We start from the raw sequence: 144179 nt of genomic DNA, 5'->3' as shown, positions 1-144179 counted from the left end.
CTGCGTTACGGCGTCCACTGTTTTTTCTTCCCCTGCTTGAGAAGATCATCAAAATCGAACTCTCATTACCACCCACTCCTCCATCCTCTCCCCGGGCGCCTCCAACAATTAGTCTGACTCAATTAAGTAAGAAGCAACACAGCACAATCGTCTATATTGACTCAACTTTGCATTCTAGAAACCTGCCAGACATGGGGTGAGAAACATCGTTTTTGTCATTTGCTGTTCTTCTCTGAGACGATTTTCGCCTATTTTGTGTACTGTATTGAAGCCACCTAGGCCAATTTAAATCGGTTTTGTCAAAGGAATCAATGGCATTGAACTTTTACTTATTGACCTCTGTATAGACTTCAGTTTCATTGCTCTTTTGCTGAAGGCACTGGGGCTGTGAATATATGTGACTGCTCTCAGCCATGTCTGCAGTGTCTAGACTAGACAGCTTAGCCTTTAGAACAAATACTTCATTTGAATGGCGCAAACAGTACTGGGGTCAATAAAGAAAAGAGGCGCATGTCTTTGTACACATAAGATGTATACTCTTGTCTGTCAGCATATCAAGTGGCAACCCGTGAGCCAACACTTAAGTCAACTCATTCCTGTCGGCTTTGTAAACGCAATGGAAACCTGTTCTCCCAGAGATGTTACTGTTTGCTGAGATATTCCTGTTCGGTTCATCGTTGAGATCTTTTGAATAGCGAGAAGATATTTCTGCTATTCACAACAGCAGTTGACCTCGTAAAATCGGTGCTGATGTGGCCCCAGACTGTTACATGGGGCCAGGGGTGGGCAGAACATCTGTGCCCAGGTCTTGCTGTGCCCTGCTGCTCTAATTTGCTCCAGGAAACTCCAGGGTAGGGGTAAAGGACAGCCGGCTGAAGCCCCCTCCTCCTTGTCCCAGCTGGATGGAGGTGCCGACAGACAGCCAGTCCCGTGGTGCGATCAGGATGCAGGTGTGCCATGCCCGCGAGTACTTGGACCTCTCACAGCTGGATCCACAACCGCCATTGGGGAAGGAGGTTCCTTGTAATTGGGAGCCTTTTTGGCAGCAACTCAGAGCACTGCTGACCCTCGACTGGCGAGCAGTTGGCACGCTCCAACATTAGAGAGACGCTCCTGCACTGCCCATATGCCAGGGTGGTATAATTGGTGCCTCTGTCCCATGTACGCTCAGCTGTGAGGCCAGAGGGAGAAAGCCCCCAGAGCAAGATGGCCACTGTTACTTGAGGTAGTTGTGTCTAATCAAGCCTCACAAACTAGCTCTCTGGGAATCGCCACGGTTGAATTCACAATATTTTCCACAAATCACATCATGAGTCGGCCAACTTAACTGTTCACTTCAAAGCATTCTAATGCAAAACTTATATCTGAAACCTTCAGGGCGGATGCAGTTTAAAAGCAGAGGTATGCTCTGGTAACACCCATGTCCTTTTATAATATGCCATTCTAGGGAGGCCAAGGGAAGACAGTTTGACAGGGCCAATGTGCTTGTTAGTCTGGGGATTAGCCATTCTCCAGGGGCCTAAGGTACACTTAGGGCCACGAGGGGAGGAAGTTAAACAAAGAGCTGGCTCCTGCCCACAATGGTGACTCTGAACCCTGAGCAAACTCGGCATAATCACACAACAAAGACACAATTAGCCACGATCCCATGAATAGTAACTTGGAAAACACACCCCTATCATTTGTATTCTTTGGACATTCGCGTTTCATGAATTTGACCCACTTACGTTCCTTATCCATTTCTCATTTTGTCATAAAAAGCTCATATGCAAAAAAAATGCTAAGTACTCAATTAAATATGCATTAGAACACCACCCCCCTTACAAACCAAAAGTGCAAATTTTCCAAAACCACAGACCATGTCTGTCTCACTTGGGTTAGAGTCCTCGAATCTGAATGTCTCTTAGAGATTCTCTCCTATTCTTAAGTGCTTCTCCAAACTGACCCTTTGCAGCTAAATATGACCAGTCTGAAACGACCTCACCCACTCACCGGGAAGGGTTGCTTTCTTGCAATCAATGCACCGATTGCTTCAGAAAATTGGTGTTCATTCCAATCAGTACTATAAAGAGAAAACAGTGGCATGTAAGAGTGAAGGGGTCTGTGGCGTATTGATTGTTACAAAAGATGAATTATTTGTCAGCCCTGATATTTTAAGGCGGAGAGAACTTTGGTTTGATTGCTTTCCCACTGTGCTGTCTGCTGTTTGGCAGACTTCAAAGAGGCCAAGCATTCCAGGTGAGCGAACTTTGTGAAAATCAATTGTGTGCCCAATCATGACTTCATCACTGATTTAACCAGGATTCACCTAGAGGGCTTTTTATGCTTTCATGTTTTGAGTATATAGCTGGTAACACTGCAAATGCAATGCTTGACAAACTGGCAAAGGTGCAGTTTGCATTTAATATATTAGGCAATTAATATTCCTTGCTCTGCACATTACTTTAGTTGAGTCTGGAGCCTGGTAGTGGCAAGTCAACACATATCACTGTGGAAGACATATTTAACGTTTGAATGATGAATAAATGTAATCTCAAAATGAGTAAAAACTCAACTGAAACAAAACAAAATGAAAATGATAAGTCTTATACCCAAGGAAGAGTGGCCAGCTAACCAAAAGCCAGGTGACAAGGCAGGTACAGGTTAATTACTAAGAGAAAATCTGTGTATGTAGCCAAGTGAGTGTTTGTGTTTCTATGCATGTGTATGTCTGCCCGTTGAGGTGTGACTTCCTTAAGACAACATTTATCAGCCCACAGTCAGCCATAAAACAACAGCATACACAGCCACCAAGCCTCACCAGCTATGGACCCGCCCCATCCCTAACTCAGGGTATCCTGGCTGGTTGGCTGGTTGGCCAGCTGGGGGCTTCTCCACAGGGCTGATTACCCGGGCTGAGTAACAGGTAGCATCCCCAGGTGCGAGGGCCTCTTCCCAGATCGGTAAACCATCGCGCACAGGGCTGACAAAGCTGTGCTTAATTAGGCAAGAGGGGAGCATCAGCCTGTAATGGGTCCTTATGAGAGCAATGTTGGAGCATGGGCGAACTAGGGGGGTCCCACCCCACTTTTCCCCTGCATTATGGATGAACCCATCTGGCCATTCAAGGGGATGGGGGGGGCGAGGTGATGTGCTGTCGGTCGACTTAAACAAAGACACGGCAAGAGAGGGGCGTGTTCGTAATCACACGCTGAATTACTGTGGCCGCTACAGGGCTATTGTGTGCGTGATTGTTTGGCTTTTCACAGCTGGGGCAGCCCAAATTGTTCTTTTATACTATTTTATTCTCCCTTATTGGAGCCAGAGGGGCTCTGGGAATGATTAACAGACACCACAATGAGGTGGACTCATTGTCAACATTTCCTTCTCAATTTACTTTTCCCATTTATTTCTCCCCAATTGCAAATGCCTGGACCTCGCTTGGTTAACTATGCTGTCGATCAGATGACGGAAAGTTTGTTTCAAAAGCACAGAAGTGGTGACCATGAGTTATTTTGTTGAGGTTGTCTGGATGTCTGCATTTGTTTGTTCACCCAAATACAAAATAAAAAAAAACATTTAATCTACAAAAATGTACATCATTTTGGGGGGTAAATTTGTTTTACTGTAACAAAAAGAGAATATTGAATACCTGAGTACTACTCATTCAAAGTCTTAGCAGTTTCAAAAGTTTGGTCATGCCTTCTGTGAAATTACCACAGACGATTCTGTCTTGTCCTCTTCACACTCCTGATTGAGTTATCCAAACAGTGCAGGGACATGAAGATGAACGCCGAGTGGAGAGAGTCAAATCTCTGTGTGCCCCATGCCCCCCTTCTTCCTCTCCCTTCTGTGTTGTGCTCCTTGTGTCTGATCTGATGTCCATTTCACAGCCCACCACAGGTCCTCAAGGGAAGGCAAGTGGAAAAGGGGCCAGGCAGCTTAACAAAGCTCTTCAAATGAAGCCAGCCCCCCCGCCTCCCTCTCCCAATAAGCCCAGCGTGATAGAGTTCACGTCGCAATTAGAAGAGAGACGAGAGGCCCTTTTATGAGTTGGATAAATGAAAGGCCTGGCTGGTCGGGCTCCAACCCCCGCTGGTCCTCTCTTGGTACGAGCTGAGCTCTGCCACCGGTTCCCTCTCTCAGATCTCTCTGTCACACTGAAGCCTTTAGTCCAGTAGCCCGGTTGCTGAGACTAATAATCGTGCCATTCCAGGAAATGGCGATTCTCTCGTTTTTGGTCTGAGTTCTAAGGCAGTTTTCGGTTTATGGTAAATTGAGGTGTTTAGGTTTGCATTGCTCTCCCCAAAGAAAAACTATTTTATTTGAGGTGATGTCACTGGAATCTCTTGTGTTCTTTGAGGGGATTTTGTCTTTGCGATCCACAGTTGATGCTGTAAGAGCATGGAGCACTGTCACTGAGTGTGACACAACTAATCATAGATTCTTCTGACCCTGTTCAGTCGAAAACTGGAAAACTATTTTACTGAGAAAATACATTGTTGGTAACAGAACTAGCTTCCTCAGTACAGATGTGATCCAAATTTCTCCACCTACATCCATGGGTCTCCAGGTTGACTGCCATTGTATCATTCTTCTGGCCTCATGTTTCTTGTTTTGCTGTTGTTATACTGTGTCAAGTATTACCAAGTTGACTTGTGTATCAAAACTAATGTGCACTGGATAGATTATCGAAGTGTACCACCACGAGGGCCAACTCTATCCAATATATATTTTGACAAAGTAAATATAAACAAGGCAGAGCCATGCCGTAGTGTTATATTGAACCATGATTTTGGCTGTATTAATTTAGTAGGCATTATGGGGATGATGGCAAACACAGTATGTAGTTTGTAGCTCGCTCATGCTTGTACTGACATTCTTGGGCAGTGACAGTGTTTATGAGACAGCAGGGGTTCTGTCTGGAGACATAGCTGAGAATGGAATATGCCTCAACTGCACACACACACACACACACACACACACACACACACACACACACACACACACACACACACACACACACACACACACACACACACACACACTAGTGCCGAGTGATTAAATCATTTTTTAAATGTTTTATTAAACCACTAATTGACCGATGTCGGTTCAATTACTTGAATTCCATTTAGCTTGTTTTTTTGGTGAGCCCAACGCACGTTTCTTTAGAGAGAGATCAAAGTTGAAGTTTTCAAATATTCAACCTAGTTCAGCACAGAAACGTGGTAATTACTACAATGACCATAATCCATTGCGCCTGTTTTTCCAGCTCGGTCAGAGAGGAATAGGAGAAGCGAGAGGTTTCACTCTTGCCCAAATCTGTCCAAAATAAACTCAAAGTAAGTTTCTATGGGCTTATTTTGGACCAAAACTCATCACCTGCATTCCCGCCTTTGGTACGACTCCCATTGTTAGGTCAGAGACTTGTCATTATATACAGATCTCTGGACGGATACACTTTTACGTTTGGTTTGATACACATAGACCGCATGAGAGAAGAATGTACACAACACAATGAGAGGGATGGAGACAGTTCGTGAAAGTATCCCTTATCTACTATGAAGAACTAGTAAAAATTATTTCATCAGACGGCTCTGCAGAAAGCTTCCGCATTTGCTTCGGGTTCGGCTGGCGCCGAGCGAAGCTTGGCTTGTCGAGCTGAGCATTAGGCGAACCGAACGAGTGCGCTCGAATACTCCCTTAAAGGATCTTCATTTGAAAAACAAGAAAAAAACTGCAATAGTACATCTGTCCATCTAAGACGCTGTAGCCAGTATACACTTCCTCAAAATGAGTCAAAAAAATCTGTAATTCATTTGTATGTTTTTGCCAAAGTCCCAGTATTTCTGAAGTGAAAAAAATGTGCATGAAAACGAGTCGCCTCTCGTTGAATGATAACAAACACCTCATTGAAGAATCCCTACTGTTGACCAATCACCAACAAAGGGCCATAGACTTCGACTACCAAACTTTGGTTTGCATCAAGAAAAATATTTGTGTTTTACAAACGGCTGAAATAAATCCTTGCCGAAGACCAAAATGAAATGTCAGCGTAATATATGCACAAACTGTTTCAGATGGGAAAATGCTTAGGCAGGCTAGCTAAATAGGATGACTAAAGACAGTACAGTGTGGGGAGTACATAGCATTAGATGGACTGGCTGGCTGACTGCTACTGTCTGAGCAGAGGTGAGATGATGACTTTAAGAAGTCCTCAAATAAAACATAAGTAATATACACAACTGAAAGATTGTATTATTTCATAGATATTTCCTATTTTCTATTGATGTCTACTAAAAGGGGACCTGACAGAGACAATGGGTTATTTTCAATGTTTTGGCAATTTAAGGTTTTGACTTTGGAATTTCTATTTAAAAAGATCTGAAATCATTGTAAGGTCATTATTTCATGATGCATTTAACATCAAATCGCTCAGCACACACACACACACGCACGCACGCACGCACACACACACACACACACACACACACACACACACACACACACACACAGTCATTTGACAGGCTGATTACAGTACAAAGAGATGGACAGGGTGGGCTCCGTTCCTTCAGTAGGGTCCCCCCAAGGACTCACACACACTTTGAACACAAAGCTAACTCACTTACACACTTCAGCACAATGGGAGAAACTTGTAATTAGGCCATAGAGCATTTCATTGAGATCATTATGACACCCTTGTAAAGATGTGATGCTCCATCAGCCCTCAGAGTACCGTGTAGTGGAGACATATCTATAGTGATGGCTTCCCAGATAAGTACAGAATATGCAGCTAGTAGTAATATACACTGAGTGTACAAAACATTAAGAACACCTGCTTTTTCCATGAAAGACAGACCAGGTGAATCCAGGTGAAAGCTATGATCCCTTATTGATGTCACTTGTTAAATCCACTTCATTCACAATCATTGTAGATGAAGGGGAGGAGACATGTTAAAGAATTCTGTTTAAGCCTCGAGATAATTGAGACATGGATTGTGTGTGTATGCCACTCAGAATGTGAATGGGCATGAAAAAAAATGTAAGCGCCTTTGAAAGGGGTATGGTAGTAGGTGCCAGGTGCACCGGTTTGTGTCAAGAACTGCAATGCTGCTGGGTTTTTCATGCTCAACAGTTTCCCGTGTGTATCAAGAATGGTCCATCACCCAAAGGACATCCAATTGTGGGAAGCATTGGAGTCAACATGGGCCAGCATCCCTTTGGAACTCTTCCGACACCTTGTAGAGTCCATGCACCGACGAATTGAGGCTGTTCTGAGAGCAAAAGAGCAACTCAATATTCGGAAGGTGTAGTCCCATAGTTGCAGACCTATTTTGACCTTTTGTGATGAAAGATTTTCAGAGCACAGGCCCAAATATGAGCGAGAAGGAGTTACGTTAATTTGAATTTTTCATTGCCCCTTGTTTTCATCACTGTCAATATGTTTCCGAAATACAGGAATTGAGCAATACGCCAGAGCACAGACACCGACATACAAGTCAAATTCATTTTCTTCTGTTAATTACATCAGCTCGTCCCAAACAGACAGAGATCACTTCATAACATATTGAGGTCATGCCACTCATTCAGAAAACGCGAGAGACAAATCCCAGTCTGTGCCTCCGAGAGCATGAATACAAATATATAGTTTTCTCTCCGACAGTGGTTTGTGTTGTGGAAAAATCTCGTCTAAACAAATCCTACCCAGCAGCACTACAAGTTTGTGACAGTATGTATTGAATGTGATTGCTATCTCAGGTACAGCAAGAGGAGGGTTGAGAATCCATACTGTGTGCAACTGGATCAGATGTAGATGGACTGTAGATATCAGATACTAATAGAAAGGCTTTGACTTTGCATCTCAAACTTTTGCTTACTGAAAATGATAGGCTATATTGATGTTGATGGGAGATTTGCAAAAAAAAATTGATAACATGCATTGTATCTCAAATCAAGACACTTGACTACATTTGACAATGGGATCGGGAGACACTTCTTTAGAAAACTATTTTGGCTGGCATTGGTCCTCCAATACAAGCATGCTTCCAAGTTCCTTTTCCCATGTTTTCTTTCAACACAACATGAGTGATTACTGTTCATATAAAGAGGCAGCCCTTTAATTACCCAGCCTGCCCCTGGGGAGCCATTACAGCGGGGGGAATATTTTCACTCTTTATTAGCACATTTTAATATGGGCTAAGAAAAGTACAATGGGTGAGGCAGCCGTTTCCCTCACCCTGGGCATATTTATCCTGCTTTAGGGTGCTACCTACTGGGCCTTCCGCTTGAATATGCATGGTGGGCTGTGGACCGGTGAGCTGGTCCCAGGGCACAGGGCCATGTGACAGGGGTGATGAACGACCCAGTCGGGCCTCATCTGGGGGTTCCCCCTAACAAAGGGAAGACACAGGGAGAGTTTTTCATATGAGTTAATGAAGAGGCCATGTAAATGAAGGAGATGCCAGCACTGAAAGGTAGAATGTTGAGGGATGGGACCTATGACATCCCTCTCACTCTATACACCCAAACTTTATTTGGGGGCTCCCGCTTCATTTGACTCTAAAAGAGCATGATGCGATGCGATGCCATCCCTCAAAAACATTCAAGGCAGGAGACCTTAGCAGGAAAAAGTCTGTACCCAAGTTATGTATTGATCCCATTATCCCAAAACATGTTTTATTTTTTTCCATAGGACCCCCATGGATGCAGGCGTGTCACTACCAAGATCAGCAACCGACGATGTGAGCTACACATTTTTTAAAGTACGATATCACTTTGCTTTCTTCCTGAAATTACGGAAATTGTTTTATAGCAGTAGGCTAAAACTACATGGCCCAAAGTCTGCAGAACTTCAACTTACATAAAGCGCTTTGAGATTTCACAGTGTTTACATTTATTTATTAATCAGGGAGATCAGGCTCCAACTCCAGCAACTGTAAATATTTACTAAAGTACATCCAAAGTCAAGAACAAACTCAATCTCCAACAATCTTCCCCTGATACCAACTTATTAAACCCCAGTAAAATTCAAAGTCCCTCAATAGGAAAAAGGGCATTGCTCACTTCAGAGTCAACCTCTCCCAATGTGGAGACAAATGTAATAGCAGAACCCATCTGCTAGTTTGTATCCAAGCCCAATGTAGATGCAAAGGAGAGGGATAATGAACCATGAACATAGGGTCTTATTAATAATAATGAACATACATGTTGTTCCTCTAGTAGAGAATAGAGGGATTAGATGGGAAATCCAAAACTATTGACTGACAAGTACTCCCTGACCTCTGAGAGAGAATGGAGGTACATCCTCTGATGCTAAAGTGGCTTCATGGGTATATCAAGCCACTCACAGACACACTAACGCCCCGCAATTAAATTATTTTCAGGAATTAAACCCTCACTCCAAAACAGGGGTAAACTAACATTGAGTTGTGTGTGTGTGTGTACACGTTTTACTATACTTATGTGTACCAGAAGTCCTCACAAGAATAGTAAACCAACATAAATTCAGGGAAGTGAGGAGATTTTGCTGGTCCTCACTTGGAAAAAAGGCTATTTTAGGCTTAGGGGTTCAGTTTAGAGTTAGGAGTTAGTGGTTAGGGATAGGTTTAGGTTTAGGGGTTAGGGAAAATAGAATTTTGAATGGGAATCAATTGTTTGTCCCTAAAAAGTCCTCACAAGTATCTACCCTACACTTAACCAGATGATGAAGTAGTAATCGAATGTGCCTGTGTGTGTCTGTGTGTGTGTGTGTGTGTTTGTGTGTGTGTGTGTGTGCGCGCTTCAGGGGAGTAAGATGCTCAAACGACTCACTCCTCTCCCCGTGTGAGGAGCGCACGTGCGTCTGCATTCTGTAGGCATTAACACACCACGTTAATCAAAGCCAGAGGGGAGACCGCAAGAGGAGATGAGGGAGATGAGGGAAGAGATGTAGGACCCTGCTGGGCACAAAAGCAACCCCTCTGCTCCCAGACCCTTTTAATTAGACCCACAGAAGCGGCACATCGCAGGGGCACATCGGTGACACACTCATTTTCTCTCTAGTGTGTGTGGGGGTCATCCTATCTTCTCCAATTCTGCTAATGAGCTGCTGTCCAGTGGCTATCAGGGTCAAGATATTGGCCAGAGAAAATAAGACCCTCCTCACTCCCCAACGTCCAGTCCGTCAAAGCAGTGTGAAACAAAAGGATAGATAGCTTCATATCACCTCATTAGGGAGCCATGGAGAATTAGTGTTTCATATGGTAAGGGCGATACTTTTATATACGTTTTCAGACAAACATGTGAGAGGAATCCAGAAGTCTCACTGACCAGAGAAACCACTAAATAATATTGATCTTGACTTGGAATTTATCAGTTGGATATACTTTTCCAAGTGGTCATTTTTCAACAGTGGACACAGAGAGGCTGCTAGCCATCTGCCTGCCAAAGGCCCCCCGAAAGCATTGACATTTGGTCAGGGACCTTTCGCCTCTTCGTAAAATGTCATGACACTGAAAGTCACCCCAACACAAAGAACCCTAAACCCCAATGGAGGGAAACAGAGCTAACCTGACAGAATGCGGTCCTGCCCGCAATCAAGAATGATTCATTAGTCCAAACTGTCACTATCGCTCACTATCTACTCCTTACAGAATGACTGGCACAAGCGACGCAAGTCTAACTTTAGGTGACATAGACTGTGATTAAGACAACGTTGGATCGAACCGCGCTGTCATAGCACAATAGACACCCTCAACCCCAGAGCAGAACTCTGCAGGAAGTTAGATTAATTGGGGACACTCAGTGAGCAACAATAAGACCAAGCTGGAATACACTCGTTCTGGAGACGCTCCAGTCTTTATTGCAGTTATCAATCACTAGCACACAAAGTGAGGAGACAGCGAGTGGGCCAATTTTTGCACGGCGGTCGCACTCATTACGACACAGTTGAAGGGTGTAGACAGTGACTTTCAATGCAAAGATTCAGTGAGATGGTGTTGAAAATGACCCGCTCTCATTTGCTTCATAGATTTCAATCCCATTAGAGACTCAGTATGAATTCTCCTAAGAACTAAACTGGTACTTTGGCTATCAAATAGAGAACTTGTACACTTTTAAAGCCTTAGTGGTACAAGCAGAAAGAAACGTGTATGTTGTAGATCCATTTGAGTTTTCAAAGGTTTTCTGAAGTGTCTTTTTTAATAATTTCCTGGCTGTGCAATGGATATATTATCTTTAATGGTCATACAAATGACATTCAGGTTCACTTTTAGTCTATAAACCAACTCAATACCATGTGACATTTGAGTCACATGTTGAATGAAAACATTCATAAGTAGTATATCATTTCCCCATACAAACCATTTTCACTCAATGCAATCATTTTTTGATCATTTTCAACTGTAGAAAAGATCTGCAGTTCATTGAGGTGAAGAGTTTTATTCTTTCACAATGAGTGAAAGTTATGAAGGTTCTGCAGCCACTTACCCCATCATTCTCTCCCAGAGTTAGCCCATGCGGACAGTGCGAGTGGTAAGCTCTGGTCAGAGCAGCTGCCGGGGATAATGGTGTATTGAGCTGTGGACAGGCCTGAGGTAAGGGGGCTAGGGTCCAGCTAACCCACACCTGTGTCCACTGGGGGGGCCAAGAGCCTGCCGACTCAGGGCCACTGCTCCCCTCCTCCCACCACCCACACCGTGGAGTGGGCCCTTCATCACTCAGGCTCTGCTCTCACACACATTAATCAGGGGCCCGTCGTGGGCCCTCAAGTGGGACCATGCATCAAAGACGATGACCGTTAGTGATCCTTCATTCATTCCTTCTCTCCATTTTTCCCATTTCTTCTTGCTGACTGTGACATCGCTGGATTAATTGCATTTGAATGAAGCGCACGCTGAGAGTGAAAGCCGAAATGGGATTTGATTGAAAAATGTGGAACTAAGAAAACTGCATGTATATATGGGAAGTAAGGTATGTACCGTATGGGTTAGACCTACATGATTTTTCACAGAAACAGGGACACCTAACCCTCAATCCAATTAATTCAATAGACATAACATTTGCTAAGATTTTATACAAAAAAACAAGGACCATTTATTGTTTCCAAAGGCCTTGCTTTACTTCCCACCTCATATTGCAGCATGATAGAGGTTGCCTTTTTAGGCCGTTATTGTAAATAAGAATTTGATCTTTAATTGACTTGCCTAGTTAAATAAAAGGTTCAATAAAAAAATATAACAATTCCAGTGTAAGCTACAAGAGTTGCTAGCAGTTGTATTTCCTAACAAAGTTGTAGTCTTGACATCTGATATGAGTATGTCATCACCCACTTGACCTGAATTCTCTACATATGATTTGCTGAATCACTCCTGAGACAATGGTTGAAACAAGCACTGCTGACACCGAGGCTGTCCTAATATGGATACCTTACAGTGGCTTACTGCAGCAACATGGCTGACGCTTGATCGGTGACCTTATCGATACCATTACAATGTCACAGACAGCAAAGATATTCCATTTCAGCTATCTGAAATATCAAAGGCATTGACATGAAGAAATATGCTTGGTTATGAGATATTACGGTCTTTGGTTCACGCTGATATAATATCATTACCAAGCATTTCCCTGCCCCTTGATTTGTCATTCATGAGGTGTTAATGAACTGTAGAAAAGGCTTTATTTGAAACTCTGTCTATTAAAGTTAGATGTAATGGAGTAATGGTGCCCGCTGATGTTTCGATACAGACCCTCTTGGGTCTCACAGAAATCTTCAGCTGCTGATGAATAATTGTATATCATTGTCCTAATGAATTAGACAAAATTGTATGGAGAATAACATCTATAGAATAAAACACACATGTCCTCAAATGTAGACTTAAAAATTACATAAATAAGTTTAAAGATTGCCTTTTAATTTACAAAAAAACGTTGGGAAAAGGGCATTAAAAATAAGATATTTGATGAGCATATTCAGTATAAGTTAATCAAATTACCAACACAACCAAGTACCTTTCTTGACCTCTGCATGCCTGACACAGCCTCAATCCCCGCTCTGCTTCACCAAGACTTGAACTTGAATTCTCTCACTGCTCAGCCTGCCTCCATCCCTATGTCCTTCGCTACCTCCCTTCCTCCAAAATACAGAAGCATGACATGACTTTGGCCCTGACCCTGGGCTACCTGACTGTTTTGTTATGAACGGGTGGAGATCAGATGTTTTTGGTCATTATGCCGCCTCTCATTAAGTTCTGGCCTCGTCCACATCAAGATAATGAGACAGTGTTTAATGTGGAGCCCGAGCTCCCTGATGAAGGAATAGCGTGTGTTTTGGCCCACCGGGATGAATTACCCCCACGTCTGACTAGGGGATGGCACCTGGGCCTCTGTCACTCTGGGGGAGGTTAGCCTAGAGCCTGGAGCTCCCTGGGGGGAGAGAGGGCTGGACTCAGCTGGAGGAAGCCGCCAAGGCAGATTCTCTTTGGGATGGTGTGGATGAAGGGATGTGAGGGCCTTTGGTGTTTGGGGGGGATTCAGCATTACTATCTGACTTAATTGGGAAGTGGGAGGCGAATGAATTCATTTGGCGTGTGCTGTCATTTTCATTTTCATCTGTTTACGTAGTCTTACAATACCCATACAATATCACAAACTATCTTAAACTTATAGGCTTTTCAAGAAGCTTATTTAAAACTTATTCCAGAATCTTTTCTAGAAAGTATTCCATTGTTCCCCTTTGTATCACTAAACTTCTAAAAAACTGTTTATGGTACCAAGAACAAACATTGGCTACTAAGAGGCAACGCATGTACCAGTTACAACAGTGCATAGTAGTTTAAACTTCAATTAAGGCTAATACATTATGATCATTACTAGATTTTATTTACATAAGTAAAATTTGTTGTGTAAGGCTACTTTTTCAGACCTTATTTGTTGTGTTCTGGTAAAAAAATATATGTAAGGTATATTTGGGAAAGAGGTAATAAAGGTTTGGGGTCACATAGAAATGTCCTTGTTTTGAAAGAAAAGCACATTTTTTGTCCATTAAAAATCAGATCAAATTTATCAGAAATACAGTGTAGACATTGTTAATGTTGTAAATGACTATTGTAGCTGGAAACGGCTGATTTTTTTAATGGAATATCTACATAGGTGTACAGAGGCCCATTATCAGCAACCATCACTCCTGTGTTCCAATGGCACATTGTGTTAGTTATTCCAAGTTTATTATTTTAAAAGGCTAATTAATCATTAGAAAAACCCTTTTGCAATTATGTTAGCACAACTGAAAACTGTTGTGTTGATTTAAAGAAGCATTAAAACTGGCCTTCTTTAGACTAATTGAGTATCGGGAGCATTAGTATTTCTGGATTTGATTACAGGCTCAAAATGGCCAGAAACAAAGACTTTCTTCTGAAACTCGTCAGTCTATTCATGTTCTGAGAAATGAAGGCTATTCCATGTGAGAAATTGCCAAGAAACTGAAGATCTACAACGCTGTGAACTACACCCTTCACAGAACAGCGCAAACTGTCTCTAACCAGAATAGAAAGAGGAGTGGGAGGCCCCGGTGCACAACTGAGCAAGAGGACAAGTACATTAGAGTGTCTAGTTTGAGAAACAGACACCTCCTCAAATGGCAAAACACTAGTCTCAAAGTCAACAGTGAAGAGGCAACTACTAGGCAGAGTTCCTCTGTCCAGTGTCTTTGTTCTTTTGCCCACCTTAGTCTTTTATTTTTATTGGCCAGTCTGAAATATGGCTTTTTCTTTGTAACTCTGCCTAGTAGGCCAGGATCCCGGAGTCGCCCCTTCACTGTTGACGTTGAGACTGGTGTTTGCAGCATCTTTTTAATGAAGCTGCCAGTTGAAGTGTCCACATCACCAACAAACTATCATGGTCCAAGCACACCAAGACAGTCTTGAAGAGGGCATGACAAAGCCTATTCCCCCTCTGGAGACTGAAAAGATTTGACATGTGTCCTCAGATCCTCAAAAAGTTATAATACTGCACCATCGAGAGCATCCTGACTGCTTGCATCACTGCCTGGTATGGCAACTGCTCGGCCTCCGACCACAAAGCACTACAGAGGTTAGTGCGTATGGCCCAGTACATCACTGAGGCCAAGCTTCCTGCCATCCAGGACCTCTATACCAGGTGGTGTAAGCCACCCTAGTCATAGACTGTTCTCTCTGCTACCGCACGGCAAGCGGTACCAGAGCGCCAAGTCTAGGTCCAAAAGGCTTCTTAACAGAATCTGCCCCCAAGCCATAAGACTCCTGAACAGGTAATAAAATGGCTAGCCAGACTATTTGCATTGTTGTCGTCCCCCCCACCCCTTATTTTACGCTGCTGCTACAGTGCAAAAGTATTCATCCCCCTATGTGTTTTTCCTATTTTGTTGTATTACAACCTGTAATTTAAATTGATTTTTATTTGGATTTCATGTAATGGACATACACAAAATAGTCCAAATTGGTAAAGTGAAATTTAAAAAAATTGTTGTTTCAAAAAATGTGAACAAAAAACATACAGAAAAGTGGTGCGTGCATACAGTTGAAGTCGGAGGTTTACATACACCTTAGCCAAATACATTTAAACTCAGTTTTCACAATTCCTGACATTTAATCCATTTTAAGAATGTGAAATGTCAGAATAATAGCAGAGAGAAAAACTTATTTCAGCTTTTATTTCTTTCATCACATTCCCAGTGGGTCAGAAGTTTGCATACACTCAATTAGTATTTGGTAGCATTGTCTTTAAATTGTTAAACTTCAGTCAAACGTTTCGGGTAGCCTTCTACAAGCTTCCCACAATAAGTTGGGTAAATTTTGGCCCATTCCTCCTGACTGAGCTGGTGTAACTGAGTCAGGTTTGTAGGCCTCTTTGCTTGCACACGGATGTTCAGTTCTGCCCACACATTTTCTATAGGATTGAGGTCAGGGCTTTGTGATGGCCACTCCAATACCTTGACTGTTGTCCTTAAGCCATTTTGCCACAACTTTGGAAGTATGCTTGGGGTCATTGTCCATTTGGAAGACCCATTTGCAACCATGCTTTAACTTCCTGACTGATGTCTGAGATGTTGCTTCAATATATCCAGACATTTTCCTGCCTCATAATGCCATCTATTTTGTGAAGTGCACCAGTCCCTCCTGCAGCAAAGCACCCCAACAACATGATGCTGCCACCCCCATGCCTCACAGTTGGAATGGTGTTCTTCGGATTGCAAGCATGCCCCTTTATCCTCCAAACATAACGATGTTCATTATGGCCAAACAGTTATATTTTTGTTTCATCAGACCAGAGGACATTTCTCCAAAAAGTATGATCTTTGTCCCCATGTGCAGTTGCAAACCATTGTCTGGCTTATTTATGGCGGTTTTGGAGCCAAATCAAATCAAATTTTATTTGTCACATACACATGGCTAGCAGATGTTAATGCGAGTGTAGCGAAATGCTTGTGATTCTAGTTCCGACAATGCAGTAGTAACCAATGAGTAATATAACATATATATATATATATATACACACATATATATATATATATATATATATATATATATATATATATATATATATATATATATATATATATATATATATATATATATATATATATATATATATATATATATATATATAACAATTCCACAACTACTACCTTATACACACAAGTGTAAATGGATAAAGAATATGTACATAAAGATATATGAATGAGTGATGGTAAAGAACGGCATAGGCAAGATGCAGTAGATGGTATCGAGTACAGTATATACATATGAGATGAGTAATGTAGGGTATGTAAACAAAGTGGCATAGTTTAAAGTGGCTAGTGATACATGTATTACATAAAGATGCAGTAGATGATACAGAGTACAGTATATACATATGAGATGAGTAATGTAGGGTATGTAAACATTATATTAAGTGGCATTGTTTAAAGTGGCTAGTGATACATTTTTACATCAATTTCCGTTATTAAAGTGGCTGGAGTCGAGTCAGTATGTTGGCAGCAGCCACTCAATGTTAGTGGTGGCTGTTTAACAGTCTGATGGCCTTGAAATAGAAGCTATTTTTCAGTCTCTCTGTCCCTGCTTTGATGCACATGTACTGACCTCGCCTACTGGATGATAGCGGGGTGAACAGGCAGTGGCTCGGGTGGTTGTTGTCCTTGATGATCTTTATGGCCATCCTGTGACATCGGGTGGTGTAGGTGACCTGGAGGGCAGGTTGTTTGCACCCGGTGATGCGTTGTGCAGAACTCACTACCCTCTGGAGAGCCTTATGGTTGTGGGCGGAGCAGTTGCCGTACCAGGCAATGATAAAGTCTGACAGGATCCTCTCGATTGTGCATCTGTAGAAGTTTGTGAGTGCTTTTGGTGACAAGCCGAATTTCTTCAGCCTCCTGAGGTTGAAGAGGCGCTGCTGCGCCTTCTTCACAATGCTGTCTGTGTGGGTGGACCGATTCAGTTTGTCCGTGATGTGTATGCCGAGGAACTTAAAACTTACTACCCTCTCCACTACTGTCTGTTTCCTGAAGTCCACAATCATCTCCTTTGTTTTGTTGACGAGCGTGAGGTTATTTTCCTGACACCACACTCCGAGGGCCCTCACCTCCTCCCTGTTGGCCGTCTTGTCGTTGTTGGTAATCAAGCCTACCACTGTAGTGTCGTCCGCAAACTTGATGATTATGTTGGAGGCGTGCATGGCCACGCAGTCGTGGGTGAACAGGGAGTACAGGAGAGGGCTCAGAACGCACCCTTGTGGGGCCCCAGTGTTGAGGATCAGCAGGGTGGAGATGTTGTTACCTACCCTCACCACCTGGGGGCGGCCCGTCAGGAAGTCCAGTACCCAGTTGCACAGGGCGGGATCGAGACCCAGGGTCTCGAGCTTGATGACGAGTTTGGAGGGTACTATGGTGTTAAATGCTGAGCTGTAGTAGATGAACAGCATTCTCACATAGGTATTCCTCTTGTCCAGATGGGTAAGGGCAGTGTGCAGTGTGGTTGCAATTGCGTCGTCTGTGGACCTATTGGGGCGGTAAGCAAATTGGAGTGGGTCTAGGGCAGAGGTGATATGGTCCTTGACTATTCTCTCAAAGCACTTCATGATGACGGAAGTGAGTGCTATAGGGCGGTAGTCGTTTAGCTCAGTTACCTAAGCTATCTTGGGAACAGGAACAATGGTGGCCCTCTTGAAGCATGTGGGAACAGCAAACTGGGATAAGGATTGATTGAATATGTCCGTAAACACACCAGCCAGCTGGTCTGTGCATGCTCGGAAGACGCGGCTACGGATGCCGTCTGGGCCTGCAGCCTTGCGAGGGTTAACACGTTTCAATGTTTTACTCACGTGGGCTGCAGTGAAGGAGAATCCACAGGTTTTGGTAGCGGGCCGTGTCAGTGGCACTGTATTGTCCTCAAAGCAAGCAAAAAATTTATTTAGTCTGTATGGGAGCAAGACATCCTGGTCTGCGACGGGGCTGGTTTTCTTTTTGTAATCCGTGATTAACTGTAGACCCTGCCACATACCTCTTGTGTCTGAGCGGTTGAATTGCGACTCCACTTTGTCTCTATTCCGACGCTTAGCTTGTTTGATTGCCTTGCGGAGGGAATAGCTGCACTGTTTGTATTCGGTCATGTTTCAGGTCACCTTGCCCTGGTTGAAAGCAGTGGTTCGCGCTTTCAGGTGTTGCCGGAGTCTCCCGCCTGTCCAGTGCTGCCGGAGTCTCCCGCCTGTACGGTGCTGCCAGAGTCTCCCGCCTGTCCGGTGCTGCCGGAGTCTCCCGCCTGTCCGGTGCTGCCAGAGTTGTCATTCACTGAAGGACGACTCCGGCAGCGTCGAACAGGCGGGAGACTCCGGCAGCACTGGACAGCGCCGTACAGGCGGGAGACTGGACAGCGCAGTACTGGACAGCGCCGTACAGGCGGGAGATTCCGGCAGCACCGGACAGGCGGGAGACTCAGACAGCGCTGGACAGGTGGGAGACTCCGGCAGCGCTGTACAGGTGGGAGCACCTGTACGAAGGAGACAGAGAGACAGCCCGGTGCGGGGGGCTGCCACCAGAGGGCTGGTGCGTGGAGGTGGCACCGGTACCCCCTTTATATAGCCAAGCTACTGTTATTTTACTGATGCTCTTTAACTATTTAATTTTTTACTTATCTATTTTTTACTTAATACTTATTTTTCTTAAAAGTGATTAGTTAGTCAAGGGCTTGTAAGTAAGCATTTCACTAAGATTGTATTCAGCACATGTGACAAATAACATTTGATTTGATTTCATCTACTCTGGCTGTGTGCTTGAGCTGGCATGCATACTGCAGGTGCTGCAATAAGCGCTGGCGTTGAATGCATGTAATGATCAATCACACCCACTCGCTAATGATCTGATCCTGAGCACTCAGCGAAGGGGAATGAGATGAAACAGAATTTTATGGTGGGTGTGAAAAGCCCCCTACTATGGATTATTTACCCAGATAGGCCAAAGCTTAATAAAAAGCTGCGTGAAAACACCTGAAAATGTCTTCTTTTAAAGAGATATGGTCAACCATTTTCTCTTATGTGCTACATTCCTTTTATTTTAGCACCTTTTCCTGTTGTTAATTTTCGATCCATTTCTTTTTATCTCTTCATGATTTTTGAGCAAATTGCACCAAGCAGCCAACGCAGAGCTTTCAAGTAAAAACACAGCCCCTAGCATACCACATTGCCAAGGCTTTGGGACCCAACACATCTGTGACCCAATCAGAGGTTAGCATGGACGTTACACAAATCCATTGCCGAACCGGAGAGAGATTAATTGCTGTCTTTTAACAGCACACACAAAGGTTGTGTTCAAACACTTTTTAATTGAGCCCACATCCCAATTTCCAATAATTTACTACAAAATTATGGACATGTATTTTTCCATGTTTGTTTTTGCTGAATCCTTGTCCATTAGGGCATTATGCTAATAATAGCTGTACATATTATGTGTTACCCATGTTATGAAAATGTAGCCCTGCTCTGGTCAGAGGGAAATAGATTGAGTAGGCTAGGTAAATGGCTAATCCAAAATATCAACATAAGGCAAATAGAAAATGGTGGCTGATTGAAAATTACCATTATAATATTCACAAGTATGATATTGTCCCTCCCTCTCAATCAAATCCCATCTCCCACGATTACATTACCATTTTAATAAAAACACACTCATGAATAGAATGACCATAGAACATGCTAAACTTAAAATTCTAATGACACCACAAGGCATATAATACCAGCCAGCCATAATTAGGAAGAGATCTGTCCATCTTCAAACTTCAGTTAGTAAGACGCTAGGTAAATGGCTGCAGTATAAACCTCATAGCCAAGCATTTTGTCCTGATTGAGTACAAATACAGCAATCACCTCATTAATCGTAAATTATGTCTGCGCATATATATGGTATATAATGGAGATCCTATAATAGTAGACAAAGAACCTAGTCTTTTGGACAAATTTGCATTCACAAATATCCAATCACCTATGGAGCTTATAGGGCTTCTTGAAGATGTGCATTTGAGCTGCTAAACATATGACCATGCTTGTGTCCCAAAAGGCACACTATTCCCTTTATAGTGCATTATTTTATGTAATGCACTATAACAAAAATAGAGTGCCATTTGGGATGCAGCCTAAATGTAATAAGTCATAATGAAAATATGAAGAATTATTCTGTTGACATGAAGCACTCTTTCTGAATTCATAGCCACTCCTCACAACCGGATGTGCAACCTGTCTTTAAAAGTTAGTCTGTCCACATTCTTTCCTGTGTCTGACCTTTACCAAATACCAAACACATGGAGATTGTCAAAAACTATGCCTCCGGAGAGAAAAGGGAGGACAGGCGGATGTTCCCCCCCTCTGGTCATGTCATAACCAAAAGACACACAGAGGGCATATGCCCACTGCTGGACGACAGCTGGCAAAGCAGTTTCTGAATTCACAGTATATCCACAGTAAAATGAGTCCTATATCGACAAAACCTGAAAGGCCGCTCAGCAAGGAAGAAGCCACTGCTCCAAAATCGCCATTAAAAAAAGGCAGACTACGGTTTGCAACTGCACATGGGGACAAAGATCATACTTTTTGGAGAAATATCCTCTGGTCTGATGAAACAAAAATAGAACTGTTTGGCCATAATGACCATCATTATGTTTGGAGGAAAAGGGAGAGGCTTGCAAGCCGAAGAACACCATCCCAACTATGAAGCACAGGGGTGGCAGCATCAGGAGGGACTGATGCACTACACAAAATAGATGGCATCATGAGGCTGGAAAATTAAGTGGATATATTGAAGCTACATCTCAAGACATCAGTCAGGAAGTTAAAGCTTGGTCGCAAATGGGTCTTCCAAATGGACAATGACCCCAAACATACTTCCAAAGTTGTGTCAAAATGGCTAAGGACAACAAAGTCAAGGTATTGGAGTGGCCATCACAAAGCCCTGACCTCATTCCCATAGAAAATGTGTGGGCAGAACTGAACATCCGTGTGCAAGCAAAGAGGCCTAAAAACCTGACTCAGTTACACCAGCTCTGTCAGGAGGAATGGGCCAAAATCCACCCAACTTATTGTGGGAAGCTTGTAGAAGGCTACCCGAAATGTTTGACCCAAGTTTAACAATTTAAAGGCAATGCTATCAAATACTAATTGAGTGTGTGTAAACTTCTGACCCACTGGGAATGTGATGAAAGAAATAAAAGCTGAAATAAATAATTCTCTCTACTATTATTCTGACATTTCATATTCTTAAAATACGGTGGTGATTCTAAGTGACCTAAGACAGGGAATTTTTACTTGGATTAAATGTAAGGAATTATGAAAAACTGAGTTTAAAATGTGTATGGCTAAGGTGTATGTAAACTTCCGACTTCAACTGTATATCTCATCTCTCCAGACCCGGATGCTCACACCCCCATCACTGGTGCATGCATTATTATTTGTCACATGGCAAATAATTTCTTGGTCGCCCATGCTATTTCAATATTTCAATTATAAAGGATTAGATTTTTCCATTATGTTAATGATGGTGGATTGATGGATTTCCAAGCTTTTAGTATACATTTTTCAAAATGAGTGACGAAAAGAGAATTGTCCAGCCCATTGGGCATAACATGAGTCATTGTTGGTTTTACACTTAATTCATGACTTGCGAATTTTGTCTCTTGTATAATAAATTCTATACATTAGTATATACTGGATTAAGTTTGCATTTTCGTTATCTGTAATTTCGTTAGTTATGCTCCAACATTCCCTCCATCAGTTCTTTTGAAGTCTTGGTTCCAATAGTTTATATGTTTTGCTAAGAGTGTCAGTTGGATATGCTTTCTGCAATGTTTTGTATATCTTTTGTATATCCTTTTCAACTCACATAAGATTCCTTCAAGGTTGCCCTGATGTCCAAAAGACTTCAAATCTAAATGTTTCGATATGTCATGTTTAAGTTGCATCTATTTGAAAATATCTACATTGGTCAGTCCAAAATTACTTTTGAATTCTGTCATGGACAGTGGTGTAAATTACTTAAGTAAAAATACTTTAAAGTACCCCTTAAGTCCTTTTAGGTGGTATCTGTTCTTTACTTTACTATTTATATTGTTGACTACTTTTACTTCATTACATTCCTAAAGAAGATTATTTACTTTTTACTCCATACATTTCCCTGACACCCAAAAGTTACATTTTGAATGCTTAACAGTGTCAGGAAAACATTTTATTCATGCATTTATCAAGAGAACATCCCTAGTCAAACCTACTGCCTCTGATCTGGCAGATTCACTAAACACACTTTTGATACTTTAGTATATTTTAGCAATTACATTTACTTTTGATACTTAACAACTATCTCCCATCCTATTCCTATTGTTTAGGAATATGAATGATTGTCTGTTAGCCTACATCTGAAACTGATCCACTGCAGGACTGAGAGTTTCCATTGTAGCGCCATCCCAGCCATGCTTCACCTGCTTAACAGTTGATAGTTAACGTTATTTTTCTATTTCCATTTGTAAATGTCTACATCTGTTGTTTATTGTGTTTGTTACTGTTTCCAACTGCAATATTCAAATGTAAGTTTAACTCACAATTCAGCATGTTGCTTCATAGTTAGGAACACTATAATGTAACAGTATGGAAGAAAATTGAAATGTATTCTACAAGAACCAATATGACTTCATAAAAACACAACCCTATGGAACAATCCTTGGATAGCTTTTCAGAATTCACTGATAAATTGGTTCAAATGGAAAACTAAAAGCATGGAAACCGTAAATTATGTGGTAACAGGAAATAAATGTATTTCCATGACCAGTGGGATAAGTATCCAATTGTCATACTTCAGTAAAAGTAAAGATAACTTAATAGAAAATGACTCAAGTGAAAGTCACCCAGTAAAATACTACTTGAGTAAAAGTCTTGGTTTTAAATATAATGAAAGACAATTTGCAATTGAAATTGCAATTTGTCCAATGTGACCGACCGCCTTGATTCAGTCTTATGTAGCAAAATTTGAAATTGTGTTTTGTACATTGGATAAAAGTAGAGACACAGAGCTACAAAATGGCATATCATACACTGCATTTGAGGAACAATTGGAAAGTAATTCTGCTTTGAAAGTTGATAAACTTGTAATCTCACTTTTGAGAAAATGGCCTTTGAATATTTTGGTAACTACTGGAGAGCTCTTCTTTGTCTACACCCATTCAGCATCATTCATACACTCTTATGCTTTAGCCCGACCCATCTCTTTATGGGTTGATCTGAGCGTTCTGAACTAACAACATTAGTCAAGCACCCAAGCTAACTGGCTAACATTGGCTAGCTACTTCCAGTCACAAATGAGAGAACAGCTCACTGAACATTACTCACCCAAGCAAAACTGCTTAGGCTGTTTTGTGTTATCCTGAGCATTGGTGACTGCAACTGTGCTGTCAGATTGTTAATTGACACGTTAACAATTACACTCACTTAAAATGCAGGTATCAGAACTGATCCTCACATAATATGGTAATAGGAAAAAATGTGCGTGTTGAGAAGCTAGTCATGTTATCAATCTACAACCATTATAAAGAATAAGGTGATTGTTTTCAGTGTAAAAACAAATATGTGTAAAACAACTCCTAAACGCCATCAAAAGCAATGGAAGTTGCCTCAATATTAGTACCAAATGAGTTGCCTGGACGACAGGTATGACAACAGACCGTTCTTCTGAAAAAGTACAGGTAACTGCCAAAATAATGGACACACTTGAGTAAATGAGGGATACAAAGTATATTGAAAGCAGGTGTCACACAGTGGTTCCTGACTTAATAAAGCAACTAACATCCCATCATGCCTGCTGGGCAGGCCATTATTTTGGTAACCATGGCTATGCCCCCATAGGATGATAATGTCTCAGTTACCAGATCTCAACCCAATTGAACCGTTATGTGAGATTCTGGAACGGTACCTGGGAAAGAATTTTCCACAATCATCAACAAAACTACAACTGATCGGATTTCTCGTGGAAGAATGGTGTCGCATCCCTCCAATAGAGTTCCCGACACCTGTAGAATCTAGAATCTAAGGTGCATTAAACCTGGTATGGCTTGTCGTGACCCAACACCCTATAACGACGCTTTATGTTGGTATTTTCTTTATTTTGTATGTGTGAATGTTATAGAGGAAGAGAGTCAGAATATTGACTTACCAGGAAGTTCTTAATTAAGCCCATAATAAAAGGGATATGGCTCATGCCCATGTATTCCTCATTAGCCACGTGTGTTCGACACATGACAGGATCAGCTCAGCTCAGGTACATTGAATGGTCGCGGCACTGTTCCACTCACTCATAGGTACTTGAACATGGCACAGCTCTAACACAGCGGCAAATACAAAGAGCAAATACAAAATACACCTCCACCCAAACGTTAACGTGAAAGGTCAAGCAACTGTTGCTTGGGACGATAATAGACTAACATTGGCTGGAGAATGGCCTTAATAAAGAGCTCAGTGACTATCAACGTGGCACTGTCATAGGATGTGACCTTTCCAACAAGTCAGTTCGTCAAATTTCTGTATTGCAGCCCCAGTCAACTGTAAATGCTGTTATTGTGAAGTGGAAAGGTCTAGGAGCACGAATGGCTCAGCCGCAAAGTGGTAGGCCACACAAGCTCACAGAATGGTATCACTGAGTGCTGAAAACCGTAGCTTAGTTGCAACACTCAATACTGAGTTCTCTGAAGTGATGAATCACGCTTCACCATCTGTTAGTCCGACGGACGAATCTGGGTTTGGCGGATGACAGGAGAACGCTACCTGCCCCAATGCATAGTGCCAACTGTAAAGTTTGGTGGAGGAGGAATAATGGTCCGGGGCTGTTTTTCATGGAATATGCCCCTTAGTTCCAGTGAAGGGAAATCTGAACGCTACAGCATACAATGACATTCTGGATGATTCTGTGCTTCCAACTTTGTGGCAACAGTTTGGGGAAGGACCTTTCCTGTTTCAGCATGACAATGCCCCCGTACACAAAGCGAGGTCCATCACGAAACGGTTTGTCGAGATCGGTGTCGAAAAACTTGACTGGCCTACATAGAGCCCTGACCTCAACCCATCGAACACCTTTGGGATGAATTGGAACGCTGACTGCAAGCCAGGCCTAATCGCCCAACATCAGTGCCTGACCTCACTAATGCTCGTGACTGAATGGAAGAAAGTCCCCACAGTAATGTTCCATCATCTAGTGGAAATCCTTCACAGAAGAATGGAGGCTCTTATATATCAGTAAAGGGGGACCAACTCAATTTTAATGGCCATGATTGAGATGTTCGACAAGCAGGTGTCCACATACTTTTGGTCATGTAGTGCATGTACTGGACATGAGACGGGTTCATGGTCTCATGACTATCTGCGTCTTCAAAATCAGTGTCACCCTCAGCCCAAGAGAACATTTTCTCTTGGTGTAACGGTCAAGATGGATTCTCCCGTGGGAGACCAAGGATTCGGTCCTGCCCATGCCCATGACAATGCTGTGCAACCAAGAATGTTATTTTGGGAGCACTGTGCGACTATGAAAAAAAATATCCCAGATAATAATTGTTGTAATGATAGGGCTTAGCTATACTGTTGTTTCAGTGACCTAGAGAAACAAGTGACTGAAGCAAGAGAAGATTTGTTAATGTCATGGTTACTAGAGTGAAAATAGCTTGCTTCTAGCACAACCAGGTCAAAGGATCTGACCAATTATTACCAGTGCAACATTTGTGTCTTCCTATAGGGAATGGGAGCGCCTTTTTCAAACCATGTTGTGGGACCTTCTAAAACTACTCGCATGTCGACGTCGTTAACCATTCGTTTAGTTATGTTACCTCATTGGCTAGCAGGGTTGGGGAGCAGTGGATTACATCGATTACAACAAAAAATAGTAACAGTAATCCGTTACGTTACCAACAAAAATATTGTAATCAAATTACAGATACTTTGAAAAACAACATACTTACTTTGAGTTACATTTAAATTCAGAAAGGATGTTTGCAAGAAAAAAAATATTTGACACTACTCTGTTTTCTCAATTACATTCAAATCAGCATTGAAAAAAGGCACAAGTTTAAATTTGTTCCACGTGAGTCTGACCAAACGGTGCCTTGCGAAAGTATTCACCCCCTTGGCATTTTTACTGTTTTGTTGCCTTACAACCTGGAATTAAAATAGTTTTTTAGGGGGTTGTATCATTTGATTTACACAACATACCTACCACTTTGAAGATGCAACATATTTTTTTATTGTGAAACAAACAACAAATAAGACAAAAAAACAGATAATTTGAGCATGCATAACTATTCATTCCCCCAAAGTCAATACTTTGTAGAGCCACCTTTTGCAGCAATTACAGCTGCAAGTCTCTTGGGGTTTATATCTATAAGCTTGACACATCTAGCCACTGGGATTTTGCCCATTCTTCAGGGGAAAACTGCTCCAGCTCCTTCAAGTTGGATGGGTTCCACTGGTGTACATCAATCTTTAAGACATTGAACAAGGCAGTTAACCGGCTGCTCCTAGGCTGTCATTGTAAATAAGAATTTGTTCTTAACTGACTTGCCTAGTTAAATAAAAGGTTAAATAAAATATGGCATATATTTTTCACATGAAAATAGCACTTTTCAGTAGTGCTCAAAATATGCCATTCCATGAGCGCAGCATTTATTTTTCAACTTGAATCAATGAGCCAAATCAGTCCTAAATGACAACAAAATCATAAACAACAGAGTAGGGCTGGGTTTTTTGGGTTATGCTCAGGTAAACAAATTTGGCTAATCTATACTTCCACATTTCCAAGTCCTATTCTTGAAGATCAAGGGGTATAACATTAATTGGAATGACTGGAATTCTGATAGACTGTTTTGATTTGTATATATTTTTTAAATATTTTATTTAACCTTTATTTAACAAGGCAAGTCAGTTAAGAAAAAAATATTATTTATAGAGCTCCATTTTTATGGAACGTTCTGCACATCCACGTGAGAGACGCAGACTCGGCCTCGACCTTTAAGTCTTTATTTAAGACTCATCTCTTCAGTAGGTCCTATGAATGAGTGTAGTCTTGTCCAGGGGTGGAAGGTGAATGGAAAGGCACTGGAGCGACGAACCCACCCTTGCTGTCTCTACCTGGCCGGTTCCCCACTTTGCATTGGGATTCTCTGCCTCTAACCCTATTACAGGTGCTGAGTCACTGGCTTACTGGTGCTCTTCCATACCGTCCCTAGGAGGGGTACGTCACTTGAGTGGGTTGAGTCACTGATGTGATCTTCCTGTCTGGGTTGGCACCCCCACTTGGGTTGTGCCCTGTGGGGGAGATCTTCATGGGCTATACTTGGCCTTGTCTCAGGATGGTAAGTTGGTAGTTGAAGGTATCCCTCTAGTGGTGTGGGGGCTGTGCTTTGGCAAAGTGAGTGGTGTTATATCCTTCCTGGTTGGCCTGGTCTGGGGGTATCGTCGGACGGGGCCACAGTGTCTCCCGACTGCTCCAGCATCAGCCTCCAGTATTTATGCTGCAATAGTTTGTGTCAGGGGGCTAGGGTCAGTCTGTTATATCTGGAGTATTTCTACTGTATGAATTTAAGTATGCTCCCTTTAATTCTCTCTCTCTCCCCTCCCGGAGGACCTGAGCCCTGGGACCATACCACAGGACTACCTGGCCTGATGACTCCTTGCTGCCCCTAGTCTACCTGGTCATGCTGCTGCTCCAGTTTCAACTGTTCTGCCTGTGGCTATGGAACCCTGACCCGTTCACAGGATGTGCTATCTTGTCCCGCACCTGCGGTCTCCAACTCTGAATGCTCGGGTTATGAAAAGCCTTCTGACATTTACTCCTGCTGACCCGTTGCACCCTCCACAACCACTGTGATTATTATTATTATTTGACCCTGCTGGCCATCTATGAACATTGAACATCTTGGCCATGTACTATTATAATCTAAACCCGGCACAGCCATAAGAGGACTGGACACCCCTCAGAGCCGGGTTCCTCTCTAGGTTTCTTCCTAGGTTCTTGCCTTTCTAGGGAGTTTTTCCTAGCCACTGTGCTTCTACATCTGCTTTACTTGCTATTTGGGGTTTTAGGCTGAGTTTCTGTATAGCACTTTGTGACATTGGCTGATGTAAAGAGGGCTTTACGAATCAATTTGATTGTGTGTCAGTACATGCATACAACAAGTAGGTTACATGGGGTGAGGCGTCGTGCCATATGGTGTGGCTTTCTTCATTTAAAATAAAACACGTTTGCTGTTCACTTGCGCTATGTAAGATGGAATGGAGTTCCATTCACTCATGGCTCTATATCTATTTCCTTGAATTTGTTCTGGACCTGGGGACTGTGAAACGAACCCTGGTGGTATGTCTTGTGGGGTAAGTGTGTGTCAGTGCTGTGTGTAAATTGATTATGCAAACAAAATGAATTTCCAACACATGAATGTTTCTTATAAACACAATAAGTGATGCAGTCAGTATTTCCTCAACTCTTAGCCAAGAGAGAGTGGCCTGCATAGTATAAATATTAGCCCTCTGATTACAATGAAGAGCAAGACGTGCCGCTCTGTTCTGGGCCAGCTGCAGCTTAACTTGGTCTTTCATTGCAGCACTGGACCACATGACTGGACAATAATAAAGATAAGATAAAACTAGAGCCTGCTGGATTTGCTTTTTTGGAGTGTTGTTAAAAAACAAACAGATAATCTCTTTATTACGGACAGAACGCTCCCCGTCTTTACAACCTTTGAATATATATGTTTTGACCATGACAGTTTACAATCTAAGGTAACAGCGGGTAATTTAGTCTCCTCAACTTGTTCAACAGCCACACCATTCATTACCAGATTCAGCTGAGGTCTAGAATTTAGGAATGAATATGCTTGTTAAACACAGCCAGTGTTTATTTTTTAGAACGTGTTTTACCTGTAGCCTAATCTGACTACTGCATTCATAACAACACAAGACTTCAACAACAACAAACTGAAGTTATAGGCGATTTTTTTACATTGGTTTGCCAGCTCCAGGTAGACTACACAGGTGGCACAAATTGATTTGCAATGACCTGTGATATCGTAATTTCAACATATTTATTGTATCAAATGGTAGCCTACAATGGCATATACATTAATAGACTACTTGATGGCCAACAGAGGCAAATGTATAATTCTCGACATTTAGCCTAATGTCAGTTTCATTGAGGACTTTTCCCCATAAAAAAGAACCACGCGGGGGAGTTGCATAATTTACACTTCAAATGTCCACACGGGTAGCCACGAGAACTGAGCATGCGTAAAGCACTTGGCTTGATAGCGTTTTCTTTAAGCAGTATACATTAATTAGAATGCAGTTTAAACCACCTCCGAGCGGATTTGTGAAATGCGAACTTGTGCGCCCAGTCGTTTTCCAGTGCTGTATCTCCATTATTTCTTAATGTGCATCGGTTCTAGAGTATTAATATATCTTCTGGGAAAAGGTTTGGAAATAGGTGTCTCCATAATGACAATCTAAATAGTCTACCAACAACGTAAAAAAGTTGTCACAACGTGCACGTTGTGCTGCCCGCTCCTTTCGCTCACGTGACTTAGCCAATAACTGCAGTGCTCTCTCTAAACACACACACCCCTCCGGCCCTCCCAACATTTACACGGGAACATGGCAACGCCGAGTGCATGTGCGCACAGAAATTATACAGTGCAGATGGCTTGACCCATATTTTCTGTTCGCAATATTAATTGACCGCTCACCCAATCCACTGAGAAGACGTCAACTCCCATCCCCCGCCCCTTAGCAACAGAAGCAAGATGGCGGCGCCCAGTAACGCTGATCATTCTCCAGAGATATCGACGCCTTTAAAGATACCGAAAACAGAAGTGCCATCACCAGAATCAGAAGATTTGAGCGACAGCAACCAATATCATTCCAATCCCTCCACACCTAATCGATTCTCGCCTCTCAACGTAGGTTTGTCGATTTCTGGGAGCGCAGGCCGAAGTGGATCGGCCTGTGCATCAAATAGCTTCACCGCTTGCCGAGGGATGTCGTGGACCCCATCAGAAACAAACGCCCTTATTGCGGTATGGGGGAATGAAAGACTGACAGAGGCACGAATGCAGCAGCTGGAGGTTGCAGGCACCGTTTTCTCTGGAAAGGCTCCTGGTCCCGCAATGTACGAGCGGGTCTCACGAGCCCTAGCAGAGCTCGGCTACGAAAGGACCCCATCCCAATGCAGGGAAAGGATGAAGGTAATGGGGGACAGAGTAAGCATGTTCATCTATCACATAGCTAGGTAGCTAACGTTAGCCATCTGTCAGACTCTTGCTAGGGAACTTCGTGTTATGTTCATTAATTTTATGTTATCCAGGATGTTGTCATTGCTACCTTCCTAGCTATGCCCCATGACTAAGTAACGTTACCTTTCTAGAGAGCTATACAGAACAAAAATATACACGCACCATGTAAAGTCTTGGTCCCACGTTTCATAAGCTGAAATATAAGATCCCAGACATTTTCCATCTGCACAAAAAGCGTATCTCTCTCATTTGTTTACATCCCTGTTAGTATTTCTCATTTGCTAAGATAATCCATCCACCTGACAGGTGTGGCATATCAATAACCTAATTAAACAGCATGATCATTACACAGGTGCACCTTGTGCAGTTTTGTCACACAACACAATGCCACAGATATATCAAGTTGAGGGAGCGTGCAATTGTCATGCTCTCTGCAGGAATGTCCACCAGAGGTCTTGCCAGAGAATTTAATGTTAAGTTCTCTACCATAAGCCGCCTCAACATTGTTTTATAGAATTTGGCAGTACTGTATGTCCAACCGGCCTCAAAACCGCAGACCACATGTAACCATGCCAGCCCAAGACCTCCACATACGGCTTCTTCAGCTGCGGGATGGTCTAAGATGAGCCACCCGGACAGCTGATGAAACTGGGTTTGCGCATCGGAAGAATTTCTTCACAAACTGTTAGAAACCGTCTCAGGGAAGCTCATCTGTGTGCTCATCGTCCTCACCAGGGTCTTGACCTGACAGCAGTTTGGGGTCGTAACAGAGTTCAGTGGGAAAATGCTCACCTTCAATTGACACTGGCACACTGGAGAAGTGTTCTCTTCACAGATTAATCCCGGTCTCAACTGTACTGGGCAGATGGCAGACAGTGTGTATGGCACCGTGTGGGAGAGTGGTTTGCTGATGACAACGTTGTGAATCGAATGCCCCATGGTGGGGTTATGGTATGGGTAGGCATAAGCTATGGACCACTAACTCAATTGTATTGTATCAATGGCCATCACCTCATGTTTTAGTATGATAATGCACGGCCCCATGTCACAAGGATCGGTACACAATATCTGGAAGCTGAAAATGTCCCAGTTCTTCTCAGGCTTGGATGCTCACAAGACTTGTCACCTTTTGAGCATGTTGTGGATGCTCTGGATCGACGTGTATGACATCGTGCTCCAGTATCCAGCAACTTCGCACAGCCATTAAAGAGGGGACGGACAACATTCCACAGGCCACAATAAACAGCCTGATCAACTCTATGCATAGGAGATGTGTCACGCTGCATGAGGCAAATGGTGGTCACACCAGATACTGAATGGTTTTCTGATGCCCGACCCAACCTTTCTTTTTGGTATCTGTGACCAACAGATGCATATCTGTATTCCCAGTCATGTGAAATCCATATATTAGGGCCGAATGAATGTATTTCAATTGACAGATTTCCTTATATGAACTTTAACTCAGTAAAATCTTTATTATGGTTGCATGTTGCGTTTTATATGTTTGTTCAGTGTAGTAATGTAGCGAGATAATGTAACCAGTTGCCCTTCCCTGAACTAGATACAGTTGAAGTCGGAAGTTTACATACGCCTTAGCCAAATACATTTAAACTCAGTTTTTCACAATTCCTGACATTTAATCCAAGTAAAAATTCCCTGTCTTAGGCCAGTTAGGATCACCACTTTATTTTAAGGATGTGAAATGTCAGAATAATAGTATAGAGAATGATTTATTTCACCTTTTATTTCTTTCATCACATTCCTAGTGCGTCAGAAGTTTACATACACTCAATTAGTATATGGTAGCATTGTCTTTAAATTGTTAACTTGGGTCGAACGTTTTCAGGTAGCCTTCCACAAACTTCCCACAATAAGTTGGGTGAATGTTGGCCCATTCCTCCTGACAGAGCTGGTGTAACTGAGTCAGGTTTGTAGCCATCTTTGCACACACACACTTTTTCAGTTCTGCCCACACATTTTCTATAGGGTTGAGGTCAGGGCTTTGTGATGGCCACTCCAATACCTTGACTTTGTTGTCCTTAAGCCATTTTGCCACAACTTTGGAATTATGCTTGGGGTCATTGTCCATTTGGAAGACCCATTTGCAACCAAGCTTTAACTTCCTGACTGATGTTGCTTCAATATATCCACATAATGTTCCTACCTCACGATGCCATCTATTTTGTGAAGTGCACCAGACCCTCCTGCAGCAAAGCACCCCCATAACATAATGTTGCCACCCCCATGCTTCAAGGTTGGGATGGTGTTCTTCGGCTTGCAAGACTCCCCCCTTTTCCTCCAAACATAACAATGGTCATTATGACCAAACAGTTCTGTTTTTCTTTTATCAGACCAGAGGATATTTCTCCAAAAAGTATTATCTTTGTCCCCATATGTAGGTGCAAACCGTAGTCTGTTATTTTTATGGCGGTTTTGGATCAGTGGCTTCTTCCTTGCTGAGCGGCCTTTCAGGTTATGTCGATATAGAACTCATTTTACTGTGGATATAGATACTTTTGTACCCGTTTCCTCCAGCATCTTCACAAGGTCCTTTGCTGTTGTTCTGGGATTGATTTGCACTTTTCGCACCAAAGTATGTTCATCTCCAGAACGCGTCTAGATAGCTATCCGGTAAGCTGACTGGAAGTTTGCGGAAGATGGTTGAATTTTGCATCTAGTGCAATTGTGGAGAATTAAATATCCTCAGTTTAATTTCAAAGCAAAGGATTTCAGTAAATTATTTTTCAAATCTGGTGTATTTGTGGCATTGGATATGCCTATAGCTAGCCTAGTAGCTAACACAAACCTCAAGCTCTTCCTCTTAACATTTACACATCCATTATGACCCGCAGACGCTGCGACGGTGCTACAGCCGAGTGAAGGAGCACGGTGTCGGCAAGAGGAAGAGCAGCTACTCCATCGAGCAGCTGGAAAAGGTGTTTGGCCAGGGAGGCTGGGACTCCCAGATGTGTGCCCCCGTCCTCATCAACAGCAGTGGCCTGTACCAGGAGATGGAGTCTGACGGCAGCACCATGGAGGATTTCTCCCAGGAAGACTGGTGCAACCAGGTGCTGGCCTCTGCCTTCCAGGAGGGAGAGATGGAAACTGGTGAGTGGTGGTGATTGATTGTGGGGTTGACAAAAGTGGGCTATAGTGAAGTGGTCAGCAGACTATCCAGGGTGCTGGTAGTTCTTACTAGGGGTAGTTACGGGACTGTGAAATGTTTGGAAGCCCTGTCGTTAGTATGCAGGCTATTCCTTCACTCTATGTCAAAAGGAATAATGTAGGAGTTGGCTAATGAGGCCATATACCTGTCGGGTAACATTTGTTATGTTATTTTGATGTTGATGGAAAATACTGTTCATTTCTTCAGAGGAAACACAGCCACCAAAGAATGCCAGAGTCCTGCAGCTGCGACCTGAGCCTTCGGAGCAAGTCCAGTATGTATTTTTTGTCCATAGAATGAATGATCCCTAATAACACTGTGTAATATGAATATAATGCCAAACTAAGTGCTTGTTTTTTTACTGCCAAGATGTGATATATTTGAAAAACAAATCGCTTACAGAAACTTGGTCTCTGCATCATTCAATGTCTAGTCTTCATCAAAATTAAGCAGCTGTTCTCATTACCAACCCTCCAATGGTTCCAACCAAATCTCAACCGGTCATTTATTTCTGTCCCTGTCAGGAAACAGGAAGTGATGCTGAACGTGGTGCGTATCCTGGAGTCGGTGCAGGTGAAGTGGGAGCACTTTCAGACGTGGACCGACTTCTCCCGGCTGCACCTTTCCAACAAGCTGGCCATTTTTGGCGTGGGCTACAACACGCGCTGGCGTGAGGACATCCGCTACCACTACGCAGAGATCAGCTCCCAGGTGCCCCTTGGCAAGCGGCTGCGCGAGTACTTCAACCCAGAGAAGGCAGAGGGCCGTGTCATCATGACCAAAGTACAGAAGATGAACTGGAAGAACGTGTATTATAAGTTCCTGGACATCACCATTAGCGAAGCGCGCTGCCTGGAACTGCACATGGAGGTGGACTGGATCCCCATAGCCCAGGCCAGGGTGACGGGCTGTAGCAACGGGACCTCCAAGTATCTCCTACCGGGGGGTATCCCCAAGACTTACGGCCTGTACGCCATAGGCTACGAGGACGTGGTGGTGGAGTTGCATTACGCAGGGGAGGATGAGGCTCCAGCCTCTCCACTGCAACACCAAGACACTGACCAGAGCTTGCCTCTCTCTGGGTCGTCGGGCTCCGGCGGGCCCGGATCCGAGAGTGTGGTGAGGCCGGGGGGACGAGCGGGGGAGGGGGAGAGGACTGGGGCCAAAGTGACCTACTGCTACCTGGGCATTGCAGAGGAGAGGACCTTACAGCAGTGTCTGTTCCAGCACTTTCAGAGCTCAGGCAAGCACTACAGTCGCAGGGAGATCTCGGCCGTAACATGCTTCCTCCAGGGGAATTGCAGCGGCACCGGCCAGCAGACCAGGGAAGAGGGCCTCTCCTTGGGCCCTGTACATTCGGCCATATACATTAAATTTATCGAGGTGGAGCTAGATTTCCTCTCTGCTGGCTCACTGTTGGAATGTCTAGAAATTGCAGTTGGTTACTCTTTAAAGTACAACAACAAAGAGGCGTTGTAACGCTTGTTGTTTTGACTCCCATTAACTGAAGGATTGAACGGGGGCCAGAGGGACATGCAATATCTCTTTCCCCCCAATTTAACTGCAGACCTGAGTTCAAATGCTATTTGAAATCATTTAAAATACTTCGGCTGGGCTTGATTGAGCTTGCCTTGGTCAATGGAACCAAAAGAATAGTCACAAAACTGTTAACCCCAGCTGACACATTCGGCAGGCAATAGCAAACACAAAAGAATATTTGAAATAGTGTTTGAACCCCGGTCTGTGTACATGCTGTCTTATCAGGGGATGTGAGAGGGGAATGGCTACTGCTGAATGCATTTCCCTACCTTGAGGATATAGCAGTGGACAATACAGTATATTTGTCACAAGAAGATGGTGTGCACTTGTTTTAAAACTGCCTTTACATTTCTTTGAATTTGGGTCTAAGGTGCCAGAAAAAGATCCCGGGGTAAGGAACTTGATCCAATTCTAAATAGAGGACCTAGAGGGGCAATATGAATGAAGATATTGAATCTATCTCTATATAGAAATATATATTTAAGAATATATATTGATGTTGTCAAGCATTCCAGCATTTATTAACATTATGAATTTCAAAGAAGTATGTTAGTGTTTTGAGATATATATATATATATATATATATTATTGGTTAACCAGTGTCTTTGTGTATTTTTGTTTCCAGGTCACAGTCTTGTGTTTACATGTTTTGAAAAAAATAATAAACAGGGCACAGACCGTCATTTGCCACTCATTGAATAATTCTAGATTCCAGTGGGCTCATTTGTAGGTGTTGGGTCCTTGTCTCTGCATACTGCTATCTGGTGATGACCCTTCCTTGCAGGAGAGCCAATGCTTCATGCACCACTTCTGTCACCAGATGGCAGCAGATAGCCATAACTGAGAAGTTACAGGCATTGCGTTCTTAAACACAATCCAATGGTGAATATGCAGGTAAATGCCAAAGTAATGGAAACACCTGAGTAAATGGACACAAAGTATATTTTAAGCTGGTGCTTCCATACAGGTGTGGTTTCTGAGGTAAGTAAGCAATTAACATCCCATCATGCTTAGGGTCATGTATACAAATGCTGGGCAGGCCATAATTTTGTCTACCATGGCCATGCCTCCATAGAATGACAATGCCCCCCCCCCCCATCCACGGGGCATGAGTGGTCACTGAATGGTTTTATGAGCATGGAAACGATGTAAACCATATGCCATGGACATCTCAGTAACCAGATCTCAACCCAATTGAACACTTATGGGAGATTCTGGAGTGATGCCTGAGACAGAGCTTTCCATCAACAAAACACCAAATGATCAAATTTATCATGGAAGAATGGTGTCGCAGCCCTCCAATGATTAACTCACCATGTGTCCACCTTTATCAGCTTTGAGGTTGAGTCAAGGTAGGTCAAGGGTCATTGTTTGTGTCAGTTGGAATACTACCACAATAAAACTAACCATAAGTACTGGTTCACATTGGGGTTTGATGGACCTAGGCAATGGATGAAATTCCCTGTTCGTGTCTTCATTAAATATTTGAAACACTCAGATCATTGCTATTGTATGATATGGGCTACCAATGAACATGCACTACTGGTCAAAAGTTTTAGAACACCTACTCATTCAAGGGTTTTTCTTTATTTCTACTATTTTCTACGTTGTAGAAAATTAATGAAGACATCAAAACTATGAAATAACACATGGAATCATGTAGTAACCAAAAAAGTGTTAAACAAATCAAAATATATTTTATATTTGAGATAATTCAAAGTTGCCTTGATGACAGCTTTGCACACTTGGTATTCTCTCAACCAGCTTCACCTGGAATGATTATCCAACAGTCTGCCGCCCCGGGTAGTGGTTAGAGCGTTGGACTAGTAACCTGAAGGTTGCAAGTTCAAATCCCCAAGCTGACAAGGTACAAATCTGTCGTTCTGCCCCTGAACAGGCAGTTAACCCGCTGTTCCTAGGCCGTCATTGGGAATAAGAATTTGTTCTTAACTGACTTGCCTAGTTAAATAAAGGTAAAAATAATAATAAAATATGCTGGTTGCTTTTCCTGCTTTTCCTTCACTCTGCAGTCCAACTCATCCCAAATCATCTCAATTTGGTTGGGGATCGTGGAGGCCAGGTCAGCTGATGCAGCACTCCATCACTCTCCTTCTTGGTAAAATAGCCCTTACACAGCCTGGAGGTGTATTGGGTCATTGTCCTGTTGAAAAAGTCCCACTAAGTCCCACTAAGCCCAAACCAGATGGGATGGAGTGTCGCTGCAGAATGCTGTGGTAGCAATGCTGGCTAATAAAATCACAGACAGTGTCACCAGCAAACCACCCCCACACCATAACACCTCCTCCATGCTTTACGGTTGACCAAAAAGACAAATTCCCACTGGTCTAAATTCCATTGCTTGTGTTTCTTGGCCCAAGCAAGTCTCTTCTTCTTCTTGGTGTCCTTCAGTAGTGGTTTCTTTGCATTATTTCAGCCATGAATGCCTGATTCACACAGTCTCCACTGAACAGTTGATGTTGAGATGTGTCTGTTGCTTTAACCCTGTGATGCATTTATTTGCACTGCAATTTCTGAGGCTGGTAACTCTAATGAACTGGGTCTTCCATTCCTGTGGCTGTACTCATGAGAGCCAGTTTCATCATAGTGCTTGATGGTTTTTGTGACTGCACGCAAAGAAACTTTCAAAGTTCTTGAAATATTCCATATTGACTGACCTTCATGTCTTAAAAATAATGATGGACTGTCATTTTTCTCTTTACTTATTTGAGCTGTTCTTGACATAACATGGACTTGGTCTTTTACCAAATAGGGCTATCTTCTGTATACCCCCCTACCTTGTCACAACACAACTGATTGGCTGAAACGTATTAAGAAGGACAGAAATTCCAAAAATGGACTTTTAAGAAGGCCCACCTGTTAATTGAAATGCATTCAAGGTGACTACCTCATGAAGCTGGTTGAGAGAATGCCAAGAGTGTGCAAAGCTTTCGTCAAAACAAAGGGTGGCTACTTTGAAGAATCTGAAATATAAAATATTTTTGTATTTCTTTCGCGCTTTTTGGTTACTACATGATTCCATATGTGTTATTTCATAGTTTTGATGTCTTCACTATTATTCTACAATGTAAAAAAATAGGAAAAATAAAGAAAAACCCTTGAATGATTAGGTGTTCTAAAACCTCTTCTTTACCTTTAGCCTTTTAGCGAAGATGCTTCGTTTGCTTTAGTCTCTTCGAGATGGCAGCGGCTGTTTCAACCTCCCTAGTATTTAACTTCAATGCACATGTCTTCTTAACAGGCTGCGGGCCCTGCCTTTGGCAGCAAGCCCTGTCTGTACGCGTTGTGTGGTTAATGAGAGCGGACATTTGCTCAGGGATAGCCGAACAATGCCACAATGTCCCATAGTCGTCCATAACAGGCCACAACATTTAAATGTTCCAATTCTGAAAAATGATATCTAGAACAGTTATGTATTGTTTAGGGACTCTGTCGGGGTCTCAACTTATTGTTGAGAGTTAGAATAGTATAATACACAAGGTGCAATTCCAGAATGTGGTTGTGTATTAGCAGTTTTTCTCTTGTTATGTCAGTCACACCCTTAGCGGATTTGGGAGAAAGTGGATGTTTCTAGTTTTCAGGGATACAGTATTTACAACCTAACTTCCCTTTCCCCTAGACAAAAAATGGAAGTAGGGACCACAGATGGTTGGTGGTATAACTTAATTGGGGAGGACAGGCTTGTGGTAATGGCTGGAGTGCCATAGGTGGAATGGCATCAACACATTGTTATGAGCTGTTCTCCCTTCAGCAGCCTCCACTGGTGGGGACTCTGCTCATGCGTCTTTCTACCCCTGCTACGTGAGGTCATGTCAGTCACTAGGCAGGTTTCCATTGACCCAGGTTTATTCAACAAAAGCAATGTCGAAAAATAAATCATTGCAACATGTATAATGGAACGGCAGAGAGGATACATTTGCTAAAGAGTCGACAACATTTTTATCTTCTTGACAGGGTGGATTTTTCTTTTGTCTGACTTTCTTTATTGCAACAAATAATGATAAACTGTGTTTTTCAAAAAAAAATATGCACAATAATTTTGAAGGTACGTAGGGCACTTGATATCATTAAATAACTATAAAGCTGCACTCTACATTTAATTCTAAACAGAGGTGGGACCAAGTCATTGTTTTACAAGTCACAAGTAAGTCTCAAGTCTCAAGTCAAGACCGACAAGTCTCAAGTCAAGTTTTGAGTCCTAAACAAGTCATAATGTGCTCTTCACCAAATGTAATACCATTTCATATTTTTAACAAGAGTAATAGTTAGTATATTACATTTACGCAAATTGTGAATGCTTTTAAAAATATATATTTATTTCTTTCCAAATAAACTTTATATTTCTATGGAAATACATCATGGCTACATCATGAGAAAGACCCGCACCCCCAACCCCCCATTGCGATCGACTATCGAGGATCGCAATCAGGCGATGTAGACTTGTACACAATCGCCCAAATGTAACACACACACACACACACCCTCTCTGTGTGTGGTTCCAGTAGGCTAACGTATGTCAATGGTTTCAGGAACAGCAGTAACATCAGGCAGGATTTCGGCTTCCAACTGCCTGGCCAGTTGTAGCGCAATCTTGGGTGCACTGATCACATTCCTGCACTGACTGACAGTGTGGAGGCTCATTGATTTAACGTTATGTTAGCCTACATGCTACACTAGCAAAGTTATAAATTATATAGCTGTCGGCTATATTAACCACGACTTACCGTTCTTTGTACAGCTTGAAATGTCGGAAAAAAATGTGGAAGTTGTTGCGCCTCCGTCTGTAATTTTCTTACCCCATGTTTTGCAAGTTGCAATCCGTTTTTTGATGACTACAGTGTAGTCTTTATATCTGAAAATAATCATTTTGGGTATCATCTTTCCAAGGGCTCCTTTTTCTCAGCTGGCACAATTTGATTGGCTGCTATCTAATTCAAACTGTAATCCGTTAAATGAAGAGTTGATGCGCTGCACACTTTACTAAAAAGAATCATTTTTATTATTTGGACTTGGAGGGTATCAAGTCAGTTCGAGTCAAAAGGCTCAAGTCCAAGTTAAGTCACGAGTCGTTGGTGTTAAAGTCAAAGTCGAGTTGCAAGTCACCCTATTTTGTCACTCGAATCTGTCTCGAGTCCACACCTCTGATTCTGAATGCCAACTGCTTGCTATATAAAAAATGTAAACTATAAACAATTATGGTTCTTTGCAGGACAAGGATTGTCCTGACTTGCAAGAGTTTTCTAAATTACTTCACCTTGCTTTTCTGGTTGACTGGCAAGTTTCACAATCCAACATTTTCAGATCTGCAGGAGTACAAGTTTCACCATGGCACGGACTATGGCAATATGTTGGCAGATGAGAATTATTACAATATAGTAAATGTTAATCAATTATTGCATTCTATCCATGCTAGCTTTCACGGGCTACCTGAGACATGAAACAGATAGGTGGGAGAGCATACAGGCTGTCGCAAATGTATTCATGCACAATTTGCCTAAATGTGTAATGGAAACACTTCAACCACTTAATTTTTATTTGACACTGTAGGTTTTTGCTTAGTTTGTTATAATTTAAAAAAAATGTGACGTCAAGACATCCAGCTCTTTTTATCGACATAAGATAGATAAATGGAATCGCACTGTAACAGGCAATTGGCGCATGTATTTTCCATGAAAACTTTCTAAATGTCTACAAAAAAAATCACTGGACAAGTTAATGGAAACATAGCTACAGACAGTCACTCAGCAATTTTTTTTTATTTTTAGATTGGTTATTTATTCTAGCCAGCTATCTAAACGTGCAGTAATCATGGCCGAATAATGACCAGACACACAGGGCACGTGCCCCCGGGCCCCTTACCTCCATGGGGCCCCCATTGATTTTGTTAGTCACTCTCACACAGATATCATAATAACATGTCATAAGTCATGGCGAATGTGTAGAATTGCAGGAAATTAGCTTTAAAAAGGCAAGAATGTCTCTCCACACTCTGGTAAAATGGGGTCAAGTCACAGGAAATTAGCCGTAAAATTGCACATTTTTCTCTCTGCCCCATGGCTAAATTAGTAGAATTGCAGGAATTACCTTTAAAACGACGTGGGGTCACCAAATCTCAGTTAGGGCCCCCAAAAGGCTAGAGCCAGCCCTGCTTTATAGCCTGCATGGGCTTCACATCTACTAACTACAAGATATTCTAGTAAGCCTATATGTAGAGAAATCGGCTTTGAGGCAATTGCATAGGAGATTCATCAAAAATAGTCTGAACTTGAATATAAAATGAATCAAAATATAGGCCTTTTCAGTCTAGGGGCCAACATATCTGGTTTTCTTTCAGACAGTGCTCATGTTCCTTGACACAACCACCCACCCTCTGAATGTAGCAATTCAGGGGAGGTCCCGATGTAATCCATTGGCAACTCTTTATACGTATAGATGCGACCAAGTAGCCTTTGGACTCTAATAATTTAGTAATCTTGCTGCATTAGCCTCATCAGTATTTCCATGGCAACCGACCAGCCTCAGAGAAAGCAGAGTGAGTCAGGTATTCACCTCTAAAGGCTGGGCTTGTCTACATTCTCCACTTCCAAGTTGCCTGCTAAGTGCTGGGGGTGCCAAAGCTCTCTTGACAAGCCACCGAGGCTTGTTTCTTTGCATTAGCCACCTGAGAGATCTAAAGGAGGAATAGAACATGAACTGGAGTTTCAAGAGAGGGAAAGAAAAGAGATAGACTAGATCAATTTGGAATTGGTTAGATTGCACACTTATGCATTGGCCTCAATGTGTGTATCAACATATGAGCTAACCATGGCCATTGTCTGAAAAGCTTTATCAGCTGATTTGTTATATTGTAATCATTTGTAAAAAGTCACATTTTTTTTAAAGGACTGTCATCATACTGTATCATTGCCAGCCCCCATTGAGTTCTTAATTTGGAACTCAGCACACATAGCAGGTGTGTAGGCTGTCTAGATAGTAATGTCCAGAAATAGCTCTTTTGCTAAATAAATAATGTCTATGAACTGAAAAAGGCATTTTGCACGAGCCTCCAACAGTAGCCTAGTTATACCCCGAATCAGCTAATAACATATATAATATGTATCCTATATGTGCAGTATACAATAAGTAATGTGTAATCAATGTACCAAGGTTCTATTTAAGCAATAACGCACGACGGGGTGTGGTATATGGCCAATATACCAGGGCTGGGCTAAGGACTGTTCTTAACTATGACGCAGCACGGAGTGCCTGGATACAGCCCTTAGCCGTGGTATATTGGCAATATACCACAACCCCCCGAGGTGCCTTGTTACTATTATAAATTGGTTACCAGCGTAATTAGAGCAGTAAAAATATGTTTTGTCATACCCGTGGTAAACGGTCTGATATACCACGGCTGTCAGCCGATCAGCATTCAGGGCTCGAACCACCCAGTTTATAATTGGGGATAGTTATTTCCACACGGTTTCTTTATTTGGGAATAGAACCACTACACCTGTAAGTGCGCAGAATGTCAAGCGTGACGTTGATAATGTGCACAGGTGTCGGTTGTTGAGGTGGCAGGGCAGAGCATTCTCATCGTGAGAACTTTGTTCGTTTTTGACGACGACCGAAGCATGAACGACGAAGTCGACGAATACATTTTTGTAAGAAAAGATCTGGACACTTGCCAAAGTAGGCTGCTGGAATAATTATTTGCGCGCTACGCTAAATGCGAACGCGAGGCTTTATCACTCTCACGTCAACTGCTGCTGAGAACGAGATGATTTAACTCCGGATAATGTCACATTGCCCACTGTAAACTCGCTACCCCAAGTCTTCGCTCTGGCGGTTCAAGGTAGTGCGAAATTGCTCACAGATAACTGGGAGACAATACATTAAGACAAGAAACCGCAGCTGTGGGTCAAACAGAAGACGCATGTAGAACTATGGAGATGTATACTTCGAGGAAACTTTGCATCTTGCTGTCGTTCACATTTTTCTTGTTTTTTACAGGTAAGACAATAGTCAGTTTGAGTTTGAAATAACGCAATTTATCATTTCAAAAAGTAGTGGTCTTATTGTTTAGTAGGCTATATGTAGATGCAAGGTGTTTTGTAACCAACATTTTTTTCGAACTGACGACATAAAACAATGTTCTAGCTGCCTCCGAATGACAGTACAACACTTGACCTAATAGACAGTTGAATTTTATAATTTTGTTGTGGAGTAGTAGACGATTAAGTTCCCGTACTCGACATGGGGATTTAACCTGAAACACCTGTTCGTTTTCCATTGGATTTGAAACAAGTGTGTTACACACAATTCTGCTGGCCAGGGAGGATTAATCCCTTTATTATAAAATGGACACACACTGCCTGAACAGTGGACTAACACTGTTTAGCAAAGTCTTGTTTCACATCACACTATCAAGCATTCTAACATCAAGTATTTTGGTCGTAATGACATTTATTTTACAATTTAACCAATTTATATATAGTTTATGGACAATGTCATATGTAGGAATAGTCTTAACACTGCCATTTGTTTTTAGAATTTGACAAAGAATTTTCAGACATGGTGCATTTTTAAGGAGTGGTATTCTTTCCCAGTAAAAGAAAATAGCCCAAAACGGAACCAAAGTATTCACTGGAAATGGGATGTAGTGGAAACTTCCTATCTCTCTTTCCCACATCTGTCCTAGGATTATCTGCCCTTTTCAGTGTTTTGTTTCCAAAACAATCATGTGCTGATGCTGGCAATCTCACACTAGCTCATTTCACCTTATCAGGGTGTGGCATTGCCAAATAGTAATGTGTATGCCAAGGAATCATTACTTGACACAAGTTTATTGCAATCTATTCTCAAACTTTTACCTTAAGTATGAAGTGCAGAAAATACTGCTCGGTAGCTGAACAATAACCCACCTGATTTGTAAATTAGTTATCTGTTTGACTCACTAACAGTCTACAGCAGGTGTGTCCCCTAAGATGTAGGGGCCAAGACATGGGAGGAAATGGTTGTGAATAGAGTCTTGCTAACAGGAAGATGGCTAGTTCCACTTATATGCTTTCATTCCCATGGCTGTGTTTGTCTTCTCTTGAAAACAGGATAACCTGTGATTGTTTTGTTGCCTTTTCAATCACATTGTTGAGTTATGGGGGGGGGGGCGTGCGTGCGTGCGTTAGTTTTGTGTGTGACGGTGTTAAAACTAGTGTCTTGGAACTGAAGTCTGGAGTTAAAGTAGGCTACATTAGACTAATGTATTGTAAATACACTGCTTCACAGCAAGTGTGTCACCCAATGCCATTAATATGACATTAAGCCAGTAGCCAGCATTGTTTTTCTTTTCATCGCAGCTTCTTGCTCAGTTGGACCTTTTTAGAATCTAGGTTTGAGCAATTCCACTGTAACAGAGTAATGCTGAGACTCACTTTTCACATTTTAAAATGTATGTCAAGCAAAGTTTAGCAAACCATACACCTATATGCAGAAGTCTACTTAGAACAATTGCCACTGAAGATGTTGCTAAAATACTTTTACTTGAGGAACATTGAAGATGCAAAGTTTGGTAGCAGAATGACAGTAAAATCTCTCACAGTTTGTGAGCACATTTTCCAAAATCTGATAAATATTTACTCCAATTTAAGATTCAAAGATTTCTGCAGAAAGAATGGGGTGTTAGCTATGATATGACGCCTTGAGTTTGAGAACATCTCTTGTTTATTGAACTGCAGTAAGTGAAGTGGATCAACACCCGGTAACAGAATGACATCATGGGTCCTTAATCTGTACAACACAGAAATACATAATTATGGATATGAATGTCATTCTCTTTATGAGGATGTATCCTGAACGAGTACACGAAGGTAGAAATATGTAATATCCTGCTTTGAATGTTTGGGTATTATTCTACACGCGGGCTATTATTCTAATGCGGTCCGCCACCAACAAGACCAAATTTGATATGATCCTATAAACTGCTCATGGGTGCTTTTACATGGAAATGACAGTTATGTATACAGTACAACAGTACATGTTGTCATGTCAGGCGCTATAAAACATACAGTAATCATATTTAATAGGACCATCTATTGCATGGTGTTAGTTACATTGTCCTGAGATCCCTAAATCAATTAGGATTGTCAAGTCTGAGCCTAGTCATTTTGGTTTTGCTCATTTGAATGCCATTAGTCTCATATGTGTTGTAATTGTTTAAAGTGACCTTGTATTGTATCCAGTACTTTACTGAATCTCATTACTGAAGAAATGTGTTTTTATAAAAAGTCTCGCTACTTGATGTGCCTAGACTTGTTTTGCCTAATTACTGGAGTGGGTCGGGGTGGGTCAAAGGAAAGCTGTACCAGTGTTGTTACAATTGAAAGCTTTTTGCTCTTTCAGGCGGATCACGGGGTGGTTCAGGGTTATCTGGATAATTTGGACCTGTAATTAATGGAAAAAATCCTTAATGAATTTTTTATTTTACCTTTATTTAACCAGGCAAGTCAGTTAAGAACAAATTCTTATTTTCAATGATGGCCTAGGAACAGTGGGTTAACTGCATGTTCAGGGGCAGAACGACAGATTTGTACCTTGTCAGCTCGGGGGTTTGAACTTGCAACCTTGCGGTTACTAGTCCAACGCTCCAACGAATAATTAGACCCAATTTTTAACATGACCTTATACTTCCTCAAAATGTTAAATCTTTTGTTGTCCATTAAAACAGTTAAAATGCTATACTTAGAACAAGTTTAAAATGAGATGGAAGGAAACACACGCTAGTTGATTACACTTCCATTCCAGACACACCATCCCTGGGAAGATAATATCTTCATTTGTTTTGCAGGTGTGCTCTACAAAGGACTGACTTATTTAACAAGGTCATCCCATATGGGCTTCCTAGATCCTTCTGGGTTCGAGGAAAGGCGTGCCTGGGGAAGAGTGTCATGTGTAATACTCCCCACTTCACCTACTCTCTAGAATTCAGTGTCGTTTTTAATAGTGAGGAAGGTTCTGGACTTTATTTTAGCAACATGTCTGTCCCTCATCAAGATCCAGCATGCCTTAGTCTAGGTAGTGATCATTAGGACATGCAATGTTTCTTATTGGACAAGTCCAGGTATTCCCTCCCTGTCTGTTTTCATCGCTTTGGTGCCTAATAAACACGACTCTGCCTGGCGTGTCCTCATCGTTTGGCGCAGTTTGTTTCCTCCCTCCACTGTATTTGCTGCAGTGCGTTGAGTTCACCCACCCCCCATCCTCTGGAATGCAATCTATCAAAGTTATAACAACTGTGCCTTATCTCTAATTGTTTGTTTCTTAAAATAATAGGGACTGGAGGCTTGCCTAACGGCGTTTAGAGCCTGGAATACAGGCCAAATTTGAAGTCGCTGGTCTCTTGTGTGGGACTTGAGTAACTGGTATGAGTTTGATTTGTTACAGGGGATTGTGGATTTATCTGGACTATTGTTAGACGTAATGACAGAAAGAACACCAACCCATGTCACTAGTTATAACAAGGTAAAATGAGGGTTGTCCAATCTGGACCCCAAGAGAACAGTGGTCATTTGTAATCCTGTGTATTGCCTCTGGCCATGTATCTCACATTGTGATGCATCCTTGGACCTCTGGGGAGATTGAAATTAGTTCACCCGAGTTGTGTGCTTTGCCTCTCACACAGTTATGGACAGGTATGTGAGGGCAGCTAGCATTAGTGCTAAGATAACGTTAGCAAGCGTCCTCCGCAGTTCCGCCCCTTGTTAAAGTTGCCCTCGGCTGCCTTTAATCCCAGAAAATGGCTCTGTTTCTGATAAAACTGAATGGGAAAAGCAATTAGACAATAAGCAGAGCTGCTGTGTTTAGACCTACCTATAGTGATCTCTGATCCACCTAGGGGAGAGAATGTGGGCTGAGGGAGGGGGCAACCTTTTGGAATGAAACGCAGCTCATCTAGTGGCTTCTGCCACACAGGACATCCCCCAGGCGAATGCCTCCAACAGACAGCACTTTCCTGCTGCTCTGCTCCATGACTCCCCGCATGCACTGTCCCACGAGCTACAGCAGACTACAAGCTGGCCAGGGGTCATGAGAAAAGCAGTGGGTGACTTTCCCAAGTCCCAACATGCTGTGTCTGGCCTATGGACTCCCTTAAAGACACTCTCTCTCTCTCTCTGTGTGTGTGTGTTTCTGTTTCTCCCCATCTTCCTTTCTGGAAGAGGAAATGGCCTGAGCCTACTCGACAAATGGGCAGAGGGCTGTGTACTAGATTCCTCATATTATTTCCCCCATAAGTGACTGATTCATGACTGCTGCATGTTATAAGAACCTCTCCTGAGATCATTTGTATTGTATATTGTTTGCATATGGAGGGCTGAGTTATTTTGAGTCTCCTGCTGTGTTTATTTATCTCAATGTATTTGTCCCTCAGTATGGCATTGTATTTCCCTCTGGAGACACCAAACCAATGCCAGAAGATATTTATAGACTGGTTATACTGGTTTGAAAGGGATGTCCCAAATTATAACAATGAAATGTCTTGTAAAATGACATGTCAAGCCTATAACAATGACATGCATGTCAAACCCACAGAGTAATTTCAAACAATCTGCTTACTAATTACTATTTACAAACCTTCAAGCTTATCGGGTGACATGACAGGCTGTCAAGCTGCTTTGCAAGCGAATCTCTGCTCACGCACCCCGACAGGCTGCTGATGTCAAACCTCTCCTCCATCTCTCTGCCTTTTTGGGAGGCATTACAGTAAGCAATTACAATGCGGCCTAAGAACTAACAGGTCAAAACTGAGATGACACACACTAATAAATGTTGCTGTCCGTCAGATTCCAGCTACGGGGGGGTCCATTGTTGCGTCTAACATTTCTCCTCAAACTATGTGAAGCGCTTTGAGCTACTGGAAAAGCATTACATACTGTAGTGTACATCCAATCAATTATAATAATTTTAATTGATTAACCATTCTGTTAAGATAGACCTTATTTTTTTGGTGCAATTGCTATAACATTTTGATAATCATATCTTTTCATGTGCAAATGAGTTTCCCTGCAGTTATTGTGGTTTGTGTACTGTTTACTATGATGAAAGCCATTAAATTGGTGTCATAATACAGTCATATTGTCCATTGCGTAAGTCTGCCCCCAATCTGAATCCCCAACTCCCCTTATACACATTTTTGATGATTGAAAGAAAGATACCAGTATTCATCTCAAATCCCTGCTCACCTATTTGTCATTCTGGTTGGGGCAGGTGATATCGCTAGGTGTCGGAGTCGATTAATTGCAATTGGACAAGTGTGCCTTATGCTTGGATTTCCCTTATGGGCAAAACCCCACTTATTCTGTGTCTGCTATAAATGACTGTGTAAATGACTGTCCTCTGAAATCCACTGTAATCCCATACGGCAAGTCAAGGCCCAGGCTCCATCAGCCAATGCCCCTACTGCAGCATGCAGCTGACGTCTTAGAAGGCACCCGCTAGCTACACCAGAGCCTTATAGGCAGGAAGGAATAGCATTGCAATAGTCCTGGTGAATGTCCATACTTACACACACATTCCAGCCTTTGCACCACCTGTTTGTTATATACATCAGAGGTATTTCCAGAGAACCAAACTACTCGACTCTTAACAAATTGATAATTACACTTTGCTGATTCCACCCAGAGTAATTGTGTATGCAGTAGCAGCAACACAGCAGCCAGCCTTGTGGAAAAAGTCATTATATCCACACTATTAAGTGAAGCCCTTCAGGGCAGAGTGGATGTTGCACTTTCCTAGTGAGGGGAGGAGCAAGTGATCAAGAGGCACTGTGTAACGTGGGCTAGGAGTCACCCTAAATGTCACGGCGCTGTGCTCTTCTCCCATCATACACCCCCCCCCCCCCCCCACACACACACATACACACACACACACACACAGTCATTCCTGTCCAGCACCTCCATAGCCAGTAGTTTCTCGCAGGTCTGTGCCCCTCAAGCCTCTGCCTGCCCAGCAGAGCTTTCCCCCAGGGGGGACAGGTCAACTTGTCAGCCTAGCCTCCCCCCGCTTCCCTCCTCTCATCAGCACGTCTCAGCTCAACCAGGAGGTTAGATCTAGGGGTACTCATTACACTGAAAGCAAGCCTGGAAAGGAGGCAAAAGCACGTATTGTGTGTGTCTGATGGTTTGTATGTCTACAGTACTTGTTTTATATATAGATCTGTAGGCGAGCCTTCACTTGTTGGCCTTATCCTTTTATTTGCTCTTACCTTCCCTCCAATCATCCTCTCTCAGCCTTTCCATGGTGCTGTGTAATTATAGGATTTCATCCAAAGGGGTGTTTTTGGTCACAACCGTGCTCTGGGACCATATGATGTCATTATTTTGGTATCGTGGAGGTGCAGCTTTCCCACTTCAGACTGTAATTGTTGTTTATGAAAGGCATCCCCCAGAGTCAGTGTGCTGTACACATTGATAATGTACTCAACATCTTTCATACATTTCTGCACGATATCTTAGGGCAGGGGTACTCGAGTACTATTTGAGAAAATCCGGTCACGTATTTCCTCGGTGGTAAAGGTCTGGATGGATAATGCAATTTATCGGCATAGTAACAAATTCCCACCTCGCAACCCATGTGACCTCAAACTGTTCACACCCCTCTTGTTGGTGAAGAGAGAATTTGCCGTTTTAAAGCTAATTTCCTGCGATTCTACGCATTTTGCATGGGGCAGAGATTTTCTTTGCATAGAATTAGCTTTAAAATCAGCGTTCTTCAATGTCTTATTTGTGTTTATTATACCGTGGGTTCGAAGCCCTATGTTTTATTTTTTGTTGGGTGGAGGGTGAGACCTGCGGTCCATATTGACCCCGGTCCGGATCCGGTCCTCCAGTTGAGTATGAGAGGTCTTAGGGTGTCCAATCAAAATTAGATATTTCGACCAATAGGTAAAATAATGTTAATTGTGTCGATAATCTTCTAAAAGAACCAGTTCCATGTCTCTATCATAATCCGTTCAAAACTTATTGCTGTTTTTTTACCCTTGTAGGATGGTCAAAATTAGGGTGACTAAATCTGTGGAGGCCAGATAAAAAAATATATCTATTAAAAAAGTGGTCAAATCTGGAAAATATCATCCTGTCTGAATGCTGTGTGAGAATTAAGGCTACCTGGCAGGCTTTTCGTTGAACTCATCTTTCTTCTCAAATCCAGAGGCCATAAACCAATAATAGAGGTAAGATGTATATTGATTTTGAGACGTTTTAGTATACTCTATTAATATTAATGCAACGTTTTTTTTCTCACAAACAAGCGTATCTCTGTGAAATGCCAACAATTTTTTTTTTTTAATTTTCAAAGCGTTTAAGTTTAACATTTTATTCAGCTCGTGTCATGCAAATTTTGCTATTTGCTACCTGCGGAAACAACTTGGAAGACGACCAAAATGTAAAACCCTCAAGTTTTGGAGAGAAAGCTGCAGAGCTCTGTGCTTATTATCGGATGCATTAGGTTACGAAACTCATTTTTATTTATTTTTAAGAATCATATTTGTCACCACCAAAGTGTGTTTTCAATAACTCTGGGCAGAGTCAGTGGACACCCTAGATATCTCCATTTCACAATTTCTGTCAGTCAATCCTCGTCGTCTGAGAATTGTCCTAATTAAATCATCCTTTTTTGCAGAAATAAAGATGGAACACTAATCAAATTCAGAACCTCGAGTGGGTTTGTTGTTCCCAAAAACAGTTTCTCATTTGTCAAAAAAGTGTACAATTTCTGTGACCCTTGCAAAAGGAATTGCTTGATAAACTTTTGAGCCAAAAAAGCTTTTCTGCCATCACTCATAATTTACAATACCCTACCAGCATTAAATGGTCACTAAAAGGCATTGATTTGAAGGAATATGCCTCTGGGGTTGACTTTCCCATCGCTGTCCCCAGTTGTTCATAATCAACATTGCTATGGCCCTTTCAGTGTTGCTTGGCCATAATGTTTGAAGTGAAGTAAGCACACTTCTGTGTGTGAGGAAGAACAATGCAATTTAAAAAGTATATCATGTGTTTTAAACTAATTGCAAACTATGCTATACAGTGGTTCCCAAACCTCTCCTCGAATATCCCTAGATGTTCCACTTATAGTAGTTGAACCATTCCAGTACTAGCACAGCTGATTTCAATTAATCAAGGGCTTAGTGATTAGTTGAATCAGGTGTGCTAGTTATGGAATAGTGTAAATAAGTGAAACAGCGAGGGGTGCTCAAGTATAGGTTTGGAAAACACTGCTTTACGCTAATACCACGTGTTATTTCTATCTCTGAATGTTTCCCTCTCACCAATGTCCTTCTCTGCCTTTGGATTGTCCCTTTCTACTGGCAATTGAGAAATTTCCCCTCGTGTGGTGGTTTCTCGCTTTTTCTGTATGCATCTACAGTATAAAGGAACAGCACCGTACCGGTACCGCAGGCAGAGAGCTTCCATAATCTCTCTGGATGTCTTTGAAGAGGTAGATGTTTTTAAACTGAATGCTAAACAGGATCTATCAGGATTAAGTCTGGATTTGAGGCTGTCTAGCTTAGCTTGACTTTAAAAAAAAAAAAAGTTGAGGGGCGGAATATGTAAATACTACTATGTCAACCAATCTCTGTACAAATAATACATTTTCTTGAGGGAAACTCCACCTTGAGATTGGTGATTCGAATATATGCGTAAGATCTGTAGGTTCATGGGTACTCTAGGTTTAGACAGCCACATATTATGCTTAACTGGTCATCATTGCCATTTTGTTACTCTCAATTGAAAGCTTTCCCTCAGTGGTCATTGACGTTTTGAAACTTCATTAGGGACTGTTCATTACAGCCATTGATTTCCCAGGGAGTTACGATCCATGGGAGTCATGTCCATTAACCTGGCATTAAGCACAGTTTGCTAGGTGGGTGGGGCTCTCAGGTTTGGTCTTGTTTGGCTTTTCCACACTAACTCTTTGCCCAGAAATATACCAATGACAACATGATGCAGCATATGAACTTAGGGTACTCTCGGCCTCTATCCAGAAGACTCGGTGGTAGGTTCTGACCCTCCATTTGGGAAATGGTGCTGAATTTCCCTCACTTTAAGGTGAGAAAGGCTTCACTGTGATGCTCACTCAGTGGTGAGTTAGACCACACCAGAAGATGATTTGGTTTTGACTGTTATACTTAACTGGGCACACACACACACACACTATACAGAGTCTCTCAAATCCATATGATGAAAAGGCCCGAAAGAAATACATTACACTATGACGGCAAACACCCAGCAATCTTCCAACTGACATTCAGAGCCAACTCCGAATCAGTCAATTTCCCTAACGCTCTTTGCATATCCTCCTGCAAATATTTTCTATTCCTGTGTAAACCCTTCACCAACAGCGACTCAGTTTCCATTTATTTATTTATTTCTATTCATTTTGCCCAGGTCCTCTCGGGTGACACGACTGGCTTTCTCATACCGTTCCTTTTAATCTCCTTCCTAATCACTCGCCTGTCTCTCCCTAACTCTAGACTTAAGCAGTTGAATTTGTTACAGAAAAGAATCACCTCCCATCAGTTAATAACACATTTTCACATTCCTCACAGAGTTCTATGGCGTTACCACTGTTTTACCTGAAGACTTCAAAGTTGGGTACACGGTTATGTAAATAGTTGTTCGCGCACATGTTATGGTGTCAGATTGTTCTTGTCAGTCTACTAGTGTGTCATGTTTAGTTAGCTCAGACCCTGGAGATGTATAGACTAACTTTTACATGGCTTCTGAAGGGCCCGCTGAGTGTCCGCGTATTCATTATACTGCCTGTGTGTGTGTGTACGCAGAAGATACAGGGAGATACTGAGCTGGAGATTTGCCTGTTTGATCAAGCTTGTGAGGATTAGACTGGGATGATGCAGGAATTGTGGATTATCAGCAAATTAGCTCGCTGGGCTTTAATCTAAGAACCGGGCGAAGCCTCAGCCACTCGAGTGGACAGGGTGTGTGTTGTGGGGGCTGCTTTGTGAATTTAAATAATATTAGGGGGGTGGGTATTGTCTGCTATTTAATTTTATGATGGTGCAGGGTGAATGAGACAGACGGACACAGACTTTGACCTTTGACTCGCCCGGCCCTGTTTTATAGCCTGTTATTTTGAGAATGCAGGATTTTGAAAACAAATAGTTTTTGTCGTGTGTGTGTGTGTGTGTGTGTGTGTTTGCATCTAAGAGTTGGATGTGTGGAGTCGGTGCTAATTTTCTCTGACTATATTTAAATGGCTAAAGGACAAAGGGATAGAATATGTAACCATGTAGTATTTTACAGCTGTTGTATTTCATTAAACCTAATGTGAAATATCACGTTCTAAAAAACAGATACGGGAAGGCTCTCTCGTCCAAAATGACAGAGCCCGGTGAAAGATGTGTAGGACATTACCAGTAAAAAAAAAAAAAAAACACCATGGATATCACAGCTGAAAATTGAACAAAATGAGACTGGTAAGCCTTCTTACCACCTGAGCAATACCTCATGAATACCATTTAGAGAAATGAACGGCTGCATAAATTACTTCAAATATCTATTTTTCCTCTTTGCTAGTTTGAAGTGAAGGATAGGCTCTTTCTTCTCAGTACTGGCTTAGATAGTTCCAGTAGTGTGACCAGGAGCCAGCGCAGCCCCTCTGAAACCTGCTTGGAGCAGATAAGTAACACCCGTGGAGGGGACCCCGTCAGCCCCTTGTACCCTAGCACACACCTTTTCTATTTCTGGTGGCACAATGTAAGGTAAATGTGATGCCGTTCACATGACTGACTGTGCACCTTGAGAGGGGAAAAAAAAGACAAACATCTGACACATTAATTTCTGAAAGATGTGCAGAGGGGAAGGCAAGTTGCTTATACCACTCATTTACAACATACTTTTAGCGTAGCTAGCATGTCCAGTTTTTTATTTGTCCCTGTGTGTCCATTGGAATCACAGTCCAATCTGAGGAATAGCGTTTTCCGCTTGTGCCATGCCATGCTTCACTCTGCACCAGAGGCCTCTGGGTCGTTGGCCACTCCAGCGTATTACAACTCTTAACTAGCACACCAAAGGACAGTATTTAAAAACAATAAAACATTTGGTAGCCAAAACACAAAGAATATAATTTAATCTATTTGCTGTATATTAAGGCTTTTTGAGGTGATTCGTTGCTTTTTCAATGGACTTCCTAATGGATCGTGGTGAACATTTATTCACATACAGTTGAAGTTGGAAGTTAACATACACTTAGGTTGGAGTCATTAAAACTCCACAAATTTCTTGTTAACAAAGTATAGTTTTGTAGACCTCCACAAGTCTGGTTCATACTTGGGAGCAATTCCCAAATGTCTGAAGGTACCACGCTCATCTGTACAAACAATAGTACGCAGTATAAACACCATGAGACCACGCAGCCGTCGTACAACTCAGGAAGGAGACGTGTTCTGTCTCCTAGAGATGAACGTACTTTGGCGCAAGGGCAAATCAATCCCGACCAACAGCAGTGGACCATGTGAAGATGCTGGAGGAAACGGGTACAAAAGTATCTATATCCACAGTAAAACAAGTCCTATATCGACATAACCTGAAAGGCCGCTCAGCAAGGAAGAAGCCACTGCTCCAAAACCGCCATAAAAAAGACAGACTATGGTTTGCAACTGCACATGGTGACAAGATCATACTTTTTTAGAGAAATGTCCTCTGGTCTGATGAAACAAAAATATAACTGTTTGGCCTTAATGACCAACGTTATGTTTGGAGGATAAAGGGGAGGCTTGACTTGCAAGCCATAGAACACCATCCCAACCATGAAGCACGGGTGTGGCAGCATCATGTTGTGGGGGTGCTTTGCTGCAGGAGGGCTGGTGCACTTCACAAAATAGATGGCATCATGAGGTAGGAAAATGATGTGGATATATTGAAGCAACATCTCAAGACATCAATCAGGAAGTTAAAGCTTGGTTGCAAATGGGTCTTCTAAATGGACAATGACCCCAAGCATACTTCCAAAGTTGTGGCAAAATGGCTTAAGGACAACAAAGTCAAGGTATTGGAGTGGCCATCACAAAGCCCTGACCTCAATTCTATAGAAAATGTGTGGGCAGAACTGGAAAAAGTGTGTGCAAGCAAGGAGGCATACAAACCGGACTCAGTTACACCAGCTCTGTCAGGTTGAATGGGCCAAAATTCACCCAGCTTATTGTGGGAAGCTTGTGAAAGGCTACCTGAAACGTTTCACCCAAGTTAAACAATTTAAAGGCAATGCTACCAAATATAAATTGAGTGCATGTAAACTTCAGACCTACTGGGAATGTGATGAAAGAAATAAAAGCTGAAATAAATAATTCTCTCTACTATTATTCTGACATTTCACATCCATAAAATAAAGTGGTGATCCTAACTGACCTTAGACAGGCAATTTTTAATGTCAGGAATTGTGAAACTGTTTAAATGTTTTTGGCTAAGGTGTATGTAAACTTCCAACTTCAACTGTAGCCTACTGTATTGCTGAATGGATAGAATCACTTTGAAGGTGTTTTTCAAAAGGGTTGGCATGGTGTATCTTTAGGCTGTGTAAATTTCATTTTCGACCCTCTATCCCCCCTCCATTTAGTGATTTGTTTGTTCAGGGTGTAGGCGTGCAAGGCATCCCCAGGGGACGAATGGGGCCGATCCATGCTACTCCCACTGCCCATATCTGAGAAGGGAGGATATGGCTATTGCCCATCAAGTAAATATAGGCTCAATCCCGATGGAGGCTCCTACCTGCTGTAGGCTACATGAGAGTTTAGTGCTCTCACTCGATCAGAGAAGATGGGGTGCCAAACGATCAAGACCCTTTGAATCGATAGAAAATAGGTTTTTAGAGGACACAATAGTGACGTCCAAAATGGACGGTTTATGCACGTAGTCGAGTAACTGCCATCTATTATTTGTTATTTTCATGACATGCGCTGTCTGGCGTAGTTGTCATCTGTTCAGTCGAGCTTTATTGGTGATAATTTCAAACCCCTCCTTTTTATAGACCTGTCTCGTGTTCTCTTCTAGCTCTCGCTCTCTCTGTGGTCATGTTATTGCTGTGCTTCTTTTTCTTTGGCTTCTATTTAATAATGAATACTCAATGTGCAATTATAAATCATATCAATTTTAATCAAAATACAGCTGTAGACAGAAGTCAAGGATCAAACATACAAATGTCTCGTGAGTTCTGCAATATAGGAAAAGTCCAAGTTCCTTTTAATATGCTTGCAATCAACCCCTAGTGATGTAACTGCCTACGTCAACACCTTCTACTCATGAGACCAAGCCCATGCATATACAGTTATACAAACTTGCAGGACAGAACAATAGTTCCAGTCTTTTCTAAGGGCGCATCAGTAACATTCCACTCCCCAAGTTGCTATGTAGTGGTATGTTGACTTGTCTCTTTCACTCATATGACCACTCGTCTCTCCCATGACCTCATATGACCACCTCAATATGACCATCGAGTTCTTGGTCACCTCCCTGACCAAAGTCCTTCTCTCCAGTTTGGCCAGGCGGCCAGCTATAGGAAGAGTCTTGGTGGTTCCGAACTTATTCCATTTAAGAGTGATGGAGGTCACTGTGTTTGTTCTTGGGCACCTTTAATGTTTCAGAAATGTTTTGGTACCCTTCCCTAGATCTGTGCCTCAACACAATCCTTTCTCGGAGCTCTACAGACAATTCCTTCGACCTCATGGCTTGGTTTTTGCTCTGACATCCACTGTCAACTGTGGGACCTTATACAGACAGGTGTGTGCCTTTCCAAATCATTTCTAATCAATTGAATTTACCACAGATGGACTCCAAGTTGTAGAAACATCTCAAGGATGATCAATGGAAACAGGATGCACCTGAGCTCAATTTTGAGTCTCATAGTAAAGTGTCTGAATTCTTACGTAAGTAAGGTATTTCTGTTTATTTTGTAAACATTTCCAAACCTGTTTTCACTTTGTCATTATGAGCTATTGAGTGTAGCTTGATGAGGAAATATTTTTATTTAATCTATTTTTGAAAAAGGTTAACGTAAACAAATTGTGGAAAAGTCAAGGGGTCTGAGTCATTTCCGAATATACTGTATGTATGTGCAGTGCCGTCAAGGTATTCAGACCCCTTGACTTTTTTCACATTTTGTTTCGTTACAGCAAATTTATTAAAATGGATTTAAAAAAAATTTTTTTTTTAAATACTCAGCTTTATCTGTTTCGCAATGGAATTAAATATTCACTTACAGCTCTGAATTACATTTCCAACAGCTCACCAGTCTTTTCTGGTAAAGAATACCACAAGAAATGTGTTGGTAGATTAGGTATTCCTGTGAAGAGATGACATTCTGCCAATGAAATCAAATGGCAGTCTATTCATTTGGTCAGTTATAGAACCTTGACCGTCAAACTCCAGTCACACAGACCTGAAAAGGAAATGTGAACACCACACCCATCCTTCCTGCAACCGGATACCCTACTGTGGAGAGGGGTAGAAAAGAGAAGCCTTTGGAGAGAATGGGTCAGGGGGAGGGAGTTGGGGTGACTCAAGTCCTACTTCCATTGTCTATTGGCCTGTGGGATTGTGGGAAGGGAGCTAGGTGTTAACTAGAGAAAGACTGTCCGTGCTCGCCATTCAGCACAAGTCCCACTGACTCAACCTGCATCCCAAATGTCACCCTATTCCCTATATAGTGCACCACTTTTGACCCAAAAGTAGTACACTAAGGTAATAGGGTGCCTTTTGGCATGCAGCCACAGGCTCTTAGAAGCTGGGTCTGGACACAATGGCCTCATTTAGAAACAGAGGGGCCTTACCTGTATAGGAGTCGAGCACAACACTACTCCCTGGCTATCTGGCTCCCCAATCAGACAACCTAGCCTTTAGGAATCTTTTAAATGGAGTGGCCCATAGGGATATGTGCAGCTAGAGAGCGGAGTGATCTGTACATCTGCTTCCGGGCCTTAGTTTTATAAGAACATGTCATGTTTGACATGGCTTTAATGTAGTTGTGGGTTGCCTGTAGGCCTACCTGGTTATACTGAAATGGCTCGTAGCAAACCGCTTGTAATTCCTTTTAGCTACATGGTTCAGTATTTTCCCTATTAATTTAGCAGCAGCGCACTGCCAATGCTAAATCGTTGCCGTCACTGCAAACCCCTTTTGAAAAATATATAGATTTATTTTTTCCGAGACACGCTTTTAATGTCAGTAACAAGCCACAACATCAAATCGTCTGAGAAACCGCCAAGGTAACTAGCTGGCTAGCTTTCTGAAAATAATCCTAGGGGAAACACTGTGGTTATATGGAAATTACGCATAGTGAACATTCACCATTTAGCTACCTCTCGTAATTCCTTTTTAATCAGATTCAAAAATAATTTTAATGTTCCAGCGACGCAATCACTCGCTGTACATGCTATGCCAGCCTCTAACACTGTCTTAACTAGCAGGTGTTAATATTGCTGGCTGCTTGCGAGTTCATTCTATGGGTGTGTTGTCTGTCATTTGGTTTATTTTTCTGTATGTGTGGATGCATGTGTGTGTTTTTTTTTCTCCCTGAAAGTCATCAATCTATGTCATATTCTCCCTCTGGCACCAGATCTGCCTGTCTTTGGGGGCTGTACCTTCAGAGATGGAGGGCTTTGAAAGCTGATAGGCTTAGAGCGTGACGAGCAGGCTTAGCAGGGTCCCAGTGCTCCTCATATCGCCCAGTCTCCAAGAGTGCAACAGGACTGGGTGCAGGGAGAGTGGTGGAGGGGCAAGCTTGTCACCAATCCCTGCGTCCACACACACCCCTTATCTTGCTTGGTGAATATAGTCATATTTCACCGAAGCAATATATTGTCCTTTGTGATCCCCCGATTTCTCTGGGCGTCATACACTGTCACTGGAAATATGTCTGAGGGATCTTGGTTTACGTGTGTGCATGAGGAGTGAAGTGGGGCCTATGTTCGTCCTTACATGATCCCCAAGTCTCCAGTTTTCTGAGTGCCTTTCTCGTTCCACTCCTCCTTTGCCAACCCTCCTTTCCAGTCGTCTGTCGAAAGCTCCTCCTGTCCCTTCATACCCTGAAACAGAGAAGGATTGCAGGGAGCCCAACAGCAGCTGGGCACCTCTGACAATTCAACCATGATAACCTTTTCACCTGGGTACCTGATGCAGCCTTGGCCCCCTTTGACCTCTCCACTGTCTGACGCTTATATATTCATATTATTACACAAGCTTGACAACCAAGTGTTTTTATTTTATGTAACCTTTATTTAACTAGGCAAGTCAGTTAAGAACAAATTCTTATTTTCAGCCAAAACATAACCTGGAGGACGCTGGGCCAATTGTGCGCTGCCCTATGGGACTCCCAATCACTGCCGGTTGTGATACAGCTTAGAAACGAACCAGGGTCTGTAGTGACGCCTATAGCACTGAGATGCAGTGCCTTAGACCGCTGAGCCCCAGCCACTGATGTATTGAATTGCCTGTTTCGGCAGACAAGTCAGGTTTTGATATAATGGAGATTGTTCTTCTTGTTGATATATCACGCATTCTTTGTGGAGGATTTAGTCATTGTCGATATTGACGTCTGTTTCCTTTTTTCGGTATTTGGTCCAAGGTATCACATTGAGCCAGTGCTTCCCTTGTTTCCCCCTGATTGTCAGCTATGATAACACTTATTCTCTGTTGTAACACTGACCCCTTAGTGGAAGGGCTCAGTGGAACGTGTCGTCTTACAGCAGCTCATGGCTGGGATCGTATTGCGTCAACACTTACTCACTCTCCTGCTGGTGCAGACAACTCACACTGTGTGTGTAATAATCAACCCTGCTGGATCCAGCTTATTTCACAAGCATCAGCCTGACATTGTATACTTAGTTAAATCGATGTGCATGTGTTTGAAGGGTCCTATAGTCAGTGTTTTTTGAAGGTGGAATATACCTTTGGAAAAGTACAATAGAATGTATCTTGACACCTCATTTTACCCTCCAGCGTCTGGTGGCTGACATGATAACTGACCGACTAGGCATATGAACATGGCAGTGGCCAGTCATACCTCCCATACCGAGGTCTAGCAACTCATTACAGGCATAGTTCCCCTCGTGGTATATCTGTAATGAGCTGTATGTACTGAGCAAATTTCAACCCCCCCCCCTCCCGTGTAAACTTGTCTAAATATTGTTAACCTTGAACAATCCCCATAATAATGAGCCAATATAGCTGTGTTATTCGATGAGATGGGATTTGTGTCATGTCATCTATCCCATTGGGTATCTCAAACACTTAATGTGCAAAAACCTACCCCCCCCCCCGGTCATCGAAATGTCATTTTCATTTCTGACTGCAGCGATGCTGACCAAAATATCCCAGTCATTCGACAGATTTGCTTGTCTTTTTTCTGAATGTTCAGCGGAGTTGTGTACGAAAAGCTAAGCCCTTTTAACACAGTCCTCAGGAGGGTTAAGGACTCTGTGCTTTCCTGGTAAATGGACGACTACGCATTTTAGCCCAATACATCAGCCATATCAGGGTTGCACTATATTACTGTGCAAATTATGTTTTTCAGAGGGAAAACGCTTGCCACCCTGAACCTTGCAGGTAGACTCCCAAGTGGAAATGTGTTTAATAATCGGCCCACGTTCTTGTCGACACTGGATGAAATATATATTTTTAAATCTCAGGTTTGCAGTCTGTTTTACTACTCATGATTTTTGAAGGCCAACCTCATCTCTGTACCCCACACATAGTTATTGGTAAGGTCGAGCAGTGAATTAGAACAATAAAAACAAGGGAGGTTTTCCAATGTGTCACAAAGAGGGGTAAAACAACTAAACAGACATTGAATAATCCTTGGAGCATGTTGAAGTTATTCATTACACTTTGGATGGACAAAGATACAGGCGTCCTTCTTCACTCAGTTCCTGGAGAGGAAGGAAACCTCTCATGGATTTCACCATGAGGCCTATGGTGACTTTGACATAGAGTTGAATGGCTGTGATTGGAGAGAATGGAGGATGGATAAACATTGTAGTTACGCCACAATACTAATCTAAATGACAGAGTGAAAAGGAAGCCTGTACAGAATAAAAATATTCCAAAACATTGATCCTGTTTTGCAGTAAGGTAAAACTGCAAAAAAAAATTGGCATTGTACTTTGTTCTGAATACAAAGCGTTATGTTTGGGACAAATCATCAGAAACTAAAACAAGAAGCTCCCACGCTGAGGTCTGTCCAACGCTGGTCTGACCAATCTGATTCCACACTCCAAGATTGCTTCCATCACGTGGACTGGGATATGTTTCGTATTGCGTCAGACAACAACATTGACGATTACGCTGATTCGGTGTGCGAGTTCATTAGAACGTGCGTTGAATATGTCGTTCCCATAGCAACGATTAAAACATTCCCAAACCAGAAACCGTGGATTGATGGCAGCATTCGTGTGAAACTGAAAGCGCGAACCACTGCTTTTAATCAGGGCAAGGTGACCGGAAACATGACCGAATACAAACAGTGCAGCTATTCCCTCCGCAAGGCAATCAAACAAGCTAAGCGTCAGTATAGAGACAAAGTAGAATCTCAATTCAACGGCTCAGACACGAGGTATGTGGCAGGGTCTACAGTCAATCACGGATTACAAAAAGAACCAGCCCAGTCACGGACCAGGATGTCTTGCTCCCAGGCAGACGAAATAACTTTTTTGCCCGCTTTGAAGACAATACAGTGCCACTGACACGGCCTGCAACGTAAACATGCGGACTCTCCTTCACTGCAGCCGAGGTGAGTAAAACATTTAACCCTCGCAAGGCTGCACGCCCAGACGGCATCCCCAGCCGCGCCCTCAGAGCATGCGCAGACCAGCTGGCTGGTGTGTTTACGGACATATTCAATCAATCCCTATCCCAGTCTGCTGTTCCCACATGCTTCAAGAGGGCCACCATTGTTCCTGTTCCCAAGAAAGCTAAGGTAACTGAGCTAAATGACTACCGCCCCGTAGCACTCACTTCCGTCATCATGAAGTGCTTTGAGAGACGAGTCAAGGACCATATCACCTCCATCCTACCTGACACCCTAGACCCACTCCAATTTGCTTACTGCCCAAATAGGTCCACAGACGATGCAATCTCAACCACACTGCACACTGCCCTAACCCATCTGGACGAGGAATACCTATGTGAGAATGCTGTTCATCGACTACAGCTCAGCATTTAACACCATAGTACCCTCCAAGCTCTTCATCAAGCTCGAGACCCTGGGTCTTGACCCCGCCCTGTGCAACTGGGTACTGGACTTCCAGACGGGCCGCCCCCAGGTGGTGAGGGTAGGCAACAACATCTCCACCCCGCTGATCCTCAACACTGGGGCCCCACAAGGGTGCGTTCTGAGCCCTCTCCTGTACTCCCTGTTCACCCACGACTGCGTGGCCACGCACGCCTCCAACTCAATCATCAAGTTTGCGGACGACACAACAGTGGTAGGCTTGATTACCAACAACGACGAGACGGCCTACAGGGAGGAGGTGAGGGCCCTCGGAGTGTGGTGTCAGGAAAATAACCTCACACTCAACGTCAACAAAACTAAGGAGATGAACGTGGACTTCAGGAAACAGCAGAGGGAACACCCCCTATCCACATCGATGGAGTGGAGAGGGTAGTACGTTTTAAGTTCCTCAGCATACACATCACAGACAAACTGAATTGGTCCACCCACACAGACCGCATCGTGAAGAAGGCCTCAGGAGGCTGAAGAAATTCGCCTTGTCACCAAAAGCACTCACAAACTTCTACAGATGCACAATCGAGAGCATCCTGGTGGGCTGTATCACCGCCTGGTAAGACAACTGCTCCGCCCACAACCGTAAGGCTCTCCAGAGGGTAGTGAGGTCTGCACAACGCATCACCGGGGGCAAACAACCTGTCCTCCAGGACACCTACACCACCCGATGTTACAGGAAGGCCATAAAGATCATCAAGGACAACCACCACCCGAGCCACTGCCTGTTCACCCCGCTATCATCCAGAAGGCGAGGTCAGTACAGGTGCATCAAAGCTGGGACCGAGAGACTGAAAAACAGCTTCTATCTCAAGGCCATCAGACTGTTAAACAGCAACCACTAACATTGAGTGGCTGCTGCCAACACACTGACTCAACTCCAGCCACTTTAATAATGGGAATTGATGGGAAATGATGTAAAATATATCACTAGCCACTTTAAACAATGCTACCTAATATAATGTTTACATACCCTACATTATTCATCTCATATGTATACGTATATACTGTACTCTATCATCTACTGCATCCTTATGTAATACATGTATCACTAGCCACTTTAACTTTGCCACTTTGTTTTCATACTCATCTCATGTATATACTGTACTCTATACCATCTACTGTATCTTGCCTATGCTGCTCTGTACCATCACTCATTCATATATCTTTATGTACATATTCTTTATCCCCTTATACTTGTGTGTATAAGACAGTAGTTTTGGAATTGTTAGTTAGATTACTTGTTGGTTATTACTGCATTGTTGGAACTAGAAGCACAAGCATTTTGCGACACTCACATTAACATCTGCTAACCATGTGTATGTGACAAATAAAATTTGATTTGATTTGGGGAAATCCAATGCAACTCATTACGGAATACAACTCTTCATATTTCCAAGCACAGTGGTGCCTGCATCATGTTTTGTGTATGCTTGTCATCGGCAAGGACTAGAGTTTTACTTTTTATAAAATAAAAACTAACAGAATGAAGCTAGCACAGGCAAAAGGGAAAACCTGGTCCTGTCTGCTTTCCAACAGATACTGGGAGACATGAACCTTTCAGCATGACGATAACCTAAAACATAAGGCCAAATATACACTGGAGTTGCTTAACAAAATGACATTGAATGTTCCCGAGTGGCCTAGTTAGTTTTCAATTAAATTGGCTTTAAAATGTCAAGACTTGAAATTGTCTGTCTAGCAATGATCAACAACCAACTTGACAGAGCTTGAAAACATTTTTTTCTTCATACAATAAAATAATGCCACAGTATTCTGCAAATGTTGGCTGCTAAATGAACTAGTGTAGCGTACAACCATATGCCATAGCCAGATCAGGGCATAACATAAGGATTACTCATAATATGCTAGTCTGTTCTTCTGAAATAGGCTGCATTTTCTTCATAACATGTTTCTTTAGACCTGTCTAAAATAAATAAAGGATTTATTGTGACGGTGTGGGCTATATTAAATGTATTTTTGACTCTAAAATGTAGATGTTCTAATGGTCTTCATCAGTTTGCGAAGCTTGCCAATGAAAAAAATCATTAAAGTAGTTGGCAATATCAGTGGGTTTTGTGATTAATTAGCCATCTGATTTAAATGAATGATGTAGCTGAGTTAACATTTTTGCCCAAAATGTAATTTTAGATGCTCCAAACCTTTTTACTATCATTCTTTGTCATTTGTCTTTGTTTCATAGTATAGTTTCTCATTTTTATTCAGTTTTGCCACATGATTTCTCAATTTCAGTATGTTTGCCAATTGGTTGTGCAGCCATACTTATTTGCAATTCATTTTGCCTCATCCCTCTCAACCATACAGCTAGTTGGTAGCCATGGTTGATACAGGTATCCGAGTTCTTGAGTTCTGAAGTTTTCGGCGTCCAGTCGTTGTTCCCTGACAGCAGCTGGTGGGGAAACTCAATAAGCACATTGAGTGGCTATACTGATCAAAATTTGGAGTCTCACTCACACACTGGAAATAAGCACTTTGCAATTTTTTATATTGTCAGCTGTTACTAATGATTCTCAGCAACAACCACACGGCCATGACGGAGATTTACAGCGGAATTCTTTTTAAGGTAAACAAATTAATTAAATGGAATGATACCGTAGGCTATACTAACAGTAAATTGGCTGTTGAATATGTGCGGTTATTAGTCCTACCGACGGTCAACTGATAGTGGCTAATATTTAACATAATAGAAATAGGAAACAGAATCTCAGGGTAGCCTATAATAAGACATTTAATAGTGCCCATCCTTGCAAGTTATAAGGCAGTACAATTTAAATTATGCATAATGACAGCATTTCATTAAGTTTACTGTGTGAGTGTTGATATGCTTCAGTTTGATGCCATATGACTGGTTTCACATTTGTCTCCAGCGACTATAAGGTAAACTAGATCTAAAACAAGTGTAATTTAAATGTACAATTCCCTTATCCTAACAGATTACTAATTTACCTTGTGCTTATCAATTGCTATTATCAAGTTGTAAATTACAGTGCATGGATAATGGTGTTATTTCTATTTTTTTAAATTAAGTAGATTCTTTTTTTCACTTGGAACCTGTAGGTTTTCATTTATGCATGTTTAACTTAGGTTGTAATCTACACCTGAATGCATACAGATAATTGTCCGACATGAAAAATTGGTCAGTTGTTTTTAGTTAGCAGAATGTGGTTTTCTTTTTTTTAAAGCTAATGTTAGGTAGCTAGTTAGGCAGCAGCCATAACCTTAGCTAGCTAACATAACGTTGTACCACAGATGGCGCTCATCTGATTGGTATTCTAACGTTTGCAAGCTAGCTAACCATTAAGCGAGGAATGCTAAGCACAAATAATCTAGTGAACGTCCTTGCCTGCTATAGCCATTTAGGTAGCAAACGAGCTAGCAAGTAACAACTCAATGTTGATGATAATTTATATTCCACAAAGCATACCTAGCTAGCTAAGTGAATTTCATAGTCAACATCAAACTTTTGGAAACTGTCACACTGTAATTTATAGTACATGCAATGGGAATTGCTCATCTAATGTTAGCTGCTGACATAGTCAAATTGTTTTACTAGCTAACAAGTTGTGTGCAACCAGATTTCAGCACATAACAGCTGCTAGCTATCCTCGACCAAGTTCATCCATGAATTTCATGACTAAAACTGTTGCTGATCAAATTGCTTTGCTAAGAAACAGATATTGAAACTAAGAACCCGGCCAATGCCACATGCAGGTGTACGCAAGCTAGCTAGATCAACACACCAGACACGTTTTGCTTTTTGACCATCCAAAGCAATTTAACATTAGCTAACGTTACAGCCCTTACCTTATGCCTGTCAATTTGTCATTATATTCCAAATTTGCATTGACTGATCAACAGTCTCAAGTTACTTTTCAGTGTGTTCTCAAATCTGAACATGCCATCCACACGTACCCAGTTAAAACATCTCATTGCTTGCTTGCGTGTATTATTTTGTGTTAATTTTTCTTTTCTCGCACCCATCTACACAGGATACCACATAATGACAAAGTGAAAACATGTTTTTAGACATTTTTGCAAATGTATTAAAGTATTCACACACGAGTCAATACTTTGTATAAGCACATTTGGTAGCGATTTACAGCGGAGTCTTTCTGGGTAAGTCTCTAAGAGTTTTCCACACCTGGATTTCCACACCTTGAAGTTATTTAATTTTTTTATTCTTCAAGCTCTGTCAAATTGGTTGTTGGTCATTTGCTAGACTACCATTTTCAGGTTGCCATAGATTTTCAATCAGATTTAAGTCGAAACTGTAACTCGGCCACTCAGGAACATTCACTGGTTTCTTGGTAAGCAACTCCAGTGTAGATTTGATATTGTGTTTTATGTTATTGTCGTGCTAAAGGTGAATCAATCTCCCAGTGTCTGGTGGAAAGAAGACTGAAACAGGTTTTCCTCTAGGATTTTTCCTGTACTTAGCTCCATTCAGTTTGTTTATCCTGGAACCCCCCCCAGTCCGTAACGATTATAAGCATACCCATGATATGATGCAACCACCAATACAGTATTTGTTGAATTGGATTTGCCCAAACATAACAGTTTGTGTTCAGGACAAAAAATAATTTTTTTGCATTATTACTTTAGTCCCTTGTTGCAAACAGTATGCATGTTTTGGAATATGTTTATTCTGTACTAGAGGTCGACCGATTTGATTTTTCAAAGCCGATACCGATTATTGGAGGACCAAAAACACTGATGCCGATTAATCGGCCAATTTGTTATTAAAAATATTTGTAATAATGACAATTACAAGAATACTGAATGAATACGGAACCTTTGACTATTTGATGTTCTTATATGCACTTTAGTATTGCCAGTGAAACAGTATAGCTTCCGTCCCTCTAGTTAGAGCTCGCTAACTAGCTAGTCATTTCACTTCGTTTACACCAGCCTCATCTCGGGAGTTGTTAGGTTTGAAGTCATAAACAGTGTAATGCTTGACGCACAACGAAGAGCTGCTGGCAAAACGCACGAAAGTGCTGTTTGAATTAATGTTTACTCTCCTGCTTCTACCTACCACCGCTCAGTCAGATACTTACATACTTGTATGCTCAGTCAGATTATATGCAACGCAGAACAAGCTAGATAATATCTAGTAATATCATCAACCATGTGTAGTTAACTAGTGATTATGATTGTTTTGTTATAAGATATGTTTAATACTAGCTAGCAACTTACCTTGGCTTACTGCATTCGCGTAACAGGCAGTCTCCTTGTGGAGTGCAGCGAGAGAGACAGTTCGTTATTGCGTTGGACTAGTTAAATGTAAGGTTGCCAGATTGGATCCCCTGAGCTGACAAGGTGAAAATCTGTCATTCTGCCCCTAACTAAACAAGGCAGTTAACCCACCGTTCCTAGGCCGTCATTGAAAATAAGAATGTGTTCTTAACTGACTTGCCTAGTTAAATAAAGGTATAAAAAATAGGCAAATCTGCGCCCCAAAAATACCGATTTCCGATTTATGAAGACTTGAAATCGGCCCTAATTAATCGGCCATTCCGATTAATCGGTCGACCTCTATCCTGTACAGGCTTCCCCTTTTCACTCTGTCAATTACGTTAATATTGTGGACTGTCATAGAAATGTTTATCAAAGGGAAGAGACTGCAGATTCTTTCAAACAACAATTTTACAAGTTTTGCAAAAAATCAAACAACCATCTCTAAGAATTGTCAGTTGAAGGCACCATGTTGTCTCTCTCTTATAGAAAAAGTACAGCTTATTTTGTCTACGTGGCTGCTTAGCAGTTGGGGGCAATTATGGACAGAACATGGTGTGTAAAAGCTGATTTAGCTAGTCTGTGCCTGCCATAACAACGGGGTTAAATACTTAACTTTAGTTTTATATATTTGTATTAAGTTAAGACTTTTTTAACATAATTACACTTTGACATTATGGGGTATTTTGTGTTGGCCAGTGACAAAAAAAAACAAAATTTAATCAATTTTAAATTCCAGCTGTAACAACAAAATGGGGAAAAAGTCAATGGATGTGAATACTTTCTGAAGGCACTATGTACAAATGTTACTGTTTGATTAATGTACGTTTGGGGGGGAAAATATATATTTTGTGAATCACTTTTGTTTACAGGTAATGTAGTAGTCCTTTTTTCAGTAAAATGTAAAGTAACATGTTTAATATGTGTCTATTTTCCAGGAGCTTTCTCAATTGTCTTGGTAACAGTTTTCCAGTTTACTCCATATTGGCTTGACTTTCTGGTTTTCACTTCCCTCTGTAAAGTCAGCAGTTAATATTACATTAATACTAATAGCTACATGATTTGTGTTGCCATTGTCATTATTCTGTATTTGACTTGTATTGCAGTATTATCCTCTATTATAATGTTGGTTAACCTTCAGGTGTAAACTGTGGCGGTGTTTTTGGAGAAGGTTTGAATCCTAAGCAACCTGCCTAAATATTGTTTGAAGTACAATAGACAAATAGTTACTGTAGTATGTCAAAGCTGGGTCCTGGAAAACCTTGGTAGGGCATGGGTGGAGTAGGCATTCTGGTGCTCATGTGAATTTCCTTTTTTTGCTTCAGACCAATGCTTACTTTTAACTTAGTTTTTTTGTTTTAATTTCCTACTCAGCCAGCTTCGGGGGCAGCAGTCATAGAGGGTGACAAGGAGAGTTCCCAGTTTGTGGGACATGACCTTTTGGGAGAGGAAACATGACCAGAGTTTCCAGGAAGTGAGTTGTCTCTCTAAAGACGTGCGACAGGACAAGCAGCCTCCAGGCATCTGTTTGTTTCTGATGACCTCTTCAAGGGCACTCACAATCTCTCCAATTAGGCCCCAAGATACGCCTTCATGGCAGGAAGAGACCAGACCTTATCAAGGATGACCGTTTAGTTCCAAATATGGTATTATTACACAAGTGGTCCCTCAGAGGTTCATAGGCTTGGTAAACACATTACAACTGTAACTTACATTTTCAATTCCCCTGCCAATTACTGTGTGTTCGTTTTTATTAGACCAATCTTTGTGTGTGTGTGTGGTATACGTTGTATGTTGTAGTGGGCTGGAGTAAGCCAGGGTTAAGAGTTTGGATCCCTCTGTGAATTCCGGGCCGGTATGTTTACAGAAAGTGTCACTAAACCGATCTGACAGGGTGTGGGAAAATGGCTAAGTCCTCAGAGAGAGTGTAATGTAATCCAGCCCCGATGATGATTCGCTGCCTGTCTCAGTTGCACTGTAGATTGTGGCGTTTCAAATTTTGGTTGATCGTAACAACCATAGCCCGTCTATATTTAGCCTCATAATTGTGAGTCACTTTCCCCCTCTTTTTTTCCTAAGCTTCATATGAAAACATATCCAGTGGCATTGCAACTTTAATCTGGGTTTCTTCACTGACACAGATGGCATCTATGGGCGTTATTAGCATTTTGAACAGCCTCAATTAGTATTGGTACACCAGGCCCGCGTCCTTGCTGCCATTCAAGTGAGCCGTTATCAGTGTTCATGTCAAAACAAGATTAATGCCTCACTCCCCCTTATCTTTGATATTGAATCTCCCCTCTCCCGCCTTCTCAAGGGTGTGTAAATCAAGCCTCTTAAATATTAAACACCTCATCAGAATTCTTAATGATTCTTTAAGATTTAATCAAGGTATGATGCTGTCAAGAGTATAGTAGTGGACATTTCCATATAAAATAACCCATGAGCACCAATGTGAGTGAATAGAATTGGGTGTCAAAAGAACGCTAAGAGTCTATTTTTGGCATAAATAAAATGTTCAACCATTTCCATCTTAAAAATGAGGCTTAGGTAATGGCTTTGATTTGCTTCTGGTCAAACGGATGGAAAAAGGGTCTTGGAAAACATCTACTAGAATAACTATTTAAAAGGTATTAGAAATGCATCAACACTAATGTTGAAGTACAGATCCTTGCCAACTCATATCAACACTTATATTTAGTTTTGGAGAAATTATTTGCCTTCTGTAAGTTTAAAAAAATTGCCTTGTAATTCAGCCACCAAAAACCCATATCTTTAAGATATTAAAGGTACACCTACCAATTAGTGTTTTTACTGATACATATTTTTGTATGTGAATTAAGTGATTAAAACTCTTAATTCTGTTACCGAATTACTGCAGTTCAACTGGATACAATGGGAAATCATAGTAGTCACAAACTACAGTTCGGTCACCTGCTACTGTCCACACTTCCGTTCATTCGTTCGTTAAAAGTAGTTGGATTTTGGTCAGTCCACTCTGGCCATGATTTCAACATCCACCGATATTACCGATATTGTTTTTTTGCTCCGAACCAGCCTTAATGTTGCCCAAACATAGACAGCCATGATTGGTTCAGATTTGGTCCAATCATAAACGTCTGTTTCACAAGTTTGGACAGTAAAGAAAAACACACACACTAGAGTACAGTATAATGTACTGTGCTCTACTTTACTGTGATGTCTAATCTTGTGGAACATGGACGTCTATGATTGGTTCAAATTTAGGCTGGTCCAGACCAACCAAATTTGGTCTTATTTGGGGGCAGAGGTCATTAGACTAATAGCCAGTCCCTCATTAGAATAATAGCCAGCCCCCACTCGCTAAAGACTTCTCTCTGCTGTCCCTCTTTACCTACTACTGATGTCTCACTGGACACTTCTAACCAGAGGTTGGATTGAGATTTTGGGCTGATGTTGGTGGAACTCCATTTAAATGGTAGGCGTTCAGTAACCACAACAACATTGACACATGTGGAAGACACATTTAGTTGAATATATTCGGTTGTAAAACTGAACAGCCCCTTTCCCTCGAACATAATACAAATCAAACATTCCACTGCATCCCTACCAAATGTAACCCTTTCCATCCCCACCTTAACCCTATTCCTCTCCCCCATAAATCCTCTGTCACCATCACACACCTCAAGACACAATCAGCTTTCCTAGTTACTGCTTTGATCCTGACACCAAACTACAACAAAGAACCATAACAGCCCCGACTAACACCTGCCAGATGATGCCAGCCAGAGTTTGATAAAAATTGAAAAATGGTCAGTCATCCAGACACACATGCGCACACATGGAAAGGTGTACACACACACACACACACACACACGTCTCTCTCACGCAGACACCCGCTCTCTCTCTCTTACACACACCTCGCTCGCTCACTCACTCGCTCTCTGACTAGAATCAGATATTGAAGGCAGGCAGGTTAATATGTCACGGCTCAGAGACATGTTCATGCGGTGCCTCCTTCCCATCAGACAAGGGCAGGGGGAGAGAAATAATCTGAGGGGGAGGGGAGAATTCGTCATGGCTGTAATCCAACGTGTCCTAGGAGGATTGTGTCAACTGCCACCTTTCAGTATTATGCAGATTGATTTTCCCAGCTGTCTGTCAGATGGAATCCCTGGGCAGATCAGATGGCGCTGTGGTGACGCTCCAATCCATCACCTTACGACACCAGGTCACTTTTCATCACCAGAGACTACCGGCTTGTCTCAAGATAAAGCGCATGGACTTCCTACTACACCCCATGTTGTCTGCCTACCTTGTGTGTTGTTATGAATGGATGGATTATACACTACAGTGTTCGGCGTGAGTGTGTATTGTGTTCTGTTATTTACATTTTGAGTAAGCGGCAGTTTTTTAGTCTATTGATATTGTATGTTCTTTACAACAAATCCAATCAAAAAGTATTTACAGGTCAAGTATGAATTAGTCCTATAAGTAGTATGCTTAGCCGGCATTTCATTATTATATTAATGTACCATAATATTTATTATACCTTTTACAGTGCTACCATCTCCCCCAGTTCCTACACGATTCAGTGCAAGATACAGTTGACCTGTCATGGTACAGTATGACATCACAGGCTGTGATTGTAGAGTAAATTTGAAGTACTTTACCGGAGGTCTCGGGTTTAAATCTTCTTCCAGAATGCCTGTTTTTGAAGCCAGGTGTCTACAGCGGTATGTGACTAGCTTATTTCCTGTCTGTCACTTCCTGTTTGACCTGTGCTTCTGTGCCAGACCCTGCTAATTCTGGAGTACCGCCCAGCTCTTTATCAGCAGGCCCAGGTTTTTCCTGTCTGCACAATGTAAAGGAAGTGTGTGGGGTGGAGGGTGGGGGGGGGGGGTGTTTCTTTGATTTTGGCCCTGTGTAGAAGATGCTGAATCTGTGCTTTGCAGTAGATCTGTAGCACTCAACACTTCTCTCTGAACTTAACTCTTCTATAAGGTCTTAACAAAAGCAAAGTTTCTTATAAATGTTACTATTAAGTGACTCGATCATTTGAAAAGGTGTACTGTGTGTTCTTCTATTGGAAAGGTGTTGCTTCCACACTATCATACTTGTTACCGTCATCAGATGAATATAGCCTATTAGATAACAAAAAGCCTTCATAGCCATCTCTATAAGAAGACCCTTATGCTTCGGTAGTCTATTCTTGATTGCCCTCCGCCAATACACATCATTATAAGCGCTTAGTAATACTCTGTCTCACTGTCAGTCCCCCTAAAGACCACCCCAATCAGATCCAACTCAAAGCTGTCATTACCGCTTCAATTAATCTCAACGTCTCTGTGCTCCAAGCTCCTCCAGGCTCAGCCTTTCTCGGTCTTTATCAGTCCCGCACATCACCACCAAGGCCCAGGCCCGATACACATACACACTACGAACACACGCCGGCATGAACACACGCACATAGTCACACTGAAGTGTACACCCACACACCCGCACTTAAATGTAGACACACTCTCACACTACGCACAAACACAATTACATTTGTACACACACTAGCAGACACATGCAAGAAGCACACACACAATGTCCTCACCCCTGCAATTAAACTGAAATGTTTTTTTTCTTCTCTCTCTCTCGAGGCTATATAGATGAGCCAAGGGGGGAGCAGGAGGAGAAACTGTTTCGGCGAGATAGGGCCGGCACGTTTTTCTCAAGTCCGCTGTTTCTTTTTATTATACTGGAAGACGGGGCTGGGAACGACAGAGGCTTATCAGATGATGAGCAAGTCTTCAATTTCTGTTGCCGAGAGCTGTGTCTGTGTGGCTCAAATTCCAGTCATCTCACACTTGGTTGATGAGGTGGCGTGAGTCAGAGTAAAGTGTTTGGACAGGCTACTGTAGATTGATTGCTGCTGCTCACTTCTGCATGGTTTAGCATCACCCCAAAATTCCATCACTCCACCCGTCTGTCAGTCCTTGTGCCATTAATCTTTGCTTGGATTCCCTGATTCTGATAAAAATGTAGACCGTACCACAAAGTTGCTCAGACAGTATGTTCAGATAATGTTTTGGTGCCAGTGAGTTTTATGGTTCAGCCCTTAGAGTATCACGGTGTGGAAATCAAAGCACTATCTGGGGCATAGTCATTAGGGCATGCAATGAAAGAAGAAAATTCATATTTCTTATTGGACAGGTCCAGGTAGCCCCTCCCCTTTTCTGTCAATTTCCTTCTGTTTGGTGCCTAATAAATATGACCCCGTTGTGACTGGGTGACTTTTCCCTGGAGCCTGTTTCGTGCTTTTTCTCCATGATAATTGGAAATTGCTATACTACGCCCATCGTCAATGTGCCTGTCTTTGTAGCGCATTGAATTGTCTTCAGAAGATTTAAGTACTTTGACTCTATCCCCCTTTTTTCCCTATCTGATGTGCATTCATCTTTTGCTTTGATTTCTATCGATATTCCCCTGCAATTGGGGACATTTTGTAATCGTGATGACCAGAGTAAGATGAGATCTTTTGAAAGTACATTTCTTCTCATCAAACACTAGCACTTAGGGCTTTCATATTCCTTACAGGCTCTAAAATAACTGAAGGAAGTTATCATCCATCTTACAGACATGGATGGGACATTCCTACAATGTGACTCCCTCTCTTAACTTTGAGCTGTTGAGGTGGGCGAGGAAGTGAAATGGGTGCCTCCCTTCACTTAGCTTTAGCTTTTAGCTTGAAGGGATGCTATATAAACCAGCACATATAAACCAACCATCAAAGAGCTAACTACAGCTTTATCTACTGGTAGGATTTGGGAGGGAGTAAACCGGGCCTAGCTACAGCCCTTCCTGTAAATTAGGCATGCTTACATGAGCTACACACAGACGCACTCTGCGGTCCTGAAGGGAGCAGACAGGCTCAGTATGCCACCGGGATCGGAGTGTCCTCCTGCACACTCACAATCGCCCACCATCACACACACACCCTTTTCTGTCAATTTCCTTCTGTTTGGTGCCTAATAAATATGACCCCGGTGTGACTGGGTGACTTTTCCCTGGAACCTGTTTAGTGCTTTTTCTCCATGATAATTGGGAATTGCTCACAAACCTCTCATTGACACACAATAGGACAGGTTTGCCCGCACTTAAACCCACTCAAGACCCTCGAGCTCTGACACTGGACAAATGCAGGTTCTCTCACATTACCAATTCATGTCATCACTGGACACAAGTACTACACAGACACACACACATGCACCCTCATCCCATGTAACTGTAGAAAGTATACACTGCCCTTGAAAATGTTTACCATTTGTGTGTAGCCTAACCCATACACGTCTCAGTACCTGAAGTCCCAAGTTACAAGTAATTAACGAGTAATTAAAACTCATTTTTCAACCACTCCACAAATTTCTTTAAAAAAAACTATAGTTGTGGCAAGTCAATTAGGACATTGACTTTGTGCATGACACAAGTAGTTTTTCCAACAATTGTTTACAGTCAGATTATTTCACTTCTAATTCACTGTATCAGAATTCCAGTGGGTCAGAAGTTTACATACACTAAGTTGACTGTGCCTTTTAAACAGCATGGAAAATTCCAGAAAATGATGTCATGGATTTTGAAGCTTCCGTTTGGCTAATTTATATCATTTGACTCAATTGGAGATGTACCTGTGGATGTATTTCAAGGCCTACCTTCAAACTCAGTGCCTCTTTTCTTGACATCATGGAAAAATCAAAATAAATCAATTGTAGACCTCCACGTCTGGTTCATCCTTGGGAGCAATTTCCAAATGCCTGCCGGTACCACGTTCATCTGTACAAACAATAGTACGCAAGTATAAACACTATGGGACCGCAGCCGTCATACCGCTCAGGAAGGAGACACTTTCTCTCTCCTAGAGATTAACGTACTTTGGTGTGAAAAGTGCAAATCAATCCCAGAACAACAGTAAAGGACCTTGTGAAGATGCTGGAGGAAACGGGTACAAAAGTATCTATCTATATCCACAGTAAAATGAGTCCTATATCAACATAACCTGAAAGGCCGCTCAGCAAGGAAGAAGCCACTGCTCCAAAACTGCCATAAAAAAGCCAGACTACGGTTTGCAACTGCACATGGAGAAATGTCCTCAGTTCTATTTTTATTACATCAGACCAGTTTGGCCATAATGACCATCGTCATGTTTGGAGGAAAAAGGGGGAGGCTTGCAAGCGGAAGAACACCATCCCAACCATGAAGCACGGAGGTGGCAGCATCATGTTGTGGTGGTGCTTTGCTGCAGGAGGGACTGGTGCACTTCACAAAATAGATGGCATCATGAGGATGGAAAATTATAGTATTGGAGTGGGAATCATAAAGCCCTGACATCAATGACCTGCAATGAAAACTCAATGCTATAGAAAAGCATGTTCACACACAGGAGGCATACAAACTGGACTCAGTTACACCAGCTCTGTCAGGTGGAATGGGCCAAAATTCACCCAATTTATTGTGGGAAGCTTGTGGAAGGCTACCTGAAACATTTGACCCATGTTAAACAATTTAAAGATAATGCTACCAAATACTAATTGAGTGTATGTAAACTTATGTCCCCCTGGGAATGTAATGAAAGAAATAAAAGCTGAAATAAATCATTCTCTCTACTATTATTCTGACATTTCACATCCTTAAAATAAAGTGGTGATCCTAACTGACCTAACACAGGGAATCTTTACTTGGATTAAATGTCAGGAATTGTGAAACTGAGCTTAAATGTATTTGGCTAAGGTGTATGTAAACTTCCGACTTCAACTGTATCTACTACAGTACTACTGTAAGCCTCTGTAACTGCAAGTGCTCGATTCATACTAATTACCCAGACTGTCTGTGTAGAGATGGATGATGATGATAACCCCTCGCAGCCACAAGGAGCTGAAATGATGATTTGTTAAGTCAGACTCTAATGTTACTTCCCTCCTCACACACGCGTCATATCACATTTCGCGTAAATCATTTTTTTTCATCCGCACTGGCTGATATTGCGTCATAACTGACGAGATTGAATATTATAATCCAATCCATCTAGGAATGTGAGTGGATTAAAGAACTTCGAGCACAGATGAGTAACCAATATGAATTCAATGACTTTTTGACAGCATCCCTTTTGATTTAAACAAAACTTTATATATATGCCGTACTTGCCCATGGAAGAAATGGTCAGAAAGCCACAAAACATTCAGGAGACGGAGGTGTTCAAAGTTGACCCATTTTTTTAAATACCCAACCATACCATGAGACATCCATTTCTTCATCACTGAAAAAGATAAGTGGTTGAGTTTGATATAATTTCAAAACGGACACTTATTTTTTTTACATTTCTTGAGAAAGAAAATGTTTATGTATAAAAATGATAATACCTTTTCAATTAGCGAAACACAATCAACTCCATTTTTTTGTCATTTTCACAAATGTTGTAGCTTAGACCCTATTTTACATCATCTGAGTTGTTTGTGTTGTGCCCACCATTGGTTGAGACATAGCATGCTCTTGAATACAGGGTGGGTGTCATTTCAATCATAGAAATATAATTCATAGAATTGACCTATCCCTTCAGACTACTGCAATTTAGCTGATACACCTTTGACATTTGAATTGACATTTTAACTTCTAATTACTACCACAAAGAAGGCTTCTGGTCCACCCACCGTTGAATGTCAACTTAATGGTAATGTCTGTTCTATATATTTCGATGATTGATAGTATAATTTAAAACATTTCCATTCAAGTCAACATTCTCTATGTGGACTTCCAACCATCTTTGTGGAACCATTTGATTGTTGACGTTTTCATTTTAGTACATTTATCAGCCAAAACGTGACACCCACCCTGTATTCAAGAGCATGTTCTGTCTCAACTGATTGCAGTCACAACACAAAAACCTAAAATGTGAAATAAGGTCTAAGCTTCAACATATGTGAATATGAAAAAACATAGGCTTTTAAGCGTTTTTAGATAATTGACGATTAAGGATAAAAACATACCTTTTATTTGAAAACAGTTTGACAACCCTGTTTGTAAGCTTTTAAATTATTTCAATCTCACTGTACATTTCTTTCAGTGTTGAGGATGTGTAGGTCTCAAGGTGGGGAAAGCAAAATATAGGTATTTTTATTTATTTACCTTTTTATATCTTGAATGTTCTGGCATTCAAGTCCAAAAAGTCATCCTTGGTCAAAAAGGCTATAGTTTCTCAACAAGAACGTTGTTGGAGAAAAATGTACTGAAATCTCAAGAGGATATGCAGGCAGTTGAGTATCCATTGACGATCAAGATTGTTCTTAATCTTTCGTCTGGTGAGCCTCTCAACTTCGCCTTATCCTCACCTGTCACTCTGATTTTACTATCCTCTGTCTCTCTTTCCCTGTCTCTCGCTTTATTCCGGTTTCTCTCTTGTTTTCATTTTCTTTCTGATTTACTATCCTCCAATTTTACTATCCTCCGTTTATTACATCCAGTTGGGGCATTTTAAAATACATCCAATGCTTACTGTTTTATAAGCTAACAAGGTCGTATTCCATATACACCACATGGTAGAAAATTGCTGAAACAAAGATACTACTCGAACTTATCCAATAAGACACGTTTTCATTTATGTTTTGCTACATCTTGAATAAGACCAAGGTAGCAGTAATGTGAAGAGTGAAAGCTTGTAGTAAATTAGAAGAATGGTGTGTTAGATACAGTAGTTTTGTCAGAGAATGCACCCCGCTGGGTGTCTGACACCGGACTCCAGTCTCTGTCTAAGCAGCAGCAAGTAGCAGGACCTCTCAGCTTTCATCATTATCACTGCCAAGCAGCTCGCCTTACCCTGCAGCTCGCCTTACACTGTGTCATAGACCAGCACATGCAGACACACGCACACTGGCTTCCGAACCTGTAGTTTCTAAGGCCAGGAGCCCTACCCCCAACATCACCTGTGTGAAGGTACAGCAGCAGTGGTGGGGTGGGGGTAGATTTGTCTCAAAAAAGAAAGACATTAGGCCAGCTAAGACCCTTGTTGGGGTAGGGAGCGAGAGAGGCTACCTGAGGGGAGAGATGTGACTTAAAAAAGGGACGGAGGAGAGCTTCTCTACTTAATGACAGCGGGCCGCTGTAGACTCCGCTTCCCCCCCTTTGCACATCCCTCTGCTGGTTTATTCCCCCCTTACTGAGGCGTCTTAGCAAGGATGGAGGGATGAGAGCGGAGAGGGGAGCTTGTTGCCTAATGACTCAGAGGAGACACACACACCGCCTCACAAGAGGCAAATGGCATTCATTAGACTGTCAGCTCTACTAATTATAGTAAACATGCATTAAACACACATACACCCTGTAATCATGAATGTTAACACACTGACTCCACTCAGAGAGCGCCTTTGCTTCTCACAGTTCAACCCTTGATGCATTTTGTTTGTGAGAGCAATGAACGTTTAGCGTTATCGTTAGTGAATGGGTTGTTTTTAAAGGATTCTCTGTATTAATCCTATACATTCTAAGACCCTTTATTGTTTCTGGAGGGAACTCTGTAATTATGCTATTATTATTACCTATTATGCTACTGTACATTCATGTTCTTTTGCATTACCTACACACCTTTATACCCATGGTGCTCAGGGTTTATTCACCTATGTTTTTACCACTACATCCCTGGTTGTATTGTGTTTGTATATGAACCCAGGAAGATTACCAGTGATGGGTATGTTAAACTCTACTACTGTGGAATAGAGATTCAAATTATATTTGCATGAAGGTACTGATCTTCTATCACTGTTTCAGCTCATTGGTGCTCAGTGGCAGGTGCTGGTTATCTGCTTCCCCCACCTGGTTATTTGGACACATTGCAGTTTTTATTGAGTAAATATCCACTCAATCAGAACAGGCAGTGGACTGGGGTGATGACATCCTTAGCGGCTTTGCCAACAACCGGATGCATCCGGTTTTTAGGGATACAGCCATTTTCAACCAAGCTTCCTTTTCCGGTGAAAACTAGATTTGGGAACTCCGCTCAGGTGTTTCTTTTATGCCTGCTACATTAGGTTAGATGGTGATCGGGTCCTGCTTGGGTGATTGTGCATCTTACAACAACTAACCCTTCAAGGTGTTTAAGGTATTTTGATCATGTCAGTTATCTGAAAGATGGCTTCTTTTAAAAATTTGTGTGTGTGTGCAGTTGTGAATGTATGCTTGTGTGAATGCATGTTTGTGAGATTACGGTTAGGTGTTTATTCTAATGAATAATCCAAATAACACCAGAAATTAACCTACTGGTATCCTCATGTGTTCTGATAACACTGGGCAAATAATTTAGAGTAGGGCTAAAATAACAAAATTATTTAAATAATTTGGGAGTGGGAACATGGAACATCAGACAAGACCTATACACACGTCACATTTCATATGACATGGACACTCCACAGACGCACCCTGACAAGCTTACACATTCCCATGTGATAGTTATACACACTAGCAGACGCAAAATGCACGCAATCACAAACACACAGCATGCAGTGATGGACTGGATTGAGAGATGAAGGAAGATTACACACAGCTCTTTAAAATTGGAAATGTAATTTTATTGAAAGACAAGGATATTACATGATTACCCAAAAGAAACAACAAATGACATTGAAGGGCATCTCTTCCATCTGATATAAATGTGATTATTTCAGCACATTATTATTATTATTATTATTATTACTGACCCATACAGGAAATCAGAGCAACATGACTTCATACCATGGCATGGTTTAATACTTGTCTCTGATTGGCTTGAAGGGCATTTTATAGCATGCATTATTTAAGTGATAATGCCCGAGAAGCTGGTGTTTGGAAGATATACACTGCTCAAAAAAAATAAAGGGAACACTAAAATAACACATCCTATATCTGAATGAATGAAATATTCTTATTAAATACTTTTTTCTTTACATAGTTGCATGTGCTGACAACAAAATCACACAAATGATCAATGGAAATCAAATTTATCAACCCATGGAGGTCTGGATTTGGAGTCACACTCAAAATTAAAGTGGAAGACCACACTACAGGCTGATGTAATGTCCTTAAAACAAGTCAAAATGAGGCTCAGTAGTGTGTGTGTGGCCTCCACGTGCCTGTATGACCTCCCTACAACGCCTGGGCATGCTCCTGAGGTGGCGGATGGTCTCCTGCGGGATCTCCTCCCAGACCTGGACTAAAGCATCCGCCAACTCCTGGACAGTCTGTGGTGCAACATGGCGTTGGTGGATGGAGCGAGACATGATGTCCCAGATGTGCTCAATTGGATTCAGGTCTGGGGAACGGGCGGGCCAGTCCATAGCATCAATGCCTTCCTTTTGCAGGAACTGCTGAGACACTCCAGCCACATGAGGTCTAGCATTGTCTTGCATTAGGAGGAACCCAGGGCCAACCGCACCAGCATATGGTCTCACAAGGGGTCTGAGGATCTCATCTCTGTACCTAATGGCAGTCAGGCTACCTCTGGCAAGCACATGGAGGGCTGTGCAGCCCCCCAAAGAAATGCCACCCATACCATGACTGACCCACCGCCAAACCGGTCATGCTGGAGGATGTTGCAGGCAGCAGAATGTTCTCCACGGCGTCTCCAGACTGTCACGTCTGTTACATGTGCTCTGTGTGAACCTGCTTTCATCTGTGAAGAGCACAGGGCGCCAGTGGTGAATTTGCCAATCTTGGTGTTCTCTGGCAAATGCCAAACGTCCGGCACGGTGTTGGGCTGTAAGCACAACCCCCACCTGTGGACGTCAAGCCCTCATACCACCCTCATGGAGTCTGTTTCTGACAGTTTGAGCAGACACATGCACATTTGTGGCCTGCTGGAGGTCATTTTGCAGGGCTCTGGCAGTGCTTCTCCTGCTCCTCCTTGCACAAAGGCGGCGGTAGCGGTCCTGCTGCTGGGTTGTTGCCCTCCTACGGCCTCCTCCATGTCTCCTGATGTACTGGCCTGTCTCCTGGTAGCGCCTCCATGCTCTGGACACTACGCTGACAGACACAGCAAACCTTCTTGCCACAGCTCGCATTGATGTGCCATCCTGGATGAGCTGCACTACCTGAGCCACTTGTGTGGGTTGTAGACTCTGTCTCACGCTACCACGAGAGTGAAAGCACCGCCAGCATTCAAAGGTGACCAAAACATCAGCCAGGAAGCATAGGAACTGAGAAGTGGTCTGTGGTCACCTCCTGCAGAACCACTCCTTTATTGGGTGTGTCTTGCTCATTGCCTATAATTTCCACCTGTTGTCTATTCCATTTGCACAACAGCATGTGAAATTTATTGTCAATCAGTGTTGCTTCCAAAGTGGACAGTTTGATTTCACAGAAGTGTGATTGACTTGGAGTTACATTGTGTTGTTTAAGTGTTCCCTTTATTTTTTTGAGCAGTGTACAATTGAAGTTGGAAGTTTACTTACACCTTAGCCAAATACATTTAAACTCAGTTTTTCACAATTCCTGACATTTAATGCGAGTAAAAATTCCCTGTCTTGTGTCAGTTCGGACCACCACTTTATTATAAGAATGTGAAATGTCAGAATAATAGTAGAGATTTATTTCAGGTTTTATTTATTTCATCACATTTCCAGTAGGTCAGAAGTTTACATACACTCAATTAGTGTTTGGTAGCATTGCCTTTAAATTGTTAAACTTGGGTCAAACATTTTGGGTAGCCTTCTACAAGCGTCCCACAATAAGTAGGGAGAATTTTGGCCCATTCTTACTGACAGAGCTGGTGTAACTGAGTCAGATTTGTCAGCCTCCTTACTCACAAATGTTTTTTCCAGTTCTGCCCACACATTTTCTATTGGATTGAGGTCAGGGCTTTGTGATGACCACTCCAATACCTTGACTTTGTTGTCCTTAAGCCATTTTGCCACAACTTTGGAAGTATGCTTGGGGTCATTGCATAGACCCATTTGCAAACAAGCTTTAACTTCCTGACTGATGTCTTGAGCTGTTGCTTCAATATATCCACATTATTTTCCTGCCTCATGATGTCATCTATTTTGTGAAGTGCACCAGTCCCTCCTGCAGCAAAGCACTCCCACAACATGATGCTGCCACAACCCATGCTTCACAGTTGGGATGGTGTTCTATTGCTTGCAAGCCTCCCCCATTTTCCTCCAAACATAACAATGGTCATTATGGCCAAACAGTTCTATTTTTGTTTCATCAGACCAGAGAACATTTCTCCAAGAAGTACGATCTTTGTCCCCATATGCAGTTGCAAACAGTAGTCTGGCTTTTTAATGGAGGTTTTGGAGCAGTGGCTTCTTCCTTGCTGAGCGGCCTTTGTGGATATAGATACTTTGTACCTGTTTCCTTCAGAATCTTCACATGGTCTTTTGCTGTTGTTCTGGGATTGATTTGCACTTTTCACACCAAAGTACGTTCATCTCTAGGAGACCGAAATTGCTCCCAAGGATGAACCAGACTTGTGGAGGTCTACCATTTTTTTTCTGAGGTCTTGGATTTCTTTTGATTTTCCCATGATGTCAAGTAAAGATGCACTGATTTTGAAGGTAGGCCTTGAAATACATCCACAGCTACACCTCCAATTGACTAAAATTATGTCAATTGGCCTATCAGAAGCGTCTAAAGCCATGACATAATTTTCTGGAATTTTCCGTGCTTTTTAAAGGCACAGTCAACTTAGTGTATGTAAACTTCTGACCCACTGGAATTGTGATGCAGTGAGATATAAGTTAAATAATCTCTCTGTACAGAAACCTTTTGTTTGCAATTACAGAGATCATACGTTTCCTGTAGTTCTTGACCAGGTTTGCACACACTGCAGCAGGGATTTTGGCCCACTACTCCATACAGACCTTCTCGAGATCCTTCAGGTTTCGGGGCTGTCGCTGGGCAATACGGACTTTCAGCTCCCTCCAAAGATTTTCTATTGGGTTCAGGTCTGGAGACTGGCTAGGCCACTCCAGGACCTTGAGATGCTTTTTACAGAGCCACTCCTTAGTTGCCCTGGCTGTGTGTTTCGGGTCGTTGTCATGCTGGAAGACCCAGCCACGACCCATCATCAATGCTCTTGCTCTTGGCCAAGATCTCGCGATACATGGGCCCATCCATCCTCCCCTCCAATACGGTGCAGTCGTCCTGTCCCCTTTGCAGAAAAGCATCCCCAAAGAATGATGTTTCCACCTCCATGCTTCACGGTTGGGATGGTGTTCTTGGGGTCTTCTTCCTCCAAACACGGCGAGTGGAGTTTAGACCAAAAAGCTCTATTTTTGTCTCATCAGACCACAACCTCCTTCCATTCCTCCTCTGGATCATCCAGATGGTCATTGGCAAACTTCAGACGGGCCTGGACATGTGCTAGCTTGAGCATGGGGACCTTGCATGCGCTGCAGGATTTTAATCCATGACGCCTTAGTGTGTTACGAATGGTTTTCTTTGAGACTGTGGTCCCAGCTCTCTTCAGGTCATTGACCAGGTCCTGCCGTGTAGAGTTCTGGGCTGATCCCTCACCTTCCTCATGATCATTGAGATCTTTCATGGAGCCAAAGACCGAGGGGGATTGACCGTCATCTTGAACATCTTCCATTTTCTAATAATTGCACCAACAGTTGTTGCCTTCTCACCAAGCTGTTTGCCTATTGTCCTGTAGCCCATCCCAGCCTTGTGCAGGTCTTCAATTTTATCCCTGATGTCCTTACACAGCTCTCTGGTCTTGGCCATTGTGGAGAGGTTGGAGTCTGTTTGATTGAGTGTGTGGACAGGTGTCTTTTATACAGGTAACGAGTTCAAACAGGTACAGTTAATACAGGTAATGAGTGGAGAACAGGAGTGCTTCTTTAAGAAAAACTAACAGGTCTGTGAGAGCCGGAATTCTTACTTATGACATGCAATAAAATGCAACTGAATTACTTAAAAATCATACAATGGGATTTTCTGGATTTTTGTTTTAGATTCCGTCTCTCACGGTTGAAGTGTACCTATGATAAAAAAATTACAGACCTCTACATGCTTTGTAAGTAGCAAACACTGCCGATTTTGCAGCTTATCAAATACTTGTTCTCCCCACTGTATATGTAAACTCCCAACTTCATCTGTATTGTTACAGGTGTTGTTAGGCCCGAGACTAAGTCGACACCGGCTTCGAGGCCATTATCACTTTTATACAACGTGTTACCAACATATTCAAATAATAATTTACATATTTTAATTCAAAGTTATTTTGATTAATTTATTCATACTATTTCATCCTTCCACAAGATATAGTCCTGACACACATCTATGGTTGCTACCCAAGCCAGCTGGTCGTTTGTTCTATCGCTTCAGTTGCCAGAGATGCGGCCCAGTAGTTCGTTCTAAATGTTCTATTGGCATACTGGCTATCAACATTCTTATCCCTTGCTTGCTAGCTAGCTGACTACAGCTAACTTATTGTCACGTCAAACAGTGCCTGCATTTGCTTGAGCAGTTTTCTAGTACACATTTATATGGATACATCCATAACAATGAGCTAATGATGTGCGATTTCACCTGTCATAGAAAATGTGCTCTCTCTCATCAGGACACTGTTGTTCAGATGAGCTAACCAACAACACAGCTATCACAATTGCTTCAAGCTGAAGCTGGAAAGACTGAAAACTAGCTTCACTTAGTGTCGTTTTGCCTGTTTTTTTTCTATTGATATCCATAAAAATGATGCTGATTCATGATTTCGACTGGCTGAGAAAAGCTTCATGCCTGTCTCTCATCCCGACTCCCGACATGTTCATCACTATTTTTTATTTATTTTTATTTAACCAGGCAAGTCGGTTAAGAACATTCTTATTTTCAATGATGGCCTAGGAACAGTGGGTTAACTGCCTTGTTCAGCGGCAGAACGACAGATGTGTACAGCTTGGGGATTCGAACTTGCAACCTTTCGGTTACTTGTCCAATGCTCTACCCACTAGGCTACGCTACCACCTATGGGACAGCCAGAGATCGAATTTGAATATTAAGACAATGTTGCAAATGTCGGAGAGACAGACAGCAAGGTTTATACAAATCTTTGCTGTTGAAAACTAAATGTTAGTCTCAAAGAAATGTGAGAATGTCTAGATGCTTTTTATAGTGAAGATCAAGTTTATAAATTGCCTGGCTGGGCTGATGAGACAGTGGATTGCGCAGTCTGGTGGAACAGATTAAATAGACATTTTAACGTTGTAGATTTAGCCGGTGGTAACTTGTGGAATAGACACTGGCTGGAATGCGCTATAACCAATCAGCGTTCAGGATTAGACCCACCTGTTGTATAATTCCCTGTAACGCACAGCATGTCAGCACGGTAGAATTCAATGACGTTAATTAATTCTTACATGTTTGATCTGCTTTTGAAAGCAAAAGTTGAATTTAAAACCGTTATTGGCATTGTTGAATTCGACTTTCATAATAGCAAGCTGAAAGTTTGGTTAGCTAAACTAGTGAGTCTGTTTGGTTACCAAGGCAACTACTGTAGCTATCTAGAAACTTGCTAGCTACTTCTGTAGATGTTGAACACATTTCTACCTGCAAATAAATACATTTCTAGTGGCAAATGTGATACATTTTAGCCATGGTATGAAAGGGACAATCAACTCAGGGCTGTATGCATTCTCTGAAAAATAGTAATCTCTTTAATAATGTAATTCATTATTTTCCACAGAACGCATAGCCCCTCGTTGATTATCCCTTAACATAAAGCAACATAACTTGTATAACCTAAACCAGCTGGAGACTTTGAGTAGGGCTGCAAAAATCCTGGAACTTCCAATAAATTCCCTGGTTTTCCAGAAAACCTGCTTGGAGGATTCCAGACTTTTTGCTTATTCCCTCCTGATTCCACTAATCCTCCAACCCAACCGGGATTTGGGGATTTGGACCCCCAAGGCTGTTGCTGTAAATAAGAACGTGTTCTCAGTCAATTTACCTGGTAAAATAACGGATTAAAAAAATATATATAAATCATTTATATATAATAATTTATTGAACGTTCCAGGAATTTTGAGACTGCTAGCCACATATCCACTTTAGCGATTAAACATTGTGATTTAACTCTCTGAATTCAGAGAATTGCCAGGAGAGCATAATACAGTATATCCACCACTGCATATAGCTACCACTATTCTCAATGTCTAGTAAACTGCTCTGTAAGAAATCCCTCCACTCGGCTGCCTCCAAATCTGGAATGTAAGAGGTTAAGATCCTATGCTAGCTATATTGCTTTATGCCATGAGGTTTGTAATTCCCGAAGCTCAATAGAACAGAATAATAATGGTAAAGACGATTAGCTGTGGATAAAGAAGGGAATAGAAGTGCCTGAGTGGATAGTGTGGGTGGGTGGGGAGTGCCCTGAGTGGACCATGGACAAACCTGACTGACCCATTAAGTGACCAAGCTGGCAAAACAGACGGGTAGAGATTCATCCATTTGATTTATTTTTCATTCACAAGATTTTTTAAATTTTATTTTACAGTTGATCCACTTTCAACTGGATTGCTGTCTGGAGTCCATTTCTACCCCTCTGCTTCAATGACATCATAAGATGTATTTTTTGGGGGGCTCTGTGTGTCAGTCGCTGTGACTTATTGGGACCAAGTAACCATCTAGCACTGTGTTTGTGGTAATGAAGAGCTTGAGGTGATGAAGAGTAATGAAGAAAAGTACTTGCCTGTTTGGATATCTTCCCGTCTTTGGTTGGTAGGAACAATTGTTTATGGTGTTATGTATTGTGCGCAAAGTGGTTGTGGCAATGAACTGTTGTTGGCAAGACTGATTTATCATTGGTTCCAATAGCTCTGGGAGTGAAAGAGTAAGTATTTAGTTTGCAAATTAATTCCCTGTGTTGGCTTACTAAGCATGGTCTTTTTTTTTCTTTTTTACAGTATTTGAGAATGAAGTCGGAGGATAATTTCTTGAAGGGTGACAAGTGTTACACTGATTCCAACTGTTTTTGATTAAGGCAGCCTGATAGTCACAACCACACTCAGACAGTTTCCATAATCACCTGCACCAGTAGAAATCTACTAGCCTTCAAGCTGAACGATGATGGCCAGAGCTTACTTATGATGTTGCACGACAATTTAAGTCAATACGTCATTGTTTTTGTCAAAGTATGATATTTGGGCTTGAAGTGACTAATCTGAACTGCCCACTTTGTGCAAATCCATATGAATGTGGTGTCTTTTCCTATGATATGACATACAAATTATTTTCAGCTTATATTTTGTTTCAGGGCTGTGTTTCTTTTGAATGTTAGCACCCACCAGCATGGTTTTGTTTATTAATCAAAAACAGCTACAAAGTTATTCCTCTTTGTGACTGAGTGAGATGAGCCAAACAGCCTTGTTGACACTTGAGCAATTGAGCAAATTAAAATGGTGGGGGTAAACTTGTTTTTGTAGCTCCTTTTTTTAACCAGTAAATTGTATTTTTATTTTATTTAACTAGGCAAGTGAGTTGAGAACAAATTCTTATTTACAATGATGGCCTACCAAAAGGCCTCCTGCGGGGATGAGGGGCTGAGATAAGATTTTGAAAATATAGGATAAACGCACATCACGACGAGAGACCGAAGACGACAACAGCATGTCAGCAACACATGACAACACAGCATTTTAGAAACGCATGACAACAACATGGCAGCAGCACAACATGGTACAAACATTATTGGACACAGACAACAGCACAAGGGCAAGAAAGTTGAGACCACAATACATCACGCAAAGCAGCCACAACTGTCAGTAAGAATGTCCATGATTGAGTCTTTGAATGAAGAGATGGAGAACTGTCCGGTTAGTTTTTTTGCAGCTCGTTCCAGTCACTAGCTGCAGCGAACTGAAATGAGGAGTGATCCATGGATGTGTGTGCTTGTATGGGGAGGATGAGGGCTGCAGTAGGTCTCAGATAGGAAGTGAGGCCTAAGAGGGTTTTATAAATAAGCATCAACCAGTGGGTCACAGTGATGTGTCCTATAAGGAGTATTGGTGGCAAATCTGATGGCCGAATGGTAAAGAACATCTAGCTACTCGAGAGCACCGTTATCTGTCAATCTATAAATTACTTCTCCATAATCTAGCATGGGTAGGATTGTCATCTGAATCAGGGTTAGTTTGGCAGCTGGGGCAAAAGAGGAGCGATTACAGTAGAGGAAACCAAATCTAGATTGATCCTTAGCCTGCAGATTTGATATGTACTGAGAGAACGACAGTGTACCATCTAGCCATACTCATAAGTACTTGTATGAGGTGACTACCTCAAGTTCTAAACCCTCAGAAGTAGTAATCGCACCTGTGGAGAGAGGGGCATTCTTCTTTTCAAACCACATGACCTTTGTTTTGGAGGTGTTCAGAACAAGGTTAAGGGCAGAGAAACTTGTTGGACATTAAGAAAGCTTTGTTCTAGAGTGTTTAACACAAAATCCGGAGAGGGGCCAGCTGTGTATAATACTGTATCATCTGCATATAAATGGTTGAGAGCTTCCTACTGCCTGAGCTATGTTGATGTAAATTGAGAAGAGCGTGGGGCCTAGGATTTGAGCCTTGGGGTACTCCCTTGGTGACATGGCAGTGGCTGAGGCAGCAGATGTAAGGACTTTATACACTGCACTCTTTGAGAGAGAGAGGGAGAGAGAGGGTTAGAAAACCAGGCCAAAGACCTCTGATACCAATACTCCTTAGCCGGCCCACAAGAATGGAATGGTCTACCGTATCAAAAGCTTTGGCCAAGTCAATAAAAATAGCAGCACAACATTGCTTAGAATCAAGGGCAATGGTGACATCATTTAGGACTATGCAGTGACACATCCATAACCTGAGTGGAAACCAGATTGCATACCAGAGAGAATACTATTGACATCAAGAAAACCAATCAGTTGATTATTGACTAGTTTTTCCAACACTTTTGATATACAGGGCAAAATAGAAATTGGTCTCTAACAGTTAGGATCATCTTGATCAGATAATCCATTGGATAATTTGACCATTTTCACAATTTTTTAGCTAGTCTGTATTAAGAGTATAATTGTAACATGATAGCATTTTGCAGACCCGCTTCCCCGTCGCCCCAAGATGAATGGTTTTGACCACTAAAGTTTTGCTACACTGCTTTGATTTGTGTAATGTTAGAAGTGTCTTCAGATAATGAAATGCACCTGTGAAGGAAATTCAAGGAACTTGTAGTTGCATGTAATTTGCAGTGTTAATGATCATGAGCAAAGTCATTGAAGCCAATCTTTTCACTTCCCCTGCGAAAACCATGAGCACAGGCTGACTTGGCACTGCTGTACCTCAGCCTGCCAGCAGCCTACCTACCAAAGGATGCACGTGTCCATTTACAGTTGTGGCAAAAAGTTTTGAGAATGTCACATATTAATTTCCACAAAGTTTTCTGCTTCAGATATTTTTGTCAGATGTTACTATGGAATACTGAACTATAATTACAATCAGTTCATAAGTGGCAAAGGCTTTTCTTGACAATTACATGAAGTTGATGCAAAGAGTCAGTATTTGCAGTGTTGACACTTATTTTTCAAGACCTCTGCAATCCGCCCTGGCATGCTGTCAATTCACTTCTGGGTCACATGGCAGCCCACCCCCTCTTGAACATTGACCACACGTTCTCAATAGGATTGAGGTCTGGGGAGTTTCCTAGCCATGGACCCAAAATATCGATGTTTTGTTCCCCTAGCCACTTAGTTATCACCTTTGCCTTATGGCAAGGTGCTCCATCATGCTGGAAAAGGCATAGTTCGTCACTGTTCCTGGATGGTTGGGAGAAGTTGCTCTCGGAGGATGTGTTGGTACCATTCTTTATTTATTGCTGTGTTCTTAGGCAAAATTGTGAGTGAGCCCACTCCCTTTGCTGAGAAGCAACCCCACACATGAATGGTCTTAGGATGCTTTACTGTTGGCAGGACACAGGACTGATGGTAGCGCTAACATTGTATTCCCCGGACAAGCTTTTTTCCGGATGCCCAAACATTCAGAAAGGGGATACATCAAAGAAAATGACTTTACCCCTGTCCTCAGCAATCCAATCCCTGTACCTTTTTCAGAATATCAGTCTGTCCCTGATGTTTTTCCTGGAGAGAAGTGGCTTCTTTGCTGCTCTTCTTGACACCAGGCCATCCTCCAAAAGTCTTCGCCTCACTGTGCGTGCAGATGCACTCACACCTGCCTGCTGCCATTCCTGAACAAGCTCTGTACTAGTGGTTCTCCGATCCTGCAGCTGAATCAACTTTTGGAGACGGTCCTGGCGCTTGCCGGACTTTCTTGGGCGCCCTAAAGCCTTCTTCACAACAATTGAACCACTCTCCTTGAAGTTCTTGATGATCCGATAAATGATTGCACCTAAATCAATCTTACTGGCAGCAATATCCTTACCTGTGAAGCCCTTTATGTGCAAAGCAATGATGATGGCAAGTGTCCTTGCAGGTAACCATGTTTGACAGAGGAAGAACAATTATTCCAAGCACCACCCTCCTTTTGAAGCTTCCAGTCTGTTATTCAAACTCAATCAGCATGACAGCGGGATCTCCAGCCTTGTCCTCGTCAACACTCACACCTGTGTTAATGAGAGAATCACTGACATGTCAGCTGGTCCTTTTGTGGCAGGGCTGAAATGCAGAGGATTTATTTCATTCAGTTCATTTGCATGGCAAATAGGGGCTTTGCAAATAATTGCAATTCATCTGATCACTCTTCATAACATTCTGGAGTATATGCAAATTGCGATCATACAAACTGAGGCAGAAGACTGGCGTGGAAATGTCCTGTATTACTAAACATTGAGAGAGCAAACCACACACAACTCAGTTAAGTCCATCTTTAATTATATATGAGCTTCACCATAGCCCTGTGACTCTCAGATCAATTCAGTGTCTATAAATGAATTCTCTGAGTGCTTACAAAACAGTTCTTAGTATCATTTATAGCCAAGACACACCCCTCTCAACTCACATGACAAATAACAGATCTTAGGAACATTACAAAGGAAGACTTTACTTGAGAGAGGAGTATCCCATAGCCAGATAGCATTAGCTATAAATAATTGTTCAGTTTGGTCTCCTAAACGAAGTTCATACCTCGTTCTTGGTACAACATAGTACCAAACCATTACATCATCCAATGGCATATATCAATTGTCAATTCTAGATACTTCCATCTCAAATACACTCCCTCCTGGACAAGATCAGAAAAGACAGTGAGCCTCTTAGGTCATGTACTAGATCAAGATAAGGGCAACCTCAGAGGGGACATGTAATAGTTAGACACATTCCTATAAGAAGACAAGCCTCCATTCTGTCCTCCTCCCCTTCTGATATTCTTCATAGCATCACATGCTTTAACGGATACATTGACATATGAAGACGAGCCTGACCTCTCCCTTCTCTGGGCCCTTAGTGACTAAGCCCTAGCAGAGAAGGGATAACTGCAAACTGCCAACAGTATAATCCAAAAGAAAACATCCTAATGACAAATATCTCACATAAGCATTATTATGTAAATAAAACATCTTATTTATCAATGTTACTTAACTAATTCTGATTCTGCTACCACAAGACTGAAAATTAACATTTGTGTTATTCTCAACTTTTGGCCACGACTGTACTGTAGATATGCGTTTTTCTACATTGTATCTTTCAATAGTTACCCATATTACTGGAGCATCAGCTTATTCTTTTTAACTATTTCTATGGCTGATTCATGGCTGCAATTTATGGAAGATGCCAAAACTTTGGATTTGACAAGAGGGCAAAGTCAAAGAGTGGCTGGTGGAGGTTTTCAATAAGTCAATGCTTATGAAAAATCCATCTCCGGCAACTTCCTCTGGGGGTGGGTGCTTTTAAAGACGTTCTCCAGCTTATATATATATTTTTTTTTTCAACCACTGCACAAATTTGTTGTTGACACACTATAGTTTTGGCAAGTCGTTTAGGACATCATCAAACATTTTTCCAACAATTGTTTACAGACAGATTATTTCACTTATAATTCACTGTATCACAATTCCAGTGGGTCAGAAATGTACATTCACTAAGTTGACTGTGCCTTTGAACAGCATGGGAAATTCCAGAAAATGATGTCATGGCTTTAAAGCTTTTGATAGGCTAATTGGCATCATTTGAGTCACTTGGAGGTGTACCTGTGGATGTATTTCAAGGCCTACCTTCAAACTCAGTGCATCTTTGCTTGACATCATGGGAAAGTCTAAAGAAATCAGCCAAGACCTCAGAAAGAAATGGTAGACCTCCACAAGTCTGGTTTATCCTTGGGAGCAATTTCCAAATGCCTGTTGGTACCACGTTCATCTGTACAAACAATAGTACGCAAGTATAAACACCATGGGAGCACACAGCCGTCATACCTCTCGGGAAGGAGACACGTTCTCTCTCCTAGAGATAAACATACTTTGGTGCAAAAAGTGCAAATCAATCCCAGAACAACAGCAAAGGACCTTGTGAAGATGTTGGAGAAAACATGTCCTATATCGACATAACCTGAAAGGTGGCTCAGCAAGGAAGAAGCCACTGCTCCAAATCCGCCATAAAAAAGCCAGACTATGGTTTGCAACTGCACAAGGAGAAATGTCCTCAGTTCTATTTTTGTTTCATCAGACCAGTTTAGCCATAATGACCATCATTATGTTTGGAGGAAAAAGGGGGAGGCTTGCAAGCTGAAGAACACCATCCCAACCGTGAAGCACGGGGGTGGCAGGAGGAGCATGTTGTGAGTGTGGTTTGCTGCAGGAGGGACTGGTGCACTTCACAAAATAGATGACATCATGAGGATAGAACATTGTGGATATATTGAAGCAACATCAGTCAGGAAGTTAAAGCTTGGTTGCAAATGGTTCTACCAAATAGACAATGTCCCCAAGCATACTTCCAAAGTTGTAGAAAAATGGCTTAAGGACAACAAAGTCAAGGTATTGGACTGGCCATCACACAGCCCTGACCTCAAACCCATAGAAAATTTGTGCAGAACTGAAAAGCGTGTGCGAGCAAGGAGGCCTACAAACCTGACTCGGATACACCAGCTTTGTCAGGAGGAATGGGCTACCCCAAACGTTTGACCCAAGTTGAACTATTTAAAGGCAATGCTACCAAATACTCAAGAGTGTATGTAAACATCTGAGCCACTGGGAATGTGATGAAAGAAAGAAATAAAAGCTGAAATAAATCATTCTCTACTATTATTCTGACATTTCACCTTATTGAAGTAGTGGTGATCCTAACTGACCTGAGACAGGGAATTTTTACTAGGATTTAATGTCAGGAATTGTGAAAAACTGTGTTTAAATGTATTTGGCTAAGGTGTATGTACACTTCTGACTTCAACTGTATGTATAATATAATTTATATAAAACTTTGTTGAAAAGTGATATCCAAAGTATAAGTAAAGTACCCCTCTCCCAACTCCAGGTGTGTTGGCCCAGATCCAGATGCCGCAGAGGACCATGGAAGTGATCGAGGGTCAGAAAGTGGTGCTGCAGGCCTGGTACAGCCCCAGCTCCATCACTGGCAAGAACACCGTTCTCTGGAACTTTGTGGCCAATAACACCCAACTGGTGAGTGTGTTTTAGGATCTGTTTTGTTGTGTGGTGGTGCCTCTAGCATCTATACTGATCGTCTGACGATTTAAGGGCTGTCATCACTTGAGATGCGTACAGTAACTTGAACTTTTGCACCAAACATTAAGGCAAAGGCATATTTGCTGTGACTTAAGTCTACAATAAATGGTACTTGCATTAGCTCTGCATACCAGTTACATACTTCCTTGTCAGAAGTACTATGTACATGGAAAGGTTTTTTGGTGGAAAAATGTAACATCTGTAATATTGCCTTTTTTTACAGTCGACTTGAAATTATGAATGTATTCTAATTGGTTAGGTTTTGTTTTAATGTTAAACTCTGACTTCTGTGATACTTCACATCATTTGTCTGAGTATTCAGAAAAATATGTTTATGTTCTGTGCAGTTCTTGCTCAAAAGCTTCCACTGAAATTCTGACTTGCTTGGCCATCTGTGGCTGTAACGTGGAGGATTATTATCATGAAGGATGTTTGACTGCTGTTATACTGTTAATCTGGCAAAGCTCTTCCTTTGGAAACCCTCCTAAATGAATCAAATAAAAGGCTTAACACTCCATCTATCCACTGTATTTTACCCTTGCTTGAAAATGCATAAATATAAAATCTAACATTTCTGAAAATTAGGCCGGTTTAACCCTTGACAAAACAAAAACAAATTAAGTGGGCAGTGGGCCATAATTGTCTCATCTGACTTGTTCCCCAATCAGACAATGTTATCTAATGACCTATATTCTGTATGTTTGCTTATTCCAGATTATCCTACCATAGTATACAGACGGACCAAGTCCCAAAGGGGATCAAACAAACACAAAAAGTCCACTACAGTAGCATTCACCAGTAGTTGATTGGGAGATTGCAGTTGTTGGCCTTGAGATTGCAAGCTGCTTTGGCTAAAGGCCCAGTCATGGGGTGGTAGTCTGACATAACCAGAGAACCCTTATCCTAACTCTGAATCGGCCTGTTAGTTCTTAGCTCCAAAGGATAATTCTGTTTCACTTGTTTGCATAAAGGTCTATATGATTTGAAAGAATGGTTTTGTTATCTTCTAATATTTTTGTCATATTTTAAAGTACTCTAATTATATTCCTACTCAATGCACTTTTCATGGCTCTATTAAGAACATAACATCAGCTAAGAGAACATCTTGGTAATGGCAGATGGTGTAAAATTAAAAGGACAGGATTTCCGAGGGAGCTTTGCAACAATCTTCATGACTCTTGTCCCCACCATCAACCCCACACAGATCATCTCGTACACCCCAGACTCGATCAGTTTTGGCAGCCCCCAGTTCGGGGAGCGTGTGGGCTTCACGGCCACCATGCCCTCGGCCAACCTGTCCCTGTACATCAACAACACGCAGGAGTCGGACTCAGGACGCTACCTCTGCCAGGTCATCATCCCCGGGGCCCAGGGCCTGACTGGTGAACTTAGCCTCAACGTCAATGGTAAGGACAAGGAGACCCCTTATGTAGTTCATGTAGTCATACAGCATGCCATCTGTGTGTTCTTTATAAGAGCTGTATATGTAGAATGAGGCAATCATGTACATACAGTGCATTCTGAAAGTATTCAGACCGTTGTACTTTTTCTGCATTTTGTTACGGTACAGCCTTATTCTAAAAATTATTAAATAAAAACACCAATCTACACACAATACCCCATAATGACATAGCAAAAACATTTTGGGGGGACTTTTTTGCTAAATATGTAAATGTGATATTTCACTAAGTATTCAGACCCTTCACTCAGTACTTTGTTGAAGCACCTTACTCAAGGCTGTAATCTCTGCTCTATGACACTACAAGCTTGGCACACCTGTATTTGGGGAGTTTCTCCCATTCTTCTCTGCACATCCTCTCAAGCTCTGTCAGGTTGAATGGGGAGCGTCGCTGCACAGCTATTTTCAGGTCTCTCCAAAGATGTTCGATCAGGTTCTGTAAGAGAAGAATGCGAAAAACTCCCCAAATAGAGGTGTACCAAGCTTGTAGCATCATACCCATGAAGACTTGTGGCTGTAATCGCTGCCAAAGGGCTGGGCCACTCAAGGACATTCAGAGACTTGTCCCAAAGTCACTCCTGCATTGTCTTGGCTGTGTGCTTAGGGTTGTTGTCTTGTTGGAAGGTGAACCGTCACGTCAGTCTGAGAACCTGCACCAGAGTGCTCAGGACTTCATCAAGGATCCCTCTGTACTTTGCTACGTTCATCTTTCTTTCTATCCTGACTAGTCTCCCTGTCCCTGCCACTGAAAAACATCCACTCAAGATGATGCATCCACCACCATGCTTCACCGTAGGGATGGTGCCAGGCTTCCTCCAGATGTGACGCTTGGAATTCAGGCCAAAAATTTCAATTTTGGTTTCATCAGACCAGAGAATCTTGTTTCTCATGGTCAGAGTATTTTAAGTGTTTTTTTTGTCAAACTCGAACCAGGCTGTCGTACCTTTTACTGAGGAGTGTGTTCCGCCTGGCCACTATACAATAATGACCTGATTTGGTGGAGTGCTGCAGAGATGGTTGTCCTTCAGGAGAGTTCTCCCATCTCCACAGAGAAACTCTGGAGCTCTGTCAGTCACCACCGGGTTCTTGGTCACTTCCCTGACCAAGGTCCTTCTCCCCCAATTGTTCAGTTTGGCCGGGCGGCCAGCTGTAGGATGAGTCTTGGTGGTTACAAGCTTCTTTCATTTAAGAATGATGGAGGGCACTTTGTTCTTGGGGACATTTTATTGGTACCCTTCCCCAGATCGTTGCCTCTACACAATCCTGTCTCGGAGCTCTACAGACAATTCTTTTGACCTCATGGTGTGGTTTTTACTTTGATATGCACTGTCAACTGTGGGACCTTTTATATAGACAGGTGTGTGCCTTTCCAAATCATGTCCAATCAACAGGATGCACCTGAGCTCAATTTTGAGATTCATAGCAGTGTCTGAATAATTACAGTACCAGTCAATATTTTGGACACACCTACTCAGTCAATGGTTTTTCTTTATTTCACTAATTGTAGATTGTAGAATAATAGTGAAGACATCAAAACTATGAAATAACACATTTGGAATCATGTAGTAACCAACATATATTTGCAGACACTTTGCATTCTCTCAACCAGCTTATGCTTTTCCAACAGTCACGGAGTTCTCACAAATGTTAAGCACTTGTTGGCTGCTTTTCCTTCACTCTGCGGTCCATCTTATCCCAAACCATCTCAATTGGTTTGAGGTTGGGTGATTGTGGAGGCCAGGTCATCTGATGCAGCACTCCATAACTCTCCTCCTTGGTCAAATAGCCCTTACTCAGCCTGGTGGTGTGTTTTGGGTCTTTGTCCTGTTGATAAACAAATGATAGTCCCACTAAGCGCAAACCAGATGGGATGGTGTGTTGCTGCAGAATGCTATGGTAGCCAAGTGGGCCTTGAATTCTAAAATAAATCAGTGTCACCAGCAAAGCACCATCACACCTCCTTCACCATGTTTCACAGTGGGAACCACACATGAGGAGAATATCTGTTAATATACTTAGCATCTCACAAAGAAACGGCGGTTGGAAACAAAAATCTCAAATTTAGACTCATCAGACCGAAGGAGAGATTTCCACCGGTCTGATGTCCATTGCTCATGTTTCTTGGCCCAAGCAAGTCTCTTCTTATTATTGGTGTCCTTTAGTAGTGGTTTCTTTGCAACAATTCAACCATGTAGGCCTGATTCACATGGTCTCCTCTGAACAGTTGATGTTGAGATGTGTCTGTTACTTGTACACTGGTAAGCATTTATTTGGGCTGCAATTTCTGAGGCTGTTAACTCTAATGAACTTATCCTCTGCAGCAGAGGTAACTCTGGGTCTTCCTTTCCTGTGGCGGTCCTCATGAGAGACAGTTTCATCATAGCACTTGATGGTTTTTTGCATCTGCACTTGAAGAAACTTTCAAAATTCTTGACATTTTCCTGATCGACTGACCTTCATGTCTTAAAGTAATGATGGACTGTCATTTATCTTTGCTTATTTGAGCTGTTCTTGCCATAATATGGACTTGGTCTTTTACCAAATAGGTCTATCTTCTGTATACCCCCTTCCTTGTCACAACACAACTGATTGGCTCAAACGCATTAAGAAGGAAAGAAATTCCGCAAATCAACTTTTAAAAAGGCACACCTGCTAATTGAAATGCATTCCAGATGACTACCTAATGAAGCTGGTTGAGAGAATGCCAAGAGTGTGCAAAGATGTCATCAAGGCAAAGGGTGGCGACTTAAGTATCTCAAATATAAAATATATTACCAACATGATTGGTTACTACATGATTCCATATGTGTTATTTCGTAGTTTTGATGTCTTCACTATTATTCTACAATGTAGACAATAGTAAAGCATAAAGAAAATGAGTAGTTGGAATGAGTAGGTGTGTCCAAATTTTGACCGGTATATACATTTCTGGGTGGCTTTGCGATTCGTGTGTGTGTGTGTGTGTGTGTGTGTAGATTTAAAAATATATATATTTTTAAATCCATTTTAGAATAAGGCTGTAACGTAACGAATGTGGAAAAGGGGAAGGGGTGCACACAGGTGCACGCACACTTACAGATGTGCTGTACTTGCAGTTATACCCACATATAGTACATGCGCACACACATGTTCCTGCATGTATCTTAATACAAAACTTTGTCAGTTTGCCACTACCCTAAATCCTAAAGTCGCTCTGGATAAGAGCGTCTGCTAAATGACTTAAATGTAAATGTAAATGTAAACATTATTTAATCTATTATTCAAATACTGTAACTCAGCATCTCATCACAAATGGTCAACTAACTATCTATTTAACCTCTCTCCTATGTCTCAGTCCCTCCTGCTGTCCCAGAGTGCTCTCTGTCAGGGAAGCCAGTTCTGAAGGGCAACGTCACACTGAGCTGCAAGTCCAAGTCAGGAAAGCCCATCCCAATGTATAAGTGGAAGAAGACCAGCCCCCCGTCCGAGGTCTTCTTCTCGCCCATGCTCAGTGAGTAACCACCTGCTGCCTGACATCTGGAACGTGGTGGTCTAGCTTTATTAACCAACATCCTAAGAATATTTGGGGGGTTACTATGAAATAGTGTATTTATTGTAGTTGTCCTATATTTCAACTAGAGTGTGCTCTATTTTTACAATTTGATGAGAATTAGAACTTTGAGAGTACTGTAATAGTATGTAGTTCAGACAAGTTTTTGTAAGCACTTAATGTGAGTTGCTCTGGATTAGAAAGGCACTGTATATACAATAAGCAAATGTAAAAACAAAATGTCGCTGGATGAAATGGCAGCAGTTTTACGGGCGCCCAACCAATTGTGCTATTATGTGGGGGGGTTTTCGCAACTTATTTTGTACATATGTTTCTGCAACCATATCTTATGGCAAAAAAGGGCTTCTGGATATCAGGAAAGCGATTACTCACCTCGGATTAGACTAAGATTTTTTTCTACAAGGACGAGGACAAAGAGCCGGATGCCTGGTCAGGACTCGGAGAAGGCGACTGGGAAAGCTGCCATTACCATCAATACTACTCGCAAATGTGCAATCATTGGACAATAAATTAGACGAGGTACGATCACGAATATCCTACCAACGGGACATCAAAAACTGTAATATCCTATGTTTCACGGAATCATGGCTGAATGACGACATGGATATTCAGCTAGATGGATTTACACTGCACCGGCAAGATGGAACAGCACACTCCGGTACGACGATGGGGGGCGGTCTCTGCATATTTGTAAACAGCTGGTGCATAAAATCTAAGGAACACTCTAGATTTTGCTCACCTGAAGTAGAGAATATTGTGATAAATTGCAGGCCACACTACTTGCCTAGAGCATTTTCAGCCATACTTTTTGTGGCTGTTGATTTACCACCACAGACGGATGCTGGCACTAAGACCACACTCAGTCAGCTGTACAGTCGTGGCCAAAAGTTTTGAGAATGACACATATTAATTTTCAGTCTGCTGCCTCAGTTTGTATGATGGCAATTTGCATATACTCCAGAAAGTTATGAAGAGTGATCAGATGAATTGCAATTAATTGCAAAGTCCCTCTTTGCCATGCAAATTAACTGAATCCCCCCCAAAAAAACATGTCCACTGCATTTCAGCCTTGCCACAAAAGGACCAGCTAACACCTGTGTTAACGAGACAATCACTGACATGAGGCGAAGACTTTTGGAGGTTGGCCTGGTGTCAAGAAGAGCAGCAAAGAAGCCACTTCTCTCCAGGGACAGATTGATATAACATCAGGGACAGACTGATATTCTGCAAAAGGTACAGGGATTGGACTGCTGGGGACTCATTTTCTCTGATGAATCCCTTTTCCGATTGTTTGGGGCATCTGGAAAAAAGCTTGTCAGGAAAAGACAAGGTGAGCGCTAGCATCAGTCCTGTGTCATGCCAACAGTAAAGCATCCTGAGACCATGTGTGTGGTTGCTTCTCAGCCAAGGGATTGGGCTCACTCACAATTTTTCCTAAGAACACAGCCATAAATAATGGTACCAACACATCCTCTGAGAGCAACTTCTCCCTACCATCCAGGAACAGTTTGGCGACGAACAATGCCTTTTCCAGCATGATGGAGCACCTTGCCATAAGGCAAAAGTGATAACTAAGTGGCTCGGGGAACAAAACATCAACATTTTGGGTCCATGGACAGGAAACTCCCCATACTTTAATCACATTGAAAACTTGTGGTCAATCCTCAAGAGGCGGGTGGACAAACAAAACCCCACAAATTCTGACAAACTCCAAGCATTGATTATGCAAGAATGGGCTGCCGTCAGTCAGGATGTGGCCCAGAAGTTAATTGACAGCATGCCAGGGCGGATTGCAGAGGTCTTGAAAAAGAAGGGTTAACACTGCAAATATTGACTCTTTGCATCAACTTCATGTCATTGTCAATAAAACCCTTTGAAACTTGTAATTATACTTCAGTATTTCATAGCAATATCTGACAAAAAATATCTAAAGACACTGAAGCAGCAAACTTTCTGGAAATTAATATTTGTGATTTCATCAACTTTTGGCCACGACTGTATAAGGAAATAAGCTAACGGGAAACCACTCACCCAGGGGCGGCGCTCCTAGAGACTTTAATGCAGGGAAACTTAAATCAGTTCTACCAAATTTCTATCAACATGTTAAATGTGCAACCAGAGTGAAATAAATTCTAGATCACCTGTACTCCACACAGAGAAACACGTACAAAGCTCTCCCTCATCCTCCATTTGGTTCATCTGACCACAACTCTATCCTCCTGATTCCTGCTTAGAAGCAAAAATTAAAGCAGGAAGCACCAGTGACTCGGTCTACAAAAAAAAGTAGTCAGATGAAGCCGATGCTAAACTTCAGGAATATTTTGTTATCACAGACTGGAACATGTTCCGGGATTCTTCCGATGGCATTGAGGAGTACACCACATCGGTCACTGGCTTTATCAATAAGTGCATCGAGGATGTCGCTAAGATTGAATTGACACCGGCTCCAACGCTTGTTTTATGTGGCAGGGCTTGCAAACTATAACAGACTACAAAGGGAAGCACAGCCGCGAGCTGCCCAGTGACACGAGCATACCAGACGAGCTAAATCACTTCTATGCTCGTTACGAGGCAAGTAACACTGAGGCATGCATGAACGTATCGGCTGTTCCGGACAACTGTGATCACGTTCTCTGTAACCGACATGAGTAAGACCTTTAAACAGATCAACATACACAAGGATCCCGGGCCAGACCGATTACCAGGACGTGTGCTCTGGGCATGTGCTGACCAACTGGCAGGTTTCTCCACTGACATTTTCAACATGTCTGTAATACCAACATGTTTCAAGCAGACCACCATAGTCCCTGTACCCAAGAACACAAAGACAACATGCCTAAATGACTACAGACCGTAGCACTCACGTCCGTAGCAATGAAGTGCTTTGAAAGGTTGGTAATGGCTCACATCAACACCATTATCCCAGAAACCCTAGACCCACTCCAATTTGCATACCGCCCAAACAGATCCACAGATGATGCAATCTCTATTGCACTCCACACTGCCCTTTCCCACCCGGACAAAAGGAACACTTATGTGATAATGCTGTTCATTGACTACAGCTCAGCATTCAACACCCATAGTACCCTCAGCTCATCACTAAGCTAAGGATCCTGGGACTAAATTGCCTCCCTCTGCAACTGGATCCTGGACTTCCTGATGGGCCGCCCACAGGTGTTGAGGGTAGGTAGCAACACATCTGCCACGCTGATCCTCAACACTGGAGCTCCACAGGGGTCCATGCTCAGTCCCCTCCTGTACTCCCTGTTCACCCACGACTGCATGGCCAGGCACAACTCCAACATCAAGTTTTTTTCAGATGACACAACAGTGGTAGGCCTGATCAACGACAACAACGAGACAGCCTGTAGGGAGAAGGTCAACCTGGCCAGGTGGTGCCAGAATAACAACATATCCCTCAACGTAACCAAGACTGAGATGATTGTGGACTACAGGAAATTGAGGACCGAGCACACCCCCATTCTCATCAACGGGGGTGTAGTGGAGCAGGTTGAGAGCTTCAAGTTCATTGGTGTCCACATCAACAACAAACTAGAATGGTTCAAACACACCAAGATAGTCGTGAAGAGGGCACGACAAATCCCAATTGCCGTACCAGGCTAGTGCTGCAACCAGTCGATGTTGCAGCTGTAGAACCTTTTGAGGATCTCAGGAAACTAAAAAGATTTGGCATGGACTGGTTGCAGCACTAGCCTGGTACGGCAATTGCTTGGCCTCTGACCGCAAGGTACTACAGAGGGTAGTGCGTACAGCCCAGTAGATCACTGGGGTTAACCTGCCTGCCATCCAGGACTTCTACACCAGTCGGTGTCAGAGGAAGGCCCTAAAAATTGTCAAAGACCCCAGTCACAGACTGTTCTTTCTACTACCGCATGGCAAGCGGTACCGGAGTGCCAAGTCTAGGACAAAAATGCTTCTCAACAGTTTTTACCCCCAAGCCATAAGACTCCTGAACAGGTAATCAAGTGGCTACCCAGGGCATTGTGTGCCCCCCCAAGCCTCTTTTTACGTTGCTGCTACTCTCTGTTTATCATATATGCATAGTCACTTTAACCTCTCTGGCCCACCCGGGACGCAACCGCACCCCCTGCCAACAATAAATGCAAATGCGCTACGCCAAATGCTAATAGCACTCGTTAAAACTCAAACGTTCATTAAAATTCACATGCAGGGAAGTCAATTCAAGCTACACTCGTTGTGAATCAAGCCAACGAGTCAGGTTTGTAAAATGCTTTTCGGCAAAAGCATGAGTAGCTATTATCTGATAGCAGGCAACACGCCGAAATACCAGAAGGGGACGTAAACAAAGGAATTAGCGTAGCCGGCGCTACACAAAACGCAGAAATAAAATATAAAACATTCATTACCTTTGACGAGATTCTTTGTTGGCACTCCTATATGTCCCATAAACATCACAATTGGGTATTTTTTTCGATTAAATCGGTCCTTGTGTACCCAAAATGCCAATTTATGAACACCGTCAGATCCAGTAAAAACAAATTTTTTAAACGCAACGTTATTTTTTTAAATTAAAAAAGTTGCCTATAAATTTGACAAAACACTTCAAACTACTTCTGTAATCCAACTTTAGGTATTACTAAACGTTAATAAACGATCAAATTGATCACGGAGCGATCTGTATTCAATAAGCACGAGTTTGGGAAACGTAACTAACTTTTCCGGTTCCATTGTTTACAGCTGTGGACTTGACAACCGGATGTGGCTATTACTCAGATGACCAAGGATTTAGTTGAATCGAAATCACAACACTGGCGACATTGTGTGGAAGCTATAGGAACTGTATTCTGACCCTTAAGTATTTTTGCTTCCAATAGACAATACATAGACTGGCGGATTGATTTTTTCTCCGTCGATTTAGTGACCAGGTTTTCTGGCGATTTTGACCACGGAACTCGTTCTGTTATAGTCAGACACCATTGAACCAGTTCTAGAAACTTCAGAGTGTTTTCTATGCACACATTCTAATCATATGCATATACTATATTCCTGGCATGAGTAGCAGGACGTTGAAATGCCAATCTCTAAGAGGTTTAAACAATAATGTACATACTACCTCAATTGGGCCGACCAACCAGTGCTCCCACACATTGGCTAACCGGGCTATCTGCGTTGTGTCCCACCCACCAACCCCTCTTTTTTTTTTAAATATACAGCTACTCTCTGTGCATTATATATGCATAGTCACTTTAACCATATATATATATATTACTACCTCAATCAGCCTGACTAATCAGTGTCTGTATGTAGCCTCACTACTGTATATAGCCTGCCTTTTTACTGTTTTATTTCTTTACTTACATATTGTTCACCTAACACCTTTTTTGTACTATTGGTTAGAACCTGTAAGTAACCATTTCACTGTAAGGTATACACCTGTTGTATTCGGCGCACGTGACAAACTTTGATTTAATGCCAAAGCAGAGGGTTTAACTTTGCCAGTGGCAAAGGGTTTTGGAAAGTGAAATGTGAATTGAGACAATCAGGTCTCACTTTACATGATGTGTCACAAATTTACAGGTTCTAGGTAATGACATTGTAACCACATCCAGTTATAACAATTGTGAGTTATTTCAATCTGTACTTAGTAATACACTACATGCGCATGTGGCTACCATTTATCTATGTGGATTTAAGGACACTTAATGTAAAATGGCACAGGCAATCAAAAGGATGGTGAATAAACATCTGAGTTTATTTTGGTATGCCTGTGTCATTGTTCTGTTCTGTTTTGGTTTTGACTTGGAGATTTAGCGGCTAATCTGTTTGGAACAAGATTAAAGCACGGATGAGGTTGACTCTGCTCAAATGCACTCGTTTGAACCTCTATTCCAAACTCATAGTTAGTGTTCCCATTGTTAGATCAATTATTTCCTCTCCTTTATGGTATGCAATAATTACATAGATATCCCACCATTGTTTGGTCCATTTTTATTTTCTGGTTAGTAGCGATTTAATGATGAGGAATTTCGTATGACTAATGCACGGTGTCCATATAAGGACAGCCACAGTCTCAGCAGGACTGACAATGCTGTCCTAATATGGACACTGTATAAGTTTATATCTGTGTGTGTGTGTGTGTGTGCGCGCACGTTACAGATGAAAAAACGGGCACGCTGAAGCTGAGCAACTTGAGCAGCAGCATGTCGGGGAAGTACGTTTGTACGGCCAGCAACACAGCTGGCAATGACAGCTGCTACATCAACCTGGAGGTCATTACCTGTACGTACTGAAGTACCCACATGACTCACTATACACTATATGGACCAGTCAGAATGTAGAGAAATGTGCTTCCTAATATTGTTGACTCCTGGTACGTGAAATGGCTTAGAAAACCAGAGCATGCAGATATTAAGAATGAATTTTAATCGGGACTGATGCGCACTGCCCTTCACTTAAATGTGCATTCCTCTAAAAAGGGTGTAATGCATGTTTCACGTGTATTTAAAAAATAGATATATATATATATATTGAAATTCCTGCACTAGGTAGCTAACTCATCTCTCTCTCTCATATCTAGGACCCACTAAAGTTTATTTCCTAAAAAAGTGGTCTGGTTGACTCGAAATTAGATGCAATAAAGCTTTTTTTTTAAAGGAAGCATCAATTTGGTGGAAAAGGCCATCATGCAGGGATGCTGTTCTGTTAAATAAATTCATTGAAATTTAATGAGGTTTAATAGCCATTCTGTACATTCTTTGTCTTTATGCTTCCACAAAGAAGTCAACTCTCTGCCTAGTCCTTTAAAATCACAACAGTCACAGGCTGCTGTTCTTGCACTGTTGGGGAAAGAAAGCTGAGTGGAGTTCATGTAAAAACAGAACTAATGTACAAAAACATACCGTAGTTTTTAATTATCGTTTCAACCACAAAGGCTCTTTTTATTTACACTGGAGAGTGAAGGTACTATTCCACAGATCTGTAGTGCAAATGTGTGTGTGTGTGTGTTTCCCCAGCAACTAACGCAGGGATGATTGCTGGAGCCACAGTGGGCTCTGTGTTGGTCTTCATATTCATCATCCTCTTCCTCATCTACCTTCTGAGGCGAAAGAGAGACTATGAAGAGGACCGGGCCAACGACATCAAGTTAGACTCCCTTTCACAATATTGCTGTGTTGCATGCGTTCATGTGCCCAAATGCATGTCAGCCAGTCTCTCACCCCTTCTGTCACTCCCTCTCTCTTTCCCTCCTCTCTTTTTCCCCTCTTCATCCCCAGGGAGGACGCTCAGGCGCCCAAGCGCATCTCGTGGGCCAAGAGCGCTGGCTCAGGATCGGACGTGGTCTCCAAGAACGGCACACTCTCCTCCATCACCACCACTGCCAACAGGCCCCACCAGAGGGAGCCCTCGTCCCACCACCAGCACCACCACAACCACCACCTCCAGCATTATCCCCAACGCCCTCCCTCTGACACAGCCTCCATCATCACAGCCACAGGCAGCGTCTCTGGCTACCGTGCTGGTCCACGCCATGGATCCTCCACCAAAGGCCACGCCGTGCCGGACTACGGCTACAACGTGGCTACACCCCTGCCCCGAGGTCAACCGGCTAATTCTGCAGCATCTAGTGCCAACGGTAGCCCCATGCCAAGAACCAAGCACCCACAGTCCTATACCCAGCCCCAGGCAGCACCTGCTTCACCACGCCCACCACCTCTGCCCACCATTGTGACTGCGTCCAACATCTCCCGCATGGGAGGTGTGCCCATCATGGTGCCAGCTCAGAACCAGGCTGGTTCACTGGTGTAACACCAGTCTTCTATGGTGCATTGTACCTTTACCCTTCAACGCTGTACTTACTCATGTAGATTTTCAAAAGGAAAATATTCAACTGCCACTAAGATATGTCTAACTCGAGCATTAAAGCTTGAATTGGCCTTCGAGAAGCTGGGGCATTTGACCTGGTCAAAATGCAGTGAGATCATTAGTAAGACCTTAAAAGAGATGGACTGTGTTGCTACATAAGGCAATTTTATTTAAGTATATGGAAGTACTTTTTTTTTTTTTTACACACTTTTTGTACTCAGTTTGTATGCGAAAGATGCATAGATCTGGATTTCATACATTTGTGCAGTATCTTTTTTTAAATTATTATTGTACTATCAGTCAATGTATTTTTTTACAAAGTTTTCCAATGCAACTTTTTTCGAGATTGTATTTCCTCTATCTACCACGTCCTATGAAGGCCATTCTATGACATCACTTTAAAAACGGGGACAGGATGTCATGACACCCACTGGTCAATGCGTGTGTGTTGCCTGTGTATTACAGCAAGAACAATCAATGTGTGGATCCCACTGATGTTTTACTTTGTGCATTTCTCGCAGATTTTATCGATATGACAACTGTAGATTAGGACCAAATAAAATAAATATATATGTTTAATTGTCACATAAACCGATAGGTGCAGTGAAATGTGTTTTACAGGGTCAGCAATAGTAGTACGGCACCCCTGGAGCAAATTAGGGTTATGTGCCTTGCTCAAGGGCACATTGACAGATTTTCACCTTGTTGGCTGGGGTATTTGAACGCTCTAAGCGCTAGGCTACCTGCCGCCCAGTGCTTCAAGCCAAATTTGCATATATTTTTATTCTCAAATATGGTGGACTACTGCTGAATACCTGTCGAGCCACATGCAATTAAGAAAGAAAGAAAAGACTGGGCATACTAGAATGACATTTTCTGCAACATTTTCTAAATCCTAGGTAACCGTTACCTTTTAATTTCCTTGTATAAAACTTCATGCTGACGCTCTTTAGACACAGCGCTTAAAACATTACTATTTTACCGCATAGGAATAGCTTATAGTATAAAATACAATTTCACACATTTTGTCAAATACATTTGAATTTATCGACTAAGATATATAACCACTATGGTTCCACCATTGAGTTGTAATGATTTTTGGTTGCTCTCCACAAGGAAATTGTAAATAAGATATTTACTATTTTTCTTTCGATTGTACTTGAGGCTATTCGTTGAATCGTATGTGACGGACTGGATACAAAACCAAAGAGGTTTCAACTTGTCAACATCCCAAACTGATGACCAATATATATTCGTGGATATAGACCCAAAAGGTGTCATATCAAATGAGTCTTAAGATGAGGCACTTGTGTTTCATACGAGGCATAAAAGATACAAGGCAAAAAAACAATTACAAAGTGATTTTGGCTATGTCACTGATCAAACTACCCTTGAGTCAATCTGGACTTCTTCGAAAGCATTTACTTTGGCAAAACTCTACTGTCCAATTCTTACCCTTAGTCTTGATTGCTCTATTCAGACACGTCTGTGTGTAGCAAGGTAATGGTGTTCTGCTAGGTTATGAACAAGATACTTGTAGCACATCCAAGAAACAAAGCGTGGCACACAAGACTACCCATTACATATGAAGTGGAGGTTTGTGTCACTTTAAATCTGAGGACTGGTTCATATTAATGGCTGGAGATGAATAGAACAGCTTAAATGAAGCATATGGTTTTCCTTCTAAGCCTATCCTCAACTTCTATATCACTGGAGAATAGCTATTGCCAGTACACTGGAGCAGAGAGACACTGTTGAAGCTAGGAACACAAGCATTTCCCTACACCTGCAATAACATCTGATAAACGTGTGTGCGACCAACAAAATGTTATTTGATGTAAGAAATGTATGCGCACAGAAAAATGAAAAAAAATATTCGCACAGACAATTTTTGCTGTGTGGGAGACTAGCTCAGACTCAAAATAACAGTTTGTGACATGCTTGTATGTGTAGTGGTATTCAATGGCAAATGCTTTTTCTGTTTTAAAGATGGAAAAATATGAAACAATATTCAAGACTGGCCTTTCGTGATACTGTAATGTATATGCATTATGTAACACAGGGATAGAATTACAAAACAGGAACACAATAACATTGAATATCACGGAACATCCAAATACTAGTAATCGATTAGTTCTAACTGATGTAAGAAGACACACTGATGGCTGCTGTGCTAATGTATGTATTTATGCTCAAACATAGACCACTATGTTGAGTGTTTAAGTTTCTTCAACTTGTATGTATATTGAACATACTCTATCAATATTTTTAATAAAAAGATGAATGGTTGTAAAGGTGTATGATTTATTTTACCACCTGGAGAAAGCATTACACCTGTATGATCCAATAACCAATATCTCAGACCAGATAACCAGTAACAATGAAGTTGTGAAGCCCTGCAACATTATGGGCCTTAACTTGTCATCCGTGCGTGATTTTGTTCATGGAAAGAGAAATCTAAACAATTTTTCTAATGTCACCACCCTGTGGCCGAAATATAACATTGCAGTTTGCATTCACTCCTGCCGTCTATGGGTTGTGAAGATTATTGCATACAAAAATGGGGGAAAGACATGCAGTATATGGATTCCAAGATTAAGTGCAGAATTACAAGACATGAAAACATACTGAAATGGATCCAAATATAACACTCAGGACCAGTTTTTTCAGCTGAAAGAGTTTTCTAGTTCAGGACTAATCTGTCTTGGAGACTGATCCTCCTCACTGGGCACACCAAGTCATTTCAATGTGGATATTTAGGTAATATTTGGTTGAGATGTTGATCAATAACATTACAACCTATATTCACCCACTCAAAAAGAAGTCCAAAAGTTGGAATTTTCAATGTGTTATAGCAATGCTTTCAACCATCTAGACGCAGAACTAAATTCCAATTGAAAAACAATGTCATAGTTTTGGTTCAGTTGTCACACAAATGTCTATCACTGTGCCTTTAACCAATTTAAATAACAGCAACATTCAAATGGGAATACGATGTCAGATATGTTTATTTATACAACAGATAAATGTGTTATCACTGTGCTTCATCAATTTAAGTGCATTGCAGTTGAGATTACACGAAAGTACATGGTGCAAGTGCTCAATGACATTCTGCGCAGATTATTACCGCAATTGTGAAGTTCTCCACAAACCTGCGACCAGGGCCTGCGTTACGGGTGGGATTTAGGGGGCCTGTCTCGCCCTACCAAAACCTTGCCCGTCCAAATAAGGTATTGAAATGTTGATAATTTATTTGAGCGAGACTCGTGCCGACACTCATAAATCTCAGATAAAGCATCGGAGCGATAAAAACCGCTCCTCTCTGTCTCAGCATGGGTCGACCATGTATCTGATGCTGTCTGGACAAACAAAATATGGCATGTCATACTATTTCTGTCCAGACAGCATCAGATCCATGGGCTAGATATAGTAAAACAGAGGAGCCATTGCCCGCTCAGGTGCTTTCTCCGGTCAGATAGTTTCAGCAGAGAGGAAGAGGTGACCAAGAGGGCTCAATAGCATAAATCTGTCCAGAACAAGCCCAATGCATTTCTATGGGCTTAATACGCAGACCTAAACTTGTCTCCTGCCTTCGGGGCAAATACTCCTATTGTTAGGGCAGAGACATGAGCATCTCGTCATTATATACAGATCTCTGGTTTCAACCATTTGCAAATTGGAAAGGAAAGTGGGCGAGTCCACGGGTTCAGATGCTGGTTTTCCCTGAAGTAAATTGATGTTTTACCAAATTGATATAATTACTCTGTGGTCTTTGATCATATTTGTTCATATTACTCCACTGCTAGCCTCCCTACACTGGCTTCCTGTTAAGGCAAGGGCTGATTTCAAGGTTTCACTGCTAACCTACAAAGCATTATATGGGCTTTCTCCTACCTATCTTTCCTATTTGGTCCTGCCGTACATACTTACACGTAAGCTACGGTCACAAGACGCAGGCCCCCTTATTGACCATAGAATTTCTAAGCAAACAGGCAGGGCAGGGCTTTCACCTAGAGCTCCATTTTCATGGAATGGTCTGCCCATCCATGTGAGAGACGCAGCCTCGGTCTCAACCTTTAAGTCTTTATTGAAGACTCATCTCTTGAGTAGGTCCTATGATTGAGTGTAGTCTGGCCCAGAAGTGTGAACGTGAACGGAAAGGCACTGGAGCAACAAACAGCCCTTTCTGTCTCTGCCTGGCCGGTACCCCTCTCTCCACTGGGATTATCTGCCTCTAACCCTATTACAGGGGCTGAGTTACTGGTGTTCTTCCATGCCGTCGCTCGGAGGGGTGCGTCACTTGAGTGGGTTGAGTCACTGACGTGATCTTTCTGTCCGGGTTGGTGCCCCCCCTCAGGTTGTGCCGTGGGGGAGATCTTCGTGGGCTATACTCGGCCTTGTTCAGGATGGTAAATTGGTGGTTGAAGACATCCCTCTCGTGGTGTGGGGGCTGTACTTTGGCAAAGTGGGTGGGGTTATATCCTGCCTGTTTGGCCCTGTCGTCTGGGTTCTCTGTCCCAGTCATTTTGAGGGAGCACCCACACATACAAGTACTTGGTCTGCTGCAAGCAAATGTAGGTGTCCATTTGGAGAAGTCTGATTTCTGATTGTCTTAACTCACCAAGTCCATCACTAACAAACTGAGCTTCTCAGTCATTTATTTCTGTCTCACACAGTAAGGCAATGAAGTCAAAAAAAAATGTAACATCCATTGCAAATGATAATAGTTCTTCACAGTATTTAAAAAATCTTTCCAACACTCTCCCGACCTCGACAATCACCAAGCCTTGTTGTGAAAGAGCAAAATATGAGTAATGATCCCAGCTGTCCAGTGGAAACTTGACACAAAACAGCTGTCTGCCCCAAGCTCACTGGTGAGGGACTTGAGGGCCCAGAATAGGCTCGTTGATACAGTTGCAAGTTTTCTAGAGACAGCTTCAGGCCGGACCCAGTTGATTGATTTGATACAATGTGTTGCTTTACACTAGAGATCACAGGAGGCTGGTTGCACCTTCATTTGGAACAGAATGAATTAAATGGCATTGAACACGTTTCCACGTGTTATTTTTTATTAGAAACAGTGTTGAGAATTCCAAATTGATTGCATAGCCAAGTTAAGCCAACTTACATACAGCGCTGACACACACACACACCCCACCAGACCTGCCACCGGGGTCTTTTCACCGTCCCCATGTCCAGAACAAATTCAATGGAACGTGCAGTATTATACCGTCATGAGTGCATGGAACTCCCATTGTATATAGCGCAAGTGAACAGCAAACCTTGTTTCAAAAAACAAATAAAGCTACACCTCACGCCTCTACCCCATGTGACCTATTTGTTGTAAACACTAAAATGTATGTGTAACTGATAGGTGCACACACACACACACTACATGTTCATGTTTTAAATGTACTGTATGTAAATTGTAAAGACTTTTGTCTGTAATGTCTTTTTTGGTATGTCGGACCCCTGTAAGACGAGCTGTCACCATCGGCGTCAGCTAATGGGGATCCTAATAAATCAAATCAAATCACATCAAACACATGGAAACCATGTGTTTGATACCATTCCATTTACTCCATTCCAGCCCTTATGAGCCATCCTCCCCTCAGCAGCCTCCTGTACTAGACACAGCTCAAGTCAAGTCAGAAAGGCAGTGGTGTATTCGCGGATGCCAAGAGAAGCCAGGCTTCCCCCAAATCTAAGTCATTTTTGGTTGAGATGGAGATGTGAATCCAACACATAAATTATTAATTTGTTGACAAACTGAAATGAAAGCCATAGGCTAAGTCAGTGGCACAGATTGAACTATCCAAACAGAAGATACAGTATATCTCCTTCAAATGTTGATATTTGGTTGCGTTGACATCCAAACACCATTCAATGTCACTAAATATCATTACATTTGAAATCAACGAGCTTGAAACTCTAGGCCTATTGTATTGTCTATTTTTAGTTGAATTCTGGGTTGAATTTAAACAACTGTTGATGACTGCAAATGCAATATAGGCCTAAAAGCATAATTTATGATAAATAAGTGTCACATTTAATTTGCTTTTTGGAATGAATTAGCAACAGTGAATCTATTTAGTTTTTAGGTAGAGGTCTTTCAGCAATCATTCTCACAATAGCACATTGATAATAGTCAGTGACAAATATCATAGCCTAACAGCACTGGACTTGGTTAAAACCCTAGATGGTAGACGGAAGGGGAGCTGTAGATTGTTCAATTGTCCAGTAGGAAGTGCTGCCCACACTTTCTGATAGTGGATATAACGTTGAAGATCTGATGTTGTTTTAAAGGTACAAGTTAAACATATTTTTTTACAAGGTTTCTCGATGTTGAAATTTAGTTACCATGACGACCTAGTCCTGTGGTTGAGATTTCACCCTTAAAATAACCGCTTATGTTGATTACTTTTTTCAAATCCAATGTCTTTTCCACGTAGATTCCATGTCACAATATGTTGACGAATTATGTTAAAACAACATCGGAGGGTGTTCCAAGTGGGTTGTGTTGCCTTGATTCAGTCAGCAGAGAGAGAAGGGACAAAAAAAAACACATCTGGCACACAGTTTTAGGGTAGCATGTTTATTTGAACTTGCGATTAGCAATGTAATATTCTCCTACGTGGCTCACAGGAATTCATAAATAAGTAAGCCTATACCGTATTCAAATGAGCCCATGTCATCAGTGACAATGAAAACTCAATGATTAAACTCCATGTGACAGAATGGGGTGACACATACTCTGATTATTCATTAAATAAAAGTATAAAATAAACAAAACAACAGTACATGATGGCCTATATGAAATATTAGATCACAGTAAAAATAAATTATCAAAAGTCTGAAGAGCACTGAATATTCAAACATTATTGGTTGAAATAACAAAAACATTTAAATCTACTGCACCCGTAATATTAAGCTACAGTACTAGCATGGCAGAAAAGGTCAATGGCTTTTTTATTCAAATTTGTTACGTTTACAGGTTATTGTCCTCGAATAATGAGAGAAATGTTCAGTCCAGATTTCCTACATTTAAATTGAACCCGTCAATCCTCAATAATCTGTACAAGGTGACATATGGGCAGACAGACAAAATGGCATAAGAACCAAACCCCTTTTAGGCCTGAGGTACAGTGAAGTAAAACATAGCCATGTTAATATCTGATATCAAATCATCTCTGTAAAAAATAGAAAATAAAACTAAAAATGAATCCCTGTATAACTGTGTGGTCAGTATTAGCTTATCATGCTCTGAATAGAGATCAGTTAGTCAGTTCTTCAACAGGGGTACAGTGGCCCCATACACTAGTATTTAGGCGGCTGCCATTTTGGCTCTGGACGGATCTTAGTGTGCAGGAAGGACAAGGTGAGCTCAGCTAAAGGCAGTAGTTTTATTACATGAGTATGGTACAATGATTTAGATGGTAATGATCCATGACTGATTATGAAACAGGGGGGAGCTCATGCAGCTTGGACTGGAGGAGGGGTGGATGGTTACCAGATTCGGGAGCCCTTTCAGAAGTCTCCGTCAGAGAGCAGCCCATGGCTTGAATTCTTTAAGTGGGACACAGCACTGGAGAAGAAAAATAGATTGATAATTGGGAATACTTCAATCATCGTTATAATAATTATCATCATCATTTCATCATCTAGTCTTCGTCAACTGTGCTAATCAAATTAGCTGAAAAACATTATAATGAGCCTTTTTTTTCTTACAGGCACATTTCAAATTAAATAAGTTCAGACAGGAAATTCACATGAATTGAACCATTTATTAGAAAATAGAAGACAACCCATTACCATTATAATAAACTACAGGCAGTGAGAGAGATATTCCAATCCCCCTGATGGTAACAAACCAAACGGATGGAGGCTGGGGTGGTGGTAGGCTAGCAGAAAACAGACAACACATAGCAGGTGGCAGCAATAGTTGCAGCAGCAACATTAAGCAGCAAAAACATGCCAACCATACAGCTTAGCTTGGTCCTTTGGTTATAGCATGGCGCATGAAATGCCAGGGTAGTGGGTTTGATTCCTGGGACCACTCATATGTAAAATGTATGCATGCTTGACTAAGTCGCTTTGGATAAAAGTGGCTGCTAAATGGCATATGGGCCATTTAAATAGCCATATTATTATAGTAGAGCCGCAATGCAGCAGCAGATGATGTGTGTGCAGATCTGGTCCATTTAAATAGCCATATTAGGGTAGGAAGTGTTGTTTGAATCCGATTGGTGCAATCTCAGCTCAGATTCTATTAAACATTCAATATGCAAACACTCGAGTTTCCCATCGGAACAGGGTTCACTTAACTATTATACCAGTGGGATAGCCCCTTTATGTATCAGGCTCGTAAGTAGATCGTGTACTTTCCACTTTTGTTATCTTTAATTGGATAAGATAATTGTATTCAATAAGTTATTCACCTTACACTTGTAGTAATACCTATGTTATTGTTTCTAAACCTAATCAAGCATTTAGTTACCTTTTAATATGTAGTCAGTTAGCAGTGTAGGCACCTTCTCACTCTCCTCCTTCATGGCGTAAAGAACTGTGGGGGATCAAATCAAAACAAAGAGGTTCTTAGCACTGAGTGTAGTGCTGGGCATTGGCACATTTCTGAGCTATGCTACTTGTATAGCAGCTATGTGGGACAGAGACTAATCAAATTGAAAAGGAGGTTCTAACTGAGCAAAACACATTTTGAGGGTCAATTTGTATGTCTGTCCAATGAAAATGTAAACTGAGTCGAACATTTGGGGGATGTGGTCGTATGATCAGCTAACCCAAACGAGGAAAACAACCCATTAGCTTAGCATTCAATTGCATTATCCCGCCTACTTACTATTGGTGATCATCTGAAGGTCGTCCACAGTTGGAGGAGTTGCTTTCTTCTCATATGGAATTACCGTGTTTAGATACTGAACAACAAAGACAAAGAGAGACCGTTAGGGACGTGACGTAGCAGTGTTGAATCATTGTAGATTTAACACACTGATATACTTGGTGGCTAGAAGCTGTAAAAGCTTAAGTTTCTCACCTGTTTGTCTGTCCCTGTGCTGCCAAATGTCTGTCTGATGCCAGTCTGCAGGATGTTGGACAGGCCCTCCATACTAAAACGCTGGAACACAGACAATCACCAGCTGTGAGTGAGAACGACCCTCTGTCACCACAACACAGTAACACTTTCTATGAGACAGCTGTCTCGTGATGCATTTTCAATGCAGTTATCAGTTAATTATGCATTTATAAAGCTTATGAGGCGCTTTTATGAATATAGTATGCATAATAGTGTGTTTTATAATGCATGTAACCTAACAGCATTCATAAAGGCTGTTAATTTAAAAGGAGCCGTCATGTATGCTTGTGACATTAAAATCAGACATTACCACGTCAATTGTATATAGACTGGTTGTACATCATGATCAGGGCTACAGTAATTGACTCCATTCCTACATTGTCATTACCAAACAGATACAACTACCACGGTATTGGACAGGTAAACACAAGCGTGTCCTTTGCTATGACTAAAGAGGGGCTGTTAAGTGTTGTTAATTTGTTCCTGGATATGGACAGGCTGGTCTATGCTTTTACTGTATAAGAACCTGTGGTCAAGTCCTCTGAGTACTCTGTTGGTTTCTCTTCCCGTAAGTGCAGTTTATAATAACAAAACAAAATAAATGTGTGCAGTTAGGGCCTAATGGCCTCTATGTCCATTATCCATGACGGTGTGGGAGGCAGAGAGAGAGAAAGAGAGAGAAAGAGCGCTGCCTGGCTTGGAAATGCATCCGTATGGACATTAACACACAGACACTCATGCTTGTGAGTGTGGTGTGTGTGTGTGTGCGTGCGTGTGCGTGTGACAGACAGACAGACACACACACACACACCACCATCAGCCTATACACTAATATCATTGCCCATACAAACATACCCCCGCCCCGCTCATTTATCTCCCTCCCTCAGTGCTTACCTTCATAGGCATAGAGGCAGGCTTGGAGTCCGTGTGGACAGTGGTTGTAGTAGTAGTTCCACCAATCACGGTCGTGGTTACCGCGTTACCCTGCAGACTGAGGCCCTTATCGCTCCGGCGCCGGCGCTTGCCCGTGTCCCGCTGCTCCTTCTGGCGGTTCTGCACATCCATGAGGGCCGTGATGAACGTGTTCTTCACCTCCTTCTCAAACTCCAACTCGTCACGGCGTGCCAGCTGGGTGACCAGCTCCTCGGAGTACTCCATGATGGCCGACTCCACCCGGCACAGCAGCTCCACCAGGGCTGAGCTGGGCATCAGACTTAGGCCTGGAGAGAGAGAGAGGCATGGTCTGGTATGGAGCTACTATACCTTAGCCTGAAGCCCAGATCTGTTTGTCCTGTATAGCCAACTCCTACAGTCATTGACACTAACAGATCTGGGACCAGGCTAACTGTACAAAGAGGTAAACCGAGATTCAATATGCATAATATTATATACTGTACAAGGGATATCGAATTGCTTCTCTCGAGGGCCAAAGCATTGCTGGTTATCATTAATTATCAGGGATTGACTCAGACCTGGCGCATCAGGACGAAGTGAACTCTCTGGCCAAACAATGACAAACTTCTAGGTAAAAAATAAAACCTGGTCCGTATTCATAAAGCGTCTCAGAGTAGAAGTGCTGATTTAAGATCAGATACCACAGGTTTTTTTTTATCGCTTTGGTGCTATTTTCACAAGTACTATATGTGGTGAATTTTCTAAACTCTTAGTACAAATCTCTGAGCTGGTAACACTTGTAAGTCTTATATTCAAAACCTTTTATTGTGCATTCATTTGGTTTGGAGACATCTTTCACAACACAACCATTGATCCAAAAATATATGTTTACTGTGAAATAGCAAGCGAAAATTGATTTAATCACCAAAACATGAGAGTATTTTCTGCATGAACAGTAGTTATAAAAAAACAAAGAAGTTAATCCAAGAGCAAAAAAATGCAAGATACAGGTTTCAAAACGTTGAATGTTGTATGCTACAGTACTGTAAATTACAGTACATAACACTGTTTTCACATTCGGCAATACACCTGCACTACCCATCAACATTTACTGAAACTCACATTTCCATAATTTTTATCCCATGTGTGATTAAAGTTGGAATTATTGAAGAAATGTTCCACAATCACAAAAAAGTACATGTATTGTTCAGATATAATTACACTGTAGGTGTACTGTAATCAAATGAAATGAATGAAAGAAACAATGTTTAGCAGTAACTAGCCGTAACTAGTTTGCACCAAGCCTGTCTTGAACATTTGGTAGGTTCTCATCGACATCACAGCAAATGTCTTCATTGTTCATGCACCTGGGGAAAAACGTTTGTCATGACAAATCCAAGGCTGACATAGGTCTGTCATTGCATACCTCATCTATAGCCTGAAGGAGGATGGTACACTCATGGTGATGCAATCATAAAACGTTGACTTGTATTTTCATAATTTATTGTATTGTACTGTACTTGTATTGTACTTATGTATTGTGGTCCTTTGTGGCTCAGTTAGTAAGAGCATGGCACTAGCAACACCAGAGTTGTGGGTTCTATTCCCACGTATATTAAATGGCATATATTACGATATTACAGTACTGTATTGGCTAATGCCAATATACAATACAATACAGTAAAGCAGTGTGAAAATTACCCATTAAAAAGACCCCAGCAGCTTAATCTTTTTAGCTATTTAGGGGATGCATTTGTTACATGCAGTACATCTCTAAAACTTAATGTAAAGTAAAAATCAAAATTATAGTACATTACAGTATATCAAGCTTTATATTTTTATACTTTACAAACATACAAGTTCATTATGTAGTTCTCTGTAGTAGATCTGTAGTAGACAAAAGTTTAAAACCTATAGGTTTACTAAACGGTTAAATTGTTATCAATTAAGTAAGAGTAAAATGTATTTTAACAAATGAGAGGACAATTATATCAAAAGTAATGTGAGTACTGTATTGTGAAAAGCAATAACTTCATATGAACATGAGCAATGTGAAACATGAATTTCTAGATGAAACAATGATTAAGTTTGGTGAAAAAGTGACTTTATGATTGTGTATGTTGTACTTAGTCAATTAAATATATGCTTAGAGTGTTGAAACAACTGCTTTTTTGATTATAGGTTTAGAGTTTTACTAAGCGTTGTGAAAATATACCACAGTGCATTCGGAAAGTATTCAGACCCCTTCACTTTTTCCACATTTTGTTACGTTACAGCCTTATTCTAAAATAGATTTAAAAAAAATTAAATTAAAAAATCTACACACAATACCCCATAATGACCAGACATTTTTTCACATTTATTAAAAATAAAAAGCATAAATACCTTATTTACAAAAGTATTCAGACCCTTTGCTATGAGACTCGAAATTGAGCTCAGGTGCATCCTGTTTCCATACGATCATCCCGGAGATGTTTCTACAACTTAGCGTCCACCTGTGGTAAATTCAAATGATTGGACATGATTTGGAAAGGTGCACACCTATCTATATAATTTCAGAACAAAAACCAAGCTATGAGGTTGAAGGAATTGTCCGTAGACCTCCGTGGCAGAATTGTGTCGAGGCACAGATCTTGGGAAGGGTACCAGAACATTTCTGCAGCATTGAATGTCCCCAAGAACACAGTGGCATTCATCATTCTTAAATGGAAGAAGTTTGGAACCACCAAGACTCTTCCTAGAGCTGGCCTCCTGGCTAAACTGAGCAATCGGGGGAGAAGGGCCTTGGTCAGGGAGGTGACCAAGAACCCGATGGTCACTGACAGATCTTCAGAGCTCCTCTGTGGAGATGGGAGAACCTTCCAGAAAGCCAACCATCTCTGCAGCACTCCACTAATCAGGCCTTTATGGTAGTGGCCAGACGGAAGCCACTCCTCAGTAAAAGGCACATGACAGGCTGCTTGGAATTTGCTAAAAGGCACCTAAAGGACTCTCAGATCATGAGAAACAAGATTTTCCAGTCTGATGAAACCAAGACTCTTTGGCCTGAATGCCAAGCATCATGTCTGGAGGAAACCAGACATTGCTCATCACCTGACCAATACCATCCCTACGGTGAAGCATGGTGTAGGCAGTATCGTGTTGTTGGGATGTTTATCTGTGGCAGGGATTGGGAGACTAGTCAGGATCGAGGGAAAGATGAACGAAGCAAAGTGCAGAGAGATCCTTGATCAGATATCACAGTTTTTTTTTATCGCTTTGGTGCTAATTTCACAAATACTGTATGTGGTAAATTTTCTAAACTCTTAGTACAAATCTCCGAACTGGTAACACTTGTAAGTCTTATATTCAAAACCTTATTTATTGCTCCAGAGCGCTCAGGACCTCAGACTGGGGCGAACAGGACAACGACCCTAAGCACACAGCCAAGACAACGTAGGAGTGGATTTGGGACAAGTCTCTGAATGTCCTTGAGTGGCCCAGTCACAGCCCGGACTTGAACCCGATCGAACATCTCTGGAGAGACCTGAAAATAGGTGTGCAGCAACGATCCCCATCCAACCTGACAGAGCTTGAGTGGATCTGCAGAGAAGAATGGGAGAAACTCCCCAAATATAGGTGTGCCAAGCTTGTAGCATCATACCCAAGAAGAGTAAAGGCTGTAATTGCTGCCAAAGGTGCTTCAACAAAGTACTGAGTATAGGGTCTGAATATGTATGTAAATGTAATATTACAGTTTTTTTTTTATAAAAACCTGTTTTTGCTTTGTCATTATGGGGTACTGTGTGTAGATTTTTAAAAATCCATTTTAGAATAACGCTGTAAAGTAGCACAATGCAGAAAAAGTGAAGGGGTCTGAATACTTTCTGAATTCACAGTACTTTGATTAATTATTATTATTTAATTTTTTTAAAGCAATATGGATCCTAGATCATCACTCTTTGAGATACTTTATGAATATGGGCAAAGTACCACTTCAGGCAACAAGGGGCAGGAATTAAATAGTCCTGCTGTATACAGTACATACAATGTAGGGATAGATGACATGAGTGGGATGATATCACTTGTACATCATCCATTTAAATGTTTCATTACCTTGATATTAAATTCTGAGTAGAGTAACTAGCCTTTGACTGTTTCTGTGACTGTGGATGCTGTCTAATATGACTTATATTTCTGGAAGTAAACCGACTTTGCGTAAAACATATTTAAGACGACACACCCAATTCCAAATACAAAGAAATACTCAAACACATGCAGTGCATCTACACACAGGCATATGGATTCACAGACATATACCCAAATGTGCTTCCATAAACACACACACACACTAAGCAGGAAACATGTCTCTCATGCAGGGGAGCCATATGGTCACACAATATGTCTTTCCACAGGGAACCATATTGAGTGCGTGCCTTGGCCCTCTGAAACGAGAGACTCATATAACAAATGCCTCCTGCAGCTTTATCCAGTTATTTATCCTTTTTGCACTACATTCACCATAGAGGCTGAAGACTGATGAAATATCCAGATGTTTACTCAGGTAAACTGACAACACTATGACCCCTCACACAATCAAAGTCCTACAAGCAGGGCAATAGCCTGCTGAGCTAAAGCCTAGGCATGAACTCAAACAAGTGTACATATGTCTCTTACAAGGTTATTTATTTCACAATCAATGTTCATAGAGCCAGCTCTGCTGTATGAGCACATACTTAAACACTATGAGATCAAAGGTCACTTTATTTTTACACAGTATTGTATGGACAGAAAATTGATTTTGGGAAAAGGCGTCTCCAATGACAATGTTAATTGGATGTTGAATTGCTTAAATTGGCACTCCCTTCTGTTTATTCAACTCCTTGGTTTATGTGACTTGGTGTTTAACCCTTCAGGCAACATTAATTTTGTGTACACTTACCTTCATAGGAGGGCATGTTGTTATTGGAGGCCTGGGACAGCTGTCTAATCTCCTCCAGAAGGGATGGGCTGGTTTTGGATGAGGAGTGTCCACTCTCTTCCTCGTCCTCCTCCTCGGTCTCACCAGGGTCCGGAGAGTTCTCCATCATCTCAACTATCTCCTCAATGACCTTGGAGAGAGAGTGATCAAGGAAGGGATTGAGGGAAGGTAGATGACTACATACACTTTCACAAATAGCACTAAAACAAAATCTATGCATCACCAATAGGTAAACATTCCATGGTCGTCAGGCATTCATTATTCATGTGCAGTAGTCCAAGAGGTAATGCAGAATGGAGCTACTTGACATATACTACATGACCAAAAGTATGTGGACACCTGCTAGTCAAACATCTCATTCCAAAATCATTCACATGAATATGGATTTGGTCCCCCTTTTGCTGCTATAACAGCCTCCACTCTTCTGGGAAGGCTTTCCACTAGATGTTGGAACATTGCTACGGTTACTTGCTTCCATTCAGACACAAGAGCATTAGTAAGGTCGGGCACTGATGTTGGGCGGTTACACCTGGATCGCAGTCGGTGTTCCAATTTATCCCAAAGGTGTTTGATGGGGATGAGGTCAGGGCTCTGCACAGGCCAGTCAAGTTCTTCCATATCGATCTCGAAAAACCATTTCTGTATCAACCTCGCATTGTGCACAGGGGCATTGTCATGCTGAAACAGGAGAGGGCATTCCCCAAACTGTTGCCACAAAATTGGAAGCACAGAATCGTCTACAATATCATTGAATGCTGTAGCATTAAGACTTCCCTTCACTGGAACTAAAGGGCCCTGCCCGAACCATGAAAAACAGCCACAGACCATTATTCCTTCTCCACCAAACTTTACAGTTGGCACTATGCTTTGGGGCAGGTAGCGTTCTTCTAGTATCTGACAAACCCAGATTCGTCCGACGGACTGCCAGATGTTGAAGCATGACTCATCAATCCAGAGAACGTGTTTCCACTGCACCAGAGTCCAATGGCAGTGAAATTTACACCACTCCAGCCAACGCTTGGCACTGTGCATGTTAATTTTAGGTTTGTGTGCAGCTGCTCGGCCATGGAAACCCATTTCTTGAAGCTCCGGGCAAACAGTTATTGTGCTGACGTTGCTTCCAGAGGCAGGTTGGAACTCAGTAATGAGTGTTGCAATCGAGGACAGACGTTATTTATGCGCTACATGCTTCAGCACTCCCGTGGTCCTGTTCAGTGGTCCCGTTCTGTGAGCTTGTGTGGCCTACCACTTCGCGGCTGAACCACTGTTGCTCCTAGAATTTTCCACTTCACAATAACAGCACTTACAGCTGACCAGGGCAGTTCTAGCAGAGCAGAAATTTGACTTGTTGGAAAGGTGGCATCCTATGACGGTGCCACATTGAAAGTCACTCAGCTCTTCAGTAAAGCCATTTTACTGCCAATGTTTGTCTATGGAGATTGCATGGCTGTGTGCTCGATTTGTCAGCAACGGGTGTGGCTGAACTAGCCGAATCCACGAATTTGAAGGGGTGTCCACGTACTTTCGAATATATAGAGTATAGTCTTGCAATACTTTCGCCTTGGCTTTTTTAAACCACTGTTATTTTATGGGGCTTTAATGTATTCTACTTTCATATATATGTTTTAAACTGTCTAAATAAGCTAGGAATATACATACAGTCCCTTCAGAAAGTATTCATATCCTTTGACTTATTCCACATTTTGTTGTGTTACAGCCGGAATTCAAAATTGATTAAATATATGTTCTCTCACCCATCTTCACACACTACACCATAATGAAAACATGTTTTTAGAAATGTAAGCAAATTTATTGAAAATGAAATATGGAAATATCTCATTTACATAAGTATTCACACACCTGAATCAATACATATTAGAATTACCTTTAGCAGTGATTACATCTGTGTCTTTCTGGGGAAGTCTCTAAGAGATTTGCACACCTGGATTGTACCATAGTTGCACATTTATTATTTAAATAATTCTTTAAGCTCTGTCAAGGTGATTATTGATCATTGCTAGACAGCCATTTTCAAATCTTGCCATAGATTTTCAAGCCAATTTATGTCAAAACTGTAACTAGGCCATTCAGTAACAGTCAATGTTGTCTTGGTAAGCATATCCAGTGTCGATTTTGCATTGGGTTTTAGGTTATTGTCCTGCTGAAAGGTGAATTTTCTGTCAGTGTCTGTTGGAAAGCAGACTGAACCAGGTTTTCCTCTAGGATTTTGCCTATGCTTTAAGCTCTATTCTGTTTCTTTTTAGCCCCCTCAAAAATGAAGATGACAAGCATACCCCTAACATGAAGCAGCCACCACCATGCTTGAAAATATGAAGAGTGGTACTCAGGACATAAATGCGTTGTACTCAGGACATAAATGTAATTTCTTTGCAATATTTTTTGCAGTTTTACTTTATTGCCTTGTTGCAAACAGGATGCATGTTTTGGAATATTTGTATTCGGTACAGGCTTCCTTCTTTTCACTCTGTCTTTTAGCTTAGTATTGAGGAGTACCTACAATGTTGTTGATCCATCCTCAGTTTTCTCCTATGACAGCCATTAAACTCTATAACTGTTTTAAAGTCACCATTGGCCTCATGATGAAAGCCCTGAGTGGTTTCCTTCCTCTCTGGCAACTGAGTTAGGAAGGCCGCCTGTATCTTTGCAGTGACTGGGTGTATTGGTATACCATACCAAGTGTAATTAATAACTTCACCATGCTCAAAGGGATATTCAATGTCTGCTTTTAGTTTTTTTACCCATCTACCAATGGGTGCCATTCTTTGCGAGGCATTGGAAAACCTCCCTGGTCTTTGTGGTTAAATCTGTGTTTGAAATTCACTGCTCAGCTGAGAGACCTTACATATATTTGTATGTGTGGGGTACAGAGATGAGGTTGTCATTCAAAAATCATGTTAAACAGTATTATTGCACACAAAGCGAGTCCATGAAACGTATGTGACTTGTTAAGCAGATTTTTACTCCTGAACTTCTTTAGGCATGCCATAACAAAGAGATTATATACTTATTGACCCAAGAAATTTAAGTGTTTAATTCTTTATACATTTATAAGAATTTGTTAAAAATATTATTCCACTTGAACATTATGGCATATTGTGTGAAGGCCAGGCTGTAACACAACTAAATGTGGAAAAAGTCCAGGGGTGTCAATACTTTCTGAAGGCACTGTAACTGGAAGTACTACCAAGTTGTTTGCATAACAAAAAGTACATGTGTCTTTAGTCACCTGATCAGCAGTGATAAGAGGCTCCTCACTCAGGCAATTGGCATTGTCGTTCTTCTCGTTCATCTCCTCCTCCTCTTTTTCATGAATCTGGAGATTGCGAGAGAGAACGAATGAAACCATGGAAACCCCTTCAGCCACATTAGTGGAATCTTAACTTCTTAGTATTAGAAATAGAAACCATGGACACAAGGTTTACCCCCACTGGTGTTAGCATCTTAGCATTTGAAAAATAAGATTACAGAAAAGCCATTCACCCATATTGAATTTAGCTTTAGCATATTAGCATTGGCGTTTGGGGAGCTAATGAACATTCCCCATATTTGAACCCATCATTCCCTTCTCTGCTCTTCATCTGAAAACAACATTTCTGCCCCTCGAGTTTGGAAGCCATCTTGAAAGTGTTTAGGTTGTGCTTAGTCGCATTCAAATTGCCATAATTCTATCGATTGACTGTTTGTTTTCTACTTCCCTCTAAGAAAATATTGCTTTTGATGCTCATTGTTCTTATGCTGTTGGTCTCAACCAAGTTATTCCCTGCAAGGATATCAATCAGCAATAAACTAAACCGGGGGCATAGAAGACTAAATGCTGATGGACTGCTTTTCAATGTCTGTAGAGTCTCTTTTAGCTTCTGCTGGAGACTGTGTGTCTGCATATTGGCCCTGACCCAGCCCTGAGCCTTGGCCCTGACCCAGCCCTGAGCCTTGGCCCTGACCCAGCCCTGAGCCTTGGCCCTGACCCAGCCCTGAGCCTTGGCCCTGACTCTTTGAGTGCCTGCAGTTGCATGTGAGAGCAGATTAGGGGAGGAGAGGGCGAGAGTGTGTAGGAGGAGGAGGGTGGTTGACTGATACTGAGTAGCAGGCAGTCAAGGCAGCTCAGCCTTGATTTTTGATGTCAGGTCAGGTGACGTCAGCGCCACAACCTCAAGGCATGAATGACATCCAGTCAGTCAGCCAGCCAGCCAGCACACTCTAGCTAGCATTCTTTCTAAGACGTTGCTCAGTTACAGCACGTCCTCGCACATTGCCTCCCTACAGAACACACTAGTCAGTCACACATGACAGAGGTGGGGTTTTGAGCAGAAAAGCCAATTCCTTGCTCTAGAATCCAATTGACTCGTCTCAAAATGTTTCACGTCTTTCCAGGTGAGAAGGGAGAGAAAGACGATTGTTCCAATGACTTTAAATTATAATGAAGTATATTAGAAAGTGTTACCTCCTGATCGGAGAGGTTGCCGTTGAATCCCTCTGAGTTGGGGTCGTCCCAGCTGGAGACAGAGGAAGGGATGTAGTTATCCGTCAGCGCATCCCACACACTGAAACATGGACAACACAAACACACATTCAGTCACTGCAACACAACAGAAGTACACAGTAAAAATGCGAGAAAAAAAAAGAAAAAAAAATGATGCAAACACACAAACACCAACATTGTAACAGGTCATCTCATACACTGCACCACAAGACAAACACACAACCACCAACATTGTAACAGGTCATCTCATACACTGCACCACAAGACAAACACACAACCACCAACATTGTAACAGGTCATCTCATGCTGGAATGATCAGGACATTCACAACTAAGCACAATACACTATCAGTCCTCAAGGCTGCAACTATTTGGAAATAGGCTTTTTGTTTGGCACAGAAGCCTAATCCCAAATCCAGTGCCGGTTGGTGATTTAAAGAATTGAGGAGGAGGATGGATTACATAAGAGGACCATCCTTCTCTTCCTCTCTAGATGACCCTCCTCTACCCAAATCATATTTGATAGAAATGATCAATTGTATATCTGCAGCCATTTCCTTCTATTAGTGTTCCGTTGACCATTTGCAGACAGTGAATTCAGAGGAGGAGATGTTCACATGACATAATTGTGCTTTGTTCCCAATTCTGTCCCTCAACTTGCCAACATAATAAATAACATCAAAATGCACATCATAATCCTCCGTATTGCACTCCAGGCTGCAATGCACACTGTCAACTAACAATTAAAGAAAAGCACACAGTTTACACATTTCTTAAAGGTGTCCAATGTGAAGAAGTATAGATAAAAACAGCCCCTTACAGCATTGTGCAGGTCCTCCTCGAACTATAAGCACCTCGGTCCAATCAAGGCTGCAGCCTTGTGAAAATGACCAGAGTAGAACTCTCCCTTTGTTTCCGCTTTCTTTGTTTTCCATCCAGCTTGGCATGGCACCCACACCCTACCCTCCTCTTAGTGGCACTGCCCAGCCATGCGCCAAACAGGAAACAAGCAGCCATTCATCGGGACTCATGACCTCACAGGTCATGCCTGTTGTGTTGTCCACAACACACACACACACACACACATACACACCTCTCCATCTGCCAAACAGGAACTAACTGGTACAGCACCGTCCCATATACAATGCTCAAAAAAATAAAGGGAACACTTAAACAACACAATGTAACTCCAAGTTTGTGAAATCAAACTGTCCACTTAGGAAGCAACACTGATTGACAATAAATTTCACATGCTGTTGTGCAAATGGAATAGACAACAGGTGGAAATTATAGGCAATTAGCAAGACACCCCCAATAAAGGAGTGGTTCTGCAGGTGACAACCACTTCTCAGTTCCTATGCTTCCTGGCTGATGTTTTGGTCACTTTTGAATGCTGGCGGTGCTTTCACTCTAGTGGTAGCATGAGACGGAGTCTACAACCAACACAAGTGGCTCAGGTAGTGCAGCTCATCCAGGATGGCACATCAATGCGAGCTGTGGCAAGAAGGTTTGCTGCGTCTGTCAGCGTAGTGTCCAGAGCATGGAGGCGCTACCAGGAGACAGGCCAGTACATCAAGAGACGTGTAGGAGCCCGCAGGAGGGCAACAACCCAGCAGCAGGACCGCTACCTCCGCCTTTGTGCAAGGAAGAGCAGGAGGAGCACTGCCAGAGCCCTGCAAAATGACCTCCAGCAAGCCACAAATGTGCATGTGTTTGCTCAAACGGTCAGAAACAGACTCCATGAGGGTGGTATGAGGGCCCGACGTCCACAGGTGGGGGTTGAGCTTACAGCCCAACACCGTGCCGGACGTTTGGCATTTGCCAGAGAACACCAAGATTGGCAAATTCGCCACTGGCGCCCTGTGCTCTTTACAGATGAAAGCAGGTTCACACTGAGCACATGTGACAGACGTGACAGAGTCTGGAGACGCCGTGGAGAACGTTCTGTTGCCTGCAACATCATCCAGCATGACCGGTTTGGCGGTGGGTCAGTCATGGTGTGGGGTGGCATTTCTTTGAGGAGCCGCACAGCCCTCCATGTGCTCGCCAGAGGTAGCCTGACTGCCATTAGGTACCGAGATGAGATCCTCAGACCCCTTGTGAGACCATATGCTGGTGCGGTTGGCCCTGGGTTCCTCCTAATGCAAGACAATGCTAGACCTCATGTGGCTGGAGTGTCTCAGCAGTTCCTGCAAGAGGAAGGCATTGATGATATGGACTGGCCCGCCCGTTCCCCAGACCTGAATCCAATTGAGCACATCAGGGACATCATGTCTTGCTCCATTCACCAACACCACGTTGCACCACAGACTGTCCAGGAGTTGGCAGATGCTTTAGTCCAGGTCTGGGAGGAGATCCCTCAGGAGACCATCCGCCACCTCATCAGGAGCATGCCCAGGCGTTGTAGGGAGGTAATACAGGCACGGGGAGGCCACACACACTACTGAGCCTCATTTTGACTTGTTTTAAGGACATTACATCAAAGTTTAATCAGCCTGTAGTGTGGTCTTCCACTTTAATTTTGAGTGTGACTCCAAATCCAGACCTCCATGGGTTGATAAATTTGATTTGCATTGATAATTTTTGTGTGATTTTGTTGTCAGCACATTCAACTATGGAAAGAAAAAAGTATTTAATAAGAATATTTCATTCATTCAGATCTAGGATGTGTTATTTTAGTGTTCCCTTTATTTTTTTGAGCAGTGTATTTGCAAACCTTTAGTTAAACTGGAACTTAGATTTAACCAATCATTCCAACAACTGTGTCGCATAACATAAAGGATCTATCAAGCTTACAACAGGTGAATGTGTCTATGTTCCTTGCGTCACTACATGGATAGTGATGGAGGAACCAATTTCAAAACATTCAAATCAGAAACATCATATGATGCGGTGTCGAACTCTGTGGTGTACTGTAGAATAGATAAGCAAAAACGTCATTTAGGCACACCCACATGCTAACAATAACATCCCCAACATACATCTTTGTATGCGTCTTTGTAATATTATATCATAATAATTTCTGAATATGAATCAATAGGCATACCCAAGGTCACATACAACAATGCTATTCTTAGCAAGAGGGTTTATTTCCACCCAATGTGAGAATGTCTACATTTTCTCTTCAAAGGCTGTTGGCGAATGGGAGTTCTGGTTGCCTGCTGGTAGAGGCAGTAGACAGACGAACAGAGGAACAAGAGAGTACAAAAATACATGGAATAATTCAAGGCCTATCCCAACTGTGGACTGCTGGGGTGGGTTGTTGTGGTTTTTGCCGGTGGGCGATTTGGTCGGCTGTGAGGTAGGCTGAGTAACAGCTTCAACGTTGGTCATCATAGGATCTGAGAGTTGGGTCATGAGATATGCAGTGGTACTGTTTGAACAATGTTAAATAATGACATACAGTGAGCTCCGAAGGTATTGGTGACACACTTTGGATGTGAAATGACACAAAGACTATAAGGTTGAAGTGCAGACTCTCCACTTTAAGTTGAGGGTATTTTCATCCACACTGGATGAACCGTTCAGAAACGACAGCACTGTTTGTACATAGTCCTCCCATTTTAGGCGACCAAAGGTATTGGGACAAATTCACGTATATGTGTATTAAAGTAGTCAAAAGTTAAGTATTTTGTTCCATATTCTTAGCACGCAATGACTACATCACGTTTGCGACTCAAAAAGTGGTTTGTTTTGGTTGTGTTTCAGATCATTTTGTGTCCCATACAAATGAATGGTAAATAATGTAGTGTGTCATTTGGAGTCACTTTAATTGTAAACAACATGTGTTTCTAAACACTTCTACATTAATGTGGATGCTACCATGACTATGGATAGTCCTGAATCAATTGTGAATAATGATGAGTTGAGAAAGTTAAAGACACTCAAATATCATACCCCCACAAAAATATGCTAACCTCCTCTATTACTGTAAGGATGAGAGATTTGTGCGTCTAACTTTCTCACTCATCATTATTCATGATTCATTTAGGACTATCCATAATCATGGTAGCGTTCACATTAATGTAGAAGTGTTTTGAAACATATTTTATTCTTATTTACAATAAAAAAAATATTCCAAATAACACAATATATTATTTACCATTAATTTGTAGTGGCACAAAATTCGGAAATCTGAAACACAACCAAAACAAACAGTAAATGCATCCAACAAGTTTTGTAGAGTGACAACCTTGATGTAATAACTGTGTGCTAGGAATATGGGAACAAATACTAAACTTTTGACTACTTTAATACACATAAGTTCATTTGTACCATTACTTATGGTCACCTAAAATGGGGGGACTATGTACAAAATGTGCTGTAATTTCTAAATGGTTCCCCCGATATGGATAAAGATAAAGTTCCAACTCTGCACTATAACCACAGTCATTGTATCATTTAAAATCCAAAAGTGTTGTAGTACAGAACCAAAACAACAAAGAATGTGTCACTGTCCCAATACTTTCTGAGCTCAATGTAGTAATGGTATATCAGCCAATGCTCTGTTTAACTGGTAGCTGTAATGCCTTGTGGGATTCTATCTGAACTGTAGTGAATGCTTAGGTGTAGTGTTCATAGCTGTTCGTTTCACACCAAACCCAGAATTTACATGCTCTGATTGAAGTAAATGGTGTGCCTTACGAATGGGACTGTATAGCCACAACAGTATGCAATTTGAAGACAGAAGAGGAAGACATCATCAGACATGATGTACTACCTAAACAAGCAAGCTGACCAATGCTTTGCTCAGAAGATTGCTGCAATGGATGTGCCATGTTATCAAAAATAATACAGGGGTGCATTGTATAACCCAAAAGGCAAGCAGCTGAAGCAACAAAAAAAATCATTCCCCCATGATATACCATTTGTATCTTTAACTCGTATCTCAAAAGCACATATTTTTTATGCTGAAGTCAGACTTAAGCTTCAAAAACACAAAGGTGGTGGCTGACACTCACTCTTCATCCTGCAGCCGTTCCTCGTCCTCCTCGGTGTGGGACTGGTTGCGCACAGGGGCCAGGCCCTCCGTCTTGGTGTTGTAGTTGTGGAAACAGACATTCAGCTTCTCGTCAAACTCATTTACCAGGTCCTCCATGGACTTGAAGCTCATCATCTCTGAGAAGTTCTCCAGTTCGGAGAAGTCCTCGCGGGTGATGGGAGCCAGGGGGGCCATTGGGGCCAGGGGGATGGTGCTGTAGGGGGGTCGGCTGGGGGGCACAGCCCGATCCATGTCCTCTACCCGGCAGGGCCGGAGGTCTTCGAACTCCTCATCCAGGCACACAAGGGGAGCCTCCATGGTGGGTGTCTCCAGTCACAAGTCAACGACAGAGAAAGGAGCCCTAAGAGAGGGAAGGAAGGGAAATTAGAAAACAACAGACTTTACATGGGGCTGCTTTTTTCAATTCACGTCATTAGATCAGGATTTTGTCATCCATCCCAAAGAGGTGCACATTAAACACTGTCAATACCAGTGACCCAGAAAAGACAAAGCATGTCTGGGTCCAAGCCCAGGCGCCAGTATTTCAGATCTCAGGAAGGCAGTAGTGATGCTAATTCGGGTATCTGCTACATCAGCACTTGCACGTGATTAAAAAAAAGGCTTGGTATTAGTTGAATCAGGTGCTGTGCTAGAGTAAAAATACTTGACTACATGCTAAATTCACACATAATATATTTTTTTATGGCATCTCAGGTATCTTGAGTAATTTCAATTGGATATTTATGTGGCAGCAACTCTATAATGGCAAAGTTACTCCCAAAACAGACAAAATGCTAGTTGAGATGTCTGATTAACTGTAGTTAACTAAGCAATACCGATGGGATTTAATTGATGAGGAAAGGGATTAAGGAACAGACAGTCATTATAAAGACAATACCGTGGCCACCCATTATGATTTCTAACTCGTCTTAAGAGCGACACTCAACAAAAGAAATTGCTTAACTAGCCCTACATTTTTGATAAGGTGCTAATTATAGATGTATCACTGTGGCAAATTCTGTGTCACAACAAAATGGTACTAAGCACCATCAAACTTGGAGAACATTGTTCAAGTCGGACACAAATTTAGCACAAATCCTAAACACTTAAATCTATATGAGGTCATATACTGTAGCCAGTGGTGGGAAAAGTATCCAATTGTCATACTTGAGTAAAAGTAAAGATACCATCATAGAAAATGACTCAAGTAAATTGAAAGTCACCCAGTAAAATACTACTTAAGTAAAAGTCTAAAAGTATTTGGTTTAAAATATACTTAAGAACCAAAAGTAAAAGTACAAGTATAAATAATTTTAAATGCCTTCTATTAAGCAAACCAGACGGCACAATTTTCTTGTTTTTTAAATGTACGGATAGCCAGGGGCACACTCCAACATTCAGACATCATTTACAATTTGTGCTTAGTGAGTCTGCCAAATCAGAGGCAGTAGGGATCGTCAGGGATGTCCTCTTGATAAGTGTGTGAATTAGACAATTTTCCTGTCCTGCTAAGCATACATCCTGAGGCTGCATTTATTGTAGCTAAGGGATTTTAACAAAGCTAACCTGAGAACAAGCTTCCTAAATTCTATCAGCATATTGAATGCGCGACACGAGCTGGTAGCATTCTGGATCATTGCTACTCTAATTTCTGCGATGCATACAAAGCCCTCCCCCGCCCTGCCTTAGGCAAATCTGACCATGACTCCATTTTGTTGCTCCCAGCCTATAGACAGAAAATAAACCAGGAAACGCCCATGCTAAGGTCTATCCAACACTGGTCTGACCAATCGGATTCCAAGCTTCAAGATTGCTTCGATCACGTGGACAGGGATACGTTCCGGATAGCCTCAGACAATAATATTGATGTATATGCTGACTCGGTGAGCGAGTTTATTAGCAAGTGCGTCGGCGATGTCGCACTGTGACTATTAAAACCTTTCCTAACCAGAAACCGTGGATTGACGGCAGCATTCGCACAAAACTGAAAGCACGAACCACTGCTTTTAATCATGGCAAGGCCACTGGAAACATATCCGAGTACAAACAGTGCAGCTATTCCCTCCCCAAGGCAATCAAACAAGCAAAGCGTCAGTATAGAGACAAAGTAGAGTAGCAATTCAACAGCTCAAACACGAGACCTATGACCGCTCAGCATTTAACACCATAGTACCCTCCAAACTCGTCATTAAGCTCGAGACCCTGGGTCTCGACCCCGCCCTGGGCAACTGGGTCCTGGACTTCCTGACGGACCGCCCCCAGGTGGTGAAGGTAGGAAACAACATATCCGCCCCGCTGATCCTCACCACCGGGGCCCCACAAGGGTGCATCCTCAGCGCTCTCCTGTACTCCCTGTTCACACATGACTGCGTGGCCATGCACGCTTCTAACTCAATCATCAACTTTGCGGACGACACTACAGTGGTAGGCTTGATTACCAACAACGACAAGACGGCCTAAAGGGAGGAGGTGTTGCCCTCGGAGTGTGGTGTCAGGAAAATAACCTCACACTCAACGTCAACAAAACAAAAGAGATGATCGTGGACTTCAGGAAACAGCAGAGGGAGCACCCCCCTATCCAGATCAACGGGACAGTAGTGGAAAAGGTGGAAAGTTCCTCAGAGTACACATCATGGACAAACTGAAATGGTTTGGTCTCCTTCTCTCTCTCTCAGAGGACCTGAGCCCTAGGACCATGCCCCAGGACTACCTGACATGATGACTCCTTGCTGTCCCCAGTCCACCTAGCCATGCTGCTGCTCCAGTTTCAACTGTTCTGCCTTATTATTATTCGACCATGCTGGTCATTTATGAACATTTGAACATCTTGGCCATGTTCTGTTATAATCTCCACCCGGCACAGCCAGAAGAGGACTGGCCACCCCACATAGCCTGGTTCCTCTCTAGGTTTCTTCCTAGGTTTTGGCCTTTCAAGGGAGTTTCTCCTAACCACCGTGCTTCTACACCTGCATTGCTTGCTGTTTGGGGTTTTAGGCTGGGTTTCTGTATAGCACTTTGAGATATCAGCTGATGTACGAAGGGCTATATAAATAAATTTGATTTGAAATGGTCCCCCCCCACAGACAGCGTGGTGAAGAAGGCGCAACAGCGCCTCTTCAACCTCAGGAGGCTAAAGACATTTTGCTTGTCACCTAAAACACTCAAACTTTTACAGATGCACAATCGAGAGCATCCTGTCGGGCTGTATCACCGCCTGGTACGGCAACTGCACCGTCCTCAACTACAAGGCTCTCTTTGATGCACTTGTAATTTGTGCAAGTTCTCCCACTTAAAAAGATGAGAGAGGCCTGTAATTTTCATCATAGGTACACTTCAACTATGACAGACAAATGAGGAAAGAAAATCCAGAAAATCACATTGTAGGATTTTTAATGAATTTATTTGCAAATTATGGTGGAACATAAGTATTTGGTCAATAACAAAAGTTTATCTCAATACTTTGTTATATACCCTTTGTTGGCAATGACAGAGGTCAAACATTTTCTGTCTTCACAAGGTTTTCACACACTGTTGCTGGTATTTTGGCCCATTCCTCCATGCAGATCTCTTATAGAGCAGTGATGTTTTGGGGCGTTTGCTGGGCAACACGTACTTTCAACTCCCTCCAAAGATTTTCTATGGGGTTGAGATCTGGAGACTGGCTAGGCCACTCCAGGACCTTGAAATGCTTCTTACGAAGCCACTCATTTGTTGCCCAGGTGGTGTGTTTGGGATCATTGTCATGCTGAAAGACCCAGCCACGTTTCATCTTCAATGCCCTTGCTGATGGAAGGAGGTTTTCACTCAAAATCTCACGATACATGGCCCCATTCATTCTTTCCTTTACACGGATCAGTCGTCCTGGTCCCTTTGCAGATGTTTCCACCCCCATGCTTCACAGTAGGTATGGTGTTCTTTGGATGCAACTCAGCATTCAATGTCCTCCAAACACGACAAGTTGAATTTTTACCAAAAAGTTCTATTTGGGTTTCATCTGACCATATGACATTCTCCCTATCTTCTTCTGGATCATCCAAATGCTCTCTAGCAAACTTCAGACGGGCCTGGACATGTACTGGCTTAAGCAGGGGGACACGTCTGGCACTGCAGGATTTGAGTCCCTGGCGGCGTAGTGTGTTACTGATGGTAGGCTTTGTTACTTTGGTCCCAGCTCTCTGCAGGTCATTCACTAGGTCCCCCCTGTGTGGTTCTGGGATTTTTGCTCACCGTTCTTGTGATCATTTTGACCCCACGGGGTGGGATCTTGCGTGGAGCCCCAGATCGAGGGAGATTATCAGTGGTCTTGTATGTCTTCCATTTCCTAATAATTGCTCCCACGGTTGATTTCTCCAAGCCAAGCTGCTTACCTATTGCAGATTCAGTCTTCCCAGCCTGGTGCAGGTCTACAATTTTGTTTCTGGTGTCCATTGACAGCTCTTTGGTCTTGGCCATAGTGGAGTTTGGAGTGTGACTGTTTGAGGTTGTGGACAGGTGCCATTAATACAGGTAACGAGTGGAGGACAGAGGAGCCTTTTAAAGAAGTTACAGGTCTGTGAGAGCCATAAATCTTGCTTGTTTGTAGGTGACCAAATACTTATTTTCCACCATAATTTGCAAATAAATTTTAAAAAATCCTACAATGTGATTTTCTGGATTTTTTTCTCATTTTGTCTGTCATAGCTGAATTGTACCTATGATGAAAATTACAGGCCTCTCTCATCTTTTTAAGTGGGACAACTTGCACAATTGGTGGCTGACTAAATACTTTTTTTGCCCCACTGTAGATACTGTATTCTATACCATCTACTGCATCTTGCCTATCCCGCACGGCCATCGCTCATCCATATATTTATATGTACATATTCTTTATCATCCCTTTACATTTATGTGTATATGGTAGTTGTTGTGAATTTGTTAGGTTGCTTGTTAGATATTACTGCATTTTCGGGAACTAGAAGCACAAGCATTTCGCTACACTCGCATTAACATCTGCTAACCATGTGTATGTGACCAATACAATTTTATTTGATTCAACATGTAAGTAGTATTTTTTTAGAGTCAGGGAAAATGTAAGGAGTAAAAAGTACATTATTTCCATTAGAAATGTGGTGACTAAAAGTAAAAATTGTCAAAAATATAAGTAGTAAAGTACAGATACCCCAAGAAACTACTTAAGTAGTAGTTTAATGTATTTTTACTTAAGTAGTTTACACCACTGATTGTTGCTATAATAAATCAGTCAGCCCCAATGGTGAATTACTCTGCATGTAATTCTTGTTCTTAATAACTATTCTGGAAAGTACAGAGTGATCTGTATGAAATTACCAAGAACTATTGATTCTTGTAGATAATAGATAATGAAGCAAGAACTGTTGGATAAAAGTTGTGTTTGAGTCCAGGTTCTGACGCAGTGCAATTACAAGAGTGAGGGCTAAATGTACGAAAGCTTTTCCTGGATCTTCGCCTGTATCCAGGGAGTGGAGTGGAGAGGAACCAATTTAAAACAAGCTTGTGTAAGCGTCTTCCTCTGCCTCCATCACATTACTCAGCAAAGTGCCGCTTCATCAAAAGCCAGATATTATTCTTCAGCCTCTCCTCTCTCTCCGTTGGTCTCTTCTTTCCGTCATACCAACCCTTATTTTCTACAGAGAAGCCTCTGGGTTTGTATTCATATAGCATCCCAGAGTATGAGTGCTGATATTGGATCAGTTTGGCCATTTATATCATAATGAATTAGATTATATGGACAGAGGGGATCTGATCCTCAACACTCCTCCTCTGAGAAGCTTTGTAAAAATGGGCGCTGATCATGTCTAATTGACATGAAATGCCCAGTCCCAGTCCAATGACTACAAGTCCCACAATCCCTTCCAAAAGAGACGACGATGAATCATCCGTCTCCATTATGTGACTGACAACTGGCATTTGAAAACACACAATGAATGTATGGAAATGTGACATGCGCTCTGCCACATTACATGTGTATTATTGGTCAAACATTGTCCATTGTTCCTTCAAATTAATTATTAGGCAACTAAAATTAATAGTCAATGTCATCTTAGTCATGTTGTTAGACATATTTGCAGCTTTTTATGGCTACATAAGAAGCGCTTAGCTTTTGTTTGTTCCTAGACCATATGCTAACGGACATCTTGCAGGTGGATACAAAGAAAATACTGAAAACAGGAGAACATCCTTTTGTTCTGGTAGACGAGTGAAATCAGGACAGCAGGCTGAGTGACAATACGGATGTGTGTGTGTGTTTGTGTATGTGAATGTACTGTATGTGCATGAGTGTATGCACTCGTGTGTGACGTTTGACCTTCACTTTAACCAATGGACCCAGGTGTATGGCTGTGTTACCCTCCCACTGTTTCGCTCCCTGCCAGAGGCCAAAAACACCCACAAACCACCAGTACCAAAAACAACCAATCATAGAACTTCATCAGAGGTAATTTAAAGATACACTATGCAGAAATTTGCTCCGTCATTTCCTAGTTGCAAAAAAATTCAGTTTATGTAACAAAACAAGCAAGTATAGGGTAGAGAATCATTGTACAATCTAGACCGCTGTGAAATATTTTTTCCAAAACCAAAAATATTGTATTTTCAGCTGTTTGAAGCTGGTGTACAAAACCGAAAGTAAAAGACGCAAAAACGAAAGACGGGAAGCATAGAAATAGCGCACATAGAATTGATCTACCACTTCTTAGACTTGCTTTCAAAGATAATGACAGATTTATAGCTCACATTTCTATATTAATTGGGTCTGCTCGCCCCAAAAAGTTACAAAGAGAAACAAATGGCTGTCCCCATATTATACTGGCAAAAAATAACTGCTAGCACACTGACTGGACAACAAATCAATATTTGTTGCTATGCCAAATCTATTGCCATAATTTAATAAAATAAATCAAGCCCGTTTTTTATATTGTAGATTTTTTAAACATATTTGGGTGATTTCAATTCAATTAAAACAGTGATGGGTGGATCATATGGTTGCATTTATCTCAGAACGATACAAACACATGTCCTTTGCTATTCATATTCATATGGCTGTGTGGCTGCCTACCGAAGCCTCTCCCGGGGTGAACATGAATATGTTTACATCTTTTACTTCCATTGGCTTCATGAGAACATGCTTGTCAGTCCCATTATGGAAGAAAATGGTTATGGCTAAGATGCAGTATAACAAAATTGAAAGCTACTTTATTCCAACATTCATACCGGCATATCATTGACACAGCATCTTTTGCATTGATATAACAAAAACAAATGCTTGTTCGGTAGGCGTGCTGCTATAATAAAAATGGACACCAAGCACTGACTGTATATGTCATCAGTGCTTCTTAGGGTGAAAAACAGGAGGGGGAGGGAGAGAAGGAGAGGACGAAGAGAAGGAAGACAAGACCATGGTTACATATGAGCGAGATGATTGAGGGGGGAGGTGGAGGTAGAGAAGGATAGATAGAACGATAGATTACCTGCAGAACAGTGCCTCCTGTAATATGGCTAAGAAACAGAGAGACAGTCCCTCCTAGGCAAGGCAGATCTGCACTACGGCACCTTCCTCTGCAAATCCCAACACTGGCCAACCAACAGCAATCACAATCATTCCAGAGACTGGAGAGAAAAGAAAGAGAGAGAAAGGAAAAAAGACAATGGCCGGTGCTGTTCTGTCCGTCCGTTCTCCTCCAGTAGCCCACAGCCCCCTTGCTTATCTCGCTCCGCTGGCAGCAGCCCGTTGTTTTCCAAACAATAAGCAACCTCAGCCTCAACCTTACTTGAGAGAGAGAGCCTGTGCATCGCTCGCTCGCTCTCTACAGCCTGCCTGCGGAATCATCATCCCCCTTTCTCCTCCTCCTTCTTCTTCTCCCCCTCTCCCTTTGTCCACGCCTCCCTCCTCCCCCTCCCTTCTCCAAGGCTCAAACCCTCAATATTAATGAGGAGAAGGGAGAGGCAGCTGCACCCTGTGTGTACTGTAGAGACCATGCAGACTGTCTGCCATTGCTACATTATTATATTTTCCTGGAACATGCTATTTATCATTCTATGGGTAGAATTGCAGGTAAGATAGCTTAATTCAACTGAGCCAGCTAGCACCATGCCTGTGAATATGCTAGGCTGATTAGCATTTTGACAGGGGTAGAGTGTTGCTGGTGTGGAAAAGAAGCTGAAAGGAGGGACCCTTAGACTAGGGGTAGTGGTTAGTTTAGTTTGCTTGCTAGCTTGGTAAGGAAGAAGGTTGTAATTTTTGGTCCCACCTCAATGAGAGAGGAAAGTAGAGGGAGTATGGTGAGAATCCGTGATGACGTCAAAGAAACCTGCCCTTTTATTTATACTGTACCTGTATTTATTGGTGGTCCTGTGTGATAGAGAGAGAGAGAGAGACCGAAAGGCAGTGAAAGATTGAGAGAATGCCAAACAGGCAGCAGTCCACCATACCAGAAGACAAAGATGGTTGTTGTAGAGGCATTTCTGTCAACTTGGTTTTTGTCACCATGTGAGTTACAGATGGCTTTTACACACACTACGTCACACACACACCAACAGATCCGCACCACCCCGCACACGCACACTTGCACAATATAAACCCACTCAGCTCCTTGTCATTCCCTGGCCTGTTCCCTGTCCCTAATCCCTGACTGGATTTAATCTGATTCTGTGGTGGAGATGAAATCCCTTTGAAAGCCTCATAGGAGTTGAAACCCATTTGCTCATGTTACGGTTTTACACACTATTTTAACACTGTGGTGCACAGAGAGTGATGCAGACACATATGGCCATGCCATGATCTCTCCCTGGTACATTAGGGCTAGACTCTTCTGCTAGCAGCACTAACTGGTTTAGCATATCAGATTAGCGGCAGTCTGTTATGGGGCTAATGCAGTGTGTCTTGTAGATGACTGTTGATGTAATGTTATGGAGCTGAGTGTCTAAGCCGTAACATCATCACCGTAATTTTCCGATCAGAACATGGTTATGGTCACCCAGTGCTTAGATTACACAGTTCCAATGTTCCCCTACCCACTGTGGCAAAGTCATACAAGTGACATTGGGCTTATATTGTGCGACTGACTCAGTGTGCTTATGTAACACGAGACAAATATGAGAAAAAAACAAATAATTTAGACCAACATTTCATGCGCTTTGTTGTCAGATTTGGTATATCTTGTTTTTTTCACTGATCTAACCTGGGGGTGCATTTACTAGGAACCAAACTGAAATGAACAGACCGAAACGGAAAGGGACCTAAAATGAAACTCTCATTTTCATTGCAAAACATTTTGCTATGGTGTGCAATAATGAATACACCCCAGAACATGATAAATATACTTATTGTTTCAAAAAGAAGAAAAGTTCAAATAGATTTCCAAACTGACGCCAAAGCATCAATACAAAATTAAACTGCAAAGCAGTGCGACAAAAGAACAACAAAGGGTTACACATCGGATAAAACAACCATACAGTCAATAACAGAATAGAAAAATCTATATACAGTGTATGCAAATGTAATAAGATTAGGGAGGTAAACTAGTAAATAGACCAGTGACCAGTGAGCTGAGATAAGGCGGAGCTTTACCTAGCAAAGACGTATAGATGACCTGGAGCTAGTGGGTTTGGCGATGAATATGAAGCGAGGGCCAGCCAACGAGAGCGTACAGGTTGCAGTTGTGGGTAGTATATGGCACTGTGATAGACTACATCAAATTTGCTAATTTTGGATTGAGATGCTTAATGTGAGTCTGGAAGGAGAGTTTACAGTCTAACCAGACACCTAGGTATTTGTAGTTGTCCACATATTCTAAGTCAGAACTGTCCAGAGTGGTGATGCTAGCCGGGTGGCGGGTGTGGGCAGCAATCGATTGAAGAGCATGCATTTAGTTTTACGAGCTTTTAAAACCAGTTGGAGGCCACGGAAGGAATGTTGTATGGCATTGAAGCTCGTCTGGAGGTTTTTTAACTGTGTCCAAAGAAGGGCCAGAAGTATACAGAACAGTGTCGTCTGCGTAGAGGTGGATCAGATAATCACCAGCAGCAAGAGCGACATCATTGATATATACAGAGAAAAGAGTCGGCCTAAGAATTGAACCCTGTGGCACCCCCATAGAGACTGCCAGAGGTCCGGACAACAGGCCCTCTGATTTGACACACTGAACTCTATCTGAGAAGGAGTTGGTGAACTAGGCGAGGCAGTTATTTAAGAAACCAAGGCTGTTGAGTCTACCGATAAGAATGCGGTGATTGATAGAGTCGAAAGCCTTGGCAAGGTCGATGATGATGGCTGCACAGTACTGTCTTTTATCGATGGCGGTTATGATATTGTTTAGGACCTTAAGCGTGGCTGTGGTGCAACCATGACCAGCTCGGAAACCAGATTGCATAGCGGAGAAGGTACGGTGGGATTCAAAGTTGTCGGTGATCTGTTTGTTAACTTGGCCTTTGAAGACTTTAGAAAGGCAGGGCAGGATGGTCCAGGGTGTCTCACCATTTGAAGAGGGGGATGACCGCGGAAGCTTTCTTTAGAGATCTCAGACGATATGAAAGAGAGGTTGAACAGGCTAGTAATAGGGGTTGCAACAATTGCAGTGATAATTTTAGAAAAAGAGGGTCCAGATTGTCTTGGCCAGTTGATTTGTAGGGGTCCAGATTTTGCAGCTCTTTCAGAATATCAGCTATCTGGATTTGGGTGAAGGAGAAGAGGGGAGGCTTGGGCAAGTTGTTGCAGGGGTGCAGAGTTGTTGGCCAGTGTAGGGGTAGCCCAGTGGAAAGCATAGCCATCCGTAGAAAAATGCTTATTGAAATTCTCGATTATCAAGGATTTATCGGTGGTGACAGTGTTTCCTAGCCTCAGTGCAGTGGGCAGCTGGGAGGAGGTGCTCTTATTCTCCATTGACTTTACAAAACTCCCAAAACTTTTTGGAATTTGTGCTACAGGATGCAAATTTCTGTTTGAAAAAGCTAGCCTTTGCTTTCCTTAGTGACTGTGGATATTGGTTCCTAACTTTCCTGAAAAGTTGCATATCGCTGGGGCTATTTGATGCTAATGCAGAACACCACAGGATGTTTTTGTGCTGGTCAAGGGCAATCAAGTCTGGAGTGAACCAAGGGCTATATCTGTTCTTAGTTCTACATTTTTTGAATGGGGCATGCTTATTTAAGATGGTGAGGAAATCACTTTTAAAGAATAACCAAGCATCATCTACTGACGGGATAAGGTCAATATCCTTCCAGGATACCCGGGCCTGTTCGATTAGAAAGGCCTGCTCGCTGAAGTGTTTTAGGGAGCGTTTGACAGTGATGAGGGGTGGTTGTTTGACCACGGAATCATTACTGACGCAGTCAATGAGGCAGTGATCGCTGAGATCCTGGTTGAAGGCAGCAGAGGTGTATTTAGAGTGCAAGTTGGTTATCTATGAGGGTGCCCGTGTTTACAGATTTAGGGTTGTACCTGGTAGGTTCCTTGATCATTTGTGTGAGACTGAGGGCATCTAGCTTAGATTGTAGGATGGCCCGGGGTGTTAAGCATATCCCAGTTTAGGTCACCTAACAGTACGAACTCTGAAGATAAATGGGGGGCAATCAATTCACATATGGAGTCCAGGGCACAGCTGGGGGCTCTATAACAATATGAAGGAGAGTCTCAATTAGTTAATACTGTAGGTAGGGGCGGCAGGGTAGCCTAGTGGTTAGAGCGTTGGACTAGTAACCGGAAGGTTGCCAGTTCAAACCCCCGAGCTGACAAGGTACAAATCTTTCGTTTTGCCCCTGAACCGGCAGTTAACCCACTGTTCCCCGGCCGTCATTGAAAATAAGAATTTGTTCTGAACTGACTTGCCTGGTTAAATAAAGGTAAAAAAAAAATATTAAAAAAAAGGTGAACGGAGGAATTTGTCCTCTCCTTAATTGCCTCCTCCAGCGTGTATCCTACTGCAAGAGTTTTGAAATCTGCCACACCCCCTTTGAATCAGATGTGGTTTTCACAGAGGAGAAAAGTATGCACACAAAATGATAAGCTACTAATCCTTTGATCTATAAAATGTCTAGTATACCGGTAACTATCTGCATTTCTTTTAAACACTTTACACATGTACAGTATTTTGGGATTCCTCCTCCGTAAACATAAATTGCCTGATAAAAAGCTAGTGGACAAGGAGAGTAATTTGTTTCTTCTCCTCGCCTCCTCACCTCATTTACCTTAGACCGTTTTCAAAAGGAGGCAACGAGAGGACACAAGGAATCAAG

At 42.0% G+C, this 144179-nt stretch overlaps 3 protein-coding genes across 5 annotated transcripts; 2 read left to right on the top strand and 1 right to left on the bottom strand.

The window, feature by feature from the left end:
* Nucleotides 1-30248: 30248 nt before the first annotated feature.
* Nucleotides 30249-36183, top strand: LOC135548726 (myb/SANT-like DNA-binding domain-containing protein 2). Of its 2 annotated transcripts, none has more exons than XM_064978591.1 (4): nt 30249-30743; nt 33629-33884; nt 34150-34216; nt 34467-36183. In XM_064978591.1, the coding sequence occupies exons 1-4, from the start codon at nt 30288-30290 to the stop codon at nt 35419-35421; spliced, it is 1734 nt and encodes a 577-aa protein (XP_064834663.1). In that variant the 5' UTR covers nt 30249-30287; the 3' UTR covers nt 35422-36183. The 2 variants fall into 2 exon arrangements, with proteins under 2 accessions (XP_064834663.1, XP_064834664.1); XM_064978592.1 differs by having other exon boundaries at nt 30282-30728.
* Nucleotides 36184-42825: 6642 nt separating this feature from the next.
* Nucleotides 42826-109801, top strand: LOC135548725 (endothelial cell-selective adhesion molecule-like). Its single transcript, XM_064978590.1, has 7 exons — nt 42826-43491; nt 94445-94590; nt 95858-96059; nt 99447-99602; nt 105801-105923; nt 106658-106787; nt 106919-109801. The coding sequence occupies exons 1-7, from the start codon at nt 43425-43427 to the stop codon at nt 107448-107450; spliced, it is 1356 nt and encodes a 451-aa protein (XP_064834662.1). The 5' UTR covers nt 42826-43424; the 3' UTR covers nt 107451-109801.
* Nucleotides 109802-114086: 4285 nt separating this feature from the next.
* LOC135548723 (fasciculation and elongation protein zeta-1-like) lies at nt 114087-132251 on the bottom strand. Of its 2 annotated transcripts, XM_064978586.1 has the most exons (10): nt 131914-132251; nt 126915-127014; nt 125700-125786; nt 122414-122582; nt 117493-117818; nt 116560-116640; nt 116365-116440; nt 116005-116070; nt 115320-115408; nt 114087-115092 (listed from the first exon to the last, which is right to left on the bottom strand). In XM_064978586.1, the coding sequence occupies exons 1-9, from the start codon at nt 132249-132251 to the stop codon at nt 115332-115334; spliced, it is 1320 nt and encodes a 439-aa protein (XP_064834658.1). In that variant the 3' UTR covers nt 114087-115092; nt 115320-115331. The 2 variants fall into 2 exon arrangements, with proteins under 2 accessions (XP_064834658.1, XP_064834659.1); XM_064978587.1 differs by lacking the exon at nt 115320-115408.
* Between the last annotated feature and the right edge of the window lie 11928 nt (nt 132252-144179).

This window comes from Oncorhynchus masou, chromosome 11, assembly GCF_036934945.1.
Source record: "Oncorhynchus masou masou isolate Uvic2021 chromosome 11, UVic_Omas_1.1, whole genome shotgun sequence".
Classification (NCBI taxonomy): Eukaryota; Metazoa; Chordata; class Actinopteri; order Salmoniformes; family Salmonidae; genus Oncorhynchus; species Oncorhynchus masou.
The sequence above is the reverse complement of the archived record's forward strand: the minus strand, read 5'-3'. Positions and strand labels throughout refer to the sequence as shown.

What these genes read in the sequence shown, in the direction of transcription:
- LOC135548726 (XM_064978591.1), top strand. Translation starts at nt 30,288, where the DNA reads ATGGCGGCGCCCAGTAACGCTGATCATTCTCCAGAGATATCGACGCCT. An exon ending in TGAAGGTAATGGGGGACAGA is followed by an intron (nt 30,744 to 33,628) that starts GTAAGCATGTTC and finishes TATGACCCGCAG; the next exon opens with ACGCTGCGACGGTGCTACAG. An exon ending in GGAGGGAGAGATGGAAACTG is followed by an intron (nt 33,885 to 34,149) that starts GTGAGTGGTGGT and finishes TCATTTCTTCAG; the next exon opens with AGGAAACACAGCCACCAAAG.
- LOC135548725 (XM_064978590.1), top strand. Translation starts at nt 43,425, where the DNA reads ATGGAGATGTATACTTCGAGGAAACTTTGCATCTTGCTGTCGTTCACA. An exon ending in TGGCCAATAACACCCAACTG is followed by an intron (nt 94,591 to 95,857) that starts GTGAGTGTGTTT and finishes AACCCCACACAG; the next exon opens with ATCATCTCGTACACCCCAGA. An exon ending in GACCGGGCCAACGACATCAA is followed by an intron (nt 106,788 to 106,918) that starts GTTAGACTCCCT and finishes CTTCATCCCCAG; the next exon opens with GGAGGACGCTCAGGCGCCCA.
- LOC135548723 (XM_064978586.1), bottom strand. Translation starts at nt 132,251, where the DNA reads ATGGAGGCTCCCCTTGTGTGCCTGGATGAGGAGTTCGAAGACCTCCGG. An exon ending in GAACGGCTGCAGGATGAAGA is followed by an intron (nt 127,015 to 131,913) that starts GTGAGTGTCAGC and finishes TCCATGTTTCAG; the next exon opens with TGTGTGGGATGCGCTGACGG. An exon ending in AACTGACTACATATTAAAAG is followed by an intron (nt 115,409 to 116,004) that starts GTAACTAAATGC and finishes GTTTTCTGCTAG; the next exon opens with CCTACCACCACCCCAGCCTC.